This window comes from Nipponia nippon, unplaced genomic scaffold (assembly GCF_047370975.1).
Source record: "Nipponia nippon isolate SJK-2023a ecotype South Korea unplaced genomic scaffold, ASM4737097v1 scaffold_10, whole genome shotgun sequence".
NCBI classification, from domain to species: domain Eukaryota; kingdom Metazoa; phylum Chordata; class Aves; order Pelecaniformes; family Threskiornithidae; genus Nipponia; species Nipponia nippon.
Genome location: NW_028262291.1, coordinates 2382638 through 2498967, shown reverse-complemented (window position 1 = coordinate 2498967; position 116330 = coordinate 2382638). Strand labels below are relative to the sequence as shown.

General features: G+C 48.6%; 6 protein-coding genes, 1 long non-coding RNA gene and 1 pseudogene across 17 annotated transcripts; 4 read left to right on the top strand and 4 right to left on the bottom strand.

Annotated features, from left to right (window-relative positions):
• Positions 1-1296: 1296 nt before the first annotated feature.
• LOC104009393 (acyl-CoA 6-desaturase) lies at positions 1297-22203 on the top strand. Its single transcript, XM_009461375.2, has 12 exons — positions 1297-2092; positions 6846-6956; positions 8382-8579; positions 9047-9148; positions 10018-10143; positions 12458-12518; positions 12997-13073; positions 13267-13364; positions 15072-15168; positions 16720-16799; positions 17629-17754; positions 19138-22203. Exons 1-12 carry the CDS (start codon positions 1886-1888, stop codon positions 19187-19189), a joined length of 1335 nt encoding a protein of 444 aa, XP_009459650.1. The 5' UTR covers positions 1297-1885; the 3' UTR covers positions 19190-22203.
• A 3726-nt stretch (positions 22204-25929) lies between these two features.
• RAB3IL1 (RAB3A interacting protein like 1) lies at positions 25930-65038 on the bottom strand. 11 transcript variants are annotated; one of them, XM_087742131.1, is made up of 22 exons: positions 64898-64939; positions 64009-64105; positions 63019-63483; positions 57684-57792; positions 56385-56911; positions 50722-50956; positions 50112-50207; positions 48467-48544; positions 47635-47850; positions 44139-44267; positions 43913-44025; positions 42640-42663; positions 40669-40768; positions 39594-39660; positions 37796-39169; positions 35843-36096; positions 34419-35559; positions 33869-34304; positions 31861-32190; positions 28301-28746; positions 26591-26781; positions 25930-26108 (listed from the first exon to the last, which is right to left on the bottom strand). In XM_087742131.1, exons 5-15 carry the CDS (start codon positions 56543-56545, stop codon positions 39087-39089), a joined length of 1302 nt encoding a protein of 433 aa, XP_087598257.1. In that variant the 5' UTR covers positions 56546-56911; positions 57684-57792; positions 63019-63483; positions 64009-64105; positions 64898-64939; the 3' UTR covers positions 25930-26108; positions 26591-26781; positions 28301-28746; positions 31861-32190; positions 33869-34304; positions 34419-35559; positions 35843-36096; positions 37796-39086. The 11 variants fall into 11 exon arrangements, with proteins under 11 accessions (XP_087598257.1, XP_087598287.1, XP_087598324.1 ...); XM_087742161.1 differs by lacking the exons at positions 56385-56911; positions 57684-57792; positions 63019-63483 and having other exon boundaries at positions 64898-65038; XM_087742198.1 differs by lacking the exons at positions 56385-56911; positions 57684-57792; positions 64898-64939.
• On the top strand, positions 65039-75835 carry LOC104009482 (bestrophin-1). The gene is made up of 9 exons (XM_009461487.2): positions 65039-65201; positions 66171-66265; positions 66670-66903; positions 67953-68107; positions 69211-69288; positions 70852-71004; positions 71499-71579; positions 72415-72566; positions 72938-75835. Exons 1-9 carry the CDS (start codon positions 65050-65052, stop codon positions 74133-74135), a joined length of 2298 nt encoding a protein of 765 aa, XP_009459762.1. The 5' UTR covers positions 65039-65049; the 3' UTR covers positions 74136-75835.
• On the bottom strand, positions 75665-80394 carry FTH1 (ferritin heavy chain 1). Its single transcript, XM_087742259.1, has 4 exons — positions 80138-80394; positions 78145-78291; positions 77001-77126; positions 75665-76004 (listed from the first exon to the last, which is right to left on the bottom strand). Exons 1-4 carry the CDS (start codon positions 80246-80248, stop codon positions 75840-75842), a joined length of 549 nt encoding a protein of 182 aa, XP_087598385.1. The 5' UTR covers positions 80249-80394; the 3' UTR covers positions 75665-75839.
• A 14931-nt stretch (positions 80395-95325) lies between these two features.
• On the bottom strand, positions 95326-98362 carry LOC104009391 (olfactory receptor 5AS1-like; annotated as a pseudogene).
• Positions 98363-98503: 141 nt separating this feature from the next.
• Positions 98504-104176, bottom strand: LOC148057029 (uncharacterized). The gene is made up of 2 exons (XR_015702044.1): positions 103807-104176; positions 98504-98876 (listed from the first exon to the last, which is right to left on the bottom strand). It is a non-coding gene; the product is annotated as an uncharacterized LOC148057029 (long non-coding RNA).
• On the top strand, positions 98781-101835 carry LOC104009480 (olfactory receptor 5J3). The gene is made up of 3 exons (XM_009461485.2): positions 98781-98917; positions 99615-99706; positions 100857-101835. Exon 3 carries the CDS (start codon positions 100870-100872, stop codon positions 101833-101835), a length of 966 nt encoding a protein of 321 aa, XP_009459760.2. The 5' UTR covers positions 98781-98917; positions 99615-99706; positions 100857-100869.
• Positions 104177-107112: 2936 nt separating the features above from the next.
• Positions 107113-111982, top strand: LOC104009479 (olfactory receptor 2G3). The gene is made up of 2 exons (XM_009461484.2): positions 107113-107203; positions 111012-111982. The coding sequence occupies exon 2, from the start codon at positions 111071-111073 to the stop codon at positions 111857-111859; it is 789 nt and encodes a 262-aa protein (XP_009459759.2). The 5' UTR covers positions 107113-107203; positions 111012-111070; the 3' UTR covers positions 111860-111982.
• The last annotated feature ends 4348 nt before the right edge of the window (positions 111983-116330 follow it).

The window sequence follows — 116330 nt, the reverse complement described above, 5'->3', positions numbered from 1 at the left end:
GCACGTTCTTTCACTTCAGTCTCCGTTCCGATTGCCTAGGGAGGGAGCATGGGTAGAGAAAAGGAGAGGAGCAAGAATTTTGCAGATATTCGCTGTTGTCAGCTGCTTCGGGCTAATGGCAGCAGGCAAAAACACAGCACCCTTGTCTGTGCCTGCTCCAAACTATGGCTGGGGCCGGACAGAAGCACAACAGCCCCTGGACGGGTGGCACATCTCACTTTCGCTGATGGAGGTGGTCTCTTATCCTATGCTATCCTTCAGCAACAAGACACGATAATGGGCTAGAGAGCAAATAAGCATTGTGAATTAAAGCATTTGATGGTTCACCATGTGGGGAGCTTCCCCTGCTTTTCCAGACCAGGTCGGAACACAGTGCTATTGAACGACGAGACAAATAAAGGTCTGAGCTACTGGAAGCCAGTGTTGCTCCAATCCTAAGATTTGATCATGCAAGAGAATGCTGTAACTTAGGGAGTGCAGTCTGTACCCTAAAACGTTTGTATAAGAAATCTGCTCAGAATCAGCCAGTGCCTCTACAGAAAGGATTATAAGCCTTCCACCTATTAATGCAAAATGGTCACAAGGAAAGATATTTATCACCGGGAAATCTCTGGGTCACAACTGCCTTGCCCTGGAGAGCGGGCAGACACCTTCAGACATGAGAAAGACAGCAGTGAAAATGCTCTTCCATTGTTTTTACCCTTGCACCACAACACCTTGCATAACCTAATGACAGGGATTATTTTATTATGAAGTGCCCCACGGCAAAGAAAAGATGGCACTGTCCCACCTGCTCATACAAGCATCGCCCTGAGCAGGAGATCTCTGCTGTCAAACAGCTCTCCTGGCCCCGAAAGAAAACTGGTAAGTCTGACAGCCATTGAGTCGGTAATTCAGCACGACAAAATAGAGCAAAACAGTGCTAATTTCAGGCAGAACAGCAAAATCTGCTCCTAAGCCCACCACTAAGAAGTAAGGTGAAATTGTGGGGAAAAGAGAGGGGAAAGAAAAGAAGGGGGGAAAAGAAGGGGGGAAAAGGAGAAAAGGGGGAAAAGGGGGGAGAAAGAGGGGAGAAAGGGGGAGAAAGAAAGGGGGAAGAAAGAAAGGGGGAAGAAAGAAAGGGGGAAGAAAGAAAGGGGGAAGAAAGAAAGGGGGGAAAGGGGAGGAAAGGGGGGGAAAAGGGAGGGAAAGGGGGTAAAAGGGAGGAAAGTGGGGGGGCGGGGGGGAGAAGCTTTTTAAAGCAGGAGCCAAAATCCCGAGGAAAAGAAAATAAGAAAGAGGAGAGGAGGGGATGCCCGCAGCTCCCGTCCCAGCGCCCCTGCGGCCAGGGGCAGCGGCGGCGGGGCCCCCCCGGGGCCGGGGCCGGGGCCGGCCTGGCCGGCAGCCGGCTTCGGGCTTCGAAAGATCGCTCAGGGCCAATGGCAGGGACCAGCTCGGCGGCGGGAGGGCCGGGATTGGTGCAGGAGCTCTGCTGATCCCTGTGGAAACCTCACCGGTACTGAATGGAGGAGGATGCTCGGGGGGGAGGAGGATGCTGGGGCGGGGCGAGGAGGAGGATGGGGAGGGCTGGGGGGTGGAAGGGGCCGAGCTTCCCACAAAACAGGGCTGTGTGCGAGGAGAAAGTGCATCAGTACGGGGAAAACCAGCCTAGGGGGCACTTCCGAGCAAGGGAGGGAGCGGGGAGATTGCAAGGGCCGGGCAGGGAGAGACAAAGAGAAGGGAGGACATGAGCGAAGGGATCGGGAGAGAGCAGGGGATCAGCTGAGTTAAATCAGGCAAGAAAAGCTCTTCCCCTCCGGCACATCCCTAAGAAGGGCAGGGACAGGTTTCCCCCCCCCCCCCCCCCCCGCCTTTTTGGCGAGAAGACAAAGAAGCGAGTGGCCCCATGGGGAAAGGGGGTGAGCAAGGAGGGGAGTCGGGGGAGCCGGAGGGGCAGAGCCGCTTCTACACCTGGGAGGAGATCCAGAAGCACAACCTGAGGACGGACAAGTGGCTGGTGATAGAGCGAAAGGTTTATAATGTCACCAAGTGGGCAAACAGGCACCCGGGGGGTCACCGAGTGATCAGCCACTGCGCCGGCGAAGATGCCACGGTAAGGACCCACGCACAGACACCCACGCAGCTGCCTCCCCGCTCCCACCAGCAACCCCCGACAGCTCGTTGTCTTCTGGTGGTTACTGCCAAGTCAGCCAGCTTGTGTGCAGCCCGCTGTCTGGCCTCCCTCTCCCCATCTCTCTACCACCTGCTCTACGCCCAGCTCATCTCTTTCGCCGCTTTTTAGGAGCGAAAAGCTTGGCCCAAATTGATGCCGCTCCGTTGCGCCGTGGCAATTCGCAGCATCTGGAAGATGGGTTGGTAGAGGTTGCTGGGCTCTGCTTAAGTCCTGCTGTTTTGTCTTTGTCTCTTGTTTGTGCTGTGCCCGGAGCTCTGGATTCATGAGCCAAGTGTCCCAAATCTTCCCCTCTCCAGTGTGCAGCTTCTGACATGCAGAGGCGCAGCAGCCAAGCACAAGAAAGGGTTAACGAGAGGCTGCTCTGTGCTTCAAAGTTGCTTCTGTGAGGAGGGTGAGCTGGAGGCTTTAAAACAAGGAGCTTTTTAGCTTTTTCCCCTGGAGAGAATTCTCTAGAGAATTTAGTTACAGGTTTCTACAGAAAAGGGGGGGGGAAGAAAACCATTTGCTGCTGCTACAGCGGCTCCTGCACTTCATAGCTGGTTTCAGCTACCGCTCAGGTTTCAGCAATTTGAAAAAAAAATAAAATGACAAAAAAAAACCCAAACAAAAACAAGCAAAAAAAACCTTGAAAAAGGAACAAATTGCCTCAGAGGTTGTTGTCTGCAGTTTCCCTCAAAGCCACCTTCTTCACAAGCGCATCCCCAGAGCCTGTTCTCTCCCCAGGGCATTAGCCCATAGTTAATAAAATTTAAACTGCCTCAGAGCTTTTCCGAATATGTGCATGGTAAGCGGCAGGAGAGACCAAGCTGTAACATTAACTGTTCCTCTCCCACAGCTCTTAACACCTTAGCGAGAAGGAGGCTCTCTGTGTGGCAGAATTAATTGGCAAGAATTACTAACCCTTTCCTTTCCCTCAGTCTCCATTTGCCTGTGGTCTGTGGTTATTTTCCATTCTTTTCCTTGAAGCACTGAGATGCGTTTTGGTGTTCCTGTCCCCTTCCAAGAAATCCTCTGAATGAATAGCTTTCTCCATCAAAAAGATGGGCCAGGTTTTACTTTCAGCTGCTTAAGCACAGGCCTGCTGAAACCGGAGGAGTTTGACTCCTGTCCCCAAAAATTTAACTCCAGTATCTCCAGTAGAAACCAAAAAGCATCTGCTATTGCAGTTGTCTCGAATCTTTGCAGGGGAGGCTGAAACACAGGTTTGTGATTCTGCTCCTGCTGGTCCCCCTCCCACCTCCCCAGGGTCCATAGCATCCGTGAAGGCACGGTCTTAAGAACGCTCTGAAATTGTTCATCACCGCTCTGAGCCTAAACCAGAATTGGCGTCTGGTTTCTAGCTTCCCTGTGGTGAAGAACAGTTTACTGCCAAGCAATCTCTCTCCCATTCAGGGTGAGAAAGCCTTGGCCTTGACCCTGTCAAGGCTTAACTAGCAAGTTGCATTCCGTGTTGCAAGATAGCACAACTGGAAGAGTTTAGGAGGAGGAAAAAGCAATGATAAAAATTCAGTTTAACAGGCGTACATTCCTAGTTCTTATATGGCTTCCATCTTCCTCAGATTCTCCTTAGCACCACATGCAGTTAGGACCTCCAGTCCAGCAAACATGCACTAAAGGAACCTCAGCATCTTGTCCGTTTGTCTTGGACCAGTCCTCCAGAGGATCATGTTTATCCATCTACCACCAGCTGCCCACCGACAGCCTCCCTGAATTCCACATCTATGCTGGGCCGCTCTAAAGATCCCCTGCTAGGTGACGTGTGAGCTACTTCATCTCAGGATGCTCGCAAGGCAGCTAACCGAGAAGCTTCCATGACAGCTGTCATGTTCAGCACGCTCAGCTCATGCCGGTCAGGTTAGGAGTGCCCAGGCTAGCTTATGCACGGACTTCCACTATGGGTGCTAACAACGCTGAGCATTTCTTCATTTTAGGTCATACTTTAACATGCTGAGACAGCAGACTGGTCTGGGACAACGTGTTCTGGTATCACATCATGCACAGTTGCCTTCAGAAAATGAAGGCAAGAGTATGCAAGGGCACCTTGCAACCTGTTTCAGAGATGTTCAAGGGTGTGAAAGAACGTCCTTGTACTGATTGCACTAAGTCCTTCAAATGCTCAGGTACAGTTCGTACCTCTAATACGAAGCTTTTTTTCACCAAAAGCAGCTGGAATAATTCCCACTTGCCCACTTCCCATGAGACACTTCAGCTTATTTGGCCAGGAGACCACGAAGTTGGGAGGTCAGGTGTAAATATCCCATGGCACTTCCCAGAGACTATCTTTTGCCTTTTGCTTTTTATCTCCTCTAGTCCAGATCTGAGGACAATTCCAAAATTCAGGTAGTATCTTCCATTTGGGACCTATTAGTAAAGGAGATGCATGAGATATAGCTAATAAAAAAGCAAGTCTTCCCCTTGTGGTAACAGGGATCACTCTGTCCCTGAAATTGGTTACAAAAGAGGAAAGTTTGGGCACTTTCGTACTGGCATGAGAGCTGAGCTGAGAGTAACTAGGAAATTCTGGTGCTTTACACAAGAAGCGCACCTCAGTTTCATTTCTGGCATTTTGGTTTGCCTCCCCCATTGAAATTACTTTTTTCCCCCTCCTTACTTCTACCCCCATAGCCTCTGGCATTTTACAGTTTTTGTAGTCTTTAAATTATTCCACAGAGTTTTATTTCTCTCCTCCACCTGTAGCTAGCTCATCTCTCCCCTCCACCCCCCTACCAATGCTACATCTCTAACTTCTCATATATCATTTCTTTAACTTCAAGTTAAATGGCTCAGGTCAGCTTTCACTCTCCCTCCTTCTATGCCTCCCACAGCAAACTTCTATGCTCAGAATATTATTTCGAAGCTCAATCCAAAGTCTTGGAATCAGGTGAAAGTCTCTATTGATTTTGGTGGACTTTGGGACCAAGGTTTTTGGCTGGTATTTTTGAACACCAGAGCTAGACTTTTGATGGAGGTCAACTCCCAGAAGGGTCAGCTGGACCTGGTGAGTACTTTCCAGCCTGCCCTTTCTGTTTAGAGCCAGAAGTGAGATTTTAGTTGGTCCCTACTATTGTTAGGCAATGGGACAAAGGTGGAAAGGCTAAAGCATGGTACTCCTGACTTCTGGTTTTGACTGTTTTTTCTGTACCAGTCTTAGCCCTTCATGTAATTACATCTTTACAGCTCTCCTAGGTGATTTTTCTGGAGTTAACTCCAGTTCTGTGCAGTAAGAAAAGGGCAAGGACAGAGTAAGAGTTTCTGACCTTCATCAACTTACTGTCCCTACCACTATCTTTGGGGTTAAAATTCAAGCCATGCCATGTGAAAGGAGGGCTGTGCAAGATCTCACTACTAGCAGCAGATGCATCAAATATATGCTCCCACCAGGTATCTGTAGGACATAGCTAGACAAAAACATGTGAAAAGGGGAAGGAATACAGAAAAAGAAGAGCCAGGCAAACTCAAGAATGCCAGGTTCAAAAAGACTCTACAAACAAGGAATTTTCTTTCCATATTAGAAGTCTTGAAAATGTGTAAGAAAAATATTATTCCAGCTGGGTTTCCTGCTTTCCCAGCCCCAGGAGTATATGGGATAGGATTTGTTTCACAAGTTTCATCCCCCAGTTAGGTTCTGCTGCTGAAAGTTAACAAGCTGTTTGTGTCTATTATCACGTTTGAGAGACTTCAGTAAAATGTCCCCAACGTTCAAGGCAGGTACCGAACAGAAAACAGGCAAGCAGTCTCACAAAAGATTAATGGGCCTCTTATAGGGACAAGCAGCCGTATACCACAGCACAGTAGAAATAACAAGAAGTCTTATCATAGGTATTGATAACTAGCAGCTCTTCAAGATTGTTAAACTCTTTAGCATATTTCAGAGTAATGAATAAAGTTGCTTTTTGGTGTAAGTGCTTTTTTGAATGGGGCCCTAGCCACTGCAAAGTTCAATAGCAAGCACTTTAAAGCAATTGCTTAAAGTTCTGGTATACAATCAAGTTTTTGGTTTGGTTCCTTTCTAAGGCATTCTACTTGGACTTACATGGAGATAGAATTGCCTGTATATCTAGAATATGGTTCTAGAATAAAGAAGAGTTAAGGTAGCATTCAGTTACTCATCTTCCAGAACACAAAGAGAAAGGCAGTCTCCAAAATGAAGAGTCACCACTTTTGACTCAGCTGTGTTAGTGCTGGGATCTACAGGTCTGGCCAAGAGATCCAGTACTATTTTTTGTATCTGCAGTCATGTCCAGGTTCAGTCACCCCACTCAGTCACCCCCGTCTTGAATTGCCTCCAGGCAGCAGACTTTCAAAGGGTATTTATATCCTAGTGGGGATTTGCACAAATTCCTCTCTGCCTGCCTTCTAAGGGAATTAACAGGATTTAGGTATTTAGTTGCTTAGAAAAAATTTCTTGAGGTGCCTTTCACCATATGTCTAGATAGCAGCCCAGATCTCCCCATTCACTTCCTACTAGATAAGTAAATTCATCGGCCTCTGGCAGAAGTACTGCACTGAGCAGCGGTGACAGAGATGGACGTCAGTCTGGCACCCCTCTTTCACAGTAACATGGGGGGACGACTGCAGAGGACAGTGCTGGAGATGGATGGGAATGACACAATGAGTAGAAAGCAACAGCTTACTCCTGAATCCCTCACAGTTACTCATATTTCCACTCCAGGATGCATTCCAGGCCTTCCACATCAATCCCACCTTGGTGCAAAAGTTTCTCAAGCCATTACTTATTGGAGAGCTTTCTCCAGGGGAACCTAGCCAGGACCGAGATAAAAACGTGAGTATTTGTTTCTGAGCTGGGGTTTATGATGGGTATGTTCCACCATTTTTTTCCTCTCGGCATGTCCTCCAGGTCAGAGGCAGGCAGATTATAAAGGTCTCTTCACTTACAGGCAGCTCCAGAGAGGGAAAAAAGTGCTCAGCGACTGAACATCTGCATGTAGCAATGTGTGCATCCCAGTATAGATTAAAATGCATGTGGGAGGGAGGCGACACATGCAGACTGGCCTTTCCTTTCCCATAGAGCCACCGACAGCTGATTTCTAGCAGCCCATTCCAGGTGCCCAGGCTGGACTGATCCCACCCTGAAGGGAAATGGGAACTGAGACACGTGGACTGGGAAATGTGCACCAGCCCTTGTGACTGGTGTCCCTTCTGCTATTCCTTCTCTGGTGACCAAGCTCTAAAACACATGTTATCGCTAGCCTGATACGGGGGAAGGAGAGGAGTGGGCAAAGAAGGCTGAAAACACTTGCAGACAAGTTGCTCACCACCTCAATAAGACTTGACTCTCTTTCACTGTTTGCTCTGCAGCTCCCTTTGACAGATTAACTCCCAGGGAAATACCCCTTTGAGACTCAAACTGGTTTATCCTGCTGAGCCCAGTACCAGCAAAGCTCTGGAGAGCAGCTGTATATGTGCCACGCATGGCACGAGCAATAGGCACCTATGAGTGAGGTGAATCAGATACCTCATTTCAGTGGCTGTGCTTAAGGAGCAGCAACCCACCAAGTACCTTTTCCACCTGCTCTGCATCCTCAGGGCAGCTCTGTGTCCCTCCCAGACAGTCCGTTCATTCATTATTCAGGTACAGTGCGTGGCATGACTAGCTCTTGCCACGAAACTCAATCCTGTCCCGTTGTTTTTGACTGGCCATGATTCTGATATATCTGTATCACTCACAATAGGAGTGACGACGCTAACCCGCATTAACCCAAGAATGCTCTTCATGAATGATTGCACGGTAGCTGACCCGCATATTAAATAGACCACGGGTGCTCTGCTATTGGGTGCTCAGCATCAGAGCTCTGGAATTATGCATAGGACTGAATTATCTCTTTCTCCAGCTGCCTCTTTAATACTTGTAAAGCTCATTCAGATGAGAGTCATCAGCTGATGTAACTCTCAACAGAGCCAGGTAGTGCCGCTGATTCACAGCAGCAGGCTTGAATTACTCTCCTAGCTCAAGGTGCAAAAGGTCAGGACATGGGCTCAGACCAGCCAGGATGTTTATTCATACGAAAGTGCTATGAAAAGCTAGAATACAGTGTGAATATGGAGGTAGGTCCTTCCTTACCTCTGCAGTAGCCAACCAATGCAAGAAACAGCCAGGGTCCTTAGTATGGAACTTGGCCTTCCCTCCTCAGACACGTTCAGACTTACTTACAAGCTGCATACTGTGTCTTGCATGTCTATCTTGCAGTCCCAGCTGGTGGAGGATTTCCGAACCTTGAGGAAGACAGCAGAGGACATGAACTTGTTCAGAGCGAATCCTTTGTTCTTCTCTCTTTACTTGGGCCATATTATTGCAATGGAAGTTTTGGCTTGGTTAATGCTTTCATACTTTGGTACTGGCTGGATCACAACTTTCGTCCTCGCCTGCATCCTTACAACTTCCCAGGTGAGAAGTAGTGGCACAGAGCACACTGGCTACGCAAATCACTCAGGAGAAGGCCAGTGTGCGCTGAACTTTTCGTATTAGATTAATTACCAGCGCAAAACAGTCATACCAGTGAAAAATATTCACAACATACCTGCCACTGTGGTGCCTTCTGGCCACCCCTACCCACTGCTGATTGTGGCTCACACATTTTTATCACCCCTTTGGCCTTTCCTTCCACATGTCGGTGGAGTTGGTAGTGTTAGGTTTACGGTTGGACTCAATGATCTTAAGGATCTTTTCCAACCGGAATGATTCTATGATTCTATGTTCCCCTCCAGAATGAAAACAGAGATCTTCACCTTCTCACTTCAATTAATTCCCCCTCTTCCTCGCACTCACAACTTGCCTTCTATCTCCATTTCATTTTGTGCTTAACTTTGATTTCAAACAGCTTTCTAAAACTACTTTATTTCCCCTCATCCCAGGTCCAGGCAGGGTGGCTGCAACATGATTTTGGACACCTCTCTGTCTTTAAGAAGTCTTCCTGGAACCACATCGTCCACAAGTTTGTCATTGGACACCTGAAGGTAAAGGACATTATGGACCCAGGGCGCTGCAGAAACAGCTGCAGTCACTTTGACTGTGTCAAAGTAGGAATCCGCAGCTCTAAGCCTTTCCACAGTGAGCAGATGCACAGAGGAGAAGTTAGTGACCATTGCACATGGAGCTGTTGTGCAGAAGAGATAAGAGACCATAACCACAGCTGTTAAAGAACACAAGCTGTAGTTCCACTGGCTTCAGTGCAACTGTACCGATTTATAGCAGCTGAGGACAAAGCTTATTAAATTGCATAAAACCCTATTTTAACATCATATTTTTGCCATGCCCTCCACCTCCTTCACACTAAGGTGCAGTGTTTTTCAAATGTCCCACCCTGTTACCTTCCATCCATTCAAGATGCCATCAGAACTTCTGTCCTGGGCAAGGTCCAGTGCAAGGTCCAAGGCAGTGCATTTGGGCATCCACCTGCAGTAGGAACTTATAGGGGGTGGGACATAGCTTTGCCCCTTCTCCCAAACCCACTTTGTCTTGCCCGGTTCCTTACACACACAGGCAATAGAGGGAAACCAGTATAATAATCAGTAAGGCAGCAAGGGGAAATAGCCTACCATCCAGCTACTAATAACAGCTTCACATGTGGGAAGACATGGTAACACGCAACTCACTCAAAGTATGTTTACTCCCTGTTCTTTCAATACGGACGATCCTTAGCGAGGGCAAACCACCCCTCTGAAACCAGCTTAGCCACTTACTGCTTATTGCTATTTCAAAAGCAAATAAGCAAATAAGAGTTTGGCCGTAATCTGTTCTAGTTTATAGAAATGAATGGGTAATCCTACTGTTGGAGGAACTGTACTTTTCCATGGATTAACTCCTTATTCTTGTATTTGTCGAGGGTGCCTCTGCAAACTGGTGGAACCATCGTCACTTCCAACACCATGCCAAGCCCAACATTTTCAAGAAGGACCCAGATGTGAACATGCTGCATATTTTCGTCCTCGGAGATACACAGCCTGTTGAGGTAAGGCAAAGTGGGTAAAATGTGGAAAACCATTGTTCTAAAGGGCTTCAGAGAATGCTTGTGCAAAACCAGGAGTTGACTAGCATTGGTAGACATGACTTACACAGTCAAGACTTCATAGAATTATAGAATATCTCAGGTTGGAAGGGACTCATGAGGGTTGGTACTTCCAGGAATGCTAAAAAAGTAAATGATTCATCCAGGGATTTCATCTGTCTGTGTTGTCTGATAGGAGTTTGGCCCTCACACCCTCCCAAACCTTGGGCTGAAGAACAAGATTGATTGTATTCCCTATCCATTTCCTATATTGACCACAGAAAAAAGTGTTATGGGGTAGCTTGGGAAAAGCAAAGCAATCAAGACAAGACCGGAAAGAAAGTAGAAAGTCATTAAAGAAAACTTTATCCTGCTGGCTTGAAATATCAACGTGAGGGGAAACTATGGTGTTCCTCAGTACTTCATCAAGAGCATTTCAAAACTGATCTTCCATTTGCACAGAAAATATCTTCCAGTATTAGTCAGTCCAGCCGTGCTCCAGCCAACCTGTTCAAGGTCCTCTCCACTGGAGCCTTTCCCATGCAGTTGAGGGGATATTGCTTGCATAAGCAATACTTTCTTACATTAACTATGTACTGTTATGCTGCACATGAAATAACAGTCTACCTTAAGGTATTTTAATCCAATCTGTCCTTCTAGAGCCAAAATATTTACTGTCTATTGTATAAAAACCTACACTAAGGACACAAACCTTGTACTCTCCCTGGTCTTGTTTATAATGGAACAAGGATTTCTAGTTTTAAAAACAAACCAAAGAAAACAAACAAAGAAACATCTGCAGCAAGTACAACACCGAGAAATACAACATTAAAAAGTTAATGGTTTCTCAGCCAGCTTTTATACTACTGAGAAAGTAACTCCAGACACATGTAGGGGCCGTACATGCTGATATATGGACATGTATAGAGAATGTCTTGCACACACAGAATTTTCAAGAGGCAGAAGGGCTCTTATATGTGATTAAAATGAAAGCCTTCTCCTGGGGTATAAAAAAGCCATTATCTAGAAGCCGTAAATCAGTATCACACTCTTAAATGTGTGGGTGCAACCCATTGGACAATCTTGTGCTTGATAACTGGGTTTAAAAGCAGACCGCGGTTCTGCCACTTAAAGGAAAAACTAAGAATGTAAACATTTATGACCACAAGGAAAACTGGATCTCCCTCCTACAAAACACCTGAAATGTTAGGCCAGCATCAGTCTGTCCCAATACTCTTTCACACTTGTATATAATCCTTTTCCAGATGATGCTAAGCACACGGCCTTTCAGAACTCAGACCAGAGTCAATGATGTGGCTGATTTATTGGTGCTACAAGTCTTACCTTCATTGGGAAGTTGCTATGCTGGAAGCAAAAATGCAAGTTCACAGCAATCCAGATTCTCTATGCATTAGCTCCTTGTGTGGACACTCCTGGAGCTCAAAAAAGACACTTCTGTATAGCTCTAGATATTTCACTAAGGAGATGAGGTTAGGAGACCGGGTACTCTTGGCTCCCTCTTTTCAATGAAAAGAAATGGGCACCTGCAAAAATGCAACAACCCAAGGTCCGAACCTGTGTTTGGAGAAACTTCTCTGCATCTGCTCTTTGTAGATGGACCGTAGTAACACAGGAATCAGTGCAGAATAGCTCTCAACGACAGCACTCTATTTCTATCACTTACCTGTCAAACCAGTGACACGCCATTATAGATTTAAGCACGTCTGTGTGACTTGCCGTTGTAACAGCTGACCACGCTAGTTTTCCCGCTGTTGGTAAAGTAAGCTTTCACAAGACCTGGCTAATGGCAGGAGTTCATGGGGGCTGATGGCTGCAGAAGTCAAAAAGGATCAATAGCTGGGACATCTTGCATGGAAGACTACCCAAGGATCATTGTCTTCTACTGATATCCTGTGTAGTGACTTACCAAAGGTCAGATTTTATGCCTATGTTTGTATTGGTAATGATGGAGATGATAGCAGCTCTTAGCACAGCCACAGGCATGGCAGAAGGTGGAGAAATGCCTTAAAATGCCCTCAGGCTCTCAAGTAAATAGAACTTATCTGAATATCAAGCCAGAAAACTTAAAAAAGGAATTTACATCTAGCACAAATACAAAGGCAAGATATTTAACCATATCAAAACAGTTTTTACCTTTACTGGTATGGGAATTTTGTCAAAACTCCCCAGTCAGTAAACAAAGAAGTATTGCAGAGAATCTTCTCTTACATGTGAGTGTCATAATCCAAGCCTGAGCTTTCTCCTCTGTGCCCTGCAGTATGGCAAGAAGAAGCTGAAGTACCTGCCTTACAACCACCAGCACGAGTACTTCTTCCTCAGTGAGTATCTGCCCTGCACTCTGCCTTTTTCCCTGAATGCCAGTTGACCTTTCCAGCCCCTAGCAGAGCAACTCCTTAAGTCTCAACTCATCTTTCCCTTCCTCAGGACCACCATCCCCTGTGCAGGTCCCAAAATCAGTTCAATATATTCTCAATGATATCCAAGCATCTTGAACATTGCCAGTGTGGCGTTAAGCAAGGCAAACAACTGAGACTGGGAAATAACCTCTGTGTGAGAGGCTCCATGGGAAAAAATGCATGTTGCCAGTGAATGCTCTTTGATAAGTCAAGAGAATGGGTGCGAAGCAGAGCCTTCTTTCTTCACAGAAAGTCAACCACCCCCCATCACCAGCCCCTCACCTCTCTCACCAGTGCTAGGCAGGCTTTCCCTAGAACCAGTCCTAAATCACTGGCTCACTCTCATGTCAGATGCCTTTCCACCCCTCTGATGGCCAAAACATTTCCCTTTGCTTTGCAGTCTTCCCGCCTCTGCTCATCCCTGTGTATTTCCAAATCCAAATCATCTCAACCATGATCAGGCGCAGGTTCTGGGCGGTGAGTGAAACGTTCCCTCCATCTTTATGGGGTCCGGCTGACTCATAAGAAATCACACTTGAGTAGGGAGGGAGGCCAGTGGGCAGGGATTGCACTTTGCTGTATTAATTACCCAGCGTCCCTAACATCCCCAGCAAGGACACGTTATACGAGCTAGGCAAAGTGATGCCTAATGTCTTCTCTTTTCCCCTAGGACCTAGCCTGGGCCATCAGCTACTACATGCGCTACTTCATCACATACATCCCATTCTATGGCCTTCTGGGATCCCTGTCTCTCCTCACCTTTGTCAGGTAGGAGATAATCTCCCCTCCTTCCAGTGCCAGACGAACGAAGTCTCAGCTCTGATGTGCCCCATAGGCCTTCCCTGTTTAGATTCTCTGCAGTCATTGATCTCACTGTGTGTTGTCTTGGGTATTCCCACTGCTTCGCTTACCTCTTCTCCCAGTGTGGAGGATGAATGGCCTGTACACTACACGCACACGTCATTCCTTCTACACAGAGGTCTGGACCTCAGAAAGCCATTTCACACCACAAATCAAAGTGTTCCTACCCCTACCCTCCAGTCTGACCCCTCCAAACCCACCTCCTTCAGTCCATGGAGAAGTGCTTCTTGTGCCTCTTGATTTTGTCTCCTCTTCTGGCCCCTTATCATTACCAGGCTTCATGATTTGCTGTTCTTAGTACAGAAACAGTATTAATCAGCCAACTGCTGTTTGATTGATGCATGGAGAGTTCCGTGAGAAACCTAAAAACATGAACTACAAGCGTGAGCTGCCAAAAGGAATCGGGCAGGGCAGAGCTGGGGATGCTTACACACTGAATGGTCGCAGTATTCCACATGGCAGCACTGAATTCATGCTTTCTATCAGGAATTTCTATCCTGCACGCAATAGCTGCAACTCTTCTGGCTAATACCAAAGGGCAGCATTTAGTCCCACAGTCAGCATTAGTTTTAGGAAAATATTTCATCACAGTGAAAAACATTTTCTAAAACAATTTCATTTTTTGAATAAAAAGAAATGGCAACAGATGTACAAAAACCTTCATGACTTAAGTTTTCATAGTTTCAAAACACTTTGGACCTAAGGAAAACAGGAGATTCAAAAGACATACATTTGTGTAAGTGCCTAGCCAACCTTTTCAGTCTGAAATCTAGCTGAAAAACTTACAACAACCAACCTATTGTTTCCAAAACTTTTGTATTTTGATTAAGCTAAAAGTGCAAGAAGAAAGGCAAAATTGCAAATTCAGATCATCTGCTCTTTCAGAAAACAAGCCTAAGGACTAGAACAAGGATGCTTCTGGACAACTACCTTGTCAACATACCTCTAAGTCTCAGCATAGAGAAACTACTTTGGGTAAATAAAGAGAAGAAAGTGCATTTCTGTAGACTGTTGTACAGGTGCTAAAAATGCGGTTACATACCATAAGCAATAGAAAAGCCGCTCCAAAGCAATACCCAGCCCAGTGCAGAGTTGAGACTTATGGTAAAGGTACTGAGAGAGCAAAGGGACGCCGGGAGCTCCAGTGTGCTAAGCTTGACACCCAGAAAGCTAACACCAATGGGCAGGTGGATTTTGCAATTAATGTATATATGTTCAGCAAGCAATGGGAAAGATGAAAACAGTTCTGAGAATTTCTAAATCGGGGCTTGTTTTTTTTTTCAGGGAGTTGGATCATCTTTATTTACCAAAAGGCAAAAGTAGCATGAGAGATCAATCCACTTCTGAGGAAGAGGGATAGCCCAGTAGGATGCCCTCCTTTTATTTAATCATAATTGTCTTGGGCCCAGAGGTATAAAGAGGGGAAGAGAAATTCATCACAGAAGTGATTCTCTCTGGTTTCCACAGAAAGGGATGTGTTTACTTCCATACCTCGGAGAAACACTCTCTTTGCACGTTGTATCTCCTGCTGCTCCCCGTAAACCCCACGCTATTTACCTCATATCCTGGTCTGCAATATAAATTGTCATGCTTTTTGCCTGTTTGGTTTTGAAGGTTTCTGGAGAGTCACTGGTTTGTGTGGGTCACCCAGATGAATCACATTCCAATGGAAATTGATTGTGAGAAGCACAGAGACTGGCTTAGCTCTCAGGTAACCGGGAGGGGAAATAATACTCCTGACTCACCCCAAAACGGATTAGAAATTTGCTGAAAGAGCAGACAGGTTACCCAGGTACCAGTATACGATCTCTGTCCATGATGCCTCCCATAAAGATGTTCTCCCCAGAGCCAGTAGTGCTGAGTCAAGACATAGGAGGCCAACCTTCCGTCATTAATTTGACAATCAAAAGGTTATAGTTCGTTCTTTCAGATTTGAGGGAGCATCAGGCTCAAGAAGCATGACTTGGCTTTCCTGTGTGGTGTATTTTGGCATATACATATGAGCGAATAGAAGAGCCCCGGTGAAAATCAAAGCTGAAGAGAGAGCTCAACATATTTCTAAAGCTTCTATTTCAGCAATAAGGACTGAAATGAAAACCAGCTGCTTTCTACATCTTTTTAATGCCTGGTCAGACAAATCTACCCTGCTGAAAGGACACCTCTTATTTACAGTGCTCCAAGTCCTATTCAGACCTAGAGAATAATGAGAGCAACTTTGACACTGGGCATATGAATTTGGTATTACTGAGCTGAGAGAAGAAATCATCTCATGTGTTAATTAGTATAATTAGTATTTGTAGTTGTTAATGGGGCCTTGAAGGTGAGCTTTCACAGTCTGACAGTCAATTTCTCTCCCTTGTGCTAAAAGCACTAAAAAAATAAAAGTGCTAAAAGCACTATTCAGGAAAGCACCTAAGCATTTGTTTTAAATTAAGCACCTGAGTAGATTCACTGAAGTCATGGGAGTGTTCAGGTGTTCACCTTAAGCCTTTCCTTAAGCACTTTATGCAACTGGAATTTGTAGACAGAAAGAGGTTGTGAGAGTGAGGGATTTGGGGAGCGGGATTACAAGAGGGAGAAAGATGGGGGGAGAGAGAGAAAATGTGTGTAGAGGGAGATAAGCCTCAGACACTGACGGGGTTTTAGGATGCATCCTGGGGGGGCGAGGAGAGTGTATCTCCTACGGTTACTATGTAGAAGTCACAGCTTAGCCAGTTCAGAGTGTAAGAGGATTTTAAGACAGACTACCTAATTGTACAATCATTAATAGCAAGAGTAGCTAAGAAATATTCCCAGAATATTCAGATCTTGCGCTTAAGGCAAACCGGGCAATAACTAGGTGGGATGGGCGAAGCAGGCTTTCTGTGTCCATGCGTTTTTCCTTCCCCATTTTCCACCTTGGTACTGTTATTAACCATCTGATCTCCAAGGGGAAAGGCTGAGATTTAGGAGTCTGTACTTGGACTGCTATGTGACTCGTCACCAAATGTCCACAAACTGCCTCCTTATTTATATTGTCCCCTTTACCACCGGTCAAACCCGTGGAGACATGGTCAGCACAGCAGTTGACAGTAAGCCCCAAAGGAGGGTTAAAGCTCCCCTTGCTGTCACCAGCGCTCTCAGCACGGCAGTCTTCTGCGCTCTGACAGCTCAGTAGGGCAGTAAGACACATTATCAGCCCCTGCCACAGGCGAGACAAGCTTCGTTCTGATTTTAGGGTGAGACTTCAGCAATCTTCACAGCGGCTTTCTTGCCTTCACAGGTGGCGGCCACTTGCAATATCGAGCAGTCCTTTTTCAACGACTGGTTCACCGGGCACCTGAATTTTCAAATCGAGCACCAGTGAGTATGGGTACAGAATCATTGGGCCATTACCAGGTTGGCACAGGAGGGACTTGAGGCGAGGGAAAGTCTGCTAAAGGCACGTGTGTGGGATGGGGCAGGATCTTTGGAGCTCTACCATATGCCAAAGAAAGAGAGTCCCAGACTACTGGGGATCACAGCCTGCTTCTGCTACAGGCTTGGCATCTTTCTCTCTTGCTACCAAATACTTCAGCTCTCACTCTCACAATTTTAATTTGGGGTTTAATTAGGAGTCAGTGGTACGAGTCTACCAGTTACAACGGCTATGGACTCATATCCTAACCTAACTACTTGAACTTGAGTATCCAGTTCAGAAATTTCCTCTCCCTGACTAAAAGCACTTCAGTGTTTTACAGCCTGGGACAGCTCTGTGGGACTGTGTACACTGCTGGGTACCAGGTTTCAGGGAAGATATTAAAACCAGGGCCATCTGGACAGGCTGTTGCCAGTGACAACACAAAATGTAAAAGAGACGGCATTTAGGGTAAGGCTGACTGGTTTGGAAGTCAGCTTAGGAAATCTCCATTGAAAGCACAGGGCAAGGTGATCCCAAGTTCTTCCTTACCTGCTTCTCTGTTCCGTGAGCTTCCAGAGGTGGGAAATCAATGCGTTCAGTTTTCACAAGCCTCCTTGAAACAGAGGACTGTAAAGCATGGATACCTCTCTGTGCCTCTCTTTCTTTTGTCTACTTGTACAGCTTGAGTAGAAGACAATAATCAGCCCCAATGAGGAGGCAGAGAGAGATGCCCATCCCTTGGGGTTAGTCTCTAGAGTTTGCTCAGGTTTGTTTTCTCTTTCTCTGTTCAAGCCTGTTTCCAACAATGCCACGGCACAATTTCTGGAAGGTGAAACCTTTGGTGAAGTCATTATGTGCCAAGTATGGAGTCCAATATGAAGAGAAGCCTCTTGGCAAAGCATTCGTAGACATCGTTGGGTAAGGTCCTTCTAGTATCATCTGCAGCTTGCAATTCATTGTTATGTGAACATCCCATATTTTCTAGTACAGAGAATTCAGGACACTATAGACCTTGCAGAATTACCATGCTGATATGTTGTAATCTGGTGTCACGAGGTTAACAATCTTCATATCGCAGTCCAAGGAACACCTGCAGCAATGTTGACCCACAGCAGAGATGACACAGCTCCGCTGATTTAGTGGACTAACGCCAGGTGACGACAGATGGGAAGCTGCTTCACTACATCATGGGGGAAGAAGCAACTGTCCCCCAGAGCAGCTTCTGCAACCAGAGCACTGCCATCGAAGCACTGAGTACTTAGCCTTTAGATGGGTACTAACCTGATCAAATAGGGACTTTTTTTATAATATCTTTTTAAATGCTATTCTGCCAGCTGACGATTCTTGCTTTCGGAAGCTGGCAGCATATCTTCAGGCTGCAAACTGAGATGAATCAAAGGGGAATGAGTCAGGTTACAGCCCGTGCTCTTTCCCATTTGAGCCCTGCCAGCAGCAAAGGACTATTCCCTATAGACATAGTTGAAGCCTAGCCTAATAGTCCTTGTCAGGCAGACACTGGGTTAACGTTTCTGTCTCAGTTACTCCAAGGGGAATAATTCATGAGAGGGAACATGAGAAAGTATTTTGCAGGCCAAGGATCTCCACTCTCAAACCATTCTAAGCAAATGCAAAGCAAAGCAGATTGGCCCCAACATGCAGAAGGGCTGGAAACTGGTTCAAAACTTCCTCTTGGATATCCAATTAGCACAGGAAAATGCACGCAACACTGAGACCCAGGGAGGGTGAGGCCCAGCATCCCACCGTGCAGAGCCCGTGTCCCTACACAAGTTCTCAGAAACCATCTCAGCGATTACTTGCCCTCCCGATAGAAGGATCATCTCCCGTAAAACATAGTAAGCTATTTTTCCAGCCTCCAGACTGAATTCTGTTTGTCAGAGGACTTTTGGGCCCAAACCAGCTCAGGTCTGTCACATAATATTTGCGGAGCTGATGCAGATGGGAAATTCTGCAGGAGAATTCCTGGGGAGAAGTGGGGAAGCTCCCTCAGAGGTACAACGTGGCAAGCCCAGGCAATTCTGCTCTGCTGTTTATTCAAGGCCAGAGGGACTACAGAGAACACAGTGGGCATCAGGTGAAGTTCTTGCTCACTGAGTCTCAAACTGGTCACTTTGGGGGTCTAAAGAGCAAAATACATAGCTCTTCTTGCTATATCTGCTATACTGGGGAAAGACATTCCGTGTCCTAAGGATTCATATTCAAATTCAGGCATTTTTGTAGGAACAAAACAGCGGAGGGAAGATGCACATGCCAAACAAACTTCTCTTCATTTTCTTTCCACAGGTCCCTAAAGAAATCTGGAGATCTATGGCTGGATGCTTACCTCCATAAGTGAACATGACTCTTAATGGGGAGGTGTGAGTGACAGGGAGGGACGGGGGGGTGCGCGGGGGGGAATCACACGTGTGTCTTTTACTCTCGGATTTCGGTCTCTATCTACCTGCACGGTTGGAGGGGAGTTTCCCCTCTTTGTGAACTGCTACTGGTACGGGCTCAGGCAACCTGTTTAATCCAGACAGATCTAAAATGTGCTTCAGAGGATGAAAAGCGATGCCAGTATTGCACAAAACGGAAGGTTGGGAGAGGGTGGAGGGAAGGACTGTTTAAAAAAGGGGCATTAATATCTGACCTTGACCTTCTCTTCACAAGATTCGTTCTAGTTCTACCTAAACCACGCAAGCCCCTGATTCACAGACACGTAAGACTTGTTAGGCTTTAGTGAATATTTACAACCTGAGGACACCCCAGTCAGCTTATGCCTCTTTCCTCTTTCCCGTGTTTGTGTAAAAGAGGAGCTCAGTCGAGTTTAATTTGTTATCAAGGAAAAAATAACGCAGTCCCATCACAGCAGGGAGCTCAGGTGGGCTGCGATGCCCGCCTGCAGGAATCGCACCCCACGGGGACCGGCAGCTGCCGTACCGTGATGGGGCTTTCAGCCCAGCCCAGAGCCCCGCTGTCTCGGGCTCCCTCCTTTCTCTCCCTCCTTTCTTCCTCTAATCATAGCATCGCTTTAGTAAAAGCTGTGATACTGACCCTGCACAACTAACGTCTAACCACCTCTCAGCAGGGTTAATATAGCTGTATTTTTATGACCAACCCCTGTTTCCAGGGGTCTGTGGAAGATCTTCGGGCTTAAACAGCAAAATGTCTCCTTTAGGAGGGGGGTCTATTTTCTCTCTAATGAGCAACAGGTCTGGCACAGTATTATGGTTGTCAGTAACTTACACAAAAGACCAAAATAAGTCACATAAGCAAAACTTACTGATTGCTCACGAGTGCTCCGGTGTAAGCACGAACGGTCTTTTCAGCAGAGCAGTTCGGCAGCGTGCCGCAAAAACACGCGGTTCTGCCTGTCTGCACGTGCCTGGCAGAAACCAAGCCTCCTTCTGCTTGTCAGAGGCCAGGAGCAATGGCACCATTTACCCTTCTCTTGGGAACGATCAGCGAAGAAAATGAGTTGTCCCTGCAAAAGGAGGAGCTGCCCGGCCATTTCACCTGGCTCCCAGGTCCTTCGGGGAGGCCGCTGAAAACAGAATTGACCAGGCTGTGCTGGTGATAAGAAACCTCTAGAACCCTCTTACAAGTTGGCTAAAACTCTATTTTCTGCCTAACACCTAATTACCAAAATCCATGAATGGCTTATCAGGAGATATGGTTGAGCAGCTTCCAGGTGCTTCTCCAACAGGCAACCTGATCCCAAATAAATCAAGGGCTTTAGATTCAGTTGTAATACAACAGAAGAGACATAGTCTTTAGTTTATGATAGAGGGCCACGGTTTCGAAAGCAGTCTCCAATTCCAACAGGTATCTCATTGCTGACCCAGAACACCCAATAGGGCTACTCTAGTTATTAGGCAATGATTATTTTACTTTGCTCAGCTCTGAAACTGGATCCTCTCTAGCAAATCCTTGAATGCTAACAGAGTCGCACAACATCAGCAAGGTTCTTTGTGAACAAAGACAACTCCAGGACTGCGGCCAGCCGCTTAAAAAAAAATAATGTATTCCCACCCCCCTCTTTGGAGAATAAGATGAGATTATTTCTTTGCTTACAGACGAGAAATTCATAGGCAGGACTGCAACTTAACCTAGCTAGTAATGCTTAAGGTTTGTAGAGGGCTTATTTTGGTGTTCTTGCCCACCCCTAAGCTAGCAAGACCTGAGTGACCACTGTGAATAGTTGGGATGAAATGCTACCATCTCCAGGGTGTCTGAAGCTTGAATCGACTTTGAGCAAATTTTATAGTTGATTTCTAATAGCATAAACAATAACGTCCTTCTGGATGCTGTAATTTCCCAGACAGGTAGTAACGAGCTAGCCTGGAATTGTGGCTAACATTGTTAAGACTGCCTTAATATCTGCATCTCTTTCTGACTCCTTGAATGTATCTCACTGTCTCTGCTCCAGCAAGGGTGACCACAAGCACACAGTAGCATCAGCAGTGCAATCTGTTAAATATTCAGCTTGCTTTTCTGACAGTTCATATTTTTCTACCCCTCCAGTTCTTATTTTCCAGAGCAAATATTTTCTCAGTACAGATGCCTCTTCCTCCTTAGCGCTCTTAGTCCCCTCTTCTCTCTCTTACCTTTCTTCTTGGGAAACTCTTTGCTTTTCAACACCTACAGAAACTGCAGAAAACTGGTAGCTCAGCCTAGGTAAATAGTCCTGATATACCAGCTTGGCTTCCTTCTTGCCACTGACCCGTCTACTGGAAGAACTGTTTTCCTGCTAAAAACCCAAAGTGCTGCCAACACAACAGCCTGGCCTAACAGGAGACAGCAGCTGCTACTGATGATGGCTGAAAGAACTCGAAACGTTCAAGGAGAGCAACCACGCTGCAACGATCTGCAGAAGGAAAGACCAGCTCTTAGGCAAACGGGCGATGGTTTTTTTCCCCAAGACCTTAGCACAAGACACCAAAAGGAAGAAAGGGGGGACAGGAGAGGTCTTGAATTAACTCTTCCTCAGCTACTTGCTTCTTTCAGACTCTCGAAAAATTCCCTTTTCATGAAAAATGTTCAGTTGCTCAAATCCAGAAATAAAAACTGTGCAATGTTACAGTCAGAACCAATTTCCAAGTGTCATGCATCGTCCTTGCTATTGCAAGAGAAAAAGGTCTATCCTGCAAAGAACAGGTCACCAGCCCTTTGTAACTAGCCATGTATTTTTCTTATTCATTGAGCTTATAGGTGCAAAAAGCTTGTCTGGTCCAAATGTAAGATGCTGGTTACTTTTTCCGGCAAAGCCCCTCTGGCTTATATAGCTTCTTCCCCTCCCTCCAAAAAATCCCAGCCCTCTATCTTGGGAGTCAAGCTGTTTCATATGTGCCTTGATATATAAATTCTCCATCCTTTAACTGGAGCAGGTCAAACAGATTCCTGACAAAGAGCCCTGGAAGTCTGGAGCAATCTGCTTTGTTATAATTTTAAGTAGCACCAAAGTGTGACCAGGTTTACAGGAGATGTTGCAGAAGTTTCAGTAAAACTGCAAGCTTAGGTGGATCTAAAGTTCACATGACTTTGCTTGGCTTTGTCTCCAACCTGGGCAAAATGCAGCAATCGATCACAGATGAGCTTCCCTTTGCAGGTTACAATTAGCCATCAAAATGGTTCGAACACAGAAATTTAAGTACAGTTTTGCCCAGCTTTCTGAGGACCATAACTAACTAGTTTCTCTGAAAATAATGAGGTGAAACCTTGTACGCTTTCTCTTTTGATAAAGGTCATTCAGTCGCACTGTAATGAGACACAAACACACACAAAAAAATAATCTGTAAAACATGCTGGGAGCCTGCCAGGGTTTATTTAACCCAGCTAAACCACATCATTGGCTACATGAGCACTTGGCAACGGAGAGAGGCCACGAGTTGGAAACACAGAGTTTGTTTCAGGGCAGATAATAAAACAATAGGCAGGAAAGGGCTGGCGTTGCTTCTCTTCAGTCACTTGTTAGCAGGGACTGGCGTAGGAGCTGGAGGACCAGGACGGTCAAAGATTAACGGTTGGACTTGATGATCTTAAGGGTCTTTTCCAACCTTAACGATTCTATGATTCTATGAAAGACAGTTGGCAGAGAAAGGCATTAACTGAAGCAAGTGCAGCAAAGGCAAGAGAAGCCTCTGGGCGGGAGAGAGACGGGGATGTGTTTTGGGAGAAGTACAGAGATGGGAGAAATGTGGGAAGGGAACCGGCTGGGGAGGGATGCATGAGAGAGTGGGAGAAAAAAACACCAAGGCCATGGAGAAGGAAGAAAAAGCAACTTGAAATCAGGCGTCCTGTATTCTGCCATTCATCGCTAGTGTCTGCCTGGATGACAGCTTATGCTGGGGACACAGTGCAAGAAAGGGCTCAAAGGAGACGGCAGAGGCTGGCAACATCACTAGGCAGCTCATGGTGAGCTGGACCTTGCATTGAGCTCGCCCTCCTCCAGCTCTGAGAGCAGGGACAGCACAGGGGTAACACAGACGGTGCCCTTCACTAGTGCCTTTCAGTCCCCTGCAAAGCACGTGCTTCTCCTGCACTCCAGCTAAAGCAGGTTAAAGCTGTAGCCTAGACCTTCAGCAACAAAAATTAACTCCACTAAAGGCCATGGGTCTGTGCCAGCTTTGTGAACTAACATGAAACTAGCCCCATCTTTCCAGGCAGAGGCACAATGGGAATTAGGGGATTTAAACACTGAGATTTTTCCTTTAAGCATGGATTTGAGGAGTCTAAGATCCCAACTGCTTACTGAAATAGGGCTTGGGAGGCTCAGAGCACCAGCAAGGCTTCATCAGGACGTATCTCCAGGCACCATCACTCCTCGTGACAGGGGCTGATCACACTGGCTGGATTTTAGGTCTTTGTTAGGGCAAAGACATCCTTTTCTTTCTGTAACAAGCTGCCATGTCCTAGTCATGGCCTCTTCTAAGTAGATGCTTTCCTAAGAAAGCCTTCCTAACAGAGCCCTAACATTTCAAATGTTCTCTAGGAGTTGTTAAAACATTAAAACCACATTCCGTACAGCTCCTGATTATTAAATTCTTAAAAATAAATACTTCAGTAACTCAAAAAAGAACAACTTATTTCTTGTGTATTCTACCGCTCAATAAAATCATAACTATTTGTTGACCATAAAATGCTTTATGTGCTTTTTTCAGTCACATCCAGAGCCACTGCAGTGCTCGAAGGACCTGCTTCCTCTCGGAGCACCTTCTGCGATACCAACCCACTAGCGGGTAGCATGGGGAAGCCAACTAAGCTAGCTGGGACATTTCTAGGGCGTGACTGTCACCATCCAGGTCTGGCACTGAGGTCAAGAACATATGTTCAAATTCAGGATTCTTAAAGGGTCAGGGTAGGATTTGGCATAAAGGGTGATTCAAGTCTGAATTTCAGCTTTAGTCTTGCAACTGCTTTTCTTACCAGTTCACAGTCAGATCCCAGACCAAGAGCTACAAGAACGCTGTGGAAGCAAACTCTAGAAAAGGATTTGGGATCAGATTTGCTGATTATGGCTTCCCTTGTTTTTCCTAACTATGTTTTTTTTTATAGAGGAGCTGCAGGTCCTCTACATAAAGGTCCTTTTTCCACTCCACAGGGTGAAATTAGTGAAATTACTTTTATAGCATTGATTTTTATAGTATAATAGACAGATTTCTTTATCATTCTTCACAAAGCTCAGGAACAATGGTGCTGCTTACCCTCATCTTGGGAACAAACACCAAAGAAAAGGAGATCTTCCTGTAAAAAGATTTGCCTGGCCATTTGGGGAGGCATCTGACAACAAAACTGATGTGAAAACTTCCATAAAAGCTTCTTACAAGTTGTCTAGACCTCAATTTTCTGCCCATTCATGGCTTATCCAGAGGTGGGGTAAGCAGCTTGCAGCAGCTTTCCTAACCGACAGCTTGATCCAATGCTTCAGTGGGCTTTAGGTCCACACCATCAGTGGGCTTTAGGTCAGCCCAGAGGCTTTGACAGAACCATGAGACTGTCAGGTCTTGCAAATAAACCCTTTGAGCCGTATCACCAGATAGAGGAGCACACAACAATGGACAGAGGCTGCGAGTAGGAAGCGCATAGGCTGTCCTAGGTTAGGCGACAAAACGGTCGTCAGGGAAGGCCAGTCAATGCTTATCTGTTACCTTAAACCAATACTACAGTTTTCCAGAGTACACATTAATTGCTTCATAGGTAAACTCATTCTGCACAAAGTACTCTATGAGAAGTCATAGAATTCAAAACAGAAAATGACCCTACCTTGCCCCATTATTAGGACTTCTATTTGATCCTAGATTGAACACATTCCCCTAATACAAACACAGGGAGCTCTTACACAAAAATAAACTGTTACAAATTGATATATCACCTGGCTTTCTTCCCTGGGAGTACAACTCTTCCCAGAACCTCTGAGCATCCCAACGCAACATGGCTTGAAGGGGAACAAGGACCCGATAGTCCTGAGTTCACATTCTGGATTAAGATGCCTACGCTCCAGCCACATCTCACAGCCATACCTAAACACTCCCTGCTCTTTCACAGGGCTTGTACCTCTGCTGGGAATCCACAGACATTAGTTGAAATGCTCGCCAGTTTTTCAAGTTTTATCTTCCATAAGCTTAGGCTCAGCTTACCCAAAGTCCAGCTCATCCCTCAGCTGTGAACTTGGGAAACCCCTGTGAACTTGGGAAACCCCTGTGAACTTGGGAAACTTGGGAAGCCCCTGTGAACCCAGTAGTACAAGTGGCTGGATTGGCTGCTTTGTTTTTTTTTTTAATTTATCTGACTTTAGGTGGCAGTAAGTTGTGACAGACTAAACTTTCCGTGGACTAGTTGAAATTCAGACTTTTCAATTCCCTTCCTCCCTTGGAATTAGCACATGCCTGGTAAGGAATCCAAGGCATGAAATCAACATAAAATGCACCTAATATTCTTATGTCAAAAACTTAACACAAGGCATCAAGCTCATCAGTTCCAACTCTATTTTAAGCTACTTAATGGCCTAAAAAATAGAGATTTATGATTGGCAAGATCTATAAAGAAGCCTTAATCCATGAGCAACATTGCTTTAAAAAAAATATCTGGTTTACTTACTCTGCAATGGCCCAATTCCAGGTGTCTCGAGGAACTGTATGTTTTACAACATACCTAGTATGTGGCATCAACGTGATAAGAAAGGTGTTCGTGGTGCTCGTACATACGGTTTTCACCCAGATAGTGCAGGAAGGTACGATGTCACATAGCTCCTTCCTCGCAACAGGGTTTCTAAAATTCTGTTCAGAAAAGGCAAGGACAAGTTCAGCCTCTGAAGAAACTCAATTTTTAGTTCAGCATTTGTGCTGGGGTTATATCATATTATCACATATTTTCTTGGGCAGCTTGAAAATCTGAAATCATCAAACATAATATAGAAACATTTCCATAGTGCGTCCTACATACTGCCCCTCTCTCCTGGCTGTTTTGCAGTTTCTACAGAATAGGATATAGGTGAGGTTGCTAGCCTCTTGTAAGGCAAATATTTCATTCACATTTCCAGACAGAGGATCATCATTTGTTTGAAAACCATCTTATGAATAGTATTAAGGGAATAATACAGAATTCCAGAATTCAAAAGCAAGCTGGGAGGCGAATCACTCCCCCGTGGCAACCCTAACACTGTCCTGGGACAGATCTATTTAACACGACATGGTTTTGCTTTGCATAGCAGGGTGCACACCACTTCCAGCATCCCAGAAATTCCACCATTCGAGCATACTAAGGTCTGAATCAAGATGTCATTCCTCTTCTTCAGGAAGACGTTAAGATCCTCCATGATCCCCAGACACGTCAGTTGTTTAACAGTCTGAAGTCACTTTCTGCTGTGTGCGTTTTTAGAAGCACCACGATCCCCAGCCACCGCAGGAATCCAGCGATTCAGCTGGAGGGAGTCACCATCTAAGCCAGGAGCTTAGCCAGGAAGGTCAAGCAAGATGCACGAGGAATATTTTGCAGAATTCCGACGAGACAGGCAAGAGGAGGCAAGAGAAGGCAAGAGAAGACAAGAGAATTCAATGATGCATTGACTTTCATGGTAATGAGTGCTGCGTGTTGACAGATATATAAAATCAAGCCGTAAAATTAAGATGTTCCCACTTTTTACCTTCAATGTTTTTTCTAGACTCAGTGAGAGAATGGACTCCCTGTCAATCAGGCATTAGATTCAAAGCCTTCTCTAGTCGCTGAACAAGTTCTGGATTATGGTTTTGTATCGAAATGCCATTCCTAGCACCCCAGGGAGACAAACTGTCCATCAGCCTGCTGCAGAATTAGACAGCATGTGTATCCAGTTCCAGATGTCTGGTGAGAAGCCCAGTTTTGTTGGAGAAATACTTGCAGGACTTCACAATAACTTCTGTTGCATTTCTTGACCAGAATTAGCCAGTTTGGTTTTTTTTTAGCCTGGGGTTAATTACGAGCTCCCAAAAGATAAGGGTACCCAGTACTCGAGATGCTAACATGAACGACAATATCCTGCTACGACGACACACAGTGCTGATCCTGAGACAAAGACATTATTCTTAGGCTGTACCTATACCTGGGGACTCCACCCAAGTCAGCAAGCTGTATTATAAATAAAAAGGGGCTGTGGAGGTTGCTTGGTTGCAAATATAAGGAGCTCCACTGGTGTGAATGATGACAGTTTTCTTAAATACCCCAGGTTTTTGTAACAGAGCTCTACCACCCACTCCGAACAACTGTTTGCATCTCAAGCGCAGGCTACTCAGGTCAAGTCAAAGAAGCCAAGGGAAGCTCAGCAGAAACCCAAGACTCTCAGGAAATGAGGGGGTCAATGAGAAGGATCCTCACGTAGAAGCACCACCCTCGCCTGAAGCATTGTTCTTAGCACAATTAGACAACTATGCAACTTATTGGCCAGGTGCTGAATTTGTATATGACAACGAGAAGATTAATCACAGTAATTGCCTGTGATTGCACCCATCCTAGTTGAAATGGGTGCGGCCGGTTTACTTGTCTGATTAATTTAGTTGACTTTGATTAGCTTGCGCTCAGATCTGCACCTTGTTTCATTAAGCAGCGACCCATTTTATATAAAACATAGCAACCACACCGCACTTTCTCTTCTGTGACTTTTTTCCCTTATTTTGGTAGTGACCAGCACAAAGCCAGAGCCCACGTGCATGAGTCTAATTACAAAGAATGCCTGACAGTCTTTGGGTCCAGCCCAGATCGACCTGCTTCCCTGGGAGTCTTCATGGGTTTCATGTCAGCCCTTGGCTGTGCCATTTCACTGCCCTTCTACCAGAAGTCTATATAGCAGCTTCTGAAATCAGTTCAGGTCCCTTCTGTGCCAAACAACACCCTGGATCAGGAAAGCACCTCTGGTGAAGAGATCCGTGAGTGATTTTGGGAGTCACTGCTCATGGAGAGGTAAAAGTGTCAGCTGAGACCAGAAGAACATGCTTACCTGAAAATTTGGTTTCTGAATCTGCAGAAGATGCTGTTGGTTTCTCAGCTGGAGCCAGTTCCTCCTTCTGCCTGGTCCTATAAGCATCTCCAGATAAATCACTCCGAGTTGTTGTCCTTTGCAAGTCAACAGACCTTTAGGCCATACTCATGACCCCAAACGGACCTAAGCAGCAAAGCCTGTTCTTCACCATCAGCCAGGAGGGTGGGAAATAAAGTGTGACCATAAATGAAGGCGCTGCTGCCAATACCAATTCCAATCCCTTGCTCGTTCTTCTCTCCCAATCATGCTGAAGCTCACAAAATGCTAAAATTAAACATCTGATCTGGTAAAGGTATGTAACTGAAATGCAATCCAACATCACTAGAGGGCAAGGCATCATCAGGATGACTTTAAAACTGCAGTGTTCGTTGCAGCATTCCAGCATCATGACTCCTTTCACATCCCTGCAAAAAATCAACAATTTGCTTAATAACAAAATGTCTGGGCTTGAATGTTGGAGCATGAGATTCTGTCCCTCACCTTGGGCAAGTCAGGAACTAGATAATCTTTAAACGTGCCTTCCAACCCAAACGATTCTATGACTCTATGAACATTTCTGTCTGCATAACTGAAAATCCATAAATGAAAAGCAAAGAGATGTTGCATCGGTCTGCTCTGTGATGCGCAAAGGAATCGCACGCAAAACGGGGGATAGAGATTAAGAGGCCATTTCCTTCCTCTGTAACTGCCTCTAAGCAGAAAGGGGCAATTTTGAAGGTCTCTATTGAAATATTTTGTAAATGTACCTAAGTTTCAAAAAGGCTCTCACAGATGTGGTGGTGTTAAGACAGTGAGAATCGTAGAATCATTAAGGTTGGAAAAGACCTTGGAGATCATCGAGTCCAGCCATTAACCTAACTGCCAGGTCCACCTCTAAACCACAGTGTGGTAGCACACGTGCTGCAATAAGAGGGTTTAGGATATTTGTGCATTTTGAATGTGGAAAGCCAAGCTTTTAAAATCAGCATAATGAAGAGAAGCTAGTGACACCACTGCTGACAACAGCAAAATTACCTCTGGGTTTTCATAACTTGGTTGGATAAGGCACTGACCGGCCTGACCTAACTCAAATGTAGCTCGGCTACGAGCAGGGAGCAGGACTAAATTACCTCCAGAGTTTTCTTCCCTCTGTGCAAATATCCTGTGATATTTGCATTGCACGTGAAATGAAAGAACCATCTGCTGCAAAGGAGGTAAGTTTTACCCCGTCACTCAGGGATGGACCCAGGAGCACCAGCCCAAGGCAAAACAGTTGGAGGACTCTAAGCCACAGGGAAACTCTCAAATCTTCACAGAGTCACTGAGGATTTTAAAGAGCTTGTCGTAGTGTCTGATGTGTCTAAATTAGTTGTCACACCAGGAGTCCCTTTGCAAACCAGGAGTGAAGTATCACTAAACCCATGGATGTGCAATGGTCTGGCCAGAAGAATGAGGAGCTGCAAAGACAACCTAAACTGGTGGTTAAACATGAGGTCTTCTCTCAGGCACATGAATATCATTTCAGTGCTAGATGAACAAGATTTGGTCCTCCTGTCCCCTCTGTTAGCGTTCCTAGTGTAGAAGTAGATGAGTCTTTAGGCTTAGTGCAAGCCAGAGCTGTCAGGCTTTTTGAGTGGTCCCAACACTTCACCTGCCCAAAAGCACTCTTGTCATCCACTCGTGGGACCATTAGACACTGCTGCAATTCCCACCGAAACATTATTTGTCAAGGCCACTGCGCTGCAGTCAGTTTGACTGAAAGCTGGGGTTAGTGCTTCATTCCTTATCATTTTTGGCAGCTGGCATTCAGCAGGTGGCCTGACAAAGGGGAAGATCATCAAAGGCAATGGACAAGGCACCTCTTCCAGCCCCAGCTGCCATTCTGATGCAGAAAGAGCAAAGGTGTCTTTCAACCGTGACTGACATACACGTCCATTGGCCTGAGGCATCTTAAATTGACTCTAAGGTGATTAACAGGGCAGAATTAGCACAATGAGCCAGGGGAATTAAGGGCAAGGAGCTGTCCTTGAGCCAATACCATGTCTACATCTGCCAGAGGAAACCTGCAGTCCCAGAACTCAACTGGAAGCATAAATAGGAAACATTAACAAAGTCTCTGGTATTGTACATTGAATTAAAAAGCTCATGAGGTTCTGCGTGCCCACGTGAATATCACCAAAAGCTCTCTAAGTAGGACAGGAACAAGTGCTAGAGTTTTCACTGCAAAGCTTTCTAGGGACCACCTCCAACGTCTCTTTCAGCTTCCTTCTCACAGCTCCCCTCTCCGAGACAGTCCCATGGGGAGCTGGTTTGGGGCTTACTACTACTCCTGCACAAATTGCCATGAACCACTTTTCCGTCACTAAAGTTACTGGTAAGTAACCAGACATGTACCCGTGACTCAATTTTCCTGTTCTGCTAACCCAGCTTGATAGCTTCTCCTACAAAGGGAATCACTTCAAGTTCAACCTGGCCAAAAGAAAGCTAAGAATTACCTTTTCCTTCCCAAACTTTCCCTGCTCTCTGCTCCATTGTGCTCGCTGGCGCTAACACAGCTCCTGAGCCAAGGCATCCCTGTCAGCTCAGATTTGCCCTTCTTCCCCTCACATCCAGCCCACAACTAGACCTAGTCTCATTTTCTCCACGTTCTCTTTCCCTTCTAATCCACCTGCAAATGAGCTCTTTCACTTCTCTCTTCTTCAGGTTGTGCACTGCATACCTGCCATCTCACCAGTGAATTCCTACCGCGCTATGAATTCTCCCACCACCTCCCATCACACCAGCGATCCGGCACAAGTTCCCCTCCAAGAGCGTAGGCCACTCCGTCTTGCTGCTTCTCTCTGATTTCGTCTCCTTTCACGTTCCCTCTCTTGCCTCCTGACACTGCCCACTAAATAATACCCTATTTAAAGCTTTCCCTGTTCTTCACCTGAATGCCTTCTGGCACACCGTGTGCCCGGATCCCCCGTGATGGAGGGACCCACAGAATATACTATTGCTTGATAAGTAGGGAGGGGTTGGTGTCTTTGGACACCTGCTGTCAAGAGGATGCTGAAGATCCTTTGCTGCATAGCCAAGCTCCGTGGTGCACAGGCTTTGCAGCTGCTTTACCGCAGTTCCCTGCGGCACACATCAGCTCTCATAGAAGGGACCTCACTGTCCACCGAGCCCTGTCCACTTGCCCTCAACACAAAGTAGGTAATGGCACGCTTTAGCCTTCTACTTGACCTAGCCCCCAGCAACAAGCATGCAACTACAGCGTTTCACTGGTGACCAAAATTTGAAGGGTATCATTACAGCTAGAGTAAGCAGGGCTAGAAGGCACCTTGCTCTCCATCCAACTCATCTCTTGCAAATGGGAATTACCCCACCGGGGGCCTGTTCTGGCTTCTGATAATCCTGTGAATATTATGTAAACCAGCACAAAGTCCATCTGCCTTAACAGGTTGGCTAAAGTCAACCTTTCAGCTCCTTTCAGCTCAGCCCAATAACCCTTGCACAAACATGGAAATATTGACATGATAAATAGCAAAACTGACCTCTTGGCTTCCAGCGGCAGTGGCACCACAGGGAGCGCTCCTATAAGGAACGTGTTGCCTTGGCAGAGCTGACCAGCCCCAGCCCTCAGCGCCACATGCACATTTAGAGTTGTGCCAGGACATTGACTTCTTCCTGGCAAGGCCACGATCCCCGAATTTCTGAAATTACTGGAATTTCCCCCCCCGGCTGATATAGCGTTGTCTGTTCTGCAGTAATCCTCACTGGTTTCATACATTTGTCATAAAAGAAGGTCACTAGTCATCACGAAAGCTTTGAAATAGCTGACTCTCTTGAGGCCGTCTGCTTACTTCTTCCCTTCTTGTCTGCACCTGAAGCAAACAAAAAAATCTTTCATTTGTTGGTTCCTGGAAACACACAGCTCTCTGCACAGTCGATCAGGCTGTCCTGACATGCACAACAACAGCCTGATTTACAGCCCTGTGCAAACCTTGAGTAACTTTGAAGGCAGGGTGAAGGACAGGACCAGCAGACCCAGGGAATTGCCACGAGCAACCAAATCGCTAGGTCCCTTATCCTGGTTTCTCTCTTCTTGCCATTCAAAGTCTGCTAGATTCTGCACTTAAACGTGTATTAACATCTAAGTACCTAAAAGCACCTCATTGTGCACAACACTAACGCCCACCAGAGACATAAAATATCCCTGTTCTGTTCCAAACCCAAGCTCTTTTGCAGGCCAGGTTAAAATGCCTCATTCTGGACCTGCAGACCCTTCTCCCGGCCGTGAACACAGGCACAAATGCTCAGAGCCCCACATATAAGCAGACCAAATATATCAAGCATACATATACACCTTATCACTCCTACTAGAGCTCTAGATAGAAGCTGTCCTAAACGGTGCACCCCAAATATTCACCTCATGGTGGAAACTAATCATCTCCCAGTTAGACAGATGGGGGAAGTGAAGCTCCAAGACATGCGGCTGAACTGATACCACCCGGGATAATCTACTCGAGAACTGGTGTAGGAAAAAACCACAGGAAGATCGCTGGTCCCTTTTGCTGTAACTGCCAGACTATTCGTGTTGTGGTGCCACGCCAAAATGCCTCACGTCCTGCGAATGTGGTTATTGGCAATACCAACAAACACCAGGGGCTGCTGACGAAGATGCCGGCGGCCCAACGGACGTGCTATCGAGCTACGTGTACATTCACCCTGGTGCATCTAGATATCTATAGTACTCCTACACAACATCATTACTTAAGTTGGCCAAGCCTCTCTGCGTGGATTGTCACAGAGACGACTGAGGACCGCTGTCCTTCACAGCATACCCTTCTCTGGTCCTACAGTTCCTAGGGCATCTCCAGGGCAAACAGGCAGTCCATTCCCACTTGCCCTTTCCCTCATCAGCTCCAAGAAGAGATCAAGGTCACACACACGTGCTTTTCTGCTTACAGAGCATGAGAATGCAAGGGCGGATTGCACAAAGGCCGATTTATGGACACGGAACTCCAGCCCTGATATGAAACCATGCCTTTATGCCTTATGGCAGGGGAAAAAGGATTTAGGAGGGAGAGAGGAAGGAAAACAAAATCCTCTCCGATGGTTTTGCTCATTGTCCTTCAAGCAAGTCAAACACATCTGCAAATACAGATGTTTGAGCTACCATCCCTTTGAAGCTCTTTTTTGGCCCAGGACAGGCTAGCAGGCCCTACGTTGTGGGGCAAATGGGCGCAAGGAGAAATGCTATTCATACAGCAGCGTGTACAAGAGGACCCAGAGACTGTTCAAAGGACATGGAGAGGGTCTGGCAACTGGAGCATGGTTTATTTCTCAGAGGGAAAACAGCAGGAAAGCTCTGGTGGAAGAGGTGGGCAGACGGGGATAAGGGACAGGGCTGATGTCTTCTCAGACCATGGAAGCTTAGGAGCCAACCTCGTGTTTCAGCTCCCAGCTGCAGGAAGGTTTCCGAACAGCAATCCCCACCGACTCCAGCGAGGACATTACACCTACAGACCCAGACAGAGCAAACCATTCACAGTCTCTCACCTGGCCGTCCTCATTGCTTGGCAACGTTCCTCAGGCTTAACCTTGAAGAACTCCAAATCCTTCCTTTCCATTCCACGTCCCAGGCTTACCCTCCCGTTGCCTAAGGAGAACAGCACCCATCTAACACCAATTCCCATGGCCAGCAGCAGAGGAAGGCTGCAGAAATACACCTGCCCAGAGGCTGCAGAGGACAGGGCAGCCCGGTGTGATGCCTTCACAGAGGCAGGAGGAGAAGCAAAGTGGGAGCCTGGAGATGCTCCGTTGTGGCCCGGCGGACAGGGCAGGAGGACAGGCCCTGCCTGGTCTGCCTGTGCCCTCTTGTGGCTGCCTGACCACGCTGCACAGGGTCGGAGCAAACCTCCGGGGAAAAAGAGAGGCAACTCTTGCAAAGAACGAAAATTTCTGTATTACTTTCTAATACAGACTCTGTAGGATCCTAAAAAAAAAAATATTAAAATTGATATCCCACTCTGGAGACAGCTCTCAATTCAAAATTTAGCTGCGTAACGCAGCTGAGGAGCTGAAAAGCCCAAAGCCGCTTTACAGTCACCTGAGCACAGCCCATGCCGGAGCCACCAGGGAAGGGACGCGCAGACACAGCTTTGAGTTTGGCAGAAGGACAGCCCTTCTGATTACTCCATCCTATCTGCTGTTGGCTGCCTGCCGTCTCCTCCTTGAAGCCCCCATCCATCTATCCAGGGGAATTTGGTCTGGCTCTCCTGGCAGCTCCCCTCCGCTCACACCCCTGCTCTGGCACGGAGGGCACGAGCAGGACGGGCAGACACCACCAGCTCCGTTCCTGCTTTGCGATAGCCACTTGGTTCCCTTCTCCATGCCCAGATGACGTGTCCTATAAAATAGTAACACCATGTGAAAAATGATAACATCATTTTAGAAAAAGGCAGAGGACCTTTGGGTAAGCTGTTATCTGTTGGGGTTCTCCACATCCCAGAGGTGGCAGCCCCTTCCTCTGGGCGCTTGTCGAAACTGAGCCGCCTCCAGTGCCGTCGCTCCCTCCCGCAATGGCAGATGCCAACGAGTGCGAATCCAGCCAGGGAAAATTTTACGCACCCTCACTGACCAGGGAAATCTGAGCGCAGCAGTGAGGGACCACTCATCCCATCGGAGGGAGGCAATGCCCACATTTACACCGGAATGGAAAGGGATGACAGGGAGATTTGGGGGCCTGGCTAAGAGCGACTCCAGGCACTCTGGGTAGGGAGGATACAGGACCACAGCTCCTGGCTTTAAACACAGCATGGAGAAGGTCGTGGCGATGTTTCTGTCACACTGAGTGCCAGTGACTGGCTCTCAGGCTTGCAGGCCAACAGGAAAAACAGCGAAGGCCTGACCACCCTGCATCAAGCGCAAACCCAGAGGAAGGCCGTGGGGGCTCAGCGGTTCGTTGCCCCATGCTGGGGAGAACCCCGGCACCGCGCACTCACCCTGGGGTGAGACACAAGGTTCCCTGGGGCCAGTCTTTCTCTTCCTCATCCTCATGGAAGTTTACCTTTACTGGAAAGAGCAGCCCCAGATCCCAGAACCGCTACTACCATGAGGTCTAATGCTGTTTTCCGCTCTGGCATTCGTTTCTGTTTCGTTTCCCAAAGGTCTTTGATGTTTTGCTTTTTCCCCTCCGCTGCCATCACCAAGAGATGATGACAAGAGATCTTCCATGTTAACATCCACAGCTAAAGGCAGGAGAGCAAATCATTTTAGCGAAGCCAGAGCGACCCAGCTTCTCAACCTGCAGAGTCTGAGAGCTGCTGCGGCGGCAGGGCCGGCGCGCGCTGCGCCCACCACCAGCGGGCATCGCTGCCTTCTGCTTGCCTCTGCTGTGGCACAGAGAGCTGCACATGGGCTGGGGCCGGGGAGACTCCTTTAAAGGACAAGGAAGGGCCTGCAGGAGCTGGATCTACCAAGGAAAGGCAGCCTTTTTCAAACCAAGTTGCAGCTAAAAGCAGGGTGAATTACCTGAACAGCAGGAGCAAGTTCAGTCCCCAGTGCTGCTACAGCTCATGCTTGCCAGCTCCTGCCTTTGCGTCCAAAGCCCCGGGCCCCCGTGCAGCCAAGGGAAGACCTGCCAAAGAGTCCGTGATCCAAAAGCCTCCAGAAAAGAGAAACGTTCACTCTGCACCACGAAGGGACCATTGGCACTGGCAGCTTCTGAAAGGTTCCCACCACAGTTCTGCCTCCACCTGATAAGGAAAGCAGGAGACTGCTCAGCCCTGCAAGGAAAGGAGGAGGAAGATCCTTGAATTAACCAGCCTTCGGGACAGCCAGCGTTATCCCACGAGCCGGTAAACTGAACCGGACCACGGCTGAGCTGGGAGAGACCTCAGCCTCGCTCAGCGAGAACCACGCAGGCCTGCCTTGTCACGAGAAAAACCTGGGATAAAACTCCGTTTGCTGCCAAACCACTGTCCCTGGGTCCCTGGCGAAGTCAGGAGCAGCCAGCTACAGCAGGAGCAGGCTGAGGAAGAAAAGCGCTAGAAGCCCAGTCCCTTAGGACACGCGGCGGCAAGAGAAGCACAGAGCGCAATGCCAGCCAAGCTTTGGTTTTTCTCTTGGCTACCGAGCACACGTGCCCCAAACAACCCAACCCTAGAACGGCAACCAGACCTTTAAAGAGGTTAGTAACTAATGTTTATTTTCCTTTATTAAAGAGCAGGGTGCAACCAACCCGCTGTTAACGGAGTGACTTCATATTAATTTACCAATTGTTCTCTCTGCTTTGTTTTAAACGTAAGACAACCTCATACAATGCATTTCTCCAATTCCTTTCATCTCAAAGTGCTTTACAAAGTGACACTGGGGGAAAAAAAATCCCACAAACCCAAATGTCTCCTACATAGAGAGATCACCTCATTCCCAGTGCCGCAGTGCAGCCACGACTGTTGTGCAACGTAGCAGCTAATGGCCCAGGATGACTTGTAGAGATCAGAAGGTCAGGGGGAACAGACACAAGGAGAAGCTGGCAGGGACAGAATTTATCTGAGCTGAAATCTGCAGCTGGGAAAAAAAAACAATTCTATTTTCTCCTCTAGAAAAGCTGATGTCAAATTGCCACAAGTCTGCAGACAGCACCAAAAGAGATGCAGGTTTATCGCTAGCTCAAGACCCAGCCAGACTCTCACCCAAAGATGTATTTTCCAGGCTTTTACTCCACATTTGAAAGATATTCCTTTGGTGAAGAGTAGATTTACGCACTCACCTAGCTAGGGTGAGCAGCACGAGCTGGGGCACTCAGCTGCGGGAAGCAAAAGCAGAACTGGGGTGGTAACAACTCGGCCGTGGAGGTCAGCCCTGTCTGAGCTGAGGGAGGTGGGTGCAAAGCTGGTATGTATTGTCAGGAAGGTGTTCTCCCAGCTCTGGGGATGACAACTCACGTTTCACATAGCTACTAAACCTTGGCAAACAATACCACATGCCAGGATAGCTATAAGGAAAGGAGTCCCCTGAGGAGCAACTCGGCAGCATACTGTGAGTGTGCTCAGTGACAGGAAAGCTTGTGCTCATGGGCATCTTCTACAGGAAGGTTTCCTCAGATCTGCTGTGAAGCTGTCTTCATATTAGGTTCCAAACCAAAACTTTTGCCTTCCCTATTCCTCCCTCCCCTGGACAAAAACAGAGCAGCTCGGTTTTCTTCCACGGAAGATACAGAGCTCCTACTGTAGCACCTCTTAGGAGAGGATGAAACTTAATGGAGCTGAGGATGGTGATCCGGTTCTGGGCACAACTTGCTCAGATGGGGGTTATGATGATGGCAGAGGGACAGGGTGACATGCCAGTCAAGCGTGCAGAAATGCCAACGTGAGATGAAACCCCCAGGGTGGGTGGTGGCTGAGCTGATTCCACAGTCACTGAAAAAAAAGGCTAAACTGGCTACAAAACACTGTCATGGCTTTAACGCAGTTCTGTACAAACCTGGGCCTGAGCTCAAGCTGTAGAGCACCTCCGCTTCACAGCAGCTTTAGTGACATCCTTCCCAGCACATCTGAGGCATACAGGAACTGCAGCCACATCCCTCATGTGCACACAAAGATGTCTCAAATCTCCTCACTGGGGACGGCAGCCCAGAAGAAGCGGCGTTTCCCAGTGGACATGCATCTCTAGGTCTGCTGCAATACCGGGGAGGAAATCTCAGGGCCTCAAGACTGCACCCAGCCTGCGCACGCTCCTTCTGGAGACAAAGAACTCAGCCTGGGACCATGGTTTCTATCTAAACAGTGGGGCCAGTACTGCCCAAAGCTACCCTGAGGGCAGGAACAGCTCAAAGGCATCTGTCTGGGGGTGAGGTTTGTACCTAAGAACACCACAGGGGACTCCTGCACTGAGGATTGTCACAGGGCACCACCTGTGAAGGTCTGCATCTGCCTGTGACAACTGCAGCAGATTCTCTAGACCAGGAGAAAACATCCCGCAGACTGCGGCCACGCTGCAGCCAGCTGCGAGTTATGCAGTTTCCCTCCTCACTTTCTTCTGCCGATGGCCCCAGGTGCACAGCTCCGGCCTCTGCTCCGGCTGTTCCCCCAGCCTGGGGATTACCCAGTGCCAAATCGCAAGCACAAACACAAATCCCGCTTCGTGAGTTGGTTGGCAGAGAGCTTCTCGTGCAGGCTCCTTTAAAAGGAGCAAGGAAGTACTTGGAAACAGGCTGTTCATGGCTCTCCAGAAGATTGTTGTGTGCTTCTGGCATTTACAGGGCCGTGAGGGGAGTAAGTGGTTGGCAGGACCTAGGTGTGTGGCTGGACACAGCACCCTCCACCCCAAAGAATGAGTGGAACAGACGGACAGACAGCCAGCATCTGTCCTGAAAGACTTGCTTACAAAGAAGGTCCAGGACTCCTGCCCTGCACAGAGCTGGCCTCAGACTATGCCAAAGCAGACTGCATATAAAAACAAAAGTTTAAAAAAAATGGATATACACTGCATATAGGAGACTCCAAAGAGGACAGTCTGTAGACGGCCACCCCAGAGCCGCCAGGGCCAGCCCAGCTCCGAGGGGGTAGCTTGGCAGCTGCGTTCCAGTCACAGTTGGAGAAGTGGGACAGCTGAAGGTGGAACTTGTGCTTCTTGCTCCTTGATCAGCTTCAGGTGGAGGGAGGGCGGGGAGTAAGGCCCACTGCAGGAGCGGCACGGCATTCATCTGTTCGGCAGACTATGTTTGACAAGCCATTCATACAGGAGCAGTTTCCTTCCATGCTCAGGCGTCTGCTTACATCTCACTGGGATAAAACCCAAGTTTGGCCAGAGACATCTCTCTCCGGAGCCGCATGACCTCCCAGTACATCAGCTCCACTGCAAAGCAAAATGGGTATGGGGAAGAGAAGGAAAAAAAAAAACCACCAAAAAATCAGTAAGCAGGGCACAGCTGGACCCCACCTCCTGTTACGCTGTGCTCTCAGTGCAGCCCAGCCAGGCTCATCCCCAAAGAGAGGGAAGCAGACGTGCTGGAGGGTCCAGCAGGACAGGCCCCTCAGGTCAGCCCTTACCAGCTCCACCCCAGGGCAAAGCTCCCAACAAGCTGATGAGCAAGGAAAAGGTGCATCTGTTCCTCCTGCTCATGCTTTTCTTTTGTCATTTAACTGTTTCTAAAAGACATAGGGAGTTCGGGATACCCCAAGCTGGCCCCATTCCTGCCACGCTAAATAGGACCCTCTTAATCCCTCCCAACGGCCCACAGAAGGCATCCCCACCGCAGCCAGCTGCCATCCCCACTTACCATCCTGCCTCACCAAGCCCTGCTGGATATAGCGAATGTATGTGAAAAAGTTGCACACCGCTGTGATCTGAGGGAGAGAGGGGGAAAAAAGAAAAAGTCAGCTACGGAACTGCTTTGCTTTGCACAGCACCCAGCAGCAGAGCAGGAGAGCTCTTAGTGTTCGGCACCTGAGAAATAGTACCACGTACCACCAGATGGAAAGAGATAGGAAGAAAGCTGGCAAAAAAAAAAAAAAAAAATCCAAATTCTGGGCATATGCAATCCCATCCCAAGATATTACACTATCCATGAGACACACTGTGGAAGAACTCTAATCTACTGCAGGTTTGAGACATAAGTAATCACTACTTAATGTGGCAGCAAAGTCCACGATCTTCCTTCAAAGAGCACTGTTCTCCGACCGAATGAATATCTTTGGAGTCAAAGGTTTGTGCAGAAAGCGTGTGTGCAGGGAGGTAAGGGTGTTCATGACACATTACTTCGGTGCCAGTGACAAAAATTAGTCAACTTAAGTCCATGCACAAAACCAACTTTTTGTCTCAGAAAGTCACATGTTGCAGGATCAGCTCTTCTGATATGCAACTCAGGAAAGAATAAACTTCTAAAATGCTCTATTGAATCATAGCCCCAGCAGCAACATTAACAAATCATTCACCTTCTCCCTTCCCTCCAAAGAAAGGACAGCTTGTTCTCATAACCATTTGAGTCACTGATCTGTACTGGAACAGTAATAAGAGCCAGCATTTAAAGAGCAGAAAATTACTGTGTTTTACAAAGGAGAATTAAAAAATAATAATAAAGCAAAACAATCAAAGCCCTGTACTGAATCACTCCATGGAAAGCGAACATGCTGAAGACAACTTGCCTGAAGAAACATAAGGCAGAGCACCAGAGCACAAGGCAGGGCTGGAGACCTGCACCCTAGTCATCGACCAAGAGTCACCTCGACTCCAGGAACAAATTCAAGCCCCTCCTCTGTGTCTCTGTCAGTTTGAGAGCCCCCAAGAGCTCCTCCATCTCAGGGCTTGGAACAATTTTGGAGGGTGGAGGCACCCTGGGAAGGTGGAAGACTCACCCTGGCCCTGCAGGATGGTGAAATGTAGTAGTAATTCCCAGAATCGCCCAGCATGATGCGGTGCTTGCAGGTCCTGGGGAGGCCACTCAGAGCACATTTCCTGCAGACAAAGAAAAAACACTTCAGCCTTCAGCAATCTGGCGGCACAGCAGAGCACAGCAATTCAACAGCCCCAAGACTATCCCCAAGAGGTGGAAGTGGGAGCTCAGAAGCCAGACGCTGTGTCAGTTCAGCATGAAGAAAATATGAGCCTTTTGCTCCTTGAAAGATTTGATAAATGGCAAGTTTAGGAGACCTCAGGCTAAATATCTGGAACCATGAATTATTTCATGCCCAAGCAAACCAAGGCTGTACCCTTTCCCTGGCAGACAGCCCAAAATAAAACCACATAAAATATTAAAGAGGTGAGGCTGGAGCAGAGCATAACAAAAGTCATCTGGTCTCTGCACATCTCCTCCATGTTCCAGGCAAGGCTTTTGCTGAAGGCGTTCTGCTGAGGTGTATCAGCTTTCCTGGTGGGATGCAAACACGCTGGCTGGGGACCAAACCTGGCCTCAAAACAGGTAAATCCAGCATTTGAGCAGAATTTGCTCAGGCTGAGAACTCAAAACAAGCCACACCGCAGCCTTTATGCCAGGCTCCTATTCATTAATTTGGGCCTGATTCGGACCTACACTAGTTGAAGCCACATGGAGTGACTTTGTACTGACTCCAGGGGCCTTTGGATAAGGCGTGCAGTTCCTAAGAATCCCTTCTTGTGCAGACAGGGAAGATGCTTGGCTTCACAACTGTAAGGAGACTTCAGACCGACTGAAGAAAATAGTCTTTTCAAGACAGCTCAGCTCCCAGGAAGACCACCAAAAGATGTAACCAGCAAGGGTGCAGCATGCCTCTGTTTTCTTGCCATTTCCTTCCATTATTTGCAAGACGAATGGTTCCCAGCACCAGCCAGTTGCCCTTCCTTCATCACCACTGAAAGCAGCAAAGCAGAATTTTCTGCTGCATAGTCATCACCACATTCCCCAGAGACTTAGTGCTTGCATGGTGGGAAGGGGGACATCACTCCCCAGCTGCAACAAATTGCTTGGTGGGCCATGGAAGATGACAACACGTGGGAGCAGATGTTTCAGAGAGCTCTGAGCATGTCTCTGTGCTTGCTTTCCACTGCTATCAAGGCAATTATTAGCCAAGAATGGAAGCATGGGCTGTAAGTGTTTAGAGGCAATGAGAAGTAATCATTGTCCAAATATTAACACAACCTACAGGGAACAAATCCTCAGAAGGTACAGGATGACTGACACCTTTGTAAATGAGATACTTTTAAGAGGTCCTAAATTTGAGCACTGCAGTGCCCTGGGAAAAAAGAGACTCCTGCTGGTCACTCTTGGCTTGGGTGGTACCATTTGGTGTAACCCCAGCTATCACAGCTGTAGCTAGAAGTAACCTAAACCACAGCATTTGGACACCTGCCCTTCAGCACTCTAGGCACCCCAGGGTGCTTTGCTGGGCATGCCATCATGAAAGCCAGTTGTCTTCAGCACCTCCTGGCCAGCATTTTACCCTGATGCTATACAGGCAATGTCACATCGTGGCCAACTCAGTCCCTGCCCATCTAGACTCCTCAAACTGTTGCACTGAGAACTGCACAGTAGGGTACAGAGAAGTAGGTCTGGCAGGTCCCAGCCTGGGGAGGGACCCCAGCTTTCTCCTTTCTGGCCCACAGCCTGTCCAAAGTTGCCATAAAAATCAGTGGTTTGCATCTGGAAAACAAAGGGGAACACATTCCTTTTGGGTCCTTTATTGCCAATAGCAAGATTCCTTACCATCCTGTCTGGGTGGAAATTAAACAGAGTTAAAAAGTTAGCTTAGTTCAGCTCTAGCCTCAAAGGTGCTAAATTGCACTAAGTTTAGTAACTTGTTAATGGATTAGAGATCTTTGATCACTGACTAAAAAATAAACACTTCACTTACGTTACAATTTGTGACCGGAACCCACTGTGAAGACATAAAAAAAAAATCAAAAGGAAACCAGTAAGGATAAACACAGGATGGGTTGTTCTTGGAACAGGCCTGACACATACTCATGGAACAATTTGCCTAGAGATGACAGAAAATGCAGGAGAGAGGGGTAGGAAAACTGCATGCCAGCAGCATTTACTGTTACAGGAACACCTTCGCTTACAAGTTGCTCTGCTTGAAGGTAAGGGAGGGAAGAACAAAGAGAGCAAGCCCTGACTGAACTTAAATTCAACAGCTGAATAAAATCCCCTATCTTCATCCGGAATATCATGTCACTCCTGCTAGCGCTCCTCTTCTTTGAGGCAACCTCAAGTTGTCTGTCACATCAGATACAGTCACGCAAGCTCGGCAGCATCCATAGCCCCAGTTCTGATGGCAAGGTGACAGCATCAGGTGGGGAAGGTGATATGCAGCAAGAGGAGATCTCTTCTGACCTAGGCTCAAATCCACCTGGTGCATCAGCAAGGTTGGGAGTGCAAGGGGAGCTTAAACCTCACAAGATGCAAGAAGATGAGATAATGCAGCTCTGACTTAATCCTTTCACCCTAGGTTATGCAAACACGCCTTCAGAGAACATTAAAGTTGCTACCTTAAGGGAAAAAAATAAACAAACCTCTCCCAAGCCAAGGGCACTAACGCGTCACTAGGTTATCCCCCAAAACAGTCAACTCCAGTACATCAGCTGAGCTGAGCTAATTCCCCTTAGAATCATAGAATCATAGAATCATCAAGGTTGGAAAAGACCCTTAAGATCGAGTCCAATCGTCAACCTATCACTGCCAAGTCCATCTATACCATGTCTTCAAGCACCATATCTATACATTCTTTAAACACCTCCAGGGATGGAGACTCAACCACTTCCCTGGGCAGCCTGTGCCAATGCTTGACCACCCTCTCGGTGAAGTTTTTCCTAATGTCTAACCTAAACCTCCCCTGGCGCAGCTTGAGGCCGTTTCCTCTCGTTCTATCACTTGTTACTAGGGAGAAGAGGCCGACCCCCACCTCGCTACAACCTGCTTTCAGGTAGTTGTAGAGAGCAATAAGGTCCTTCTCATGTAAAGAGTTGAGCTGAACTACCACTGGTCATAGGCGAGGAGAACACTCAGCTGAGCCCTTTGAACTGTTCAACTCAACTGATTGAGCGAGGCCTGGCCAAACTCCACTAGATGGTACAAAAAGACCAGTAGCAAGGAGAGGACAAGAGAGCATAAGCACGGTTCCTTACTTCGGCCCACCGCACTCTTCTGCTGACACCTTCACCACAGGCAGTGTCTGGGAAGCAACCGGCTCAATGGTGAGTGTATTCTGCTCCACAGCCACTCGCACCAGCTCCGACAGCTGCAGCAAAGAGAAATGAGTTCAGATACGAACGTGCAAAGGTCACCACCATAAAGGTGCAACTTTGGTGCTGCCAGACTGTGCAGCTTTTGTCCTCCTTTTCCAGCACTCACCTCCTGCTTAGTGAAGTCCAGACAAGGTCCTACATCTTCTCGATAAATTCTGTCCAGGAAGGAGCAGGATTTATCCAAAGTTGGAGATTCCTTCCAGGCCTGGAACTCAGCAAATAAAATGGAGTCGACCTGCAGCAAATGTCCAAGAGGAGCAGGAAGAGGGAAGGTGGGTGGAGGGCGAGATACCATATCAGAAGGTATCTGTTACCGTGCAGGTAACCTAACTATGAAACATCTGCTTTGGCATCTAGAAAGGCTCAGACATCACAGAAGTGGCTGAGGGAAGCTGGCTTGCTCCAAGGATCTTTCATCTCCCACCCAGCAGTTCTGTGCCAGACTGACACAGCCATACTGGGCTTATTCTGCCTAAAACCTGCAGGCACCTCTCTATCCCATCTTCCTCCAGGACAGGGCAGCACCTCTGCTGCAGGAAAGCCACCACACAACCATCGAACAGACCAAGCGCCCGCTCAGCCCATGGCAGGAATGACGAGAGGAGTTGAATGGCAAAGCACAGTGGCAATGGCACCCAGGACACAGGAGGCAGGAAAGGATTGCTACAGAAAAGGATGAATTGGAAAAAGCTACTAATAAACAGCCATCAGCAGGACTACATTCAGTGAGCCCAAGTATGAGCTCACAGGGTATGCCAGCCCTTCAAAGACCACTCCAAGCCCAGGACTCTGGTGTTTGGGGAGTCACAGAAGTAATGGGAACACTGGGCAGCCACACAGGCTTGCAGAGGCAAGCTGATTGTAGGAAAGGAGGTCTCTCAGAGGGAACTCAAAGAGTAGGAACAGCTTTCCCCATTCTAATGTCTGCTTGTTGCCTTTTACAGGTGGGCCCGCAAGCATTATCACTGCTCAGCAGAAAAGGACCCATGCCCTGAGCCAGCAGGAAGGTTGCTCCCTCCATCCCTGTCTGGCTGAAAATACTTCAGTCCTGGAGACTCTCTGGGACCTGACATTGAAACCCCAGATGGATCATTAGCGGAACGACCAACCTGACTGACAGGCCATCTCCTTAAAAGGCCAGCAAATCCTATTAAAGCTACCAAAAGGAAAAACAAAACTAAAGAAACCCTGCTGAGCAACACAAAGAACGTAAGTGAACAAAGCTGAAAAAGGTCTGCCTTCTAGCACACTCGCTCTAAGCTGCGGAGACTGCTCACCTGGTACCAGGAGACAGCTTCAGAGCCACAAGATGGAAAAACAAATTGAGAAAAACACAAAACCAAAACAAAACAAAAAAAATGGAGGTTAGCATAAAAGGAAGCTAGAACTGAAAGGCTGGAAGCATGAGAGGCGGATGGGTCCCACCCCTCCCCAGTGCTGTCCAGAAAGGTTACCTGCCGCAAGGATGAGGAAGCATCTGCCCCCAAGGCCTGCCAGCTTGGTTCATAGATGATGTGGATAGCCTTCCCAGGGATGATACAAAGAAGCAGAGAGAGGAGAGCGGGTAACCCAGACTTTGAGGGCAGAGGAAGAGACAGACAGTGAAGGAAAAGGTTTAGAGGGACAAGCAAGAAAGGGAAGTAAAAAACATGAGACAAGACAGAAGATACAAAGAAAGGCTCAAGTCCTCCCTTCCAGGGAAATAAGTGTGCTGCTCGAGACATCACGGGGCCACAAGCCACACCTTTTAACTTCAGCTGGAGGTGCAAAAAGGGAACAGAAATTCTGTCATTTTTAGGCTCAGTTTAAGATGGGGCACATTTTTTCCATAGAGCACCAAGCACCAATTCTCTGAATGCCGGGTTCCCTTTGACCACCTCTCACATAGCCCACTAAGGAATTTGAGGGATGGAAATTACCAAGTTAACAAAAGAACATCCCACCCTTGATACACAAAATTATTAGTTGCTTTGGAAGCTGTAGCCCTGGGATTTTAAGCCCCAGGATATCTGCACCATGTGGAAACTACCTGCACAAAGAAACGAGAGGTCCAAATCTTTAACAAGCACGTCACTTACAAGAGCCAGCGTTTCTCTAAAGATTGTCAACATGAGCTTTGCTGAGGCTGAGCCAAGAACAGCAAAATGAACTACCCAGTGGGCAAAAGTTCTCTCTGCTTACTGTAGGCAGAGGGCAACTGCTACAGGGTAGTCAGTAGTTCACCGAACTGGGCTCTCAGTTTGGAGCTCCTCTGTTCTGACTGGAGGAATGGTTAGCATCGGGAGAGGTCACAGGACCTTAAAAAGATTAAAACCTTTTTTTTCCTAGCCTTCAAAGCAGCTTCTAGCTGACTGCATTTGACTCCAACTTCCAGCATATCTGGACTGTTCCCTGCTTGACCAAGAGAAACCAGGGCATCAGGGCTTCACAGCTACTGAACTGATTTTTTTCCTTTGGCTTTCTTTCTAACATAGCCTTTGTTCCTCTCTGCCTGTGAACAGAGTTAAAGATCTTCATCTGTCGTTGCTATTGCTGTCTCAGGACAACGGCTACAGCTGACGTTGCCTGCAGCATTTAATCCAAACTCTAGCAACAAGAGCACTGCGCGGAAGCTGACAAGGCACATTCATTGAATCCACTGCCAAAAGCAGACATTACCAGTGTTGCCAGCACAGTCCTGTTTGGTGAGGGTATTAATTTCACAAGCGGCCCTTCTGCATATGTTCTCACACAAGCCAAGTGACCAAGTGCCTTCGTGTTCCCTCCACAATTCGTCATGACAGAAGCCACAGCTCCCAAAAAATCACTAGGGAGACATATTCCCCCACCACATTCTCATTTTCCTTCTTCCTGACCAAGCGCCATAAGCCGCCTCCTTTTTGCTTCCCAGGACAGCTGTGTACACATCTGGCTAGTGGAAAGTTCCCAGACGGAAAGGTCCTGCTCACAGGAAGAAGCGTTACTTACACCCATGGTCACAGCAGGTGGGGGACTATCAAAGGATCACCGAAAGGAATTAAACAGGGTTTGTTTGAAAGATATTCACAAATGCTTTGTATGCTTCTCTGCCCAGTTCCTTCCAGTGAGGAAGGAATTAAATATTATTAATTAACGTTCTGCAAAGAAGAGGAAGAACATGCTCAAGAATACAGAACAAGTGACAGAGACCACAAGTTGATGGACGTGTCCTGGTGTCCAAGCCAGACTAGGCAGGGAGAAGAAGCAACAGCAAATCACGCCAGAACAGGTAGTGGACTCAACTGCCAAGACGCAGCAAACAACTGGCTTCTGCTCAGCAGCTCCTGACATATCCCCTCTCGGCACTGGTAACTCCTGGATCTGTCCATGCCCTCCAGGGATCCCTCAGCTGTCCTGACGCAGCCTTCAACACGCTTCCCAGAAGAGGAAATCTCCACAAATGGAAACCCTCCAGAGCCTGCCTCAGCACAAATTTAGGGAACAAGCCACTACTGCACAAACAGCTTCTCCCACCACTGAAACCACAGAGCTCTCCAGGAAGCCCAACTCGGAAGCCGCACAGCTCCCTGAGCCCAGTGACAGCAGTGGCTCCAAGGCCGATGCAGTGAATGGCCCTCACCCACCTCTTTGCACTCATGGCTGACTGGCTCTGGAGTCACATTCTGGCTGGCAGCTGAGACCATTGCGCTGCTGGTGCTTTTGTTTCGCCCATGGCCCTTCCTGAAGACAGCTTTAGAAGGGCTCTGGAGCTGAGGGTGCAGCTCCCGGTTTGGCGAGGAAGGTGTGGATGTGATCACCAGCGTCTTCAGAGCTGTTACCTCTGCTTGCAGCATGTCGATCTGAGGAGACAAGGCAAGAGTCAACAGCACCTTCTGAGCTTGAGCTTGCTGCACCCCACCAAACACTAAAGCCACAGGGAACCAGCTACAAGCCCAGTCATGAAGCCTTCTCCCCATTCTCCCAAATGCCCACCATCACCCAGAATTTTAAACAGGACTAAACAGCAGCTATTTGGGAACCCATCCCTCTGCTCTTCAGTCTGAGCACGTTTTGCCCCAGGCTCTTTATAGACCCAATAACCCAGAAGAAATTTCTCTCTCCTCATAAAGGAACCAGTCGAGCAGCCCTGTGATGCAGCCTTGTCAGGAAATTCCAACTCCCCAGCTCCCTGCTCTATCCATCCCCACAGCTGTGGCAATTAAACAGCGTATCACTTCTCTGTGGTTCCCCTGGCATCCATTTCTCAAAGAGGAGCTGGATCAGCAGCGGACTGCAAGGATGCCTTTTCCCCCTCACTGTATGCTGGAGAGGGAACAGAGCAACTGCAGCATCTCGGAGAGATCGAGCTGCAGGCACTTTACTCTCCTCCAGCCAACAAGCAGCACCACGGCCAGGCTGGGCAGAGATGGCACCAACCTGGCACAGGGATCAAGTCACAGAGAGTACAGTTCTCACCTTCCCCCGTGCCTCCCTCAGCTGTTTCTCTGACGCCGCCTGCTTAGTGTTTGCTTCTCTCACCATCTTGTGCGCTTCCTGGACCAGAGAGAATTTTAGTCTGCCTGTTGCAGCCCCAACTCGTAAAGCCACCAGAGCAGGCCAAAGCTCTGCCATATCGCATGCTCTGGGCAAGCAAGCAGGGGGACAGACATCACTGCTACATCCAAGGGTTTTACTCTGTCAGCTGTGAAATGCCTTCCCCCGGAATTTCCCAGAGAAGGCTCTCAGTGCCAGAGCCTGGAGTGCATCCCCCTTCTAGGAGTGTACTTGGCTAAATTAAAGAGTCCAGCTGGCTGAGTCCAAGGTCACCTCTTTCACTGCTATGGGCTGCTGTGAAGAAAGCTAGAAGTGCCTGCCCCTCCTTGCCCTTGGGAATTGCTTTAAAACTGAGGCTTTAACATTAGCACCCACCTGTGCTACATCACAGCTGTGTAGCAGCTGTGTCTGTGCCCAGTCCAACACCTCTGCGACTCTGACCTTGACTCAGACTCAGTAGCTTGGCTTCCTGACTTGACCTCAGGCCTGCATTGTCACTGCAGACTTGCTGGTTAATCACTGGGCTGTTTTCTGGCCCTGACTGCTGTCTGTGGCACAGATCCTGATCCAGACTTGCTGTTCCACGTCTTGGCTCCTCGCTGGTGAGGTCACTGCTCTCGCCTGACTTGTTATTGCACTTGGCTCCCACTTCCCTTGAGGAGCAGCGAGCCCTCACCGCGCTGGGCATGGATGCAACACAGCAGGAGCTGTAGCTCAGGTGGGGGCCAAATGGTGGAGGCTAGCTTAAAAGCATCTCCCACAGGAAGAGGGGAGCAGTGTGAGTCCCAGCTGAGGCCTCCCGCAGTGCTGTCTGGAAGCGGTCTGTCCAAGGCCACCAAAGGAAGGGGACAGCCCTCAACTACTAGATCTCTAAGTTCGCCTTGAGCCCAGGCAGCCAAATCTCCAGGAGGGGGATGCTCTCTTGGCCCTCACACTCAGCACCAGCTTGTGTTTCAAAGGTACAGATGGGCTCTGGCTTTCCTCACTGCCCAGTCAAATCCAGACATTAGAGCTGCTGGTAAATGGGATTTTTGCCAGGATAGAGCTTGGCAAGAATCACATTACAAAAAAAAAAACAACCAACAGGCCTTCTGAACACTCAGTTGAGCACAGTATATGAGGACAACCAGCTTGCTCCCACCCCAAGCAAGGGCTGACACGAGCCAGGGAATCATCTCTATTACACAGCAGCTGCTGTCCAGACTACAGAGCAGACACGGGAGAGGGACAAGGAGCTATGCTTAGCTCCAGCTACAGGCATCCCCACATCTGTTTTTGCTACCAGATGTACAGACCCGGAACCACTGTGCTCTTTACGCCACCCCACAGCTGCCAGAAGGGGAAAGAAATGCATGCAAATGCTCCCCAGGAGCAGGTACAAGCCCCTGCTCTGAAGCTGCGAGCGCCTGTAGCGCTGCCCAGCTCTGCTTCTCCAAGTGGGAAAGAACAACAGGGGAAAGAAGGAAACCATGGGAGGAGATGGCTGGAAGTTCAGGGAAAGCCTGTCTTAAAGGAGTTGGATGTAAGCTTAGCTTAAGAAATGATGGGAAAAGGAAGAGGGTGGTACCTCAAAAAGGCTAGCTGTTAACTCCTCTAGTTCCTGCTCCAGTTGTTCTCTGACTTTTGACAATCTCTCACATTCTTTGTCCTTCAGCTTCAGCTCCTGTTTAGGAAACAGAGAGGGACACATGAGCTCATAGGAGGCCCCAGTAGTGCTGATGCCTGCTTACCCCCATCTGTCAGTCACAACCTTCCCTCCCCACCACGGCATGGATCCCCGGCCCAAGACTCCTGTCGCTAAACCCTGTACCACGCTCCATGTCACCAAAGGCATCCCTCCACAAGTTGTAGCAGACTTTTGAGGCTGGAATTGCTCATTTGCCATTAGCAAGGAGGCTCCATAGTAAGCACTGCCTGCCTCAAGACGCTTTCTGCAGCAGGTTTCCAGGACTAATTTGGATGTTGGCACGGAGGCTTTGGGTCAACCTAGCAACCGATGTCCGGCTCCAAAGCACTTTATGGCCACCTCAGCTCAATCTCTCTCCTCTTCTGCCGGCTCCAGACTGCGGCACAGCCACATTCAGACCCTGCTTCCCTCAGCACCACCTCTAGGAAAACCCCCACTGCTCAAATCTGTGCTGCCATCCTCAGGTGCTCTCACAAACTCTGGGCCTTACCTTTTGTGCTTTGTGCAGCTCTTCCTTCAGGAATTCAGACCCCTTTTCACGGATCTCCACTGAAGAGCTGCGTAGACGTGACACATTGAGCTGCTCGGTGGACTGGGTCTCATCCGCACCTCCAGCATCCTGGCATCCACTCTCTGGCTCCTCCTTGCTGCCTTTGGATGGCATCAGTGGCTTCCAGCGTCCCACGGCTGGTTGCTTCTGGCCGTCTTCCTCAAAACTGGCCTGGCTGTGGGGTACCAGCACAGTGAAACTTTATATGGGGGCGATTCACAGCCCTCCTCTAACACTCACAGCACATCCACCTCCAGCCTCTCACAGGCACCGAAGTGAGGCTGGGAGGGTGATGGTATATGAAGAAGGCAGGGCTGGCTTCGAGGACCTGCTTTGTGGCCAGCAGCACCAGTTCCTTTACCCTGCATGCAGGCACTGCCTCCCTACTGAAGTGTTTCACCCTTTTGGCATGGATTGCTTCCAGACCAGCAACAGAAGAGATTATGGTCTAAAATAAAGACTCTGGGGGAAATCTCTACTCCTATCCTGGGATCTTTAAGAATCACACAAGTTCAAAGACACTGCTTCCCCAACTGAAGGGAAGTAGCAAGAAAAAGACAGTACCACACTCTCATTCCCTAGCAATATACAGGCCCTAATCCCCTCCACTGCAAACCCAGCCCTCCTCTCCCCAAACCCCTGCTTCAGAGGGGAAAACTCCATTTTTAACTTACTAGTTTCCCACCAAAGTCCAAAGACAGAACTGTCTAAAATACTGTATTCCCATTGAGCTCAGCTAAAGCCCTATTTCTTAGTTTCCATGGCTGTAAAGATGTAAGAGAGGAAACCAGAAGAGTCACCCAGGACACTGTTCCCCAGTGCTCAGTAGGACTTTGTCACCTGTGAGCAGACTAACACAGACCCTGGAAGAGGCTGACGAATTTAGTAGGCTTTGCAGCTGCTGGCATCTTGCAAGAGGAAAACGTAGGCTTGAGTGCCTGCAGGGTAGGGCACTGCAATCATAGTGTTGCCTAGAGCACGTGCATCCCCCTTCCTTCATGCATTGAGCTGTCCTCACGTGGTCACCTGCCATTTGAAGTTAGCGGGAGCGCGATCAAGCCTTGCACGCACAGGAGCTTTCTATCATGTCCAGCCACTCAGCAGGCCACACGCACTGCACTACAGATTAACCTGCTGCCAGTTATCTCCGGGTCACAAGCCTCAGTGCTATCCTGGTCCATGCACAGCACCAGTCCCTCCTCCCTCACACTCCTGGCTACTGCTTCTTGCCTGCCACCTTCTCCCGCAAAGAAGCTATCACCTTCTTTCGGTTAGGTTCACTTTCTGCTCTTCCCTTTCCCCCAACCTCTGTATTTTCCTCTCCTGAATTTGCCCTGCGTCCTGTATTCCAGCCAGGCCGCACTCCTCCCCCTCGCTCTGACTCCAGCTCCATACTGCACGACAGAGCATGGACTGGGCTTATCTCCTCAGCCACGTGCAGCTCCAGAGAGCCTTGTTCTCCCTCATCTCACCCAAACACAAAAGGCGGTCAAACCACGAGGCCCAAATACTGACAAGCCTTCCTCTCCTAGGCTGTGCCACCCAGCAACAGCGTGGTGCTACCACCTTTTCTGCTCAAATTGCTCCCTTTCTGTCCTCCCAAAGCTGTCCACGAGCAGCAGTTGTCCAGAGTCATCTTCCAAAGAGGGAAAGAAGCAGCAAATACCAGCTAATTCAGCTCAGGTACCCCAGGAAAGCATGTGGAAAACTCTCTGAACCCTTGGAAGACAAAAAGCACAGGATCATCCCTGCTGCCGTGCTGTGCCATGCCATGCCATGCCAACTAGACAGCATTTTGACTACAGAACCGGGGGAAGGGGACATGCAGTCGGTATCATAGATTTTGTTGACCTCTCTGTTGAGCAAGAACAAGTGAAAGCACCAGAAGGATGGTCACACAGCAGTGCTAAGATGGTAGGAAAGGACAGAAACTAACTAGCGTCCCATTGACTTCACCTGCTTTTACTGAACATTCACTGGGAAGATCTAGAAAAGGAGGCTCATCCTGGTGATGCTAATAAATTTGGAAGTGTGGAAAATAACATAAAAGGGCGCCCTGAGGAGAGGGCAAGAAAATAAAATTAGTTTTGGCCAGAGGAAGAAGGACAGACAGTGCCTCCAAGCAAAGATAATTCACCTTGAGCTATTCAGCATGCTGGGACCGCTTGATAAAAAGCCGTACGGACAACCATGGAGGGTTACGCCTGACTGAGCAAGCCATGACCAACGGGAACCCCCAGACTGGGCAGGCATCTACAGCTTGAGGTGCGAGAGAGCGCACAAGTGCGAACTACGTGGTATCCAGGGCGTGCAGTGCCTCCTCCATCCAGTTAGGCTGCTCTGTTGGCACATTTGGTTAATCAGAGGAAAGGCAGAACTGCACAGAAGAAATCAAATGGTTTAGAAAGGTCAAGATTAGCTAATGCGGATCACTCGCCTCAACAGTGACATCATTAATGGGATGAGGAGGTCTCCAAAGGCTCCGAACACTAAGGAAGGGGAGGGATTGAGCAAGAGAATGACCCAAAGGAAGGAATTAAAACCATTACAGGAAGGTGGGGACGTAATGAGACCAATTCATCCCAGAGACGAGGGGAGGTTCTCTGCAACGGATTTGCCACGGAGCAGAGGAAGCATGCCAAACAGAGAGGTCTGTTCAACAGTTAAACCATTTCTCAGTGGAAGCCCTCTCTGCCGTGGACTTTCGAGATTAGACAGGGTACGTTGCAGAGAACACATCTCTCCAGGTTCTGCTGCATTAGAGAAGAAACACACCAGAAGGGCCCCAGCCAGCCCGAGCACCTCCAGCTTCTCTGATCAGAAGGAAAAAAAAAAGAAAAACAGAGCATAGAGGGAAAGCTAGATTCAAAACCAAGCAGCTAGCAAAAAAAACATAGCAGCAGCAAGGAACAGGGACATTTCAACAGTCGACTAGACTACTAAGACAGCCAATCTAACCCATACATAACAGGAAGAAAAAAAAATGTTGTTTCTTTATGAATCTCAAGTTCTCGGATGAAAGGACCACCACATACACTCGCGCTCTCTGGCTGATCTTTCGTGGAAAAATGCGTCATATCCTAAAGGTCCCACACTGACACAAGAAATGCAGACTTAGACAAAAAAAAAAACAAAAAACAAACAAAAAAACCAACTTTCTAAAGTTGGACTCTGTAGAAAAAGCAAAAAAATGTGCAGGATCCGCACTTTTTTCCAGCGGGCCCCACATGTTTCCTGCAGGGCCGATCTGAGAGGGTTATTTCCCGTACGAACAGCCCGTGGGTCTCTCCAGGTTAAACTCCTGCCCCGGCTTGCGAAGAGGACCCGGCTTCTCCATCCCCACCAGGACAGACGCCTGGCCGCCGCCGTCCCGCACCGCCACGGATCGGCATCGGCCGGGGCGCTCGCTAACGTGCCTCTCAAAGGCTTTTGGCAAAGCATATGGTAGCGTTTTATAATTTCTGTATGTTATATTTCTTATATTTGCCTCGGCAGGCAGCAATCCCCCGCTGCGTCCTTACGCCTGCGGGTCGCCGGTGGACACGGCATCTTCTTATTCTGCCTCCTCGCTTGACTTCCACAGGCAAACAGGCGCCTGGAGAGCAGCCCGAGCCGGGAGGCTCTCGGCTGCAAGGACGCAAGGTGTTAACAGCAAAACCAAGCAAACCCGATGGGAGTCCATGGGGAAACTCAGCCCGGCGAGACGCCCCTTGTCCCAGCACCCGGCGGCGGCCGGCTCCCACCCCTGCCTGCTCGGAGGGGTTCGGTCCGGAGGCCCGCCGAGCCCCGCCGCCGCCGGCCAGGCCCCGCCGCCCTCAGGCTCCCCAGCCGGCGGGGCCGCGCTCCCGGACCTACCCCCGCCGCATCGCTGGGTCCCGCCGCCGCCGCCGCTGCTCACGGCGGAGGAGCCCCCGCCGCCGCCGCCGCCGCCGCCATGCCCGCAGCCGGAGCCGTGCCCGGCGCTGCGGCACCGCCTGAAGGACGCGCTCCCGCCGCGGAGGGCGGGAACGGCGGGGGCACCACGTGATCCCCGCGCCCCGCCGGTCCCGGCCGCAGGCCCTGCCACGCGTGTCGCCTGCCGCGGCCCGGGGCCCGGCCCCTCCGCCGCCTTGAGGCCGGCAGGCTTCTCCAGCCGGCACCCCCGGATCGGCTCCGGCGGGTGGGGGCCGGCGGCCCGTCCCCTCGGCGGGTCGCCGGCTGTAACGGCGTTATCGGCCTGACGGTGCTTTCCTTAGAGCTGCGGCCGCCCCAACTGGCCATCGCACCGGTCTCAGCAATAAAACCGGGGGTGCTTCCAGACCCGCGACCCCACGGAAGAGTTTGCACGCCCCGTAAAACGCTTTGCGAATAGACACGAGAAACGCAAACCTCCGCATCCCCGTCAGCGTCCCGGTTTGGGGCTCCTGGCTGGCGACGCCCGAGGTCCGCGCTGCTGGGCTGAGCGAAAAGCTGTCCCGCCGAGCCGAGGTTGCGGCGAGACAACCCCTGCCGCGACGCCGGCACGGGGGAAGCAGTTGTGCGCAAGCGGACGGTGCTAGGATGCGCGGCCGGCACAGCCGGAGGGGCCCTGGGAGAAGGGGTGCGCTCAGCCGGGGATTCAGACTGGTTCCAGTGACTGAGAACAAACCCCCATAAACACATCACCCCTCCCTGGCATGGAGCACGCCCTCAGACTCCCCCTGAATCAGCTCTGTGGGAAGGCTGGGATGTAACGAAGTCATATCATACTGCAAAGTGAAAGGAGGGGGAAATCTGGCCGGTGGGAGAAACGACTTATTAGTGGTGGGCAACAGTGGGACTGGACCAGGGTTTTTAAACTCGGCATTCGGGGAAAGCACTGGGCTTGCCATAGCCTTACGTGAATGAGACAAGTCAGCCTCGTTGTTACTGAGCTTTGGACTTTGGATGCTGTGGCTCCGATTTTTAGCTAGCTCATCCTTGCTCTCGCTGTCTCCGGGAGGCTGCGGGAGCAGGGCGGCTCGCCCAGCAGACGGGAGCAGCCATGTGGCCGCACTGCGTTACGTCCTCTCTGCCAAGCAGCGGGAACACACCATTCTCTGTCCACCCATTCTCCCCCCTGCGTCACCAGCGGTGCACGGAGGAGCCCCTTGGCACAGGGCACACTCATCCTGAAAGCTTTTTCCTCACTTGCTCTGCTCTGCTAGCACAGAGGGGCAAAAATGGTCAGCCCCAGGTGATTCCTGGGGCATTTGGAAATGACCGATCCACTCCACAGCCCGCCAAAAATCAAGAGCTATAGTTCTAGGGAGTTAATCCTCTCACTGGGGCACTACCTACAGGCAGAGAGACAACTGCCACCCGCAGCACTGTGGGGTTCCCACCTCCCCAGAAAGTGCTCCAGGGAATGCACAGCCTGTGTCCCTGTCCCTGGGGCACGTCTACCCTCTGGGACAAAAAGGGCAAAACACTCCTGCTGTTACCCCCGTCCCACAGCGGATCCCACGACCACCTCTGGACTGACAGCTCTGCAATTTTGGCGACAATGCCTCCACTAGACCAAAAACTGTCCCTGCCCTCGCAGGCCGCCCTCAGAGTATGTTTTCCAGATGGGTCCTTCCCCCGCGTTTCCCATCGCGCCTTACCTTGCCATCGCCCTGGGCTTTCCTCCAGGCAGGGGTATCCCCTCCGAGCCTTCGCACGCAGGGGCAGCTCCCTGCCTGCTCTCAGCTGCCCCATCCTCTGCCTCGCTGCCAGACACAACGCCAAAGGCAGGCAAGTTAGACATGGCGATCCTTGTATCCATGGCAGAGCGCCGCTGTAGATACTACACGGGGAGCAATTCCCTGTCCCAGCTTTTCCTGGGTGTCCATGTCATCTACAGTCTTGCCCTGCCTCGTGGCCAGGATCCACGGTGACAGCAGAGGCCAACCCCATGCTCTGAAGTCTCAGAGCGAAGTGTCCAAGAGGTTTGTGTCGATGGCTGTAACCTTTGTTATCTTCAGGGAACTTTTGGGAGGAGGGGAAAGATCTTAGCTTTGCAAGGCAGCACCAGAAGTAATTAGTCTTTGTAATTATTAACTCCCAAGGCCTGGCTGGCAGAGACGGAGGGTCCTCAGATTAGAAAGGCAGAACTGCTTGCAGGATCCAACAAAGGCAGGAAGAACAAGAACTGATAGTGCAGACAGGCAGCGTTAAGAGGGGATGTGCTGGAGATGCTGAACCCCAGCCACTTGCAAAAATAACTTGTCACAAGGTGACAGTGGCATGGAAGTACCCTGCTCTCTCCCACATTATTTCCCATTTACATTTCATGGAAATCACTGACTGCTGGCTACTGAAGTGTGACAAGATCCACTTTGCCTCCTGCAAGTCTCCCAGCAAGGCACAGACCTGTTGTGAAGGCCCTGACGTGGTACCTCCCCCCTGCCACAGGCATTTTTAGTCACCCTTTTTTTCCCCTCGTATCTTCCCCACTTCTGCTGCCTCTGCTCCCTCCCTTGTACCCCACTCCTCTCACATCCCTCCTGCAGATCCACCTTGCCAAGCTACTGACCTCCCTGACTCTTCATCTTACGTTTCTCATCCTCCCACCTCCTCCAGGCAAAGCAGCATCTTGCTAATGCTTTCTCTGTCTTCTTGAGAGTCGGGTCCCTTGCTCCCCACAGCTCTTTCACAAAGGAGAGGACCCCCTCAATCCTTCCTCTGGGTTTCTCTGACCCAGCTCTGCATCTCCAGCCTGAACACCTCCTCCAGCACCCCAAGCAGACCCCTGTCACTTCTGGAGCCCCTCCACACCATTCCCCAGTGATCTCCTCTCAGCCCAGGCCATAGAGCTACCTTCATATTCCCTCCCAGAGTGCCATATCTTCCTCTGAATTGGTCATAAATGAAGAGCAGGACTCAAAATCATCAGTTTGGCTCAAACAAGGTGCAAGACTGACCTGCAGAGCAAAAGCAGCTCTCAGCTAGGACACCCTGCCCGGCACAGATGCTTCCCAGTCATAGGAGAGGGCTCAGAGTTGCCTTGTCTGCTCATGGATTCAGATCCTACTACAATTTAAAAAAAAAAAAAAAAAAAAAAGGAAAAAAAACAGACGCAGGCTGGGAAGGGAAGGAGAAACAGGGATTATCTTAGAGCTTGGAAAGCAGGACTACTCCCCTGACCCAGCAAACCCAGGCCGGATGTTATTGCCATGAAAACGAGAATGAAAACAAATGGCCTAAAACTCCAGGCTTCATCCACCCACTCGCTCCCCTCCCTCTCGCCGGTCTCGGCCAGCTGTGCAGCACGTTCGCTCAACTGGCTGGAAGGGCTTCAGCAAAGATCCGCTGGGATCTCTGGCTCTAAGATCTCCGATTTCATGGAGGGGATCTGCTTTGATCACCCAACAAAGGGCAGCCCCTGTTCCAGGGCAACAGGGTGAAAAGACAAGACTGAAAAAGCGTCATGCCCAGCTCCTGACTGAGAGCCAGGGGAGCGGGGTGGGCGGCCCGGCCTGGGGCAGCAGCGCTGTATTGCTCAGACGGACACTGCTAAGAGCGGTCGCATCGTGGCACCGAGCAGGGACCCACCAGAGACACTGCTGTTGCTGCGGGTTCTCAGCTGCAGACAGCTGGCAGAGAGCAACCTCACGCTCAGCAGCATCCTTTGAAGGAGGGGTTCAGCCTGAACCCAGGGGAAGAGACACCAGATGGGAAAGAAAGAAGAGAAGAAGAGCAGCTGGGAAACTCAGAGCAAAAGGAGGACTGTCCCTCAGCTTTTTAGGGAGGTCTGTCTTTCTGCTGGCTGCTTTGGTCACTGTTTATCCAAGCCGAAACTTCTCAGTCCTGCATCCTTCCCACAACATCTGCAAGGAGGTAGCAGGCAGTCCCAAGAAGTGACATCCAGGACCAACACATTTGGTCCTCCCTTTGGAACCTAATGCCCACCATGGTGGCTAAGGCAAGAAAAGGGGGACCTCGCCAAGGACTCTTCCCTCCTTTTCATGTCTGTACAAACTGAACTATGCAACGTCAGAGGAAGAGGGAGAGATTTGTCACCCTCCAGGCCCCTGAAAAATAAAATGCAGAGGTTCAGACAGAGATCGGCACTGGGATTTGCAGGGGGATACAGAGCTTGGCACTGAAACCTCAAAGCAACAGAGAGATGTCGTGCTCATACACTGCTGATCTCTCCTGGGCAAAGACATATCTGGATGTGTCAGGGAGTGGTGGCAAAAAAAAACGCTATGAGGTACAGTCAGTCTGTCCGTGTATGGAGCTGTTTGTCCGGGATTCCCAGGCATCCTGCAGCTTGGTCCATGCCTTCCCAAATAGCTGCTTATACACACAGACGCCAACTCCGCCTCACAGGAGCAGGGAGCCTAGTGCTACCAGATGGCTCTTGATTTGCTACAGAGCAGAAAAAAAAATACTAAGACACCTGTAAAAAGCAGTAGAGCTGGCAGGGACATGGCTTCTTCCGCTGGAGCAGCAAGTTACCCCCGCCCTATGTCAGAACAGCACATGGTCCTTGAAGAAAGAAATTATCACACTGAGCCCGAGTGCTATACGGGGGGCAGGCGGCACCCTTAGCGTGCCCCCAGCTCTCAGGGCCCCCCAGGATGGCGCAGAATTAGCGATGAATCCTGCAACACTTATGTTCCCCTTAGGGAAGAAGCCTGGGGGTCCTCACAACAGGACTGAGGGTCACTGCATCCTCTTCAACCATTCATGGCCAGCTCAAACCTCAGAGTAAATCCTGTCTGTGCAAAACAGCACCTCCTCAGATACTTTCCACTTTCTTTTTTTTTAATTTTTTTTTTATTACTTCAGATTCCAGTGAAGAATGTCAGTTTGAGAGACACCCCTGATGCCAGCTGCCTCTGTGTCTATCTCAGCACTGAAACCGGAGAAGGGAAAGGGATTTCACCAAGCTTTGGGACCCACAACATCCTTCTGAGAAAAGCACTTGTTATTCTCTGGGAGAAAGCAAGGAGGGCACCGGGCCTTTCCCAGACAGCTGCAGCTAACTCGGTGCAGAGAGTGGCCCTTTGGGGTTCCCAAAGCGGGGACTCACTTCCCATCACAGCAACTCAACCTCCGTGTCTGTAAAATGGAGAAAATGAGAGTGATGCCAGGGCTGTGAGACTGAGGATGGATGGCAGCACCTCCTTGCTTCCTCCTCTGCTGCTGTGCAAGGCAGGCTTTCAGACCAGCATCTTCCTCAAGGCCTGCAAGGACTGAGGCCACAGGAGACGTGAAAAGAGATCTAAGCAGCGCTGCCACGCTGGTAGCCCCCGAGTTATTTACTTTCATGTTAAATTCCACAAATATTTCATGCTGTCCTAACAGCAGCTCTGAACCAGACGAGCTGCCAGCTGAGCTGCTCTCAGAGGAGGGCAGCAGAGTCCCCCAGATGCCAGCACATCCCTCCACAACGAGCAGGACACTTGAGGTTTTGCTGCTTCGTGTTAGTCCAGCAAATGTCTCACCCGAACCATTTTTGTCCCCCTGCCCCATGTGGGGTTGAGGGCTCAGGCACTGAGACCCTCAAGAACTGCCTCAGCCTGCCTGTCTGCTATTTCCTTCTCTCTGGATACCTCCCCAAAGGGTAGGACCAAAGGAGCAGGGCCCTTGCGTGGACCACCTTGCCTTCAGAGAGGGTCCATCCCCGTGCTCGCTCAGCTCTTACCCCCATTCACAAAGCTCTTCGGCATTTCGAGACATTGTCATGATCCTGAGTCACTTGGAGACCCTGTCCCAAGCCTTTGGGGGCAGCCACAACCTAGGAGCAAAGTTTCAGGGACTTCATAGCAAGCCCAGACCCATAACAGAGCAGATGACACAGTAAGTACACCTCTGAGGGACGAGACTGTCCCAGAGCCTCAGCAAAACCAGGAGACCCCAGCTCCTGTCCCAGACAGATGCCACTCACACAGGGGTAGCCACCTCAGGGTCTGAAACAGCACCCCTGCCTCGCTGCTCACCCAGGGCAAGGCTTCAGAAAGGGAGAACAGCTGGGGTGGTTTGGTCCTGGTGGACGCTTCTCCTTCCCCCCGAGCCGGCCGGTGCTGCTTATGACAGTAAGTACAAAGCTACGTGCTCCTTCCGTCAGTACGATGAGTTTGCTGTGCCTGGGCCAGTGAGGCAACCCCATCCTCACTAGCCTCTGGCTGCTGATAAGAGCCCTTATCTAGTTCCACACCTTGAATGTGAGCTGTCCCAGTGGCCTTCCATGTGCCCTGCTTCTCCTGCCAGGTCTGTATCTCACACTACAGAAGCATCACGCTGCCGTTTCTCTTCTGCATTGCCCTCCCACCTACCCAGAGCCAGTCACCCCTGGCAGGGGGGCTCCCGGGCCAGGGAGCTGCAGCACGCCCAGGGATGCAGAGTGTTCATGTGGGAAGGACGCTGGCAAGGCCAAGTGTTCCAGGTCCACCCCTTCCTCCTGCAATTATACACGTTCTCCCAACGCATAGCCTCCCAATCGCATGGCCAGATGTGGTAACTTACTCCCACCAGATGTGTGCCCACGTCTGCTGTCACGCAGTCCAATACAGAGCAGCTTCCACCCGGACACTAGCAGAAGTCAGGAGATCTCCATGTTTTTTTTGCCAGGTGGAAGAAGCAAGGATTGCGCCCTCCATTTCTATTGAAAAGCAATCAGGATCAGAGGTAATCCAACACACTACAGCCCACACCAGAATTAAAACCTCAGATGCTGGCATTGAGTCCCATGCTTTTAACTATCATCTCCCCACCGTTGGCAGCAATCCCCAGGGCTGCACCAGAAACCTCTCATTAGAGAGATGCCAGGCAGCACCTGCTTCAGTGAAGCAGTGACACAACACCCTCCCCTTGTCCAGGTTCGGCCACGCAGAGAGGAGAAATCTACAGTTTGGACAAATTAATCCCCGCCGCTGATGCTAAACAAGTGTCAAAGCCACAGGCACATAGACCAGCACAAGAGAAAGTTGGTTATTACAAGAACTACCTCTTCATTTAATGTCACTGGAGACTTTGCTACCTCCTTGCTTGGAAAGAGCAGTGAAAAAACACACATGGCAACCCCACAGAGCACAGGGTTGCTGCCCCGGCGCCGGCTGACAGTGAAGGGTGCATGCCACAGCAAGACTGATTTGGCAAGAAAGGATCTTGATTCAGAGGCTCTTGGAAGGGGAATGTCTCAAAGACTTGACAGGAGAGATTGCAGGAGGTGGTGGAAGAGAAGGATGGTCACAATTGTGAGGGACAGCTTGGGAGCAGAAAAGGGACTGAAGATCCTGGAGAGACAGAGGCAAGGAGTTCTCCGGCTTGGTGGAGGCTTGAGGACAAAGGCAAGGAGCTGTGTTTGGCAGGGTGGCACGCAAGAAAGAGCAGTGACAGCCCCCAAATGCTGCTGGAGAAGCAAGCGGAAAAGAAAGTGAACACACGGAAGGAGTCTTGGGGAGCCAGTGGCAGAGTGGAAGTCCCCCAGCATCCAAACCACAGCTGGAAGAGATGGCAAACTCATCCAGGGACAGCAGAGACAGTGAGGAGTTAGAGAGAAACGTCCTCCAAGAGCCAGGCAGAGCATGGGCCAGGCGTTTCACCGACCCAAGGAGCTTCCCCAGGGAAGAGAGGGCTGCACAGCCCCAAGGGTGACACATGTTGTAGCCGTTGTGGAAAATTCCAGCCCTGCTTAATCTCCTGGGGCTCCTGTAAGATTGTGACACAGAGAAAGGGACCAAACAGGAAAGAATTAGAGGGAAAATGCCTCTCTTCTGGCAGCCACCATGGCTGTGCCAGGAGTTAGCAGCAGCAGCTGTGGAGCAGCCAGCCCTGCCTCCCCCTTCTCCGGCCGCCTCTATAAACACGCAGGGCTTACTCAGAAGATTAGAAGGGAACAGGGCAAAAGACAACAGAGTCTCTTTTGTAATGAGGGAGGATTACGGCATCAAGTGACCGGCTGCAGCTCCCAAGTGGGTTTCAGGCTCCTTAGCACACCGTGTCTGTCAGGTTCAATCCCCCCATGAGCCAAGGGGGCACGAGGAGGCAGGCCGTGGTGTGGGCCACAAAGGACCCAGCAAGGACACGTGCGGGACCAAACCTCCACAGCCTCCAGCGCAGCTCAGGAGCCCATGACTGTAAGTATCTAGTCCTCCCAAGAGCAGATAGGTTCCTTCAAAGATCTATCTTTCCTTCCTGCCTATCTGTGACCTCCTCTCCCTCTATCTCTCCACTCTGTCTGCTTGTTCTCCGTCTTTGCAATAGCTGCTCGTGGCTGTTTGCCATCTCACGCGGTAGGTAACGCACCTGACATAGGCTTGCTGTTGTGGGATCTTGGTTGCTGTGGATTCCCACAGTCTGATTCATGTCAGTCGACCTCCAGGTGCAATGGTTAGTCCGGACGGATCAGGCAGGCAGATGCAGGCAGCGGCTCCCTGGGATGCAGGCTGCGCAGGTGCCGTACAGGGGGTGGCTCTTCCTCCCCATACCGACCCCAGTGTGCCGGTGCTGGTGCCGCGGTGAGTCACCTCCCACCATGTACCGCAACCCCAAATGGTACTTTGAGCGTGCCAGCTGCCGAGTGACATCCCGGGGCAGTCCCGCACAGGCTGGCAGGCGGGCAGGGAAGTGCCTTAACCCTTCAGGACTGGAGGAAAAAGCACTGGGAAAAGCCCCATATCCCATGCTCGAGCAGAACCGCATAGAGGTGGGTGACATCCATTATTTACACGGACAGGAGCTGAAGTTTTCCATGTTTGGTAAAAAGTGAATCTGTATTTGAATTACGCAACGAAGAGTCTCTCTGAGCACTTTCAAGACCCAAAGCATAGCAAAAAGAGCCAGCTTTCTGTAAGCAGCCCCCAACAGATTTATGGGTGTTTGCATACATTTCTCATCTGTATAGCCCAGCGCAGTCTCTAGGGCAGTTAAAAACCACTCTTCTAATCCTGCGCACTGGCCAGAAATACATATGGAAACGGCATGAATGTACATGAAGCTCTAGTGAAAAGTGCATTTGTGCAGCTGGGGAGCCCTTGGCAGGGCAGGTGCCAGCTCGGTTCCCCCGATATAACCTGTGAGAGGGGACTCAGGGAGAGTCATGACAGGGAAACCCAAAGGAGGAGCAGCTCCGAAAAACCAAAGCCAGGACAGAGATGCTGTTCGGCTGAAGCAGCCAACAAAACAGACTTTGCTGTTTTTCTTCACAGCACCAGCTCACTGGGACCTGAGTTGTCCCCACCTAACTGTAGATATTTCACTGAGATGCTTAAATGGGGAGCATGGACACAAACTTACCTGCCTTCAGCTGCTGCGACAGAGCAGTAAGGTCTGAATTGTCCCTTGAAGTGCTGCTTTGTCTCCATCATTCAGGGAAGAGCCCAAGGCCCTGTAACTGTTAACAGTATTGCCTCTGTTAGATAGCAATGTCTGTGTAACATCCTGGTATTAGATTTAGATTAGATTATTAGATTTAGAAATACCAATATTTTCACGTTGGATAATTATTTATAAACCAAAGGATCACTCACCTATCTGCCTGGCATGGATTACACTGGTCTGTTTTTTTTCCATAAATTCAGGTTTATATGAATGTGAGTCTGATTATTAATTGATGATAAAGAATTCTTTATCCAGGGTTAGACTAAAAGAAGTGCAATGGGGATGCTGCATGATTGGGAAGCATTTCACGAGCCTGAATGCCTTTTTTCATCCAGCGTGATTTATTGTGCAACGTATGGTTGAAGGAGAGGGGAGGTGGAGCTGCTGGAATTTGTGCTCTGTGAGCCTGGCCAAACTCCATCCCTCGGTTCTCTGACAGGGAGGGCTGTTCTGCTTGCGAGACTAGGACCGGCATAGTTGAGATATGGCCCTCAGCCCAAATTTAAAGACAGTTATACTTGTTGGGCAAGTGCTACCAAAACTGTCAAATCTCCAGGGAGACCTTCATCTGGATCAGTACCAAGAAATCTCTCCTTTCTGGGGTTTTTGCTTTCCTTTGGGGTTTTTTTTTTGCCATCAGTATTCCAGGAAGACACTTCCCGACAAGCAGATTTACAGAAACAACATATTTGAAGCAAATACTACCACATGCAGCTCAAAGACAGGACAAAGATGGCAAGCTCATCAGATTAGTTGCCTACCATAAATTTCCTCCTGGTTCTCTATGTCACTGACTTCATCTTACCTGTCTTTTGATCTCAACTCATTGCTTCTTTCTCCCTTTCTCCAATCTTGCTTGCTTGCTGCGACACTTGGGGTGTCCCCGTCTCCTCCCTCTGTGCAAGCTTGCTGGCAGCTTCAAGGTCTGCTCGTTTTGCGTCTCCACTAGGATCTGTGATGACAGTGACATACACCAACCGCGTGGCTGACGCCCGCCTAGGCACCTTCTCACAGCTCCTGCTCCAATGGAAAGGAAGTATCTACAAACTTCTCTACTCCGAGTTCCTTATTTTCATCTCTCTCTACTTCACCATCAGTCTTGTCTACAGGTAAGCACCCTTACACCCCAACACTAACACAGCCGCATCCTTACACCCCGACACTAACACAGCCCCTCACTCTCAGCCTGTCCTGGAGCAGGGCAACTGAGCAACACAGGATCGGGACAGTGATCCTGGTGAGCTGGCCAGCCACGCACCAGCCCCTGTTCACAGGAGGAAAGGAAAGGTCCTTCCTCACTGCTCCAACATAGCTTAGCAGCTGACAAATCTCCTTTTTCTGTCCTGGGAAGTAACACAATTTCTCTTCCCTGGGATGAAAAGCTGCATTTGATGACTACCTACAGAAGAATAGTGTGTAGATCAGTGGAGGTCAAGGCTGAACTAGTACTGGAGATGTCCCACAGCGGGGAGCTGTAGGAGAGAGTTTCCCTTGTTACACAACAGGCGATGCCTTGGGTACATTTTTGAGAGCAGACATCAGCTCTGGGACCACAGAACTTTGATAAGGCAACTGTACTCTGTGGCTGGTCTGGTTTTGGTGAGGAAAGACGGGGAGTTCCCCTAGCTGGTTCAATCGGAGATGCAGCACAAAGATAGGAAAGCAGCTCTAAGAAAGAGGCAGGAACTCACAGAAGAGCAGAGCTTGGGCTGACATTTTGCAGGATATTAAGTGAACTGTGGTGCACATCCAAGCTCTGTGGCAAACCTTGATACCACACAGCGCTCTCCCGAGTGAGAAAAATAGGGGTGGGCCCTGACATCAGACTGCATCGCTTACCGCACGCTCTCCGTCAGTGACCACCTCTGGCTCCTCTGGATGGGTCAGCAGGGTATTTTGGGGGGGTGGGCTGATGTCCCAGCCTCACGACGGCTGTTCACTCACATCATCCCCAGACTCACAGCGTGGCAGTATCGTGACTACCCATCCTTAGCTTCCCTTGCCAGGCTCCTACCCCAGCAGGCCCAACGACGCACAGACTCTTCTTTGAGACTGATGCCTCTGTTTCTCCCTTTTAGGCTGATCCTGAGTGAGAGCCAAAGGCTGATGTTTGAGAAGCTGGCGCTCTACTGCAACAGCTATGCTGAGCTAATCCCCGTGTCCTTTGTGCTGGGTAAGGAGCTCTGTCTGGGAACACACAGGGAGGGGAAAGGGACAGCATTTCTTCTCCCTGGTTTGATATAGCTCTGCACGCAGGCAAGATTCGCTGAGCAGATCCCTCCCTCTGCCTTTGTATAACTCCTCAAGCAGAATACATCATTCCACGTTGCAGCTGTGAAGTATGCCCCCAGCACACAGCTTGCACTGGCCAGATGTACCAGCGCGTTCTGGGTTCTGCCAGGAAGGCAGGCACCAAATAAACTGGGAAACCCAGGCTCTAACTTTAGCACAGAGATCTGAATTGCCCTCCAGGCATGCTTGCACCCATCCCCGTATGAACAGTACCAGCCTTCCTACACGCGAGCATTTACATCTCCTGCTCCTTTAGGACTGCTAATTTGCTCAGCTCACCTCTAGGTTTCTACGTGGCTCTGGTGGTGTCCCGCTGGTGGGCTCAGTACGAGAGCATCCCATGGCCTGACCGCATCATGAACTTGGTCTCCTGCAACGTGGATGGGGAGGACGAGTACGGGCGGCTCCTGCGTCGCACCCTCATGCGCTACAGCAACCTGTGCAGCGTGCTGATCTTGCGCTCGGTCAGCACTGCTGTCTACAAGCGCTTCCCCAGCATGGAACATGTCGTGAGGGCAGGTCAGTACTGGTACTGCCTTCTGCACAGCTCTGGCACCAAGCAGACAGCAGCACCTTGCTGCTGGTTTTGGGGCAAAGAGCCCTGGAAACGGCCACATGACCTCCAGACTGGAGATGGGATAGTGCTGCAACGCGCTCAGCTGATGTCTGCAGCGGGTGCTAAGCATCTGCTCGTGCCCTAGCTCTGCTCTGCTGAAATAATCAAGTGTTTATGTCTTCCTGTTGCACAGCATGCGTGGTCCTGCTAGCCGCTGGAAGGCTTGTTTGAAAGATGAAGGGTCTTTGCCCAAATTTTTTATGTAAGGAGAGCGACGAGATCCAGTTTGTGAATGCAGATATGCTGCAGGTCACAGGGCTGATCGGATTAGGGTAACTGTGGTGCAGCGACTTCACTGGGAGCTGCTCGCCCTGTGCTGAAAGCACGCACGGGAAGAGAAGAGCTCTCTGCAGTAAACGACCCTGTGCACAGATCTACAGCAGAGCATGGGAAGACCCCTGCCAAGCAGTATGTTTGTCCTCCCTCAGGGCAATGGTTTTCCCCTGAGCAGGTGGGAATTGGAGCCTCAGACTTCCAACCTTAACGCTGGGCTCCCTGAATCCTCTCTGAAGATGCTCCTCAAGGTACAACATTTCCCAGTCTGCCCAAAGGGAGATGTCTGCACCTGCCCTAGTCAACTGGGTTCCCTTTGCAATCCAGCGAGAGAAACTTCTAGCACACAAGCTATCCCATTCTCAAGAAATGCCTGGGTACACCGGGCAACTGCACCCTCAGCAGTACTTTATCTCCCTGCTGGCTGCGATCTGAGCAGATATGCTGCAGACATCCAAAGTGAACAGAGATAAAGCCTGCTCCTCACACTTCTATAACTCCATGTTTTAACAAGAAGACTTGCCCTCCTTCTCTGTGTCTTCCAAAGGCTGAGTGCCTGAGTCTTTCCTGTGATTTTTAAGGAGAGCTAAGGTGACCACCTGAGATTTAGATGTTTTCGTTTCAGACCAGATCAATTTTTCTGCCCTCTATGGCCACCCATCTCCTCTTTCCCACCTAGGCCTCATGACACCAGAAGAGCACAAGAAGTTTGAGAGCTTGAATTCCCCTCACAACAAGTTTTGGATCCCATGTGTGTGGTTCTCCAATCTGGCTGTGAAGGCAAGGAATGAGGGGAGGATCCGGGACAGCGTGCTGCTCCAAGGCATCCTGAATGTGAGTGACAGAGGCAATATCCAACAGTTTGAGATCCTCGTCCAGTCCTCTGGGTGGAAGTAAAGGGATTTCCAGAGGTCAGGCAAGGAATAGGAATGGTGAGGTAGGGCGGTGAACCAAGCCTGTCCCTGGGGATAGGATATTACATTCACTTTGATGGGAAATGCCTCCACTGCCACTCTCCAGCTTGTGACAGAACTGAGCTTTTCGTGGCCTGCTGACATGGTAGCAATGTCACGTACAGTAGAGGCGAGGGGAATGTGACATCTTTCTCAAATGTGGGACTGGGAGGAACCATGGGACTCACATCTAGGTGTGGTAATGGGAGACACCCATGCAGCAGATCCTTGATCAGCCTTCCTCCAGCCTTCACATGCTCCAGAGCAGCCAACTACAGGGACCAGTGGAGGTCTCTAGGATACAGATGGAAAGCTGCAAAGAAGCACAAGGAAACATGTATCTGGAAGAGACCAGGAGAGGTCAAAACCGTCCCCGACAACCAAGGTCCCTATAGAAAACTTCACTACTGAAAACTCTTAGATAGTTCTGGGAAGCAGGCCATGCTCCACAGCAAGACCTGGCAATGATCCCTGCCCAGCTGCAGAGAAAAAAGGTCCAGAGCAGCTCATCCTTCCTGGTATTCATGTGCAGAGAAAGTCACATTGTTTCTGTTGCCTGGAGTGAGATTCATCTGCCCAGAGCGCGAGATGTCCCTCCAGGCTGTTTATCTAGACTCGCTATATAGTCAGGAGAGAGAAATGGATGCTCCTGAGACATTTTTTGCCCGACCTGTTGGCTGCTCATTTCGTGGGGAGATAAACTCTGCTATGAAGTGAGGTAGGAAGGGATCTTGGGCTCAGATGGAGACACCCAGGCAGCAAGGAGTGAGACCAGGGCAAGCGTGAGACCCTGCTGGTGGTCTGCTGGGGTGAGGCTGGGCACCAAGGGAGTGGGAGTCCCAGCTGAGCCCCCGCTTCCAGAGGCAGTGTGAGAAGGAGGGAACGGGCTGGAGCAAGAAAGGGCAACGGGCCCAGAGAGGCTCAGCGTCCCCAGCAAGGAGATGCAAAGTTCTGCTGACAGCCCATTCCTTTTCCCCACTGCAGGAGCTCAACACCTTGCGCAGCCAGTGCGGGCGCCTCTATGGGTACGACTGGATCAGCATCCCCCTGGTCTACACTCAGGTGAGAAGGGATCCCCCACACCTACTGCTCCACTGCCTGCCTGCGCTGCCCCGTGCTACCAGGGGCACCCTGATTTACGCCCATACCTCACCCACACATAGACCGTGCTGATGCGAGATACGCTCGGACCCCTCATCCCCCCCTACACACGTCGGCTCGCTCACATACGTAGCTCAGCAGCGCACACCCAGCCCAGCCCGGCTTCCATAACTCAGACACCGCCACCTCTACAGAAACGCACAGTGCCCAGGGATAACTAACCACGACGTGGGCCACAGGGAACGCACGGATACACGCGGATCCGCTCCCTGCACTGCCTCGCAGGGAACACGTCCCTGAAGCAGTTTCTTCCTGCTCAGCAGAGCTGGGATCTGTCGGCCAGCAAAGCCGCGCCAGCAGGCAGGGCAGCTCTGACGGAGTCGTGCCACGTGCGCGAGGGCGAGCTGTGTCCCTGGACTCAGCTGTTTAATAGCTCTCTCGATGCAAACCCAGACCTTTCGGCACCAACTCGCTCCTTTGTCTCATACAATCCAGCTGCTCAGATAACACTAATGCGCTCCGCCGTGAAAGGGGAACTGCTTCCCTTCATGCAGCGCTGAAGGTTAACGGGGAACACGTTGGGAAACTATATTCCTGCACAGACTAGTCCTGCACACTAGGAGCAAAAGCAATATCATAGCTTATCTTTGCCCGCTCTGCAGTACACGACACGTTTTTTATAGGTGCCCATCCACAATGCAAAGTCTGTCGCTCCAGGCGCTCTCTATCCTGCCCATCATGAAACAGCCCTGCGCTGGTCACTGCAAGGAACTGCACGGCTAGCTCTGGAGTCTTGTGATGCCGGGTGTTTGTTTTGAACCCCCTTGCTTGTTGCGTCAAGAGACCATGCAAGCCTCAGCTGCTTTTAATTTGAAAAGGGGAAGTTTCCAACCCCGTGATTACAGAGAAAAGCACAAAGCTCATTGTAGCCTGAAATCTGGGCAAACAAGCAGGCAAATATAAAAAAGGCCCAGCGTGAGGACCGGGAAGGAAGGAGCTAGTTCAAAGCCGGCAGCACTGCCAGGGTTCCCCTCCCTGACTTGGAAGCAGCCTGCCAGCACGGACTGAGCCACGAGGGGCTCGAGACAGCTTTCAGGAAAGGCAAGGGCAAGAATGCAAAGAACTCACAGCATCCTTCTTGCAGAACACCAACCACGCAGCCACCTGTCAGTTGTTTAAGCTCTTTCCTTTCAGGATGCCATGTGCTTTCTTCTGCCACTATCTTTCTGTGACGCCTACATAGATGTCATTCCAGGGACAGCATGGAATGACATACAGTGGATGTAACAGCTAAAGGGCAAAGGGCATATTTAAAGCTTTCTGCAGTGGAAATGCATCTTCCTGCAAAAAGCAGAGGAGAAGCCCGTCATAACTGAATCCAAGGCTTAAAAGGCTACAGAGCCCGCAGCTCCGCAGCAGCTTGCCGCTCTCTGGAGTTGTGTGGGGTGGAACTGAGGAGAGATAGTGGGAAAGCAAGCTGGGAACTCAAGCTCCTCTTGGTGTGTCCCCTGGCCTCTTTCCCAGGTGGTGACCGTGGCCGTTTACAGCTTCTTCCTGGCCTGTCTGATCGGGCGGCAGTTCCTGGATCCAGAAAAAGCATATCCTGGCCATGAACTAGACCTCTTCGTGCCTGTGTTTACGTTTTTGCAGTTCTTCTTTTATGCTGGCTGGTTAAAGGTAAGTCCAAGAAAATAGGTCTGGAGCTGGAATCTGACCTAGCCAAGGGTTTTTCCCAGTGTGCGCTCACCAGGGATCCAGCCATGTTCTTTGGTCTATGGGCAAGACGCCAGGTGCTGGCAGACAAATGGGAAGCCAACAGGGGCTGAGGGCATTGCCAAGACCTTCTCAGTTTCTGACCGTCTCACCCTGGAGATCAGCTCCACCTCTCCTAAGCTTTGGTCCTGACTAGTTTGGGGAAAAAAAGAGGCAGTAGGCTGCACTTCACCTGCAGTTGCAGGAGGGCTATGTTAGCCAGGGGCAGTTATCTGTGTTTACCAACGTCTCCCAGCCACAGGCAAGCCTCCCTTTTTAACCCACCTCTTTTCAGGAGGAACAGCATTGCTCCAAATTCAAGGGACATCAGGCTTGACTCTGCCCCACAGGCCTTCTCCCTGCAGGGAAAGGGGCCGGTATGACCATGATGACCTTTCCTATGCGCTCTCTGCATGCAGGTAGCCGAGCAACTCATCAACCCTTTTGGGGAAGACGATGACGACTTTGAAACCAACTGGCTCATCGACAGGAACCTGCAGGTAAAGTGACGGCAGGATCCTCCAGATGAGCCTGACCTGCAGAGGAACACCGAGGCAGGACTGCACCTGAGGGTTTAGCAAGCCCCATCACTGCAGTCGCAAAGTTCTCCTGCAACACCTCTGCCGCCCACCTCCCACACCCGCAACGGGGCGGAGAAGCAGCCCGTTACCCTCACGCTTTCCTGAGGCGTCAGTGGCTGTGTGTTAAGAAGAGGCCCAGGATCTCCAGAGGGAGATGGCTGGGAGAGCAGGAGGAGAGCATAAGGCTTCCCATACATACGAGGGTGAAGGTGGCCAGCTCAGTGTTCCCCCTCAGCAGCCAAGGAGACATCCCAGGCTCCAGGAAGAACGAGGGGCAAGACCTGTGCCAGGAAGACCCCCACATGCCAGGCTTTGGGCGTATCTTTGTACACAGAGACCAACGGCAGGTTTAGCCCGTGCTCTGGCACACATAATGGATCCAGACTGTTCGTTTCATGCCCTTGCTGCCTCTGAATGACACATCCTCCCTAGCTTTTCCACCCTGTGTCTGGATCTAAAACTGCCTCCTCTGCTTTCTTCCATGCAATAACTCTCCACCTTCAGCCCTTCCAAACACTGAGCCCTTCTGTCCTAGTGAGCATATTGCCTTCCTGTCTCCTTCAGCATCGCTTTCCTTCCAATTAATCAAATCTCTCCATGTGAGAAACAGCCCAGGTGACAGGAGACCACCCAGCAAACCCAGCCACTTGCCTCGCTTCCGCGCTACGCTGCTTCCTCCTGCCCTGCACTCCTTTGTCCACCGATAACAGGTAACGCTGCTCACCCCATATGCCATTTTTGCCATCCCCTGCAGGTCTCCCTTATGGCAGTGGATGAGATGCATCAGGATTTACCCATTCTGGAGAAGGACCTATACTGGAACGAGCCTGATCCCCAGCCACCCTACACCGCAGCCACTGCTGAGTACAAGCGCCCATCGTTCCTTGGCTCAACTTTTGATATCAGGTGAGCGCAGCCACAGGGTGTCAGAACAGTCCACATTTACGCCTTGGACCAGGTCTTGTGCAGAGCGTTCTACTTAAGGAGTAAGAGCAAGCAGTAATATCGCTCTCCATAGTTTGTGAAATCTTGCTCTAAGATACTTTTAGGCTCATCCAAAGATGACAGCCAACATCCTCCACGGAAAAGGATGCCTCTGCCCTCTTGCCCCCTTCCCCTCTACTACGAGCATCCCTATTGTGGAGGGCCTAACCCAAATCTAATGGCAAAAAGAGAGAGGCTTGCCACTGGCAGCAGCACGCCCTGTGCTGCCAGCCTCTCCACCAGAAACCACCTTCTTTTGTGGCTGTGTAACAGCCCGTTTTGCCTTTCCCCAGCATGCAGAAAGAAGAGATGGAGTTCCAGCCCCTGGAGCAAATTAAGGAGAATGAGGAGGCAAACCACTCCACACCATTACTGGGACACCTGGGCCGCCTCCTCGGCGTCCAGTCACCAAGCTTCTCCAGGTCCTCTTCCCGGATGAACCTGCTGCGCAGGCGAGGAGAACCCACATCCCCCTTCTCCCATTATACGTACCAAGACGTGGGCAAGTCTGGAAGCCCTTGCAGCATCAATCAGCCAAGGGGAGACTCCAGCTCCCAGGAGCAGTGGGACAGCGAAGATGGAAAACTAAGGGAGTTCGATGCCTTCATGTCAACCCCATTTTACGAGAGACCTGGTTTCTACAGTGCTCCACAGACACCGATCAGCTCTATCCCCATGATTTTCCCTTCCAGACGCCAAGGCCGCAAGAAGCCTCCTGCACTCTCCAGCATCGCCGCGTGGTCAACTTCTCTTAGGGATGTTATCGTCAGCTCCTCACCTTCCAGAGTCAGCGATACGTGTAAGAGCCAGAGCTCCCTTGGCTCAGGTGCAAAGGAAACATTTATTTGGCCAACAGATCGGAGCAAAGGTCCTGATGCACTGGTTGTAACAGCAGAAGAGAAGGGCAACTCTAACAGTAAAAGCAGAGAAGCTGCCACCACAGGAAGCCCAGGAGCTCAGTCCACAGCACCAGAGAGCCCTAAATTCCCCTTCTTGGCAGAGTCCCCAGACCACGAGAAGCAGGGTAGCTTCAAGAGTCTGAAGAGTTTGAAAGGCTCGTGCCCACCCTGGCTAACCCTGGAGAACACAGCATCAGCCACCCCCAACTCTGAGCACTCCAGCGCCTTTCACACCCCCAGTAACAAAACCCCCGGAGGCAGTGCCTCCCTCTGCTTCTCCTTCACTCCTGTAACATCTCCAGTGCTGGAGAGATCCCACATGGGGAACACGGGCCCTGATGCTCACAGCCTCAGTTTAGAAGATACAGTTGGCGCTCCAGACCAGCATTCAGCAGAGGTTTCCAGGACCACGAGAGATACTGGCAATGGAAGCACCAGTACTCCCCCTACAAAAGAGCCAAGACAAGCAGAGAGTCCATCCCCCAATGACTCTGGCATCTCTCTTGCCGAAGGTGACTACGTGGGGCTGATGGAGGTGATCATGGAGACCAGTGAAAGCACATGTGAAGAGCAGATGGATCAGTACAGCTAGAGGAGACCAAGAGACACACAGTTCTGTTAAGATACCTGCCATATTAGTGATATTGCAGTATCTTCACACCTGGCCACACTGGCGCTCACCCAAACAGAAGGGTAGTGCAGCCAAAGCACCTACTGCTGGAACATGCAGCTAGAGCCCAGCCTAGGCTGAAGTGACACACCGCTACTGGCCTCAGGTACAGTAACAGGCACAACTTCAGTGTTGCAGTAACAAAACAAACAAAAAACCCTCGACATTTGCAGCAAAAGGACAAACAAGACTGAGCGTTAGGTATTGCAGATACCTAACAGCAGAGCAATGGCTCAGCCTGAAGCACCTGGAGCACAGGTGTAGCCCAAAACAGAAGAGGAATACAGTTACTAAGGATACCTTCCCCCTCCTCATCACGGCAAGAATTGGAACTTGAGCTTTTCATTAACATTCGTCACAAGACCCATTACAAGTCCCAGGCAGGACTGACTTGCACTACTGATAGGTTACTCCAGGGAAAGTAAGGGATTGAAGCAAGTCACATCATTTGTGATGCAGACCCATAGTGCTCCACAAAGTCACATCTAGCTGGTGCTTTCCAGTACAGGAAAAGTAATGGAATAAGGCAGGGGAAGTGTCCACTAAAACGGGCGGCTGCAGTCAATTTGCCCAGCACATCGCTTCCTTTTGAAGTTCAACATCACATCTGCCACTGATTTGACAGTGCTCAGAAAACTAGTCATCTGGATGGTAGCAGGCACCATACAGCTATGAGTTTTTACTGTCTTCCCTAAGAAAATAAAAACAAGGCTGAAGTCCAGGATCATCCATTTCGTTTCCTCATTTTAGTTTCCGTGCAACAACAGGAATTTGGAGAAACCACAGAAGTTTTCCTACTTCTTCTGTCTTCAGAAACAGCTGCAAATCTCCCCTATCACAGGGGGCACATGACAAATTTAGTCTACCTCCCACATCCTCTCCAGTGCCTTCACAGCAGCTGCCTACCCTCTCTGCCTTCCAAGTACAGCTGCTAGACCAGGGCAGCTGCCACCACCGTCCCCGACAACTCCTGATAACAGTGTCATTGAGGCACTGCTGCTTCAGTCCAGCTCATTACAGAACGCAGCTCTTAAGTCTCGATTCACAGTACATTTTCTCCATCCGCAAGCGTAGTGCCACTTGTTAGACAGGCATGATGCCTAGTGAGGCACTACCCCCCCCTTCAGCAGCCTCATCTGAACCCACAGGGACCAATTCAGGAAGCCCAGATACTCAAAAGCCTTCCCTTCCTTTCCTTGTGCATTCATTACAGCAACAGCTTTGGTGGCAAAGGCATTTAAAACACAACTTCAGGCACTGAACAATTCCTGCAGTGGATCCTGCTGGATTGGAAAAAAAGTCATTTTTATAAAAGCACTAAGTAAAATCTGATCCCTCTAACATATTCCTTCATCCATGCCCAACTTAAGACAGCTGGCACAACAGAGACTACAGAGCACAATCCTGCGAGTACAGGCCTCTCGCTCCCGAGAGAAACAGAAAAAGCCAACTTGAACCAAGTCACTTTATTGGATGGAGGGCAATACACAAAACACAGGAGAAAAGAGGGGTGATATTTGGTACAGAGTATGAGAACTGTTTATCTAAATAGCTGAAGATGCATGCATGGCTGGACAGTAAAGTAGGAGTCCCACTGAAACCCACAGGGTGGCTCTTGGCAAGACTTCAGCTCTCATTGTCACTGTCCCCTAGGGTGTGCTTGTCAAAGAGGTACTCTGCCATGCCATATTTTGGTGCCCCCATCTTCCGCAGGTTGGTCACATGGTCACCCAGCTCTTTGATGGATTTCACCTGTTCATCCAGGTAGTGAGTCTCAATGAAGTCACACAACTGAAAGGGAGACAAAAGAGTTTAAATGTAGGCCTGCACACACCTTACCCTGCTGAAGCAGCACCTGAAATTCTACCAGTCCTCTCTAGGGAAAGCAGAAGATGCAGAACAACAATTTTAAAGCTGCAGAAGATACCTGAGAGGAAGAAGCCTTTAGTTTTGCCTCAGCAATGCCAGAGCAAGATCAAAGTGAGGCAGACTTATCCAGGCACACTTGCTCCAGAACTGCAGTACCATGTCTCCCTCACTACAAGAAGCAACAGGCAAGTTTCGGAACGTGTTTAGAAGCTCTCACTGCACAGCACTTGAATTCATGACCATGAGGATTTATACCTGTAGAATGGTCCAGCTATGTTATTTTCTTTAAAAAAAAAAAAAAATCCCTCTGACTTATGCAGGACACTCCCAAGAGTACTTTGATTCAGACACATGCTAACCTCTTCCTGATACTAAGAAGCCTCAATCCAGCCTTGCCAATAAATTCCATCTGTGAAGAAACCCGTTTTTTCAAGCACTGTGTTCAAGTGCCATGGCTTTTAACATTCAGAAGTGACTCCAAAAGTTTATGACAAAAAAGCCTTACAGGCATCCATTGGTGTAACATAAGAACACATCCCCCACAGAAACAAGCCTTCTCCATAGAGCTTAATAAATTTCTTCTCTTCAAAATGCTGTTCAGGAGTGCTCTCTGTTCCGAAGAGCAACAGAAGGGTTTGAACAAAGCAAGGCACCCACAGTTGGGTAAGGCAGGCCTCAGCCATCCTAACATGCTGCAACTGGTCCTCCTGTAAAGAGATGGCAATAACCCTGCCAAACAGCTAAGGTACAGGCTGACGCCTGGGCCCTTCCCCTTGGAAGGGCCGCACCACTGGTTCACACCCTTTTTTCACCTTTAGTAATGTCAGGGACACACAACTCACCCCCAAAGCCACACAATTAGACACATACAAGCCCCCTCACTGCACAGCCATATGCTCAGCTTCAGCGTCTACTTACATGTGGGTCATTCTTTTCAGTTGCCAATTTGTGCAGTTCCAACAGTGACTGGTTCACGTTCTTCTCCAGGTGCAGGGCACACTCCATTGCAGTCAGTCCATTCTCCCAGTCATCACGATCTGGCTTCTAGAAGGGGAAAACACACAACCACATTTTCTGTAAGTACCCACAAACCATTAGGGAGCAAAGTCTTTTTAGATCAGTCACAAAGCCTGTTTAGACCAAGTTCAGGCACTTCAGTATCTTCAAAAATTTGGCAGACACAGAGCACACACTCCAAACAGAACCTGAACGCATGCTCCACATCCCAGACCTCTCCCCATCCCCTAGGTTCTCCTCATGTTATGTTCGCTGAGCTCTTGTGGGCAGGACGGCTAACGGAGCTACTGCCTTCCTCCTCCCATTATAACCTAATGGCTTAAACATCTGCCTACGTAAGCAGGTAACGGGCACAATCTCAGAAATGAAGCAGTTAAGATGCCAGTACACGCAAGTCTAGTCTTCAGCTTAGAACTGCCTAGTATAGTCTGGTGTTTACAAGTACTCAGACTTACTAGTAAGCAAGGGAATTCTTCTCAAGTGCCCATCACTTACTTTGTTTACTGTTTTCACCATGAAGAGTTGTCTTGCATTAAACTGGCCCTACAATGTTGCTTACTTTCTGCTGTTCCAAATAATCTAATTAAAGTGACTTCAAGAAAACAGCACTATGAAATCTTGCAGTGAGCCATAACAACCAACTGGAAACTTCTGATTTCCTATCCCCATGGCAAGCAAGTCAAGAGGCAAGAGGTCTCTACAAAACAGCATAGAGAACAGAGAAGGCTCTTGCCGTTAAAATTTTAGGTAGATGAACCAGTTGTGTTCTTATTACCCTCAGCCCACAGCAAACCACCCAGGGCTAGGCATCCTCATCTTACACAGGAAATATTTGTTATTAGTCAATCAGCACAAAGTATCACATTACCACGCATCTCTAGATTTTGGGCCGAGTGCTACGCATGGATCGCAGCAATGCGGTATGCTTATCTACTGTCAGCTGCTGGGAACGGACTCGCAGGGAAATCCCTCCCCTTCCAGCCTGGAGACAGACCACAAGTCTAGTTCTGCATTAGAGAGGACAGCCCATAGCTCCACTCCTCACCTTGATGTCCTGCAAGAAGATGCGTCCGCCCCTCTGATTCTGTAGCTTCATCAGTTTCTCAGCATGCTCACGTTCCTCATGGGACTGATGCAGGAAGTACTTGGCAAAGTTTTTCAGCGCCACATCATCCCGGTCAAAATAGTAGGACTGAAAAATAAGAATTCATATGCTCAAAACCCCAAGCCTCACTCCAGCAGCCGCACAAAGCCAAGTCCGTACTGTGACTTCAGTTATGCCTCCTATCAGCCCTACTTCAAGATTGCTGGAGTCCAAGCTAAGGCTGGCCGTAGCACTGACGACAGCAAGGCAGTGTGGCAAAACGCCTTCCTTAGTAGCAAATTAGGTTTTCCTGACTAGGATTAAATTTTAACCTGTATCCCTACCACGAACACCAGGGACACAAATAAATGGCATTTGTGGTTCAGTTCTGAAGATAAAAAACCCACATCCCACAAAGATACCTGTTCTTCTGAGCACCATTCAAATGCCTTAAACAAAGCAGACTCAAAAGCCTTTTGCAAGAAGGAGAAATCTTCCCTGCTCCCTTTGTATGCCAGAGTTTGTTTACAGTGATCACAGTCAAGGTTCTGACTTGCAATACCAGTTAAGGGTGGCCAAGAACTTCAAGTACTTCTGCAATAAAGCTCGCGTGCTTCCTTAGGATTATCAGGGATTAAACTAAGAAGTACACTTTCTACTTTTGAAAAAAAAAAAAAAAAAAAAGTAGCTCGTATCACATTTAAAAGACAAAAGATAAATTGACATTCAACAGCAAATACAAAATCGTCTTTTTTGAAAGCCAAAAAAACTGCAACAGCAGTTAGAAGCCATCACACAGCTTGTTTGTTCTTTGGTCAGAGCCATTAGGCAGGATTCAATGGCAAGCTTTGTATCAAGTGCCAGTTATTTACCAGACAAACTACTACAGAATTCTCCGCTCTTCAACCAGCAGCTTGGAGGTTCAAGGCGAGACACCGGTCCTCGTGTACCACTATCATCCACCAACATAATTACATTTAGCTTGTAACTGAGGTTCAGACCTTGATAGTAACACAAAAGCAAGCTGTGAAGTTCTACACCCACATGCCGCAACATACTACAGCGTCACCAGAAAGTCTCAAGTTGCCTGGAAGTCTCAAGCACCAAGACTGCTGCACAGAGGTCAGAGCTGCTGTTTGGACCAAAGTTACTCATCTCATCCATGGCTAAAACGGGAGTCTCATGCCAAGCGAGACGTGTAAGCACAGCGCCAAGGAAACCACCGATTCCTACCAACTCACTTCAAAAAACTGAGCGAAAAACCTTGCGTCAGAGACAAGAACGCCTGCGGGAAAGGTGCCAATCGCTTCGTTAGTCAACTCCCGCTATCCAGCCCAGCCCCAAGGGCAGAGCCGCTTGGAAGCTGCTGAGCTGTGCTGATAAGGAGTCCCCCAAGGGCAACAACCGGAGAGCGGTTAACGTGTAACTCAAGTTCGCCACCGAGATAAAGGTCTCACCTACAGAAAACAAGCGGCCGCCCCACCCCCCGGGGAAGGCCGAGACCGGCCCGGAGGCGGGGGAGGAGGAGCGCGGCTGCGCCCGCAGGCGCCGCCCGGGAGCCCCCTCCCCGCAGGGCGCTGTGGCAGCTCGGCCCGGGGAGCCGGGGCTGCTCCCTCCGGCACAGCGGGGAGCGCAGGCGGGACAGCCAGCCCCACGGCCCCGGCTGCGCCGCCGTCCCTTGCAAGGGCCTTCCCTCATCCCCCCCCACGGCCCGCCTCCCCTCCTCAGGCAGGAGGTGCGGCACCTCTCCCGCCGCCCCGGCAGCGGCCAAGCACAGGGCGGGCCCGGATCCCTCTCAGGGGAGAGGCCGAGCCGGCTGGGCCCGCCTCCCCCCGCCCCAACACCGGCCTCCCCGGCTAGGCCCGAAGCGCTCCCCCTTCCCCACCGGCAGGCCCCACGCCTCTCCTCCCTTTATCCCCGCGTACAGGCCCCATCCCGCCCGCGGGCCGCTCACCATGCTGAGGTACACGTAGGAGGCGTAGAGCTCCAGGTTGATCTGGCGATTGATGGCGGCTTCGCAGTCCTGGTGGTAGTTCTGGCGAACCTGGGACAGGGGCGCTGCCATGGCGATGCCTTAAGGGGTGAGTCGGTGGGTACGGCTGCGGGGTGGTGGTGGTGGAGGCGGCGGGCCCGAGCGCGGCCGGTTCCGTCCAAGCACTGTTGACGCAGGAACCCGCTCCGCTCCGCCTCGCCGACGCGCTCTAACCGGCGCTAGCGCCGCCCTGCGCCTTTTATACCGCCGCAGCGTCACCGCCCCGCCCACAAAGGGGCGGGGCCTACCACCGCCCTTCTGCTAGCCCAGCGTGACTCAGCACCTCCCCGGCCCCGCCCCCCGAGGGGCGGGGCCTCCTCCCCACAGGCGGCGGCCTCCAGCATGGCGGCGGCCGGGGCTTCTCCCTCCTCAGCGCCATCCTCCCCAAAACCGTCAACCCCGCCGCGTCCCGGTGTAGCCGACCCCCGTCTCAGCCTAAACCGGGAGGCAGGGGGTGTCTCTCTGCCGGAGCGCGGGGCTCCGGGCCCCGCAGGGAGGGAGCAGGCCGTGGGCAAAGGCCCAGCAAGCTCTGAGGCAAACACATTTGGTCACCAACAAAAAACAGCGTAGAGCTTTTCAACCTTAATAGTAAACGTTTGAGCTGCTTAATTAATGCAGCGGTGGGAAGGAAGAAATTCATGGCATGGTGGATGAGGTTTTTTTCTCCTTTCGCTTACTGTGAAAGTGGTAATGGGGACTGGAAACCAGTATAAAAGCTGGGCTGGGGGTCAATGGCAGCTGCCGGCGCTGGCGTGTCACCCCAGTAAAACGTCAGTCACTCAGTGGCGAGACCTGGCGAGTTTTCAGACTTCCTCCTTTCGGTGACCAGGCACTCCTTGGGATACTGCCTCCAAAACGCTCCTAAGAAACGCAAGAAACAATGAAATACAGATGAAAATCCTTCCTTAGTCTGATGAGCCAGCCAAGCAAGAACGAACGAACGCCGCTGAATGGTACCGTCACTCTTCAAAGCTGCTCCAAGTTATTACCAGGCACTTGCAGCTCTCTGTGTTTGCTGATGAGCTGGGGAAGGAAGCACGCTGGATGTTAGCACCAGTGATGTCTAAAGGCACCATACGCCAGAAAGCTGGTGAGAAAGTAACATTTCTTGCCCTCAGATGTTCGACTTGCTTGATGGTGAGATTTGGGATAAGTCAGTTCAAACATAATGCTGAATAATAAAGGAATAATTCAGAAATCAAAGGCCAAACAGAAAAAACTGAGCCTTCTGATGATCAGATGATTATTTCAGCTGCTTTTAGTACCATCATAGGCATTCAGTTTGTGCGGTCCTTTCTTTTCAATGAACACTGGATTCTTCTACTTTCTGGTTTCTGAAATTTTAATCAGATTGTAAGTGCAACCTTGAGGGCTAGAAATGGCCTACTTAAACTGAGATCATCGGGCTTAATGTTGAAATTCATCAGAAATACTAGAAGTTACTGAGCCTGCAAACTCAGATTAAATTTTCTTCTAACCAGTTCTTTCTACAAAGTTTTATTCGGTCTTTGAACCTTCCCAGTAATGTGTGATTTCCCACGCGTGACTGCGTAGGTGTCTGTCTGTCCGTAAAGGGCAGCACAAGGCTTGTGTCAGCACAACGGCACTCTCAGAGGCGCTCTGAATGCCTGAAGGAAACAGGCAGCCGGTGGCTTCCTTTGTTTTACTGTTTTCTGTTGCCTCTGTCGGTTAACCATCAGAAGTAATTAAGCTCTATAAGTTAACGTGGGTCATACCTATCGCTTCGGCAGGTTGCCAGGTACATTTGAAATCTCATGTTCCCCTCCCACGCAAATGCTTATGTAAAAAAAAAAAAAAAAAAAGTTGTACCTGCTGGGCAGACTCACATTACTGTTTTCATACTGTAGTATTTTCACCCACATTTGGCTGAAGAGGCTTGCCAAAAGTTAGGAGTTGTCCTCCTGAAGCACAGACTCGTGTATAACTTGACCCTCTATATTGGCAGTTCATTGCAGAGTATGTTTCAGTATTCCAGACAAACTAACCTTGAACCTACAAAACACTAAGCCATTCCTTTCACGTTATGTTTGCTGTTCGTGCTCTCTTTCCACCTAACCTTTTTGCCTGTGACTGATAAAGGCACACTTGGAACTATGAGAAGAAAGTTGCCCAGCAGCTTATAGACTGCAAACTATTGCTGTTTATTATTTCCAATCTCATCCTGACCAAACCTGCATAAACCCTCGTGGCATTGTTTCATGAAAAGGCTTGTGCAACAGCACGGTTTGCAAGCAACTGAGCAACAGTCCATTAATAATAGGAATATTTCCTCTGTAGTTGGACAGTCTGTGCCACCCGTGATTAAATGTCAGTAAAATTAGGGAAGTCCTACGTTTTGCTTTCTGGATCAATCGCAAGTTGCACAAACATACACGTTATCTTTGATGACAGCAGATTTACGTGGCCAGAATAGGACAGACTGCGTTGTACAGCCATGCGTCATGGTACCTTGGTGACCAAGATGAAGAGTGTTCAGCACTCTGGTCTTGCAAGAGTTTAGGTTCAGCTATACCCAGACCTCTTCTGTCGACTGTGCAACTGACTCTCAATTATGGTTTAATTTTGACTTCATACTGTTTTTAATTTCATACTGCTTTCCTATGGCTTGGGTTCAGCCTTCTTTATCTTGTGCCTTTCTTCCTGAAGGATGCATTTACAAGCATTCTTGGGAAGAAGCCTGCTGAAGCATTACCATACTCAGGCTGGACTTCCCATCAACTGATGTTCACCTTCAGTAACTGCAAGCTCATTTTTTGCAGCTGAAAATGCTTCGCGCGCTACTGTCTATCATATTATTTTCAGTAGCTAACAGTTAATTGCACACCTGACCATTATTCATTAAACTATTCAAATCAGAGGGGAGATCCAGTAGATCAAAGATGTCGGTGTATGCAGGAAAAGGAGCCTGGTAATCCAAATTACTTCTTTCAGTATGCTTTTACACGCAGACATCACAGCTGCCCAGGGACTGACCCATCCTCTCAGCAGAGCGCATGCTCAGTGTTACTTTCAATTCATGTCGGCTCTCAGCTGCTTCGTTGGTCTGAAGGAGAGGCGTGCTTCACGCCATCCCCAGGCAAAAGTCAATGTATTGTCTGCCTACACAAGCTTCAAATTGTTGAAGACAATCTCTGTTTTCCCTTGGACAAGATCCCGTCAGAAACAATGGAGCAAGCTCTCTTGTTTACAGCTTAGCTATTACACACACAGCAGAGACCCGAACATCAGCCAATTTAGGGACAGTAATGCTTGGCCTCCTCCTATGACAGCTGGAGAGGACAATTTAAGTGTGCAAAAACAATCCAAGCTGCTTTGATTAATGTTTCCATATCTATACAGAAGATGATTCAGTCAGAGAACTGGTGGACCTAGGCACAGAAAAATCCACCAAGACTCCGTTTGCACCCACCTCAGAGTATCTCAGCAGAGTGGCACACATCGTGTCTGTACGTGCATGCGTGCGTCTGTCTGCCTGTCTGTCTGAGCGAGTCCCAGCCTGGGCCAAGGGTAAAGAGCTGTTAGGTCGGGAGCCCCAAGGGGGTTTAAGAGGGCGTGACACGTGGTTACAGCACGTTTGCGCAGACAGGGCCATGCGTAGCACCATGCAGCGAGAGCATTTGACATTGGCAAAGACTTTGCATAGGGTAAGGCCTAGGGAAGAGTATAAAAAAAAAAGGGAAAGTTTCCATGATTCTTACACCCACTTTAATATCATTCATACTGACTCTACCTGTGCCTTTCTTGGGCATGATCTTTCCAAATGATGGTAGTGATCTTACTGCGGGCTGAAAACATGACTTTTAAACAGATACTGGACAGTATTTGCATAAAATAAATTCTAAGCTTGCAGAAACAAAAGCCAGATTTTTGCTGATATAGTCCTTGAGCAAAAATTTAGCATGGGACTTAGGCATTGAGGTAGACCTTCAACGAGCGGGCTCCCTTAATGTGAGCACAGAGCTTGCTGTAGTTGGACAAGCCAGAATTCAGGAATGTTCAGCCAGTGTTCAGGAATACAAAATGTTTCATTTATTATCTGTAGAAATGGTTCCCCTCTCACTTTAAAATGCTTGCTTTTTGCCACGCTAGTTTAATGGGTAGAAGAATAACAGATCTGAGTTAGAAAGCAACAACTGTTCCAAATCCAGTGAGCAAGAGAGAGCTGAATATGCCTCAAATATTACATCAACAAAAATACAGGAACCTGTATTTTTCAAAGCTCAAAGTCCTGTAAATAAGATAAACTCTGCATCTAGTCAAATATTTGTTACAGAGAACTTCCATTCCACCCACAAACTTCAGTGTCATTCAGCTCACGGACTTTATGTAAACAGAAAAGCAACCCTAAACTTGGCTCCAAGGTTGATCATGTGTCTGGAAATTTGACACTGATCTCAACCGTGAGTTTTGAAAGCCGTTTACTAAAAACATCTGGGCTCCACTTGTTCTGTAAGATATCCTAAAAATGGAATCGCCATTAACTGCAAACTCCTCCTCTGTCTCCTTGGGCAAAACCCTGTGCAAATTTTTCAGTCATTTCTATTAGGTGCCCAAATTTCTACAGGTGGGAAAGCCAGGTTTTAGACAACGCGTTTTCACTGAGTACTTACGGTACAGAATGCAAATGACTGGGTTACGCAGAACTGCTAGTTCCTGGAACCACAGTCCTAAAACAGAAAGGCAAAGGATATTTGAAGTTACTCTAGGAAATTTGCTTAGGAGATGACTGAACACTAAGCTGTTCTGCTACAGGAAAAAAGTCCCAAAGACAAAATAAGCTGTAACAGACTCTACTACAGAGTTTTGTAGGCAAGTAATATAAAACCTATTTTAGACAAACATTTTCGAAGTTGTGTTACAGTTTTTTTCTCTCTCTGGAACGTTTTTGCACACAGTCAGTCTAAATGAAATGCCCCAGGAGATCACAATTCTCCAATTTGTTCAGAATTCCCTTTTAATTTAATTTTTCTTCTTTGACATGCCTCTAAAAATGTGCTTAAAGGCAAGAGAGTAAGGAGGAACAATGTTAATAATACAATAATTCTGTCTGCCCGGCATGGGCAGAAGCAGTATTTGGTGAATTTACTAGCATGTATCAACCCCGTTTAACCTAATTTCAAGACTGACTCCACTGCCTGTGACCAAAAAGCTCCAGCTCTGATCCCAGTGACAGCCTGCGCGCTAGGTGGGCCTGTGGTAGCTTTCACAAAAGAGATTTGCCAAGTTGCAAAAGGCTCAGTTAGTTTAATGTTGACATTCCACCACAGGCCACAATCCACAGCATTTGCTCTACTGTCATCCTCCTCTCGTAGTGTGATCCGCTTTTTTCCCCTCTCAGATTTACAAAGTCTTAAAAACAAAGGGGTGGGTATCATTCTCGTTTCCTATTTCTGTTGTACTTAGCTTTTTCCTCAAATATTGAAAAGCTGGGAAAAAACGCGCTTGCAAATAGAACCACCCAGCTCGAGCCAACAACTGTAGGGGAATTTCTCAATACACCAGTAATCACCTCCTTCCTATCATGAATTCCCCTGCAAAACACTGGTAAGTATTCAAGCCTTCATGAATGATCAGGCAGCTTTCATCCTGAGTAGGATACACAGGCGAAATGTTGGGTTTTTTTAAAGACGAGCTTTCCTTTGGGAATCTGTCAAAGAGACAAACTTTAAACAGGTTTCTGTCCCCCCCTCTGCCCCTCCGGCTGTCAGCTGAGGCCATCGTTCATTTTGTGAGGATGCACAACGGGGCGTCTTAGGCACAGACGCTGGAGCTGGCAGGCTAACAGCACTACGCCCGGCCCCACACGCGACGCAGGGAGCCCAGGCGCTCCCAGCACGGTGCCACAGCGCGTTGTAGGGTCATCAAGCAGAAATAAGCGGTGGCACTTGGTCAGCGAGAGACGGAGGCTGGTGGGGGAAGTAAGGCAGCAGTACAGCAGCCTTTAAAAGCTTCCCTACCCCATGACTGCGCCCATAAACCAGGCTGTCCATCTGCCAACGCATGCTCAGATTTGTAATTATTGCTCATCCCCAAGATGCCATTTTGACAGTTTGTGTAGCATCACGTTTGAACAGATGTTATACAGCATTAAGCCTTCCAGAGTAGGTGGTGGTTGCTTTTATATTTAGCCACCTGAAAAGGTGCAGGCGGACAAATGCCTTCAAGCATGATGAGAAGAAACAAGCTTTTACAGGGAACTGGCAGTTAAACACCAGCTTAAAGAACATGCACCAGGCCGATAAAGCAACAGCTCCACCACAAAAACAAGCAGCGGCCCATGTCGCGATCTCTCTCAGGCAGGACGTGCTGATGGGGGAGCCGCCTCCGAGCTGCTGCTGTTGAGCAGATCTCCCCAGGAACTCATTTCATGGCTTGTTTAGAGGAAGCGAAGAAATTGGATCATCTTAGTGGCTTAGAAGAACCGGAGGGATTTGCTCAATTGAGGTGAGGCATAGGTTGGTGACGGCAAGTAGAAAGCAAAGGGGATTTTTGAGTTTGTGGGAAAAGCTGCTTCCTGCTATGCTGTAAAGGGGCATTGAAAACAGCTGTGTGGTTTATGCAGCTGAGATGCAGCCACAACTCTGCAAGCTCCACGCACACACAGCCACTTGCACACCTTTCCTGCCGGGTGTTATTTCCTCCGAAGCCATGTCCACCCCTCGCCAGCAGGGTAAAAATCTTTAAAAGCAGTTCAAGGGGCTCAAGTTGGATCTGCTCCTACACGCGCTACCTGCGGAGCAGCCAGCTCATGTTGACGTGCAGAGTATTTGCCCCTGCAAAGTCACCTCTGGATGAGCTGGACACAGCCCCTTCCACAAGCCAAGAGCAGCTGGTGGGGAAGCGATCCGCTGCTGCTTTCCCTGTGCCGTCACCGCTTCTGCCCCGCAGGCTGAACAAACTGGGCAAAAGGAGAGCCAAGACCTTAGAAACCGGTTCACCCTTTTCAAACTTCGTCCACCACAGCATTTGGGGGGAAAAAAAAAAAAGCAATGAAACTGGACAGAGAGAGAGATAAAATGGGGAGAATAGTCAACAGGCTCTACTGGGGCAAGACCTGACCTTGGTATTAATACATAGGATCGGATATGAGGACCATGTATAAGTTGTCTTGAACTCAGCAGATGTTGGACCATGCCCACAGATAGCAACATTTCAGCAACCACTAAAACAGTTAAAGGACAGGCCGCCCGCTCCACGCAGTCGGCTAGATAACGCGGAAGGGCAGCTACAGGAGTACGCGCTGCTACGGAAAGTACATAAACTCCTTAGCAATCACATCTGCCTGTTTCAGACTGTAGCACTAGCTGTGCTGGCAGATGCTCTGCTGAGCAGGCTAGGAAGAATCATTAAACCCAGGCAGACCACTAGCCTCTTCAACGTGGCCATCAGCTAATGTTGCCCTGTGTTTTCGGTCAGCATGCTGGAAAGATACTCCCGCTGAAAGCTGTTATTATCAGTCTCGTGTGGTAGGAATTGATGGCAGCCTGCAAGGCTCTCAGGCTTTTCTAGGACAGCAGCCAGCTTCATTTCGGGTTTAAGACAGCCGGCGGAATGCTCTGCCTGGTCTAAGGAATCAGTCCCTCCCCTCAGATGCTCTACGTTAGGAGTAGTCCTGCTCAGTCACGCATGGCCGTGCTGCCCAAAACCTGTCTAAATAGAGAGTGACGACCAAGACTGAAACCAGTCAAATCAGGAACTTTCTAGTCCCACAAGAAAAAAAACAAGATTTCCGCTCCACCCTTATTTAGCACAGGCTGGACTCCTCACCTTCTGTTTGATGCTCTTGGTTGCTTCTAAAAGCCATTGTGAAAGGGACACGACCCATGGGACAGCAGTCGGCTCGGAGTAAAGCTACAGCGTGCGGCTGAAACATTCACACAGCTTGAGGCTGTCAAAAAGGGGAGACTGCATTCCTCACCCACACACGCCCACGCACACCCAGTTATTTGCCTCTTTTCCCCGTCTCCAGCCACCCTGCCTACCCCACACTAGTTAGTGTTCACCAGGGTTTCAACAGGCCAGTTCAGCTCATGACCCTAGCAGAAGAGGAGAAGGGAGCCATTTTTGGCCCGTTTCCAGGGTTGGCTTGGCCGATGGATGGATCTGACAAGCTCCAGAATCGGGTGCAGGGTGGGAGGGCAGCAGGTTGCTCCATCAGCTCAAGTGTTCAGGTTATGCCTTCATGCCGAGATGGCCGAGGGCTGCTGGCCAAGCAATGGGAAGCAGAAAGGGGAGAGACAGACACAAACTGCTTCAAATGCCACAGCCAGATCCTTGAGAGCTTGCATATACCCTCCCTGAAAGCAGAGGGTGCTTCCTCACACCTGCTGTGGCCAAGACGTTTGTTTCCCAAACTGCGTGAGCTAGAAATCCTGTTCCTAATTTCGTCCCTGTAACTTCCTGTTTAGACAAGCCATCTGAATTTCTGCTGCCTGTCATGATCCCACCAAAACACCTCCTCAAATGAAATTAAAGTTTCCAGCGTGTGTGTGTGTGTGTGTGCAAGCCAAGAAAGGAAAAAAACAACAAAACGGGAGGCAACCACAGCCTTGCTCATAGGGGTCGGTCAGCGCAAGCCTGCGATACGCTCCGATGGCAGCGAGGCACTGAGCACACTGCGGCAGGGGAGACAGCTTGCAGCCAGACATTCCTCAGACAGGGACTCGTGCCGAAACGGCGATGGCTGAACACCTAGGATTTGGCCAAGATGCCAGGACACTAAACAGTGAAGATGTTAAATCCGGCCCAAAAGGGAAGCGGCTGTACTGAGTTCTCTTACAGAGCATTCCTCCAGTCAGGAGGTGCAGATTGAGCAACAGGCTGACATCAGCTAAAATAACAGGATGGTGGAGGGAGCGGCTCAGATGCTAAACCATGCGGATGTTACTTAGGACACCGTGCAAAACGTAATTCCTGACTGGGAAGAAAAAGAAGCCAGAATTGCAGCATTCTTACTTAATCCAGGAAACTTTGCTAGTAAAGTTCAGCTGTGTGAACTGGCTCAGCATGACCACACAAAAAAGCTACCTGCCTTTTACCGGAATTCACAAGCGACTGCATCCCCAGTCACAGCGAGGCTTAACGAGCAGCGAAGACTGCCTGGCACAAGCAATTCCTACGTCTTTTCCTGCCCCTATAGCAGAGCTTCCCTGGAGAAGATGCTGTGTCGAGTCCAGGTCCTTGCCCAGCAAGGAGTACGCACTCCAGCCCTTGCTCACTCATTATCCCAAGTGCCTCACTTTCGGAAGCAAGGGGGAAACAGATTTGCCATCAAACCTCGTGCTTATTTAACTCCCACTCTTCTCATGCCCTTCTTTGATCAGTCAGTTCAGATCGCAGACAAGAAAAGACTGTCTCACTGCCCTGTTAAAAACAATTTTGGATTTAAGATACCCAGTGAGCCAGAACTGCCCATATATACTTTGCCAGCAATTCTGACTGGTCTAAACAGCAGACAAGTGATGTTTGCTAGTCCTGCTGTTGAGCCATCGAGTTGCATTCGGGCAGCACATGAGTCCCTACAGAAGATCTCCACTATTTCTCTACCTTCGGTATTTACCGAGAAGCTCACTTGTTAGAAAAGCCTGTGTTTACTCTCTGCTTTCTCCATCTTTCCATATACTTTGGAGTCACTAGGGTCTACCTCCCTCCCTGTAAATGTCAACACTTCAGGATGAACAGGGTGAACCGTGGTTGTCAGCCTAGTAAAGGAAAGAAGAACACTTCCAGTGTTTTCTCCTGAAAACCCTTCTCCTTTGCATCGTTAGCTTAGTCCTGCCTGCAAGGCCCTGTGTCATCCCAAACCTCCTCAGGTGGGAAGGGTTCAATACCTTCTTGCTCTGCTCTAGAGGCGAGAAAAGCAGCTGGATCCAGAAGGGGCTGAGCACAGGAGAAAGGAGTACTTCAACTCCTTCAGCCTAAACTGGCCCACGGTCACATCACGGTAACACAACCGCACAGAGGCCTACGATAACAAAGCTGACAAACTAGGAAAAGAGCTGGAAATTGAGGGGACTGAGAAGGAAGAAGGAAGGGGACTGAGAATCTGTTTTTACAGCCACGTCCAGTGTAAGAAACACCAGTGCATGGAGAGACTGAGGAGCAGGAAGAGCAAGTGACACCATCATTACTTCAGATCAACTGGAAACTTTCTCTTCTTGTACTAGAAGGCCTTCAGAAGTGCCTTCTTCCAGAAACAACCAGTAGGAGACAGTTCTACCCCTTTCCCCATATCACCCCCAACCACAATCAGGCACAGCTCTCTTTCAGTTTCTGCTTTCCTCTTAGGTGGGAGTACCAGGATTGAGCAACAGCACCAAAGCAACCAAAGCAAAAGCACCCAAACCCTAAGGGCTAGGAATTGGGAAGCGGACGCCATCTCTTCCTGACCAGCACATGACTTTTACTCATTTTCCTTCTTGAGAATGAGACAGCATTTACTTTTCAGGCAACGTGTTTTGTCTGACGTCTGCCATAACCAAACTAAGAAAGGCACTATGCACTTGCCAAGAGCAAATTTTAAAAAGCATCTTTTTTCATCTTTGAAAACTAGCGGATTGCCCCTGCATCATACCGCAAGGCAGCGGATATGTGAAAAGTTACAGCACTGAGCTTTAATTTAAGAGTGCAGTCGTCTTGCGAAGAACGCTGCCCTTCGCAGCTCTTTCTAGGAAGATTTCAGAAATTTTGTTAACGTTTCCATCTTGCTTACAGCACCAGGATTACAGTCAACAGCCAGCACAGTGAGAAGCTGGTCAGGACCCCCAGCACCCCTCCTCTTCCCATTTCAACACCTTCCCCCCAAAACACAGATTTAATAGAATTTGGGGGAGGGAGGAAGGACAACAGAAAGCTGCCAAGCACCAGTGGTGCCTTCCAGTATCATTACCATTTGCAGAGCTACCACACCTGCCTAATCCTGTCATCGTAAAGCAAGAAAGCTCATTTTCCCATAAGTACTTTCCACTTTGTTGGTCTTCATATACATTAGCTCTGCTCCCTCAAGCCGTACAACTGTGTCGTAACTCATCTGAGTCTTCTTTCCCTTAGCAGAACCAATCTGAGTGACACTTCCACCTCATCTGCCTGCCTAAGGCTGCCTGGAACATCAGGGCATCTCCCTGCTCTCGAGCCTACGCCAGCCTCTGACCCAGAGCTCCTCCGGCTCAGCGTGACCTCAGCTTGCCACCACAGCAAGCGAGCACGGCCTGCCAGCCAGCGGGGCCAAGGCAAGTCACTAAGCACCCAGCTGTCAGGACCAGGCAGCCACTTCAGTCCTCCTACAGGCTTTAGGCCTCTGGTGTCTGTGCCAGGGCGCCCCGGGGGAGGAAGGAAACAATCCGCAGCGAGAGAAGGAGGCTGGGTGCCGCACCGAACTGCCCCTCCCTGCCGTCCAGCCCTGCCGCTCGCCCCACTCACCCCCACGAGCGGCAGGGACGTGGGAGCCAGAAACCAGCACCCGCACCCACGGGACCAGGAGTGAGAGGGGCCAGGACAGCCAGGCGAGGCAGGCGGGAGCCACTCCAGCACCGGGCCTTGTCCCACCCCGGCACCGGGCCTTGTCCCTCCCCGGCCCCTGGTCCCGTTACCGGCCCAGCCACCAGGCCCGGCCCGGCCCCCCTCCAGTCAACAGCGGGGTAGCTCAGGCCAGGCCTGGGGCCCGGTACGGCGCTTACACGGCGCTGCGGCTGCGGGGCCGAGGGAAGGCGAGCGGGGGCCCTGGTGAGGCCGGGCCGGGCCGGGCCGCCGGAGCCTGCGGGGTCCCGGGCCTGAGCCCCGGCCTGCGCTGCCGCCGCGCGGGCCGCAGGGGGCGCTGCCGGCGGAGGAGCGCCCGGTTGAGCCAATCAGGGGGCCTGGCGGGCGAGGCGCATGCGCCGCTGCCCCGGAGCATGCTGGGAGATGTAGTCCCCGGCAGCGCGGCGGGAACGCGGAGCTGTGGCCTCCCACTACCGCTCTCAGCGGGGCCGCGTCCGCGGCCTGTGGGGACCCGCTGCGGCGCGGCGGGGTCCTGTGGCGGCAGGGAACCTTCCGGCGTCTCCCAGTGCTGCCGCAGGCTGCGCGGGGGAGCTGGGCTGCCCGCGGAGCGCGGCGGCGGTGCCGGGGCCCTGCGGGGTTGGCCCCGTGTTGCCATGGAGATGAGGCCTCCGTGTCGTGGAGTGATGACGTTGGCGCGGCGGCGCACGGCATGCTGGGAAGTGTAGGCCGGGGGGGCGGCGGCCGTGGCGAGGGCAGCCCCTCTGAGGGGAAAGGGGCTTACGGGTGCGCTGGTGCCCGGGAAGCCCCTGCCTGAGGTCGGGGAGAGAGGGCCGGGGGCAGCCGCCAGCTCCTGGGCTGGGTTCCGCAAGCGAGGGGGGCCTCAGCAGCGGCTCGCACGCAGCCAGGCCCCGGGCTGCGGAGCCCGGCCGGGGGGATGCGGCCTGCACATCGCAGGGACCCGGTGATGTTCGTCAGTAGTGCATGCAAACGAACGGCAGCCAGGATTTAACAAGCTCCAGGGTGAACATTTGCATGGTCCTGGGGGTGTTGGTCGGCAGCCGGCTGAGTACAAGCCAGCAGTGTGCCCAGGTGGCCAAGAGGGCCAATGGCATCCTGGCTTGTATCAGGAATAGTGTGGCCACCAGGACCAGGGCAGGGATCATCCCCCTGGTCAGCCCGCACCTCGAGTACTGTGTTCAGTTTTGGGCCCCTCACTACAAGAAGGACATCGAGGTGCTGGAGCGTGGCCAGAGGAGGGCAGCGAGGCTGGGGAAGGGGCTGGAGCACAAGGGGAAGATTCTGGAGAACTTCTGAGGAGCGGCTGAGGGAGCTGGGGTTGTTTAGTCTGGAGAAGAGGAGGCTGAGGGGACACCTTATTGCTCTCTGCAACTACCTGAAAGGAGGCTGTAGCGAGGTGGGGGTCGGTCTCTCTTCTCCCAAGTAATAAGTGATAGGACAAGAAGAAACAGCCTCAAGCTGCGCCAGGGGAGGTTTAGGTTGGATATTAGGAAAAATTTCTTCCCTGACAGGGCAGTCAGGCCCTGGCCCAGGCTGCCCAGGGCAGTGGTTGAGTCCCCATCCCTGGAGGTATTTAAAAGACGGGTAGATGTGGCGCTTAGGGCCATGGTTTAGTGGTGGCCTTGGCAGTGATCAGTTAATAGTTGGACTCGATGATCTCAAAGGTCTTTTCCAACCTAAACGATTCTATGATTATTTCCCTATTTTCGTTCACTTTGTGATTATAATCATTTCTGTGCTGGTACTCATCCTTTTGATTCTGTGAGCTACTAGCAATTCCAGACAGACCAGTCTAGCTCTGCCTCCGATTGTACTGTGGCTTCCTACACACCGTCTCACAGCGCCTTCCACAACTTGGTTTTCTCAGCAGCCTGAGCCAAGGTTCCACAGCTGGGCCATCTCAGAGATGGACCTTGGACTCCTGACACAGAGGGAGGTGAAAGCTGGGGAGAAGATGAAAGGGGGAGGGTTACAGAGAGACATTTACACCCTATGGGAGGGAGGTAAAGAGGAGCACGCTTGGCATACCTTCTTAATGGAAACTTCACCAAATACAATATGTTCCAACTTCACAGAAGAATTAAATTGGATCTTCAGTTTTCTGTTGCTGACATTTGTACTTAACAGCTGCACACACAAAATTTTCTCCCGCTAACCTAAGAAATGACCATTTTCACTGTTTAGAAAAACCCATGATTATGTATTTTTTTCATGGAGACGTGAAAGAAGATGAAGAAACCCAGGGCCAAGTCAAGTCGGTCTTCAGGAGGTACAGTTATTAGGAATCACAGAATCATTGGATTGGCAGGGATCTGAGGGAGTCCTCTGGTCCTGCCTCATCTTTACCTTGCCAGCCTGGCGGGGGGGGGCTGCTGCCATTCCCCATCTGCTTCACCACCGCTCTGCAGTAACAGGGGAACACAGCAGCATTTCTTGGGCTTGCAAAGGACGGCGTTAGGAAGCCCATAGAGTAGCTGCAGATTAGAGCGACAAGGAATGGGCAGGGGCAACTAGAAGGGCTCCTACAGGCACCAGCAAGTGGAAAGCCAACAAAAAAAGGGTCCGGTGCTGAAGTGACAGGAGCCGAAGCAGAGGCCCGCTGCACCCATGCTGCACCAGTATATTAATTAATATTTGTTTATATCGAATCCAGACACCAGTGCACTACAAAAGCATATCTTGACATCAGCGTGTTTTGCAACACTGCGACGCTGCCGATACCGTAACCATCAACAAGCATTTCGTAACACAGTTAAGCAGAAATATAAAAGCAATCATGCCGCCAGAAGGGAAACGAGCTTGCGGTAGAAAGGCAGAAACAGATTATGGAAAAACATACGCAAGTAGTAAAATCTTCAAGGTAAGAACACAAGATGAGAACAAGCATGAAAGATGCCTGGTGGGGGCAGAAGAGGCAGGAAGGATGGCTGGTGAAACTTGAACAAGTCCAGTCCTAAAAATAAAATAAACTATATCGTGAGCAGATGAGATTCCTCTCTTTCGGGAGGGTGTGGCAGAGCTGGCTGCCCCACAGGGAAGTCTTTTCCACTGTACAAAAGCTTTTAGTTTTCCAAATTTAATACACGTGATCACACCCATACGTAGTAGTCATCTAAAGTGGACTTTTCTTTAAAACATCTTGGTTGAGAGTTGTCTCAATAATTGTAAGCTGCAAAAATGTAACTTCCTTCTGCATTTGGGAAAGACTCCCTTTATGGGCAGTGAGGAGAAAGAGATCCTTCTGGGATGGGATCTGTCTGACCTGGGCTTCTGTTTTATGATGAGGTGAATCACTTTCTAAGTTGACTACTTTCTTCCAGTGATGACCAAATGAGCCTGGGAAGCTAGTTCAGGTGCAGATATTCCTAACAAGTCACCTACATTTAGTCAGATGGATCCCATCGTTTGTATTTTTATTGTGTATTGCACCAGAAACACACTGTATCTTTTTCACTTCTAAGAAAATCACTGAGAAAACATTTTTCTCTCTGCTGTTCTCCTTAGGGCATCCTTCACCAGTTTGTTTCTCAGGCTGTAAATCAGGGGGTTCAGCATGGGAAAGACGACAGTATAAAACGCAGGGATAAAATGCGAGTAGCTGGAGCTGGGCTGTAAATACGGGAAGAGGAGGGAGCCGTAGAATAACCCAACAGCCGTCAGATGGGAGGTTCAGGCGTAGAAGGCTTTGTGCCTGCTATCTGCCACGTGGATCCGGAAGGTGGTGCTGGGGATGCAGGCGTAGGAGACGACGATGGCCAGGAAGGTGCCGGTTTGTATAAAGCCGAAGAGGAGGACCTCCATGTGTGCGCTGGAGCAGGAGAGCTCCAGCAGCGGGGGAATGTCACAGAAGAAATGGTTGACCGCGTCGGAGCCACAGGATGACAACATGAATGCGAAAGATGCGTGCACCAGCGAGGTCAGGCCCCAGCTGAAATAAGCCCCAGGTACCATGGAGGTGCAGACCCTGCAGGACACGGCAATGGCGTAGAGAAGAGGATGACACAGCCACGTAGCAGTCATCAGCCATCACAGCCAAAATGAGGCACTCAGCATCAGCGAAGGCAGCAAAGAAACATCTGTGTTGCACAGCCAATTAAAGAAATGGTCTTCTGCTGTGCTAACAGATTCTCCAGCATCTTGGAAGCAACAGCAGATGAACAGCTCAGGTCTGAGAGAGAAATTGCTTCGGAAATAGTACATGGGGGTATGAAGGCAGGCATTGAGCTGGATGAGCACAATGAGGCCAGTGTTCCCCACCAAAACGGTGGCATAGATGAGTAGGAAGAGCCCAAAGAAAGATATCTCCACCTCCGCACGGCTGGTGAAACCCAAGAGAATGAACTCAGCGTGGTGCGGTTTTCTTCAGGCATTTCATTACGTTGTGTTTGGCTTCGTACACATAAAATTTGTCAGGGGAATCAGTCAATCCCAGCAGGTAAGCAATGCAGAAACACATTACAACCTTCGCAAGATAGAGGTAGTGGAAATGTAAGCATCTTGCCCAATATAAGGCGGGAAACCAGTGGTTTAGATGATGCCCGTTGAAAGGAAAGCTTAGGAGGACACTCAAAGAGAGCTTTACAAACACTTTATATGTGGAATTCCTTCCTGTATGTTCCATTCATATGTATATGAAATAGGACCTCAGATGGGGTGTTATTTAAGAGCTAGACCACAGTACAGGTATAGAAGAAATCTGGTATGATATATCACTTGAGGAGAAACATTAATTGACTTGAATAGCTGCTGCCCATTTACCTGTGTGAACTGTAGAGTAAGGAGTTCAGGCCAGGTTAATAATGACCTTTCTGAGTCAGCAGTGAAACTGAACGCTGGAAAAAGTGGATTGAAATGCTGGAACATAAGCAGATTTTTTTTTTTTTTTTTTAGACAAAAAGACTAAGTAGTTTGGAACAAACACAAATAGTTGAGTTTAAAATGAAATTAAATGTTGCATCTCATTCTGGGATTTCTTACAAAGTATTTTGCGGGTTTATTTTCCTGAGGCTGATTATTTGTTAAGCAATTGATCAAAAGAAAGCCATGATTTTTTTTTTTTTTAACTGTTCAAACACAAATATTTTTAGATTTTCCAAGCAATTTTCCCCACATTTGGGGGGGGGGGGGGGGGGGGCCTAAAACTATTAATTGAATTTGAATTAAACTCAGTCCCCTAGAAAATTAATTCTGGGTATTAATTTTACCTTTCCAGAAAAAGTGCATCATTAAACTTAACTTTGCAAAAGTTAAGACATGTTTCTGCTGATGCCAGTAAAAATTCTAGGCAGGGCAGATATATCTTGCTCACCTTTACAGTTACAGGAAATAGAAGGATTACAAAATGACATCTAATAAAATAACTGCTAACACAGGTCAGTTAGCATTGATGTTTACAGAATTATCCATGTGGACAAAGGCACAGACAAACCAGAAATGTCTCTGTTCCTGAAAAAGTAATAATCTAAGCTGACTCGGTCGGGATAGGATAGGATATAGGTGGTTACAGTAGAGCCTGGGGGTTCAGAAAGGAGGACTTCAGTTCCCAGCGGTGTTTCCAGGTGCTCTGGTTGCAATGAATCTCACCTGTATTTGGCTGTCTAAAGGTTGGTCTGAGTGCATCATCTTCGGTTCCAAAGAGCAACTCATCCCATCGTAAAATAAGTTTCTAAGGAAAATGGCACATATTGCTTTCTGCAGGTCTCTCCCTCCCTATGCCGACTATAAAATAAGCCCAGACAGCTAGGTTAGGCTTGCGTAGCTCAATTTTATGCTGCTGAAATTATACAAAATGGATCCTATCCGTCCTATCCCCATACCCTGTCTCTCAGCGCTTAGGCAGAACACAGCTTGAAGCTCCGGGGTACGAGTTCACAGATGACACCCCTGAGGCAAGACCCTAGATATTGACGAAGGCAATCACGTGGGAGGGAAGCAAAACACCGCAGCAGAACTGATTTTTATTTCTCCCATTTCAACAAACTGTCTATGAAGAGATGGGAAAGCTCCAGAGAGGCTTCCAGTAGCTTCTGATGGATGCATTTGGACCTTCTGGAGCTCTGGGCAGGGGCTAAACCATGACACATGACAGGGATGTAATGGATGCTCTGGTCTGGGCAAGGAGTGATGTGGGAAAGGCCCTCCAGAAGAAAATGGGAAAATTGCTGTGTTTGGATTGTTATTCATTTCTCTGCTCTTTCATTTGATATGCTTGGTATGGGGTTCATCACAACTTAATTAAAAGTTACTTGTCTAAGCCTAACTTCTAGGCTACTCCTGTGGTCCGTGTAGAGAAATAATCACTCAAATCCTAGAAAAAGCCCAGAGCACAAACATCTGTATATAGGCTGCTGTGGACATGGCTTATCTGAGTTCAGGAGAGGACTGCGTATCTCTCTTCTGATCCAGTTGTGCTTTCAGGGACCGGTTGTGTGTCCAGTATTAATCAACTATCTCAGATGACTACAGACTGCAAATCAGTAAAAATACATCTTAATGGTCCAATAAGGAAGACTGCCAGCGTTGTAAACTATCCTTAGGTTGAATAAGGAGAATGCGGACTGGAATTCAGCCTGCACGTGTTGGTATTGTTTCACGAGGGCCAGGAAAAACTTGAAATCACGGTTACCCTCCCATCGAGTCAGCTCCTTCTAGTTCTCTTATATAGGCTGACGGTTTCATGAGGCCAGCAATCCTCTGCTGCCTCTTGCTCCGTATGACCCCATGACTTAGCGGATCTGTGGCCAGAGAGAAAATGTCATCTACGCAAAAACAACACAAAAAGAAAGCTCCAATTTATTATCAAAATAAATGATAACATTACCTAGAGAAGAATACAAATGCTCTGCTTATGTTCTGGAGGGTGGTTTTGTTTTGTTTTTTTGTCCTAATGAGCTCTGTGTTCACGAACCAAAGACCTCAGCAGCCTGCAACCATTGCATCACTCAATGGGGTCCCTCTAGGCCACGTACAGCCCTTAAGGGAAGCTGATTGTGAAGACCTTGCCGTTCCCCCGCTGACTGCGCGTACCGTCTCGCCCGTAGCCACTGCCAGCCGGGGAGGGGCAGAACGTGCCAACAACTTACTTGATCCTGTAGCCAGAGCTTCTCTAAGTGCCATTGCATGTCCAGCTTTCCAGCAGCATTTGTTCCTGAGGAAAAGAAAGCATCATTTTTAACATTAATTTCCAAGGTAGGAAACATACCCATAGCCTGAAATATTATTAAATCTGGCAGTCTTAATTGTGTCACTGTTTTATTCTCTATCCTTACTCTATACTTTAAATCTTGCACAGGGAAAGCACATAATTGCAGTCTAAACTTATATACACAACAGTAAAAAGAATAATTAATGAATTTTCATATAAGGAATGCTGAAAATAAAGTCTACAAAAAAAATAATGCAGTCATAGAGAGGAGAATTGTTTTGACCTGAGCTGGATGACAAATCTGTGGTTACAGCAGATGCAGGGTTGGTTTAAGTCTTAAACATGTGTTTGAGTCTTAATCTCAAACCACCAAAATCCACAGGAGTTCTAACACGGGCTTAATGAGCACTGAAATGTGGGGTTACAGCAAAAGAAGAATCATTTAAACAGCAGCAGCTTGTCATACAGACCATGGCGTTGGTCGCTACAAACAGTCCACGTGTCTTGTCTAGAGTTCCCTATAGCACAGAAAGTTATTAGCAATCAAGCTGTTGGGCTCTGCAAGTTGCTGCTAATCAGCTGGACTACTGTAACTGTCTGAAAGTTATTTACTCTCAATACAATGCAAATAGCAACAGCTTAAAAGATATTTCGATCATTCAGTTGTTTCAGTAAGCTCCACCTCGCAAGCTGAAGCATTCACTTAATACACCTGCAATTAACAGTTCTCATTTTCTACAGAACCCTAAACAGAAATGTCCAAACAAGACCACAACCTGAAAACAAGAGAGGCATTGTTCTTGAAGTCAACGTTTTAAGAGAAGTAAAAAAAGGTAATTATGAGGTTATAGTGTTCTTTCCTTTGTTTCACCCACAGACGTGCTGTTATTTAACATGCCTGTAAAGACTGATGGTCCCATTTGTCTGACTCAATATTATCCCCTACAGAGATAGGCTTCTACAGTTTATTTAATCATTGTGTGCTCTTTATAAGCAGTGGTGAGAAACCGGCACCTCTAAGAGGCAAATCATATCACCCCAAAGTAAGCAGGCATTTTAAGTAGCTTACAGGAATTTTGCCTTAAATTACCTGCTTCTTTTCTGTGACTGCAAATGAAGCCTTGAATGGCTGCCTCAAATGTAGCTGTCCACCTAGGAAGGGGGTAACGTCAGGCAAGATGGATTCCGTCTTCAGTGTCAGCTCCTATGTTTCTTTCAATTTATTTGCAACTCCTTTCTTAACGTTGGCCAAAACAAGTGTGATTTTGTCAGGACAGACATACAGACTTTCCTCCTGCCATTAGCATGAGCTGGTTCAGGGACGCAGGGCAAGGTCCATGACTACACTGGCCCTGTTTTCTTCTTTGAATTGTTATGTTTGGAATCAGCAAGTAAGTTTTAATGAACTTATCTGCTTTTTAACAAACTGCTTTTCTACATCGATTTTTTTTTTTTTTAATTTGGGGGTATCTTCCTATTGAGGATTTCTCCTCAGAACTGCACTGTCCAACTTAAATGTCATCCTTAGAAGCTGAGAGCAATTTATTACTCCACTATTTAAGAACAACAGACCAGATAACCAGAATCATCCCGTTATTCTTCTTAGGCACCATGGACACGGATAAGCATTTGAGAAAATTTAACAATAGAACTAAGCAGGAAATATTAAAAAAAGATCAGAATGAATAGCAAGGTTCTTCTCTTTCCTGGAACAATCTCAGCCACGGAACAAAAGTAATCCCTCTTTGAGAGTGCCATTACAGAAGTGCTAAAGGGATAATAAACAGCTTCTCAAGAGAATCGAGTTAAGCACCCAGTTCTTGCATACTAACAGACAGCTAGGTTTCCAGTAAAATAAAGCAGCATCCAATTTTCTTCTACTACTTTCCTGCCCAACGTTCCCAGCATCGTTAGGACTTACTCTTCTATCCAGAGTTGTAACTTATTTGTCGTCTTTGATTTTTCTCCCTCTTGAAAATTCAGGTTCATTAAGGGAATGGTCGGAAGAAACAAGACAACTGTCGATGAGTTCATTCTCTTGGGAATCACAGATATTTGGGAGCTGCAGGTCATTCTCTTTGTGCTGTTCCTTCTGATCTGTGTCACCTCATTGGTGGGGAATCTGGGCATGATTGCATTAATCAGGCTTGACTTTCGACTCCACACCCCCATGTACTTCTTCCTCTGCCACCTCTCTCTGGTGGACATAGGTAATTCCTCAGCGGTTGCTCCCAAAATACTAGTGAGCTTCTTTGAAGAAAGGAAAACCATCTCTCTGCCAGGGTGTGCAGCCCAGATGTACTTTTGTGGAGTCTGCATCATCACCGAGTGTTACCTGCTTGCTGTGATGGCCTATGACCGGTACATGGCCATCTGTAACCCTCTGCTCTACGTGGCCACCATGTCTCAAAAGGTTTGTGTCCAACTGGCTGTGGGATCCTACATAGTAGCGACTGTGAATGAAATAGTTCTTGTCAGCTCAGTGTTCAATTTACACTTCTGTGGCCCTAATGTCATCAATCACTTCTTCTGTGACATTCCTCCGCTCCTGAGACTGTCCTGCTCCAGTACGACTGTCAACGAACACGTGCTTTTTACCATTGGTACTTTTATTGCACTCAGCACTTTAGTATTCATTGTTGTCTCTTATGGTTCTATCCTTACCACTATCCTGAGGATCCGCTCCTCAGAGGGCAGGCACAAATCTTTCTCCACCTGTGCCTCACATTTGACATCAGTCTCAGTTTTTTACGGGACTCTGATCTTCATGTACCTCCGTCCCAGTTCTAGCTACTCCCTGGACCAGGACAAAGTGGTGTCCATTGCCTACACCCTGGTGATTCCCATGCTGAACCCCCTGATCTACAGCCTGAGGAATGTGGAGGTGAAGGATGCTCTCAAGAGACTCCTAGAAAAAGTTCTTGTTTCCTTTAGAAATCAAGCTGGTAAAGAGGTGGCATAAACTAAGCAAAATAAACTTGGACATTCTCGAATTTCAGTCTCCATTTGGCTGCTGACCATTTAAAACTAAATACAAAAAGAAGATAGCAATCATGAGCAACCAAGTGCTTGGGTCGTTGCTACAAGATACAGCGAGCCACTGCTTGCTTTCTCCTCTGTCAGGGTGTAGCTGTACTGTCCGATTTTACCCTTAAATCCACTAATTATAGTCAAAGCCTCACGTGCACTGCTTTCCCACATGCCACCCTCTGCTTTAAAGACTTGGCGTTTTGTGTCACTCCCTAAGGAGCTGCATTTTTCAGATTGAGAAGCATCCCTCGCATTATTTAGTTCTTCTGGGAGATCTTCAAGAGGGAATGATGGGGCAAAGAGGAGATCCAGGTCCTCGTGGATGTTTGCTAAGAATAAACCTGGGCTAATGTGTTTGAAACCAGGAACATGTCCAATTGGCAGTGTAGTCCAAGTTTGCAGAAGCCAGGTTTAACATTACTAATGAGCAGTGCTGTTTTAAGATCAAATAAATGAATGCTACATATGTGCATTCCCCAGATAGGGTTCAGCCATCAGACACAGCTTGATGCAATCAATTCTGTGTGACATCTTCATATGACCCTATGCTGATACAGAAAACCTATCTATTTTTAAAAGAGAAAACAATAAAATTTGCAAGTCCCAGCTGTGGATTTAAATAGAAAGTGTCATCTACGGCGATGGATCACCACTCACAAATATTTATTCATTAGCAGAACCAATGCCAGACCACACCACTGACCACCAGCTGAAGCCTGTAGGAGCAGCAGAGAAAAAGAGAGCTTTTGTCTCAAAATGCTTGTGGGGAAGCTCTTTCCATGTGCCACACTTAGGAAAAATTGCCTCAGGAGATGCATATTTCACCCCTTTAATAATGAAGTGCTCAGAGACAAGTAAATATAAATCGCCCATTTCCCTGTTAGATACACAAAATTAAGAGCATGCATCTTAGCCGTGCAGAAACTGAGTGGTTCAGACACACCTGCAACACAATGTCCATCTTAGAACAGCTGTTTGGGAGGATGACTAGTCCCTAGCCTGACGTCAGGCTCACTGACCAGACCATGAAAAACCCCTGGACATAACAAGTAACAGTGAGGAACTGTCGAATTAGCAGCACCATGATGGATAGCCAGATTTCATCAGTGGTTAGGAGGGCACCAGAGGTGCTAGAGATGGGCAGACCTCACAGAGGGTTGAAGGGGAAGCGCTGGGCACCCTTTGGGGAGCAGACCCCCACAAGGCCAGCAGCACCTAGGAACCATACCAGAAACACCACGGGTCTAGTTTACCTGGGTATCAGGAATAGCAAAATCAGGTGTGAACGTAGCAAAACTGGAGTAAACGTGGGGAAGCGATCAGGGTGGGTCATTTTTTTGGGAGGAAACAATGATGGAAAAACGGAGGTATCATGGCTGATGAGCAAGACCAAGGAGGGGACAATGAGAGACGGGAGGTGTTAAAAGGGGCTGGTGGCCTCTAAGCAGACTGCTGGTCAGTCTGTTTGTCTGGCCAAGCCCTGTGCTTGACCACCACAGCTGGTCCCATCCTCTTATTAAATCATATTCGCAATGACGAGCTATGTATTTGTGACTACTTCTGCCAACAACGGGGTTTTAAAGCCTAGAAATTCTTTTGGGGAAGAGATGCGACTACATGGCAGGTATAAGCAATGCAATTATTTCACCATAGTCAGCTGGGACATCAAACCGAATGAAAATTTTCTATCCACATGGCCACGCAGAGACAGCAGAAAATGCGCACACCTAGCAGAATGAGAGCTCCTAGTCGCTTCTGCCATATGCGATAGGTTAGGAACAGAAAGAAAATAGCTTCAAGGGGAGATGAGGCAGAACATCGGAGTCTGGCCCTAAAAACAAGAAGTTTCGTGAAGAAAAAGGAAAGGGGTTTAATATTGAAGATAGTCAGGGCTATTTCATACCTGGGCTAGACAGGCTGAGAAGCGTCTTCTTTCAGAGTCCAGGGAATTTTAGAAGTAGAGGCGTGTTCCTGCAACGTATCTGCATGGCTCCTGTCAGGGAGCTGCAAGGACCAGCTGGTCCCCAAGGGACGGGGAGCGAGGAGCTACGGAGCACCCCAGGGCAGGCAGCACCTCAGTCCTGGGGGACAGACCTGCAGGGGCTGAACACAGCAGGCAGAGCCAGGGACTGGCAACGGGGTCCATCAACAGCCACAGCAGGCAATGACCTCGGTGCAGGGCCCATCCACAGTGTGCCATCAGGAGCAACGGGGTTGGAGACAAAGCTGCAGTCTTCATCTGAGGTCCATCCAGGAGGCAAAAACACAGCTGCAGCCAGACATGCCTACTGTAGAAGGATAGATAGCCCTAGACTGAGCTTAAATGGGGCTTCTGGGCCAGGGGCATGTGTGTGGAGTGGTCCAGGTGAGGCTGGTCAGGGCCATTAAGTCCTATTAGTGCCCTCAAGGCCCTGGCAGCTTCTAGGTGGAGTTGGGAATTAGTAGCAGGAAGGCTGAGTTGTGGCTATGAATTAGCAGAATAATACTAGTGAGAGGGTGAATCTCTGTAAGAGGAGTGATTCTTTTGGAGAAGTTGAGGAACTCATTAAGACTCCACTGATAAGGGCTGTCCTGTGCCATTTCACCCCTCCTTTTCCTTTCCAAGTTGAAAGAACTAAACACAAACCTCACTTTCTGAATCAGCTGAAATACCCGCTTTACGTGATAGTAAGTTTTCAAGAATCCACAGCTTCCCAAGCAGAGGAAATACAGTTTCTAATAGATGAAGATGCAAAGTACTTAAAGGGCGGCTACAAAGAGGATGGAGGTTCTCTCTTCACAAGGAGCCATATGGAGAAGACAAGGGGCAACAAGTACAGGTTGTACTGGGAGAGCTTTCATCTCGACATAAGATAGAAATTTTTTACAGTAAGAACTATTGTTCACTGAAACAACGTCCCCAGGGACGTGATAGAGCCCCCATCGCTGGTGGTTTTCAGGATACAGTCGGACAGGGTGTTGGACCAGAAGGTTGGACCAGTTGGTCTTTCGAGGTCCCTTCCAACCTGGGCTGTTCTATGGGGATTGTATGAAGAGCCACCAAAATAATAAACACCACTCCCTGTGTGTGCGCATATGTATGCGTGTGCAGTCCAAGGGGAACGACAGTTATGTGTTAGTCTCCTTATTCTCCGTGTTTATGTTGGCTCTATGGGTCGCATTGTGCCTAAACAGCTCCCCTCGCATATTGTAAAGAAGACTTTCAATGGAAAACAGCCCCCTCCGAGGAAACAAGGTATCTTAGCGGAACATCATTAGATTTACTCAGCTGCTTTCTGCAGCAGGAGTCGGGTTTGAAGTTTTGAAAGTCCTCGATTCCAAATTTATGATGCTCCATGGGTGTAAGGAAAGTATCCACCATCTCTGCACATAACTTTGGGCAACCTGATCTCATGAAAGATGTCCCTGCCCGTGGCAGGGGGGTGGACTAGATGATCTTCACAGGTCCCTTCCAACCCAAACCATTCTGTGATTCTACAATTCTAGCTTTTGTATACAGAATTTTAAAAAAATACAGAGGAAAGGGAGGAGAGAATGACACTGAAACACTGAATGCTAACCTTTTTTTGATCCCCAAAGTCTTGGGAATTTTAAAGCCAGAACTGTAGCCTAACCCGAATTTCACAACTGGATAGTATTTTTAAAGGAGAAAAATAAATCATTCACAACCTCTTTTGTGTTGCACATTTTCATATCTGACAGCACCGTACAAAAGACAGATAGGAAAATCTGCCTTGTTTGCATTGCAAACAGTGAAAAACCACAGATTAATAATATATTTGAATTTTGCTTAAGGAAAAAAACCCTTTTTTTTTTTTTTTTTAAGAAACGCCTTCTCCACAGCAAATATGGAGAAGTGAGAAAACAGACGAATGTTCACAACTTAACCATGTTCTTGTGCACCGGTTCTCCATTTTGGCTAGCATACACTTCGTAAGAATACAGGGTATTCCTATGAGAAGTGAATTATGTCGGTGATTGTCGGAGTGGCTCAGGAAGCATATTAAGCCGTCTGCAACTGGTCTATATGATTATATTAAGCAGTAAAAGTCAACGGCTTTGTCGAGGTTTCAGTTGAAGTTCACTAGCAATAGACACGTGAAATTTTTTGGAAGGCACATCAGGAATTCCAGAAGTCCTTTATCTTTAGGAATAGATAGATGAAAGTGGTTCATTTTCATCCCTCGCTGGTTATATGAGATAAGCCAGCTATGCAAACAGGCGAAGTCTGATCTTCAGTAGCAGATGTGAAGTGCAAATGCACAGGTGATGATTAGTACGGGGATTTCATTGATACAGGGTATTTTTCTTCACTTTATTTGGACTCCCCCATATTTTATTCATTTACAGGGACAGCTGTATACAATTAGAGGGGAACTCATTCCAGAAATTCAGCTTCCCCTCCCAGCATCCTGGTGTCAAGAGCATGTCAGAGAAGACTCAATTTGTAGAGATGTGAGTGAGCAACTGCAGGGAAAGACTGGAGATTCTCCTGAAGCAGCAGAATAAAAAAAGATCACCAACCAGAGCTTGCCAACATTTTTCTGCCTGTTCCAGCTGGCCGCTGGGTGATGGTGCTGCCTGTACTCCCACCCTCCTGTTCCACCGGTCAGAACATGAGAATAGCTCTGCGGTGTGAGACGAGGCAGCCCAGGGGTATCGATTTCTGACGGCAGCCAAAAATAGATGTTCAGAGAAAGAGTATCAGAAATGGGACGAGTATATTAAGATCCTTCCCTGTTACAATATTTCCAGCTCTGGCAAAGAAAATCACAGCTGTCTGGCCGAGCTCCCTCTTTCTAGTGTTGTAAGCTAGTGGGCACAAGAAAAAAGAAGAACATCTCGTTTTTGAGGAACACTTATGGATGAGCACCTAGCTCCAGGAGGGAGTACAGCTGGTGATCTCTCCTCAGAGATGAGTACACCTCTTTATCCTGGCTGAAGATGCTTCTGTTCCTAAGGGAAGCAGGTCCAAAGCGAGGTCTCGCTTCCCCTCAGGCCTTCAAAAGTTTGAACGAACCTTTGGCACACCTCATCCAGCACTGACACCTCATCAAAAACATGTCCTGGAACAAACCCAGTCACTGAGCGCAGATTTTTGCAGTTCAAACAGCTGAAGTTAAAAAACCCAAACATATTTGGTGAATCCAGTGCGGTTCCCTCTTCTTGAGGTGTCCGTCTTGGGTCCAGGCAGATGGGAAAGAGATGAATACGGTGCTAGGGGAAACTCTCTAGACCATCCATTTCACCACTGCCTTCCCACTCCACCAGCCCTTGGGAAGTCATTTCACCAAATATAGGTATTTATCCTCCTTTTTCCAAACAGGGAGATCAATCGCTCTCCAGAAATGCCGATTCCTCTGAGCTGAATACGGAGGAAGCGTTATTTCCCTTGTGCTCTGAAAATGACTATTTTCTGTTGTTAACTATGCAGAAAGTTAGTAGCTTAGACCTAGATAACTAAATTTTGGACATCTGAGGAGGATTTGACCTTATGAGCTGTATCAGATTCTGCATCTCCTGATGTCTTCAGACCAAAATTGGAGTATGAGTGTGTTTCACCCTCACAGAAGTCATTTGGCTCAAAATAAGAATAACTGGATAAAATTTCACGTTTATACAATCCTCTAAAAATCCCACAAATCCATTAAAATATTTGGCCTCTTGAGATTTGAAGTGCAACATACGGTTCACCAAGTCTTGAACAGGCAATTTTAAAAACTTTTACCAAAACTACAATTGTTTATGACTTAAATACTTAAAATCATACTTGGGCTTGTGCTTACAAGAAGTAATTGCAATGCTACCTCTGGGACCACTTCCCTTTGGCATTTAAAATTGGTTATGGTGTCTCAAAAGGGAAATTTTGAAATGTGATTTCAATTCCTCCACTACTTTGCTATCGCTTTGAATGAGTTAAATCTTTGTAAAGGACTAAGCCACTTGGCATTTATTTCTTACCTAAAAATATCCAGCATTACCGGAGACTGGACAAGGGGTGTCTGCAATTTTCTTTTGTGTATTCTGCTAGCAGTATTCCTGTTATTGGATGAGTTTCAACCTTCTTGCAGATCGGACGTTTTCAGGTACAGAAAAAACATTCTTTAATTTTACAAATCTTGAACAGAGATATGTCAGCATGATTTCAAGGTAATTTAGTCTATACGAGAATTTATATAGGTCCAAGGCATGTTTGCTGATAGCTATGCCGTGATAAGATAATGGTTTCTCTAAGAAACCTTTTAACCATGAGCAAAGCATTTAGCTTATTTTTGTCTACTTTTTTGCACCTCTAAAACATAAATGACTCTCATCCTTCAAATGGCTTTGAAATCAAAAGATGTAAAGTTCAGAGCTTGTGCTATCTACTAATGCGAATAATATAAGGAGATGATTTGGAGAAGGAGGTAAGTGATCTAGAAGCACAGACCTCAAGTCCGTGGAACTTCTTGTGAGCCACTTGGGTCTCGGATACTCCAAAGTAGAAAACTAAATCCTATAGAGAATCCCACTCTAGTTATTTATACTGTTCTTGTGGTTTAACCCCAGCCAGCAACTGAGCCCCACACAGCCGCTCGTTCGCTCCCCTCTGGTGGGATGGGGGAGAGAATTGGAAGAGTAAAAGTGAGAAAACTGGTGGGTTTTAATAAGGAAATGTCTTAATAAAGACAGTTTAATAGGTAAAGCAAAAGCCGTGCACGCAAGCAAAGCAAACCAAGGAGTTCATTCCCTGCTTCCCATCGGCAGGCAGGTGCTCAGCCATCCCCAGGAAAGCAGGGCTCCGTCACGCAGAACGGTGACTTGGGAAGACAAACGCCATCACTCCAAACATCCCCCCCCTTCCCTCCTTCTTCCCCCAGCTTTACATGCTGACCATGATGCCATATGGTGTGGGGTAGCCCTTTGGTCAGCTGGGGTCAGCTGTCCCGGCCGTGCCCCCTCCCAGCTCCTTGTGCCCCCCCAGCCTCCTCGCTGGTGGCCTTGACTCTGTGTAAGCACTTCTCAGCAATAACTAAAACTTCCCTGTATTATCAACACTGTTTTCAGCGCAAATCCAAACCATAGCCCCACACTAGCTACTGTGAAGAAAATTAACTCTGCCCCAGCCAAAACCAGCACAACTGTAGACAGAGGAAATTTCCCTTCTCGCTCCCAGAGGCTTACAGTTTTCAGATCCTGAAGGATGTTTTTTAATGTGGTATGATATTCATCAAAAACATTACCACAACTGGTTTATTGAAGGCAAAATTTAATTGTTCTTTGCCTATGCCATGTAGTTATGTAAATTATAAATGCCTAAACAGAATCAGAAGTTGAATGTAGCTGTTTATGTTGGCACAGGCTTTAAAATGGTTGTGCGTATATGTGCTTCAATGAGAGAAAGACGTCTCTCGTAAGAAAGATGCTGAATTTCATATGATTCAGGTTCTTATAGTTGACGTTGTAACTGATAGAGTCCACCTAGTCTAGAGAGTTCATGTCTTGAATCAGAATTGGATTAATCTCTTTAAACATCAGGGATCAAACCCATCTCACCAAAATTTAGGTCTTTACATATGAGCTGATTGCCACATTTGCACAGGTGCCAGTGAAAAGCTAGTTGACGCAGTCGATAAAAGTCTTCTGCAGCTCTTTTTTCTCAGATGTGCTTGTCCCGTACAGATGTCTTGGATACCACAGTGTACGTAAAATGGCAAGAGGCAAGGATGCTTCGGCATCTTAATCCTTCCTTTCAAGTCAGGAGGGATGCATAATTGCTAATTCAGGTTGTGAGAGTCTGCTTGGTCTTAAAAACACAGGATAGGATTCAGTTTCAGGTTAAGGCATCAGATTTAGGCATCTACATATAAACATTTATATGTAAGTTATACATCTAAATTTGTGTCATGAGTGAGGAATAAACCAGGTGTCAAGGTTAAGTCCAGAAGGCTACTCAGGTTCTTGGGAACAGCTGAGACGTTGAGATAGCTAAAGTTATCACCTACTAGCTACTAGTCATCTGAATCGCCCTTTAGAGTCCATTGACTGTATCAACTAGGCATCCAAATAATTTGTTCAGCCGTAGCAGTCTGGTACCACTTGAGACATCCTGGTGTGACCTGTCATTTGTCCAATTTTCATTCCAGAGGAGCGCAAGCCCTCCAACATCCCTGCATCAAATATGACAGCCGCCTTCAGATGTCTCAGATACCCTACAGCATATCAAGTGACATTTATTAGTGTCTTCCACAGCATTATTAATGTAGGCATTCCGCTACTCTCCTTTTACTGCAGGATCCAGCCACTGTGACCACATACTACTCAGAAATTTAATGTCATAGTAAAGCCTTAAAACATCTTAGACAATACCGCGTAAAGACAGAACATGAACAGTAGGTGCTATAATGATGAGAATGCCGTAAGATCCTAGATATACGTTAAGGTGGTTGGACATATTTAATTTGTTAGATGTGGTCTGTGTGCTGAATTTGGACTTTATTGCAGGAAAAGGATACAGGTCTATGGATATTTGTCCAAAAGAGCAGATCTGTGTCATAATGAGAGTGTCTGAAGGATTGTTGCACTCCAGAAGTCTGTTTCGTGTTTCTTCCCATGTTAGGAAAGGATATCGAGAACTGGGATTTTAACACATGGTCTTTTGATCTAACATTGAATTTTGATTTTCTAAAGAAGATGGTAAGTCTGTTGGGCATTAAAATGTGTATAAATTAGGCATTCTTCTGCTAAATCTGTGTAATTAGGCCACAACCAACATGAGCAGGGGTTCAGCTAAATGCACCATGAGAAAACTTTCTCAACATTTTCTCATTTCTCTGGTCATCATAACCGATAATATAAAATGGATGCCATGTTGTGTCTGGTACAGTATTTTCCATGGCAGATTCTCTCCCCGTCAGAGAAAAATATAGGCTCTTGTCACACTTACCTTGCAACACATTTGAGTTGACTTTGTTACTATTTCTTATCTTGACAGTTAAACCACTGGACTAATAATGGCCAGGGAAAACCAAAGCGTAGTGACAGAATTCATCTTTCAAGGCCTTTCCTCCCAGCCAAGGACACGGACTGTTCTTTTCATAGTGTTCCTGGTTTTTTATCTGTTCACAGTTGTTGGGAACATCACGATCGTTACGGTGATCAGAGCTGATTGCCAGTTGCAGTCACCCATGTACTTTTTCCTTGCCAACCTGTCCTTGTTGGATATCTGCTACGTCTCCAGCAACATCCCCCAGATGCTACTGAACTTCCTGACCAAGAAGAGGACCATCTCCTTCTCTGGATGTGCTGCTCAGATGTATTTCTCTCTGGCTTTTGGCATGACAGAGTGTGTTCTGCTTGGGGTCATGGCCTATGATCGATATATGGCAATATGTCAGCCCTTGCGCTACACCACTGTCATGAACAGGAAGGTTTGCATTCACATGGTCGTGGCTTCCTGGACTAGCAGCCTGCTGTGCTCCATGGTCATCAACAGCCTCACCTTGCGGCTGCCCTTCTGCGGGCCTGACATCTTGAACCATTACTTCTGCGAAGTGCCAGCAGTGCTGGCCTTGGCCTGTGCCGACACTGCCCTCATGGAGTTGGTCATCTTCATTTTCAGCATCCTCATAGTCTTCATCCCCTTTCTTCTGATCATCACCTCCTACGCCCATATCCTTTTCACCGTCTTGAAGATTCAGTCTGCCCATGTGCAATCCAAGGCCTTCTCCACCTGTGGATCCCACCTGATGGTGGTAACCATATTCTATGGGACAGCCATCTTCATGTACATGAATCCTATGTCAAGGCCTCCACAGGACAGGGACAAAGTGGTTGCAGTGTTTTACACCATTGTAGCCCCAATGCTGAACCCCCTCATCTACAGCCTCAGGAACAAGGACATGAAGCGTGCCCTGAGAAGGGCAATGAATAGACCCAAAGCCCTGTTTATTCAAAGGCTTTTCAGGGATTGGTAGTATTGCATGAGTTGAAACAATACTCAAATGTGATTATTTCTCTACCTGCAATTGTCTGAGACTTATTTTTACAGAGACTGAGCTGAAATCATAAACATACTTAATTCAACAGCACCTAAACAAAAAGACCTTGCATACAAATAACTTTCTAAATAACATTTGGGATTTGGCCTAAAACCCAGGGGCTAAATAAAGACATTGCGACTTCAGCCTGCCTCACTCTGGCAATTCATTTAACATAGAAGTGGAAAACGCCAAGAGCATCCTGACAAGAAGGAAAGAAAGAAGAAAAAAGAAAAAAATAGGTAAAGAACTGTGAGAAAAATTAAGTGCGTCATATAAAGCTTAAAATGTATTTTGCTTCTGAAGGGTTTTGTAATTAACTTCGGAGCATGCAAACATTGAAGTTACGTTGCAAACATGAGCTGCTACTGTGATTTCTCTTCAGACCTGAAGATTTCTCAACATCTGTTATGTTGGTTAGCAAACAAAACTGCCATCTTCTCCAATAAAGGGTGCAGTTGTTTGTAACTAATATTTATCCCCTTGCGCTGTGAGCTTTTTCTCAACCCTGTTTCCGTAACCCGCTTTGCTCCCTCTGTAACTGATTTCTGCCCCTCTGAATTCCAACTTCATTTCAGTCCAACTCTGGGTCCTCACGGGCCAAGATCCTTCGATTTTATTTTGTCACGTGGACAGCTGACAGTAGATTATTTTGTTTTCTGATTTGAGTAAGGCGTAATCAGACATGAATGTCAGAGAGGGGTTTTCTTTCTGTAACTGAAAGACAGAGCCTTAGGTTTTAAGTAACGCAGGCAAGATGAAGAGTATTTCAGACCTCCTGAACTTACTGACAATTAAACTAACCTTTGTAAAGATGTGCTTTGTACTCACATGCAAAAGAGGTGGTTTTGCTCCCCACCCACTAGCTTTCTCAGTCATGGACGACTGTGCATCCTCCTTTCTGTGGTGTGGGTTTATCTGTTACTCATTGACATTATAGCCAAAATCCAGATGCCATTGGATGCCATTGTAATTCCAATTTTATATCTGAATCCCCCACTGACTACAGGGGGAGAACACCTCTCCACAGACTGAGCAACCTTCCTTATGTAGACATATTTTGGTGACTAAAGTTGGAATAATTCAAGCCTAGAGAAACCCACAGAAAGTCCTTCCCCGGTGGACTTCAAAGTCTAAATAAACAATGCTTGAAAAGAAAGCAACAACAAATCGCTATGACATCTAAGACATGTACAGCCAAAGCAGGTAGGGCATCTTTAAAGCCAAAATCTTGTCTTTCCCCTCTAATTTTGTAGTCCAAACTGTTCTGCTCCAAGAAATATCCTCCAGCCTTGTCTCTTTTTCCTTCTGCCTGTCAAATAAAGTCACCAGAAGCACCTGAGGGAGGTATCAGGACAACTAGATCTAGCGTATGGAAAGTTATAACAAAGCATGGTGGGACACAGCTGACTTTCTGATCTCTAAAGATGAGAGTCATCTCACGTGTTTTTAAAAATCTGGAGTGAAGCATCTAAGTCTAAGCTAGCTCCCAAGGCTCCGAGGTGGTCCGCTGGGCTCCTTGTACAGTGGGCAGAGAAGCTCATCCCGTGCTATGGTAGGTGTCTGAGAAAGTACCAGTGAGTTGTCTATAAACGAGGGGAAAAGAATCACGTTCATGAAGTCAGTGAGCTAGACATAAATTGGTTTGCTTGATATCAAGCAGCAATGCAAAACATTCCTTAACCTGGCTGAAGCGGAGGCGGAAAGGCTTCAGAAGGGTATTGAGAGGGCACACCAGTGGCGAGCGCTAGGCGTACCCCCAGCTGGTTTGCCAGATGCGTGTCTGGAAAGGATACCTCATTGGTTTCTGAGCTGCGGGAGAAACCTGCTCGTTCACAGCCAGCGTCAGACTGAGGGAAAGCTGTCCGAATTCTACAGCCGTAATAAAGAAAAGCACACCAAATCCAGACTGCTGGCAGGACAAGATGTTGTCTGGCTGATTCGTGTGTGAATGGAAGACTAAGAAAGCAATTCTCACTTTAATATCTTGGGGTTTTTTCAGAAAAGGGTAGTAATGAGATTGATATGCTTGAATAACGTGCTTGGAAAAAATGTAAAATACAAATAAGCTGTTACAGGCATCTGTGATCTGGTGCTTGTTTCTGCCTCTCTGTCTGTCCAGGAAAAGTGGCTTTTAGACACCTGTTTTAAGATGATTCTAACCAAGTAGTTTTTAGACTACCAGAGTTAGGCAGGATGAACTTCAGCTTTTATAAATGCAGCTATGCCTGTAACCTTACAGGTATGCAAAAACTCTCTCCCCACCTCACCCAGCGTGACTGAGGTTTAACAACACACCTGAAAATGACAGTTGTCCCAGATACACAAATTTGTAATTATAATTTTGTGGTGTACATTCTTTTTTTCATGTTTGCCAACACAAAACAACCAACCTTAATAGGCAGGATTTGCACCGATGTGGTTTCCTCTGCAAGCTGGAAGAAAGCGGAGTCCCAGCAGAAAGTAAAGGACGTTTTTTTTCGGCAAGATTGGTGCTTCTTGTCCCTGCCTAAGGAAGATCACAGCAGCGACTAGAAAGGTATTTTGAGGGAGATCGGTGCATCCTGACCCTGCCTGGAGGTTGAAGTGTGGAAAATGCAATTAGTGAACAAATGCCAGTCCTTAGCCAGTATCCTGCACACCAGGAGTGAGCTTACACCCGTCCTGCGCAGGGAAGGACCAGACTAAGGGGTAGTGTCAGCCCTGGCTCTTTACACTGCTATCGAGCACCAGCATCTGGAGGTGGCGTTCATGGGTCTGAGCCCAGAAACCCACCCCAGAGAGAGAGGTCTGGGCTCTCTTGCGGCTCGGAGCAGGGCACATGGCCCCAGCTGTGGCTCTTGCCATCCGAGCAAGGGCAGGGAAAGGAGAAAGCTTATTTAGTGTTGTATCTTCAACTACTCCCTTACTCTTATGCCATGTAAGATATAAAACATATGAGGACAAACTCCTTGCTTGGGTATTTGGGCAGATCGCTGTCCCCTGGGGGAAGCTCACATGCCAGGTGTCTGTCCCTGCTGCTATGTGCCACCTTTGAGGGTAGCCAGGGGAAAGGTTTGGGTCCGACGTCTGGCACAGGTCCTTGCTGGGGTAGGACGTATTGCCACTTTGGCGAACGACTCATCCTTCACAGCCCCAGCAGGGATGTGCTATGCTGGCGGATATTCCTGCTGCTCAGCACCATCCCAAGACCCTCCAGCCACCTACCAGGAGCATTAGCCTTGAATTAAGCCAGCTGAGCTAACCCAGAATTGAGTTTGGACTTGGTGGGCTATGTACTGGAGAAGTCTGCATCTCCTGCAGAGCCTTTTGGCATAGTGTAGGTGAACCCTTGGATAGATGAAGCCTTTAGCAGGTAAATACAAAGATAAATATAAAGATATTTAGTGCAGAGTAAGCCAGAAAAGGGGAAATGTAGCCAGATCCAGACACCAGCCTTTTCCTAGGCCAGCCCAGGTTCCCACCGCACCTAGAGGACTCTTTACTTTGTAAAAATATTCTTTGCATGAATGAAAGATAGGAAAGATAAGGCAAAGATAAAGTATCTGATTAGCAAAGGCAAACAAATGCATATGAACTGTACATGTAGGGAGAACAGGAGATTTCTTAACCCTTAACGAGACTAAAGAGGCCTTGTCTAGCAGTGAGTGGAGGCAACAGTCATAGCATGACCCACTGGAAGCCTCTCAAAGGCCTGAACTCCAACATCATCTAAGTTGTTAAATCTATTTCCATCACAAACTACACTACTCCCCTTCCCAAAACAAGGAACTCCCCCTGGGGGCCAGCCACCCAGCAGTCACCAGCTTAACAAGCCCTTCTGGGCATCGTGAAGAAGCCCCTAATGATCTTGAAACCTTCTTAGACAGCTCATAGTAAAGGTACCTCATTCCTCCTAACAAGCCCCTGGGGGACAACTTCACAGACACTAAGGAGAAGGAAACTTTCCTCTTTGTTAAAGGCGATGAGCACTTCTAAAGCAGTTTAGTTTGTCACAGCTACTCCACACCCTGAAGTTGGTGGTTGGAGAGTTTATGGGTTGGCATACACCTCTCCAGTCCTCCACTCAGTTGGTACAGAAGTTACCACTGGCGTTTGAAGGATAACAGATCTGTGCATCACACCACCAGCAGCAGAGAGAGCAGCTGCCCCTGGCCAACAACTTCTGGTTGGCAGAAGTCACTCAGCAGCTTGCTTGGGACATCACAAGGGGTCCATCAACAGCCAGAGCCATGGCAGATGATGAACCAGATTCAGGGTTTATCCAGGGGGTCCAGTGAGAAGCAAAAGGAGATGTGGCTGGAGACAAAATACAACGTATGTACATTTTCCCATCCCAGAATAAAACTATCTACAGCAAAGGTCCAAGATCCGTCCAGGGGACAGATGTAGCCAGGCACACCTACAA

Excerpts from the sequence above, each read along its gene's own strand:
- RAB3IL1 (XM_087742112.1), bottom strand. The coding sequence starts at position 60,880 with ATGGGGTTGCCTCACTGGCCCAGGCACAGCAAACTCATCGTACTGACG. Across the intron at positions 50,957-60,710 it reads TTTCTGAAGCCTTGCCCTGG|CCAGGCCAGTTTTGAGGAAG; the intron begins GTGAGCAGCGAG and ends GGTACCCCACAG. Across the intron at positions 44,026-44,138 it reads TGGACTTCACTAAGCAGGAG|CTGTCGGAGCTGGTGCGAGT; the intron begins GTGAGTGCTGGA and ends TCTTTGCTGCAG.
- FTH1 (XM_087742259.1), bottom strand. The coding sequence starts at position 80,248 with ATGGCAGCGCCCCTGTCCCAGGTTCGCCAGAACTACCACCAGGACTGC. Across the intron at positions 78,292-80,137 it reads CCTACGTGTACCTCAGCATG|TCCTACTATTTTGACCGGGA; the intron begins GTGAGCGGCCCG and ends CTTATTTTTCAG. Across the intron at positions 77,127-78,144 it reads TCTTCTTGCAGGACATCAAG|AAGCCAGATCGTGATGACTG; the intron begins GTGAGGAGTGGA and ends TTCCCCTTCTAG.
- LOC104009480 (XM_009461485.2), top strand. The coding sequence starts at position 100,870 with ATGGTCGGAAGAAACAAGACAACTGTCGATGAGTTCATTCTCTTGGGA.
- LOC104009479 (XM_009461484.2), top strand. The coding sequence starts at position 111,071 with ATGTACTTTTTCCTTGCCAACCTGTCCTTGTTGGATATCTGCTACGTC.
- LOC104009393 (XM_009461375.2), top strand. The coding sequence starts at position 1,886 with ATGGGGAAAGGGGGTGAGCAAGGAGGGGAGTCGGGGGAGCCGGAGGGG. Across the intron at positions 10,144-12,457 it reads GAGATACACAGCCTGTTGAG|TATGGCAAGAAGAAGCTGAA; the intron begins GTAAGGCAAAGT and ends TGTGCCCTGCAG. Across the intron at positions 15,169-16,719 it reads GAGACTGGCTTAGCTCTCAG|GTGGCGGCCACTTGCAATAT; the intron begins GTAACCGGGAGG and ends TTGCCTTCACAG.
- LOC104009482 (XM_009461487.2), top strand. The coding sequence starts at position 65,050 with ATGACAGTGACATACACCAACCGCGTGGCTGACGCCCGCCTAGGCACC. Across the intron at positions 66,904-67,952 it reads GGAACATGTCGTGAGGGCAG|GCCTCATGACACCAGAAGAG; the intron begins GTCAGTACTGGT and ends TTTCCCACCTAG. Across the intron at positions 72,567-72,937 it reads GGCTCAACTTTTGATATCAG|CATGCAGAAAGAAGAGATGG; the intron begins GTGAGCGCAGCC and ends GCCTTTCCCCAG.